The 144,179-nt window shown below is 36.5% G+C and overlaps 2 protein-coding genes and 3 long non-coding RNA genes across 9 annotated transcripts in view; 2 read left to right on the forward strand and 3 right to left on the reverse strand.

Annotated features, from left to right (window-relative positions):
- Positions 1 to 206: 206 nt before the first annotated feature.
- Positions 207 to 11,590, reverse strand: gtf3c4 (general transcription factor IIIC, polypeptide 4). Of its 2 annotated transcripts, none has more exons than XR_015520193.2 (5): positions 11,274 to 11,590; positions 6,303 to 8,024; positions 5,353 to 6,063; positions 3,277 to 3,365; positions 207 to 520 (listed from the first exon to the last, which is right to left on the reverse strand). XR_015520193.2 is itself a non-coding variant. In XM_087301004.2 (5 exons), exons 1-5 carry the CDS (start codon positions 11,577 to 11,579, stop codon positions 456 to 458), a joined length of 2,313 nt encoding a protein of 770 aa, XP_087157130.1. In that variant the 5' UTR covers positions 11,580 to 11,590; the 3' UTR covers positions 207 to 455. The 2 variants fall into 2 exon arrangements, 1 of the variants encoding a protein (XP_087157130.1); XM_087301004.2 differs by having other exon boundaries at positions 5,933 to 6,063.
- On the forward strand, positions 11,254 to 17,968 carry LOC147831884 (uncharacterized). The gene is made up of 3 exons (XR_015520198.1): positions 11,254 to 11,695; positions 14,555 to 14,688; positions 16,394 to 17,968. It is a non-coding gene; the product is annotated as an uncharacterized LOC147831884 (long non-coding RNA).
- A 29,558-nt stretch (positions 17,969 to 47,526) lies between these two features.
- Positions 47,527 to 64,359, forward strand: LOC147831885 (uncharacterized). The gene is made up of 4 exons (XR_015520194.1): positions 47,527 to 47,663; positions 47,809 to 47,892; positions 52,406 to 52,574; positions 64,242 to 64,359. It is a non-coding gene; the product is annotated as an uncharacterized LOC147831885 (long non-coding RNA).
- Positions 64,360 to 66,064: 1,705 nt separating this feature from the next.
- barhl1b (BarH like homeobox 1b) lies at positions 66,065 to 72,395 on the reverse strand. 2 transcript variants are annotated; one of them, XR_015519593.1, is made up of 4 exons: positions 71,183 to 72,395; positions 69,358 to 69,580; positions 67,427 to 68,350; positions 66,065 to 66,532 (listed from the first exon to the last, which is right to left on the reverse strand). XR_015519593.1 is itself a non-coding variant. In NM_001018132.1 (3 exon segments), coding segments are annotated over 3 exon segments (972 nt in total). In that variant the 5' UTR covers positions 71,637 to 71,732; the 3' UTR covers positions 68,021 to 68,055.
- Positions 72,396 to 114,020: 41,625 nt separating this feature from the next.
- LOC141379843 (uncharacterized) overlaps positions 114,021 to 144,179 on the reverse strand; it is a 55,000-nt gene continuing 24,841 nt past the window's right edge. For 2 of the 3 annotated variants that reach the window (XR_015520260.1, XR_015520261.1), the window contains exons 2-3: positions 131,299 to 131,406; positions 130,512 to 130,592 (exon numbers count right to left, since the gene is read on the reverse strand). This is a non-coding gene — a long non-coding RNA (uncharacterized LOC141379843). Of the gene's footprint in view, positions 115,134 to 116,685; positions 116,728 to 130,511; positions 130,593 to 131,298; positions 131,407 to 144,179 lie in introns of those variants that run through there. The other variant, XR_015520262.1, reaches the window with a different exon arrangement.

A 144,179-nucleotide genomic window follows, 5' to 3' on the forward strand; every position in this document is an offset into this window, starting at 1 on the left:
TCTCTTCCTTAAGGCCAGGGAAAAGTCATTATTTGGAGATGTGGGAGTTGCTGTTTGCGGTTATGTAGAGATGTTCCCAAAGCCAATTAGGAAATGGATTTATTTAAACCAATTAAAATCAGCCACAGGAAGAGCGTGCATTTTTAATGCAAGAGGAGGATGTCATGGCAGGATAATGTTAACAAATCAAAAACATCCAGCAAATGTACAGTGGAATAATTTATTAACATATACAGTTTTCATTGTATAAAAATTAGACCCTTTTTTGGCTTTAAAATAAAGATCTGTTGAGAGGAAAAATCTCCCGAATGTCTTAAATTACAAAATAATTAAAGAATACTTTATGGCTTTCAAATGTTTCTCTTTCAAGTAAAGAAAGGCGTTTTAGTCATTTATGTAGCCCGCTTAAGTGATCCAGTAGTCAGTCGTGGAGACTTTTATTTAGCCCCGAGGCTTCAGTAGAAAGGAGAATCGCAGAAGATGCAGGGACCTTGGAGGATTTTCTTGATCCAGTCTGAATCTGAAAAATGAGTTTTCTGTTATTAGTAGTTTTTCTTGTTAAGCAATTATTTAAATATACTGAATATGAAATTATTCAATTAATGATCAAAATGATCAACCCTCCAGTGAAATTTGTACATACAGTGCTCAGCATACTTGATTACACCCCATTTTGAACTGGAATATTTTTTAATCTATTTCTCAGTGAATATTGACCTTATTCTAAAATGCGGAAGTGCGCCTGTTTTCGCGATGGTCTTAGAACTTCCGTTTCAGTTGCCTATGGGAGAAATGACAAGGGATAATAAACGGCAAAAAAACGGTCAAACTACTCGCTCTACAAACAAATGTTTGCATGACTATACAGACCAAGTAGAATAATATAACAAGGAAATATCAGTTTGCAACATCAAACAGCGAAACGAGCCGTTTTTAATGTCTAAAAATGAATGGAAGTGAATGAGACCGGAAGTCTCATGCCAAAAAGATTCAAATGGCAGCGCCCGCTCGTCTGCGGAGAATAAGGTCAATAGGCAACGTATTTTTGTGCATTTAAACAAAACAGATTCAATAAACAGATATATTTATTGAAATAATGTTTTAGTCACCAAACAGATATAGAAATTGAAAAATAATGCATTTAAATTAATAAAAAAATACAACCTACAAAATTTAAACAAATTAAACTAATCTAATGTATATGCACAAATATAATATTGTATAGCTTCCTATTAAAATATTAAATTAAAAATAGATCTGTGATGAGTGTACTTATATATGCTGAGCACTAATATATATATATATATATATATATATATATATATATATATATATATATATATATATATATATATATATATATATATATATATATATATATATATAAATTTATATTTATTATACTTTTTTTTCAAATACTCCCAAAGTGATGTTTAACAGAGCAAGGGCATTTTCAAAGTATGTCCTCTGATGTGTTTTTTTTTTCTGGGGAAAGTATTATTTAATTTAGTTTGGCTGGAATAGATGCAGTTTAGCCTAAATTTACATTTACTCACATTTGACTTGCCCTTACGCCCCTCAAAACCTTTAGAATTTATGTTGAGCACAAAAGAATATACTCTGAAGTGTGTTGAAAACCAAAAAAAAAAAAAAAAAAACTATTGACATCCATAGAATTAAATTATGAAAGTCAATATTCAAAATATATTCTTTTACACAAAACGGCAAAAAACTCAAAAAGGTTGAAGGGTGAGTAAATTGATTGCCAAGTTTTTCTTAGTATTCTTATCTGATAAGTACAAATAGCTGCTTGAAAGCTTAATTCTGATTGGCCAGTCGTTGCATTTTGAGGCGCTTTAATCCCTGACAACCATTATCAACATACCACTCATAAAATACTTCAACTCAAATTAATATTTTACACCCAATTATTTACTTATGTGGACAGTAGGCCTGCAATAAGCGGCATCATCTACATCTAGATGGTTGTGATCACAAAATAAGCCCTTTCAGGGAAATACAAGAATTCTAATAACCCCGAAGTATAGCTGGGCGATATGGCAAAAATGCAATCTCGATAATTATTTTCCATACTGAATGATACTGATATATATTTCGATATAAGTTGGTAATGCTTCCAGATTTAAAAGAGTACTCCGACAATGACTGAAGCAACAAAAATGAGAGAATCCATTAAATGGCATAACATTTTCAGCCGATACATTTTTGATGGCAGAAAATTCGATACATCTCTAAAATCAACACACTTTTAAATTCCCATTGTTGCACAGTTCTGCTGTGTGATTGGCTTCTAGATGAATATAGAGTAAAAAGTCCAGAGCTTATTTTTGTTATTGACTTAAATTTTATTGCAATTCGATAAAATGCAGTTTATCGGCCCAGCCTTACCCTGAAAAGGTTCAATATGATAACTGTCTGAATTAGGGCTGCTCAATGTATCGTTTCAGCATCGATTTCGCAATGTGATCATTTGCAAGAGTTACATCGCAGCATATGCAACGTTGAGTTTGGATTATAAATTAAAATTTGAATGTGTTTTTGAGGCATGAGGATTTTAAAAGCTCTCCAACAACAAAAAAAAAATTTGTAAAGTTAATAAATATTATTTATTATTTAATAAAAGACTACGCAGTATTATTTTACATGTGATTATTATAATTATTGTACCCGAATACAGTTAGACTCCATGTTTATTTCATTCATATTTTTTCTCTATTGTATTTATCTATGACTGAATATTGTTTTATATATATATATATATATTTTATGCATAATTCATTCCCTTACAGAATCATCCCATTCAAAACTATAAATTATTTCCAAATAAAGATATTGACGTCATCTGGTTAAATTGCATTCATAACGCAATATATGTCGCAGAACAAAATATTGCAATGTACGATTTTTACAATATCGTGCAGCCCTAGTCTGAATATACATTACCCAGGACACAATATTATACTGTACACAACTTATATTCAGCATCCACCCGTTTAATCCCTCACCAATAATAGCACCAAAAAGTGCATGTGAGTGTTTAAAACCATCTACCTGCCAGTCAGAATAGAGTTGGAACAGCCAAAAAAGACATGTAATTAACATATTTTCATATCGAATTGGTACATTTGACATCCTGAGCTTGCATTGCTGTGGGGCAGCAGAGTTTTTGTTTTGTGTGTGTGCGTATTAGAGAAAGTCTAAGTGTGCGGTGCGGTGTGTTTCTGAATGGAGATATGATACAGCATTATGGCTCACCCTCAGGCTCTGCTACTGAGGCAATACTGTCCTGCAATAGACAGCGGCGGTATGTCACACCCTGACAGGCCTGATATGACAGCGCACACCTTGGGGAGGAAGAAGGAAAGAGAAAGAAAGAGGGAAAGAGACAGTGAGACACATGAACAGAAACGGCAGGGGAAGGTTTAGATCAGTACTTGGCAGAAATCAGAATGACAGCAATGAAGCAACTGTTTCCCTGATATACCATTAGGGGCAGTAATCTCCTTTCAGTCAGCCCAACGGATGAAATGTCACACATGGGGCTCAAAAATGGGTAAATCGGCTCAAAATCTATTCAGCACCTACATATAGTACAGATTTTATACCATGTCAAATTTACTTTATATTATTGACAGATTTTGGAGGATTTAAAAAAATGATATTTGCACATTAATCTGGGAATACAAAAATATTGTAAAAGCCAAAACAAGAGCCCACCAGATTTTTCTATTATTATGAAGGATTATGTGCTGTGAAGTGGTGTGAATTAAACCTAGCAATACACAATATCTAAATTAATCTGTTCATTAAAATGCACAGGCTGTGTCAGTTATGAGCCAAGAACAGTGCAACAGCAAAATACTTGGCATTGCAAAATACGTGTTATTAAAGCAGCTGTAAGAGACAAGTAAAATGATTACATTTGCATGTCTAAATAGGGACAATGCAAGACTGTGCGCTTTATGAAATGGATCTTTTTTTGTTAACAGTTTAAGAATTAATTTGATACAGCAAAAGCTTTTACTTTTCATTATATACAGTTAACATTATACAAGTTAAACTGAAGACTTTAAGACCATTATGAATGCAATTTTAGACTCATAAAGGGCTAAAAGCTGAGGAATTTTTTTTAATTGCACAGTTGGTAAAGATTTTTATTTGCCCTATGAAAAATAATCATAATTTAATACAATTAATTTTAAAATAATAATTTAATAATAAAAAAAATTATAGTTTTGATATTGCTTAGCAAAGATGGCACGGTGGCACTGGTTCTGAGCCTAAGTCTAACGACATGCTCTATAGGGGAATTTAATAAGCTAAATTGGCCGTAGTGTATGTGTGAATGCAATTGTGTATGGGTTTCCCAGTGTTGAGTAGCGACTGGAAGGGCATCTGCAGCATAAAAAACATATGCTGGATAAGTTAATAGTTCATTTCGCTGTGGCGACCCAATTAATAAATAAACTAAGCCAAGAAAAAAAAAATGAATGAATTTCTTAGCAAAATATTTAAAGTATTGTGTAAAAACAAGCAAGCTCTGCTTGAGTCCATACACTTTTTCTTCAGCAAACTTTCTTTAAAATAAAAAAAGTAAACAAATGTTTTAAAAACTATAATAATCGAACTCTACTCACAACAATCTGTCCAGGTCGGTGTCCTCAGCAGTAAAAACATGAAGCACTTTTAAACAAATGTTAATTGTAAGGAAAATAATTAATGCAAAAAACAGAAATGTGCGCACATCTAGAAAAATCTTGAAGGCAGGTGCACGATCAAAAAACAAACATAAGTAGCAAAAGATTCAAAGTAAATCGGCACACTGCCACTTTAGCTCTCAAAAAATTTTATTTAGTCAAAATTACAAAAACACTACCTTTCGACCGACATGGTCTTCATCAGGTGGAGACCTGATGAAGACCATGTCGGTCGAAAGGTAGTGTTTTTGTAATTTTGACTAAATAAAATTTTTTGAGAGCTAAAGTGGCAGTGTGCCGATTTACTTTGAATCTTTTGCTACTTAAGGAAAATAATTAAACCATTATCTATTGAGATGAATTGTTGTATGGGTGTTGGCCAGACTGGGTAGCAATACATGAACAAAGGACACTAGGACCGGTTTTAAAAAGATTTTAAAAGACCTACAAGACTATATTTCAGCAAATTTAAGATTTTTTAAGGCCTAAAATTTTGATTTTGAGATTTAAGACATTTTAAGACTTTTTATGACCCTGCAGACACCCTGAAAAAATAAATGAAAAATTTATTTTATATTCATAAAAGGCATTGACTGCACTTGTCCATTGTTTTAAATGATGTTTAATTCCTTACATTTAAACAACGATTTTCTGGATACAAGGGCTTTACACATTTTTGAAGGAATCTCCTCATCCACCACCTGTGTGCAGCATCCGTATGGATGACGTGACGGCAGCCATATTGCACCAGACCACACACCAGCTGATTGGTGGAGAGGAGACAGAGTGATAAAGCCAATTATGATATGTGGATGGTTAGGAAGCCATGATAAACAGAGGCCAGCAAATTTGGCCACGAAGCTGGGGTTAAACCCCTACTCTTTTTCGAAGAAAATCCTGTGATTTTTAATGACCACAGAGAGCCAGAACCTCGGTTTAACATCTCATCCGAAAGACAGCGCTCAGGGCATCATCAGTATACTGGGACGTTAGGACGCACACAGACTGCAGGTTGAGCACCCCTGCTGGCCTCACTAACACTACTTCTGGCAGTAACCTTGCTGAGTCCGAGTCTGAGGCAGCCCTGCTTAGTTGATTTTATACATTAAAATTAATAAAATAATCGGTCATATCAATGTTTATTATATTTTAAATGAATTACTATTAAATCCTTATCATTATACCACATATATAGCATGATATATTAGCTGTACCTGAGCCACCTGTGTCCATTCTTGCACTCTGCCCGCTTGCAGTCGGTGAAGGGCAGAATTTCTTTACAGAGAGCGCAATACTCTGGAAATGTCTGTTTATTCATCTTATTCATGATATGACCTATCAGCACCTGTAAAGGTCAAACATCAAATAATAGTAAAAAAACATACAGTGTAAGATATTATTTCGAAAAAAATAATAATTCACAGCATGAATCACTTCATTTTCAGATTTAATATTTACATCTACGTTTTTATGCCTTAACCATCCAATTTGCATTCTTAAAACACACACACACAAACCTAAATTTATAATCAACTTTAAGCCAAATAAATATTTGTTTCAGTGGACGATGAGAAAGGGATTCACCTTGGCTGCCCTGTCTTCATTAGCAGGGTCATTTGTGAGGAAGTCACACACACCTTTAGTGGGTACACGTGTGTTTTGAGTGACACAGGTGTGCAGATACACCTCGCCCAGCACCTTCTTCATGTTCTCCCGGATCAGATGGGACTCCACAGCTTCGATCCTGCTGCCAATCTCTTTCATTCTCTCCTCTCTTTCCCTAATTTCTGCATCCCCCTGTCTGTCCTCCATCATCTCATCTTCATCACCTCCACCCCCTTCATCACCATCACCAACTAAACTCTGACCACTTCTTCGCCTTGGCTGCCACAGAGCCTCTGAAGGAGTTTTCTGCATGGACTTGTGGAGCGTTCTGAGAAAGAAAAGCTTAAGACGCCACAGGTAAGTGGACCCTGAGGTTTGCAGCTTCTCTTCTAGATTATTCTCGTAGGCCGAAGGGATGCTTTTGTCTTTTAGTATCCGCCATCGTAACAAATCCAGCAAATCAGAGTTTCTAAAGAGACAGTGAGCATCAAGCATCTTAGCTGCCGCTTCATCTGGAGTCTTAAAGGTGATGAACTGTACCTGGTAGTTGAGAGCGACAGGATGGAAGCCATTGTTCATACCCTCATTGGAGAGAACAGCCAAGTAGGCACTGTTTGGACTGATTGATATACCGTGTATCCGTCGACCCGCGACTCCTTCAGGCAGAACAATCTCTTCTTGCTTGAACTCGACAGCTAGGTCTGTGAAAACAGTCGTTAGCTTCTTAACCTTCCCATCTAGTGAGCATGTTAAAACAGTCCCATTATTGTGGCAAGCCGTCATGGATATGATAGGGGTGGAATGAAGACCCGTGATGTGGGAATTGTGAACATTCAGACCAGCTTTGGAGATCAGCAGTAAGCACCAGAAGATATACGGACCACGTGCCGCAACCACTAAACTGCAGTTGCATTTCTGGTGCGGATGGAAGAGTGTGATGCATTTGATGTTGTGGACAGGAATCTGGTCGCTCTCCTGCCACAAAACCACAGGCTGCCTGAGGGTGAAGTAACCCTTCACTGCCTTAATGTTGACTGGGAGGATCTTTACAGGTCCTACGGAGCTCCCTATGATCAGTCCGCTCATTTTCCGCCCACTGTGCTCATATTGCCACCAGGTGAGCGCGCTTGGTGACGACACACCAGATTTGATGGTGCTGCATGACACCACTGATTCCTTTCCGTTTAGGGGCAAGCTGAACTGCCACACCACCACGTCTCCATTCTCCATGAGTACAGCTAGAAGAACTGTGTTGATATCTTTATGAGCGTTATCGCTCTGAACTTGCTGCATACTGCACAAACTGGACCACTCCATGCGCACTGGTGTCTGCATACGAAACCGACGCTGCAGTTCATCGAAGTCTTTAAAGGAGACCGGTGGTGTGCCATCATTCTGAGCGGAGTATTTCCTGGTTTTTAACATTTCGCCATATAGTTCTGTAAGGTCCAGCAGTAGCGTCCACTGCAGTTGCAAGTGACTGCTGTGGATTGTGAGACGATTGTCCAGTGTTAGGAAAGCAAGAAGGCAGCGGCCGAGTTTGTCACAGCCTAACGGTGACCAACTAGTGTACTTGACGCCATGGAGAGGTCCACATTGAGGATTGATGACTCGGTCTATCATGATCATTTGGCTTACTACTGGGTCTTTACTATTGGCAAAGCTTTCTTTAACAGCCCTCACATCTTTTTCTGAGCCCACCTGTGGAAAAAAAAAAACTTAACATTAGGGGTGTGCGATTAATCAAAGTCGAATCGCAATCGCGATTTGAAATGTTGCGATTAGCGCAAGAATCTGCGATATATAATATGCATTTTTTAATTCCCACCACGCAGAGCAAATGTGTGCATGGCATCTGTGTGTGACATGTGTCTTAGGGCGTACTCACACTATGTACAGTTGCCTTAAATCGGGCAAAAGTACGCTTGTCCCCCCTCCCGTCTCGCCTGACGTCCCACACTCATATTGCATTCGGGCCTGAGCACGCTTACCTAATCGATGATGCGCAGTTTAGTTAGTGCTCTCTCGCTCAGCACAGTGGAAATTTCTTTATATCCTTTTGTTTGAGATGCAGTAACAAGCGGTCAAGTATTTCCCTGAACAGATCAGCCACTTTTGATGCTCATAAACAATCGTAAAGTCCTCGTGCTGCAGGAATTAGGAGGTTTGCTGAAGGTGCAGCTGTCGCGCAGTGAGGGGTTTGCATCTTTAATAATCTACAACAGTTTGAGTTCATTAAACAGTAAGAATGATTAATAAATCCATATGAAACAGTCCCTTAAAAGTCAAGTCTCGTCTTCAGTTTCGGGCTCATGCGCGCTTTGCACGCACAATACAAGCGTACCGCCCAAGTGAACCGCACTTTGGCACACCTCTTCTAACCGGGCCAGGACCGACCAACCAATTCAGAGCACTCACACTTCTCAAACAATCCAGGAAACTGGCCTGGGCGCGGTTCGGATAGCTTAGTATGAGTACGCATAGTATGATTCACGGCTCCTGATGCAGATATGCGCGTCGTATGGAGTGACTGACTAATGTAATGTACTATACAAATATAATTTGCCATTTAATTTTCATAAGACAGTTATATAGATGCAGTAGTTGCAGAATTTTAAAGCAGTTAAATGATTTAAATGCTTCTTATTGGATATTACGTCATTCAGTGCGACTATACACATGACTTTACGGAGAGCTTACAATCTACCAATTACGGTATGGTTTAAGAACATGTCTACAAATTTAGTTACAAACTAGCTAGTAGTTACAAAGCCCCAAGTGTGGACTTTACCTTTAAGAGAAGAAAGAACTAAAGGACAGCTGATGCAGCCCTACCCAGAAGATAACTAATGCCATAACACAACACCTCGCTAAAGACATGGTTCCTTTTAATGCAGTGACCAAAGAGGGATTTAAAAAAACTCATCTAAATGCAAAATAGGTCATATACACTTAAATTAGTTTGCTGAGTGTTCTGTATTTTTAGAACTATTATTTTTTGTTTGTATAATAAGCTACACTATATCCCTAATTTGAGTTCAACTTGTTTACAGAAAGGTAAGGTCGTTTTATTTGTGCTTTCTGTTTGCTCTATGGAAAAATGTGCCTCATTTCTGAATATTTAAAAACAAATATGAATAAAAGTTTAAGTTAACATTTTTTCAGTTCATTTTTTTTAACTAACACTCATTGCATTTTAGTAGTAAGAAGCTACGATATAAAATTAAATCGAAATCGCAATATCTGTAAAAAAAATTAATAGAAAAAATATTGCAAATAGATAATTTCCCCAAATTGCACAGCCCCACTTTATATAAGTTGTGAACAAAGGACAGCACAGTGGCTCAGTGTTTACCACTGTCACCTCACAGCAAGAAGGTTGTCCTGGCTGGGCTGGTTGGTACAGTATGTCTGTGGGGAGTTTCTCCCAGTGTTTGTGTGGGTCTCTGGGTGCTCCGGTTTCCCCCAAAGTCCAAACACATGTGCCCACATGCGGTATGAGTGACTTGGGTAAACTAAATTGGCTTTAGTGTATTAGTGTGTGTGTGTGTGTGTGTGTGTGTGTGTGTGTGTGTGTGTGTGTGTGTGTGTGTGTGTGTGTGTGTGTGTGTGAGTATGTGTGTGTGTGAATGTCAGAGTGTATGGGTGTTTCCCAGAACTGGATAGCGGCTAAAAGGGCATCTGCTATGTAAAACAAATGCTGGAATAGTTGACAGTTCATTCCGCTGTGAAGACCCCTGATAAATAAGGAACGAATGAACGTCACAGTTTTTAGCTTTATATCAGGAAATAAGTTAATTTAATTTTTATTAATTAACATAACTATTTAAAGTGTCAACAATTTAAACCTTTTTATCATAAAATATGTAAATAAGGGGATGAAAAATATATTTTCTTTTAGCCTATAAGAAGCCTATTTTTAGTTTTCACACATATGGAGCCAAAGGTAACCAAATAGATCAACTGCATTTATTTGATGTCCGACAGGTACTAAAGGTACTAAAAATATTACTTTAAATATTAAAACTTAAAAGCGGCTCAATAAAACAAAGTCTTATTTTTAACTATTGTCAAAAACAGAGTTAAATACAGTAGATTAACTCATTTTAAGATATACTTTAATCGCAAGCATTACAACCTGATTTGTAAAAAAAAAATCGTATTTAATAAATTAAAAACAGTTGATGGATTTTCCACATTATGGTCAGCTATAAATAGAAGTGCAGATTGTCTTTACTTGATGGGAGCATTTTTTCATGTCTGGTATAAATAGTAGCATGCCCAAAGCTGTTTAATGTCATTTTCCCCTTTGGAAGACACTGTCTGTGTTAAAGCTCAAGTAAAAAGAAGCATTTAAAATACATGTCATGATACAGATTCAACTGCGTCCTTGATACATATAATATTTAAAACGCCTATCATTAATTAAGATCGCTCTGTCCCATAAATCATGATCACAGAACACATAAATATGTTAGTGGTCACAACTATGACCCGTGGGGAAACATAGAGCCCCATTTTGAAAAGATGTGGAGGAAAAAAATAAATAAATCACTGACTGACTAAAAATACAATACAGCTGATCTCCAGTAATGTTGCATTACATTCAAACAGGCAGACAAAAATTTAATGCATTTGATCTTGAATAGCCAAAGCCCACAACTAACTTAACATTTTAAAATAATGTCACTTTATGATTGCATATTTCTATTGTATTAGCTTAATTTATGCGTAGTTAGTATGATGAAATTGTCATGAAAAGTAAAATAAAAAAGTGTACAGTTGAAAATCAGAATTAAAACAATAATCGTCCACACCATTAACGCTTATTTTAAAGATCTTAAGCTGTCATGTCACGTCAAACGTGGCTTAAGCTTTGGCAACAAATTCAAAACAAGTGATGATACCATGAAGCGAGGAGAAGTCGCGCGCGCGCAGTGAAGTATTTACCTTGAGTTCACATGTGGTGGTGGGGACGGGGATGTGAGTGCGATGCAGCACCAGGTTTTGACTGAGACTGTGTATGTCACACACCAGCTCCATCAGAGACACGCTGTTCGTGTTGCAGGCCGCCAGTCTGTGATCTTCTGCCCACGACAGCGGCTCCACACCGCTAACCGGACTCAACAATTTAATCGCAGGATCCCGCAGCACTATTGGTCCCTGTCCCGCCCAAAAATCATCCTCCGGTCCTGACGGGGCTTCAGACGCGGTCCCTGCTTTCTCTGAAGAACTGTTTGAGCATAATGCCGCCATTTTTTCTGTATAAAAATAAAGCACGTCTCCAGGAAGTTACGGTGCCGGAGGAGGAGGGATTTCACGAGCGCAGCATGACCTGGGTTGCCAGATTGACATCAATTACGTTGTAAATTGTACGGTTGTAATTCTTAATATAATCCATAATAATACAATATTATATATAACGATGTATTTTTTTTCTCTAGACTATCAAAAAAAAATAGCTTAAAGGGGCTTATATTTTTTATTTTAAACATTTGACCTTAAAATGGTGTTTAAAAAATTAAAAACTGCTTTTATTCTTGCTGAAATAAAACAAGACTTTCTCCAGAAGAAAAAATATAATCAGACATACTGTGAACATTTCTTTTCTCAGTTAAAAATCATTTGGGAAATATTTCAAAAAAGAAAAAAATCAAATCTATCTATCTATCTATCTATCTATCTATCTATCTATCTATCTATCTATCTATCTATCTATCTATCTATCTATCTATCTATCTATCTATCTATCTATCTATATATATATATATATATATATATATATATATATATATATATATATATATATATATACACAAACACAAAAACAACAGTTCTGTCTGGTTCTTGAATCTGATTGGCTGATAGCCGTGATATATTTAAGTAATATCAGCACCCGTATAGCCTCTTTACCTTTTGTGTATTACTCCGCCCACATACAACCAGCAAAAAACAGACGCTACAAGTTTAAAAGATGCTTGCTCAGCTGTTTAACTGTCAGCTAATTATTTGAATCCAATGCGGAAGTAGTTCCTCATACAAAAGAGTTTTTGAGACTCTCCATGTTTGATTTTGCTTTTATATACACAATTATGCCATCAAACTGTTGTATAAACACAATGTCACACGAGTAGCAGTGCGATATGGCTGTATATCGGCACTGGTGGGGGCACTAAGGCAACAATGCACAATGCAAGCCTCCCACCAGTGCCAATATACAGCCACATCGCACTGCTACTCGTTTGATATTGCTCATATATATATATATATATATATATATATATATATATATATATATATATATATATATATATATATATATATATATATATATATATATATATATGGCGACGCAGTGGCAGAGTAAGTAGTGCTGTCGACTCACAGCAAGAAGGTCGCTGGTTCAAGTCTCGGCTGGATCAGTTGGTGTTTCTGTGTGGAATATACATGTTGTTCCCGTGGATTTCCTCTGGGTGTTCTGGTTCCCCCACTGTCCAAAGACATGCTGTACAGGTGAATTTGGTAGGCTAAATTGTGCGTAGTGATGTTTCCCAGTGGTGGGTTGCAGCTGGAAGGGCATCTGCTGCATATGCTGGATAAATTGGTAGATCATTCCGCTGTGGCGACCCCAGATTAAGAGGTCTAAATAAAGAGACTAAGCTGAAAAGATAAAGAGACTAAGCTGAAAAGAAAGAAAGAAAACAAATGAATGAATAAATAAATATATATATATATATATATATAAATATATATATATATATATATATATATATATATATATATATATATATATATATATATATATATATATATATATATATAATTTTTTTATTATTAACTGCATTAGATAAGGATTGTATTTCTCTGCCTAAGCCACAATTAATGCTCAAATACCTATGTTGCTACACGATAAATCACACCAGGGTCAACACTAAATCTCATAACTAAATATATTACTTTTGAAATCACACACAAGCACACATAAATATTACACTTTAGCTAAAATATTTCAATTAAAATAAACTGACTATAAATAATATAAACAAAAGCACAATAGTTACTCAAGTTATAAAACTAACACTGATGCTCTCTGCATTTGTGTTATTGTAATGGATTTAATACTGTATCTAATTTTAGTTGCTAATGATGATTCTACATTACCACAAATCAAAAACTGCATGTTGTGGTAAAGTGGAATCATCATTAAATGGGATACAATAAAACGAAATGAAGATTAAAATGAAACGAAAGAACATAGTGAGTGTTAATGATCATAAAATAGTAAAGTGAAAAGAATAAATGGCTTTAATTCATAGCAAATAAATATAAAATTATTTTTTTTCCAATAGTTTGATGCTTTTGGTTGGGTTTACACACCCAGATATTTAGTGGTGTTGAATTGGACGCACTTTTCTATAAATCATATTTATTGCAAACATTTTAAAATATTGTATCAAAGTTTGAGTTGCAATTAAATAAACACTTGAAGTGCAGATGTTAAAAGCATCATTACATATGTTAAAACGTAATCATTTAAAATAAATTGTGTTGTGAACATTGGGCAGCGAGCCAGTCTCAGCTGTGCTAAGTGTTTAAATTACATATGCCATTCTAAATTGTGAAGCATTTGTCATTTGATAAGCTGGCATAATCCATCAGCTGAAAGCTCAGACACTATTCATCTGATGTCAGAGGGACAGGAGAAGGATCATTAATTGGCAGGAGCATATGAGATCGGTCAGGAGCCCTAACTGTGTGACCAAGTTGGAGGATATGTGTAATTAACAGCCACATGCTTTGATACGTCTAGTATTCCTACCTGGAAAGGACTTTTAAAAAGCAATGCGTCCTGTCTCCTTTCTGAATGCAAGTCTTTGGCAAGACTCCATTCGCAAGACGTAAAGTAACTGAGTTGTCAAAAGTATTTAGCAATGCAGAAGGTTTCCTTTGTAATAAAACAAATCGGTACAAATCTATGAAACAAACATGTAATTGTGGCTCTAACATTTTACTCTTCCCTCCATCTATCTGTCATTTGTTTCAATAATACTTTGAATGTCGGGCCTTTGTGTATTTCAGTCTTAATGAAGCATGTATAATATGAATATTTCAGTGACCTGCTGTGCATGATTTTCTGGGTTTTGACACAGGGGTTTCGACACCGGTTTGTGGGATTGTTGGATTAATCATTCATCTGCACTTGTCTCTTATATTCACTTCATGCATTTAAGCAGGTCTAGTCCTACTGGGTTGCGTGGTGTATCAGAACACAACACGTCTCATCTGGTTTGTTCCTGGCTGATTGGATGCGTTGTCTTGCTTTCGGAAAAACAGTGTGAGATTTGCTTTCGCCTAAATGCACTTGGTAAGATGCTGTAATATTATTACAATCTACAGATAGGATTTTAAGTTGTTTCTTCTCTTTTCTTTCCTCAATTAGAATCATTTTCTTCCATTAAGACATGTGCATCAGGATATCTTCCATCCATTCCATATCTGTTTTCAAACAAAAGAAGGAAAACTAAGAAAAAGTTGCTCACAAAAAAAAGAGTTTTTTGTTTTTCGGTTAAGGGTGGGAAACAAGATTAGCGACTTTAAAATACATTATACATTTGTAGGCGGTGCTAAAACGCTCCTTTTTCTCTGATTGGTCAACCAAATCTGAGCTTGTGACATCATCCTCAAAATAATAGTCGTCTGCAATCAGCACCCAGGCTTTTAATTATATATATATATATATATATATATATATATATATATATATATATATATATATATATATATATATATATATATATATATATTTATTTATATATTTATATATATTTATATATATGTAAGTTTTCATATTGTATCATTTGATCAGGTAGCAGGCTTACATTAATTGTGTATGCATAAATTTATAAAAAAAAATGTAAATTAGCAGTAAAATTACACATTTGTCATTAAAATAAACCATAGTTTGCTGCCAAAGTCTCGCTGTTGTGCACCTGATGAAGATAGCCATCTGAGCAGATCCTGGTTTGAATGATTGCTTCCGAGCAAGGCCTATATAATAATAATAATAATAATAATAATAATAATAATCATAATCATAATAATAATAATAATAATATGCCTATAGTTTGCCAACAAACTTCTTTCTGCCGTGCACCTGATACTAAGCAAAGCACCTGGTTTGCATGATTGTTTCAGAGCTACTGTAGGCCTAAATAATAATAATAATAATAATAATAATAGGCTAATAATAATAATAATAATAATAATTAATATTGTTTACTTATTGTTTTTTAATAGTTGTTAGCAGGACCAGAATAAGAACACATTGGGCTCTGGGGCTTTAACAAAGGGTACCATTTGTTTTTATATATATTTCCTCTTATTTTAATTATCTATACAGTTATTATCCTCCCTTTGAATTTTTTCTTTTTAAAATATTTCCCAAATTATGGGTAACAGAGCAAGGAAATTTTCACAGTATGTCTGATAATATTTTTTTTTCTGGAGAAAGTCTTATTTGACTTATTTCGACTAGAATAAAAGCAGTTTTTAGTTTTTAAAAACCCTTTTTAAGGTTTAAATTATTAGCCCCTTTAAGATATATATTCTTTCGATTGTCTACAGAAAAAAAACATTGTTATACAATGATTTGCCTAATTACCCTGACCTGCCTAGTTAACTTAATTAACCTAGATAAGTCTTTAACTTGCCAATCAGAGGAAAATGGGCATTTCATCACGGCCTACATGTATAAAATGAATATTAATGAAGTCGTTTATCCGTTTTCCCACCCTAAACCAAAAAAAAAATAAAAAATCAAGCCAAAAACTCTTTTTTTTTCTTTGTTTGGAAAAACCAAAAACATCTGTTTTCTTAGTTTTTTCTTTTTTGTTTGTAAACGGATATAAAATGAACGGAAGAGACCCTTATTCCTTTGATCACAGCCTTAGTATATATTTCAAGAAATCTCATTGCTTCATCACTTTCTTTTACCTCTTGTACTGAATTATTTGCAATCACAGCTGCATTAGCAAATACTAACCTGAGCGTTTTTATTGTTTCAATTGCAGACCTCTCCTCAACTGAGCCATTTGCACATAGCCTGCCCCAACTCTTGTGGGAAACTGTGACGGATGGTTCATCATACTAGTTTTAATTATTCAGCTGTGCAGACAGCACCCTGGGGAGACGTGCTGCGGCGCATTACAAAAAACACACATTCAGTGATATAATCATAATGATGATAATGAAATGTATTTAGAGCACATCAGCGCCTCGCTCTCTCTCTCTCTCCCTCTGCCTCTCGCCGCTCTGGTGGGAGGATGTGAGCGCTGTCTGACGCAGAAGAGGCAAGTTTGCTGCGCTCTGGCCCCCGGTGGCTCCCTGTGGAGGCCTGCGGTGCCCCGCACGATGGCTCACCGGAGATTAGCCGTCAGAGCGGAGGGCTTTGCATACCTCATGTGCCGTCAACTGCGAAGGCTTACCTGACAGGTGTTGCTCTCGCTCAGATCTGTTGTGTCCTCCTGAGCTGCAGCTTCAGTAGGGCGCCTGTAGGTAGAAGAAACCTTCCTTCCTACTGTCAGTCATCACAGGCCACACAGCCAGACCAAAGGCAAATCTCTCCTCAATGAGAGCTCAATGATGTCTGATCAGTGTGGCACAAAAACACCCCGGGCGCTGCTTGAAGAGTCCTTGCTTAAATATGTCATTGAGGGTTGCAAACAAGTTTTTCTGGGAGTACTAGTTTGCTTGCGCACCATTGTGCAAATGTTTTAATATCTAGAAGTCTCTAAGAGATATCTTTGAATTCTCCTTGCTACTTGCAACAGTGTTGTTCACTCCTAAGTGCATCTATGCGTTGACCTGTTAGTTCTGTTTGTATATGCTCTCACTGGGAGTATGTAAAATAAGATCATCCAAGTAGTTTTGTAACTTGTCCTGTATTAAAGTGTGCTGTCAGGTTAATCTACCTTTAGTTCTCCCCAGAATTGCGGCGTATTAGCAGAAACAGGGACTTAAGGGTGCTAAAAACAGCAGAAGAGACAAATGAATGATCACATGTATGCGCAGTGATAATAGATTAATAATTCATAGTGCTTTATGATTAATTAAAACGGGCCTCGGGTCCTGTGGCAGGTACAGGCTGAAACACAGTCTGACATTCCCTTGCGATCCTCAGAACATCTGAACATCTGAACTCTCTCCCTTCTTCTGTCCCCAGTCCAGGTGGAGGACCTGTTCAGATTTCTCCAGTGGTATGCAATCTTTACTTTGGGGACTGTAAGCGCTTTTATTTTGTGGGGAGGTACTGTATATAGTACAATCAAGAGCCTATTTATAGTGAACAGGGCACATTGACTTATGAACAAATTATGTAATTTATTGACCTCACCTTCGCTCTTTTGTGTAGCAGCATCCCTGGCTGTCATGCACAAATAATGTTGTTATTTACGGGTGCTGCTCTGTTGTGCCATTTGTACTCTGTTATATTGTATATTGTTTTACATGAAACACTGTTCGAGCACTTTTTGAACTTTGTATATCAGCACTTCTCTCCTTGTTTCCCAAGGATGAATCACTTATGCTTATGAGTTGCTTTGGATAAAAGTGTAAGCAAATGAATAAATGTAAATATCTGTAACCTTTAAATTGACATTTATAAATGTTTTCTGTGTTCTTAGAAAATTTCCCAAGAAAATGGCAAAGTTGCTCTGTTTATAGTGAACCATGGCTGTCCCTCGGCCTGGTCCTGGCAGCTGGTGGTGGGCAGGGCATGCCCTGTGGCGGTGCTAGGGGAGGGCCGGGAGGACCAGGGCCTCGGCCTGCTCTCACCCTTGTCTCGCTCGTGCTAATGGAATAAGGCCGGGCCGCCCATATGGCACTTGTGGGAACAGTGGGACTCTGGAGGCTGGCACAGTGAGCCACCACTCTGCTGTTAGATATTAAACAGGACAGGTCCTCAACGGGCTCTGCCCACAGCCGGACAGTGTAATGGATGGGTTTGGTGATTGGACAGCACTTGGAGCGGCCTGTGTGAACCCGCCAATGAGTAGAGCCAAATAGTTGCAGCTGTGAAAATTCAGGCCTGGAGAGTGTCCTTGACAAGTTTTGTAGACACCTTTTTCATTGGCTACCTGTACTAAAACATCTAAGCCTAATTACAGTGGGTCTAGATTTTAAATCCTAATAAAAAAAATTCTACAAACTCAGTCAAACAGTGTGGACCACTTTTAGAAGTTCTGATCAACAAGTGAACCTAAAGTTTAAAAAACAAGCTTCTTCATTCTGAACCAAGGTGATGATGATGCATAGTCCGTTGTGGCTTGAGGATGGTAGTACATGCCCAGCAGGACAACTGAATGTCTTTCAAGGGGAGCTCAAGGAAAAGTTTCCCTGCCAGAATCCATCAGCGAGGCTAATGGAGAGAATGTGGATCAGGGCTGGAAAGAGAGTGGACTGCAGTGGGGCGAATCAGTACACTTGGCACAAATTGAAGCTTGCTGTATGATTTTCTGGATTTTAATGGATAAAACTTGGCGGGTGGAGTGGTTTTTGAGACGAGGCTTCAGCAAGTTCACATAGTCAGAGCAAATGCTCATGCTCACTTCTTTTATATATTATACCACACATGCTGTGCACAAATGGAACTTGTAGCAATTTGTAACAACCCCTAAAAAAAGAAAGTAGATCATTATGAGAAAGTCAGCAAAAAAGGTTCCTTTTGACATAATGGTGCCTCGTTTTCCTGTATGAATATTCCCGTGCATGCTCATGCCAGACTGCTAAACAGGTCACTCTCCTTCCTCTCCTGCCACCCACCTCCCTGGATCTGGAACAAAAGCCAACCTCCCCCATCTCTCCCCCTTATCTCTCCCGTCTCTCTGTTTTATTGGTGACAGCTGCCGCGAAACAAACTCGCGGAGTGAGAGAAATGATGTGTCAGTGGAAGGTCCTTTAGCCTGCGCCGCTAATCTGTCACACGCGGTTTGTTGTTTACCGTTCCTTCGGCTCGCTGACCGGCCGTCGACTAGAGTAGTGCCGTAATGGCGACAGATGCTGACCCGCAGAAGTGTGAATCTTGCCGATTTCCCCCTGCTGCCAACCTGTAAATTACAGCTATCGGGAGTAATTAGACCCGATAAAACCCTTCCAAGCTTCACCCCCCGTGTACCATCCTGACTCACTCACTCTCTCTCTCGCTCCCACTCTCTCTCTCTTGGCCTGCCAGTGACACGAGATAGGGGGATTTGAGAGGCACAAGGTTGCTGGCATTGACCGATCCCACCGTTAACCTGTCTCTGACACCTTCTCCCCTTATTACTCTGGCACTGCCATCCTCAACAGGCTGTAAGAGACAGACAGTAGAAAAATACAGCTACGTCTCCACAAATTCTGCACCCGCAACTCTTCCCGAAGTCCAGTTTTGCAATCTTTCATCATTTTTGTGCAAGAGTGTTCAATGTTTTTTATGAGCACTTGAAGTGGTGCCACATGGCAAGTCAAGCTGTGCTTATTTTGGCAAGCTGATTGAGCGGAATATGGTGAATGTCATTGCAGCCATACTGTTCGTGCTAACAAATTATTGTGTTCAAATCACTTAGACCCTGTCCCATATAATCTCTTATGGATTTTTGGATCTTAAATGAGTTTACACTTTACGTGTGCACTTGATTACAATTTTAAGCCCCCAAGTACACATCAAGTGTGACAAAATGTCAGAGACAGATACCAGTTGGACAATCCCAGTCACTGCTTCAGGTTCTGTAATAATTTGAGTAAAAGTATTTGCAGGAACCAGAAAAAAAAAAAGAAATAAGAAACCTACAATATTGTGATGCCCTGAGAAGATGCACGGCTGTGGGTTGGCAATACGCCTTTGCCCTCTCCATGTCCTCTTCATAAGTCCCAAAGCACGTCACTGCCTTCTGCTGCCAGGCCCAGCCATAAAGAAAACAGAGTTCATGGCCCTTTAAGTAACTCACCTAGTGCTAAAGGTCACACAGCCAGGTCTTGTTATACCCACCCTCTCTGTCTCCCTGCTCCCTCTTCCTCCTCCTGCTCTGCCATCCCTCAGTGCTCACTTCCTGACCATCAGAGCCAATCGCCAACCGCCCTTGCCTCCTCCGCCACCAATGCGGAGCAGCAATCTGTCACCCAGGCACTGGAGGACGCCACCCTGCTGGCCCCCTTCCGTACACCACCGTAATGGCTTCTGGCATCCCACTAAAGAAAAGTAACAAAAAAAAAGTAAACCGAGTTTTGGAGATAGAAACAAACTGTATGGAAGTCTAACAAGACAGTTCATTTCGAATCACCCTCAACTTTTAAACAGTCTCTATAGCCGCCCTCCCTGCGCACCTATTCTTCGTAAAGCTCTTGCTCATCCTCTCTGCGCCACCCTCCTTTAGCCCCGTCGCTTTGCACGATACTTCAGTGAATAAATGAGTCGTTTTAATCCGACTGACAAGCTGGCATTGCCCAACCCTGCCCTCCATCTGTACTGGCCGCCAGCTCAGCGGCAGGCCCTGGGCAGCTCCATGTGCCAATCCAACACACACACACACAGCTTATCCTGGCGGCCGCTTCAGGGACAGAAGGGATAGAGCTCCATGCGGCTACTACCCATCCACACCAAAGAGCTATTTATATAAGAAAAGGATTAACTGTCACAATCTTTGATGGACAGCAACATGGATTGAAAAGGGGCTTGTTAATTATTCATTGATTTCTGGTGGTTTGGGCATGTGGAGGCTATCTTGCTTCCTGCATGCGTGGTCACATTGTATCGACTTCATTCTTTAGGGCACTTGTTTTGGTGTCCTTTGGCATTCACATGGTTGAAAAGTCAGTATGTTTTAGTTTGACATGTTAGTTAAGGTTTATTGTCTTGTTGCTCAGCTGGTGGACCAAGACTGCGGTTCCAGAAAACACAAAACAATCCAATGCATTCATTAAATCATACTCTAAACTTTAAATGTACAAAATCACACTGAGGAGGGCTGTGTGGATTATCTAGGATAGTGAATTACTGGTTTGAGACTGTATAGTAAAACTGCAGATGTGGATATATATATTAACTATACATTAAATTTAGGGAATAGCTGTCAATAGGCTAATGACATATTGAAAATAGTGTGCATCCTGAGATGGTAATGAGATTGTGTGACGTGAACAATGCTTCAAATTTGGTTCAGTCTGTATTATAAATACAATTATGTTTTCCAGTTAGTCAGGCTAAAGCTTTCAACAGTGCCATAGTAGAAAGCTCCATATCCTGACTTGCATTCTTAGTCCTCTCTAACCGGCTTGATTCAGGGAAAAGTCAGATCCTACAAGATTTGAAACCATAATTAACCATGTCAAGGTCATGTTTCAGATTTTACAGGCAGTAGATTTTCATCCTTATGTTGCACAGTATTTAGCTGTCCAAGCTTGATCCAAGTGAAAAAAAGAGTCTAACCCAGATTTTATAGTATCACACATTCTCTTGCCTCCACTCAGGGGTTAATTCTGCTCTGTTGTCCTTGGCACACTGTGGGCATACTGCAGCATGGCATAGTTCTCTCGCTCTCTCTCTCTGCCTCTATCCTCTCGATCCTCTCCCAGCAGTGGGGGGTGGACAGAAACACTGGCAAATGAAGGCACTGAAACCCTCTGCTCCATTTCCTCTCTGCTCTCCACTTGTCTCTCTGTTTGCTTTGCTCCCTCTTCTCTCTTGGCCAGGTGGCACCTCTTAAACATGGCCCAGGAACGTTTGAGTGGCCGATTAAGCATGGGGCTTTTCTCCCATGTAGCTGTAATGAGTCAGGTGAGAAAGGGTGTACTCGGTGTCAACCGTCACGCCGTTGGTTTTTGTTTTTACACTGATCTAGGAACGGCGTAATCATTTGCTTGCTCTCTTTTTGGCTACCTAATGGCTCTCTGACCCTTGTTTGAATACAATAGGAGAGGTTTAGAGTAACCGAGAGCTCTTTTTGCATGTAATGAAATTCCCAAACAAACTGATACCTACTGTAACCTGGAGGTATAGATTTATGCACAAAGTTTGAATATGCACAAATTCTTACAACCTGCTTAAACCCGAAGTTATCATCGCTCTAAACACTGCTTTTAACCTCAAGTAAAAGTGTTACCATGTGTAGGCCCTGTTCTATAGCTTCATTGTTGTGCTTAACATGACGTGTAAACCAGTGTGATGTTAGAAATTTTAAACTAAACTGTTACCAACCGACAAGCAATCACAAACCTCATTGCTTTTTATATAAACAAATGCTTTATAGGAAAAATGTCAAATAGTAATGGAAAATGTCCCAACATTGTTTTATTCTTATATTTATGTTCCAAAAAGTCCATTAAGAAAAGTGAATTGCTATCAATCAGCAATAAATAATATTGTCCTCGACACTAGAGCCAATATACAGTGTGAAAACCAAAAAATTCCAACATAAAAATATACTACTGTTATTTAAAGGGGTGGTCTATGATACCATATTTTAAACTTTAGTTGATGTGTAATGTAGCTGTGTGAACATAAACAACATCTCTGAATGTAATATGCTCAAAGTTCAATGCAATCAGAGACATTGGCTTTTACAGAGTTAGCTTAGCAAAGCCTACAGTGAACAAAGTTTGAAATGTTATAACAGAGAAAGCTATTTCCACAGAGCTTCTTTCGTTTATGTTTGGCCTTCCAAAAGACATGACACAAAGAGAGAATTGCTAACAATTTAATTTTAATTTTGTTGCAGAAAATTATAAAAAAAGATATAGCTAGAATTTTTCAAAGGACAGCTTCCAGAATCTCTCCTAGTTCAGTGCTGGAGTTAGCTAAAAACTCCTTGAAGAAGTAGCTGCTCCAACCATAATAGACAAAGCTGTGGATTGTGAGCCACAACCTGTAAGTGTTTATATTTGTTAATATTGATCTATTACATGCATAGTTTCTAGCGTTAACGGTATGTTGTAGCAAGGACTAAAACAAGTATTCAAACAACAGGAAATGCTGTTTGGCACTGTTTAAATTTATCTACAAACTCATATTTATTCGTCAAACCGCTGTAAACACCCACAATCTTTACCAGCACTGCAGTGTCTTTCTATGCAGCTGCTTTCCCTGCGTTCTACAGTACATTTCAAGTAACAAATTCGCAAAAGATAAGTGAACGTTTTATTTTACTTAACACAAGCTTATTCTGAATATATGTGAAAGACACTTGTCAGGTTTTATTTTAGAGAGCAGGCGTGAGGTTCAGCTGTGTCCTCTTCATTTTCTGTCTGGTTCAAACTCAAACTGATACAGCTAACAGCTACTCTGACTGACAGTATTTACAGAGCAGAGGGAAAGTGTGTGCTTGTAAAGGCGTGATGCTTTTCCTTGCGATGTGGAGCCAATTCACAAATCACATTATGTTAGTTCACCAATCAGAGCCTCTTGAGGGCAGCCTTTTGGTGGAACAAGGAAATATGATTGTCGTTTTTATGTTAGCAGAGTAGCTGTATATAATTAAAATAAGATATATAAAAAAATAATGATCTTTTACAAATGAAACATGAACACATATTGCTTTGCATCTTATAAATACAACTAAGCCTTAAAATACACTCTGGACAACTCCTTTAAAGTAAACAATAGGTTATGAACTATAGTATAGTAGTGTATTATTATAATATAAACACCACTTTGTTAATGATTGCTACAGAAAAGTGTAGTATTATCTATAATAAACTGACAAACTGATAAATACCGTAGTGTACTGGTTTTTACTATAGTAAATTGTTGTGTATTGTAGTGTAATACCTAGATTATAGAACAAGTATAAAGTTGTACAGCATTGGGTCATTTGTTTTTAATTATTACTATAGCAACTATAGAATTACCACAGCAGATTAATTCACATATTTTACTAAACTATGAATCGAGAACACTATAGTATTTACAATAAATTACTGTCAGTGTGCGAAAGGGTAATATAGTTTAAAATGAGCAAGGGTTTACTATTTCAAGAGTGGAAAAAGCCTTTGGAGCATAACATTAGCTACTGCGTGCATTATGGTGACTGCATGATGCAATTCTTTTAAATATCTTTTGAAGTATGGCACCGACCAATTGCTGTATTTAGTATTTAGTGATTGAAATTTAGTTCTGTGTACTTACAAATGATGACAGAATCTGGATTCTTCTGCAACCCATTTCTTAACGCAAAACTGGAGATCAGATCCATTTCAAGCATTACTACTCCAATGTGAGACTTCCTGCCGCGCCAATGACGGCTTAGCGTCACAACAGGAGATCATGACTGTTTGAGTAGCCAGTGCTAAACCGCAGCTGGTGACTATCTGCCTTTTGATGATGGGTGTTCACATCAGAAGGGCTTGTAAACAGAAGGGGGTGTTTAACAGCCTTTTGTTGAAAAGCTGAGCTATCCTTATTTGCATGGTTGTAACAGTACTGTGCCGCAAACTGTTCGCTAAACTGTCTGTTGTTTGTTCTTCTGCGAGGCGCTCATAATAAATCTCAGTAGGGGCTGACGACACTCATATTTAACAGTCGTTGCGTGATGAAGCTTTTGGGGCTTTTTAAAACATTTTTTTGAAGTACAACTATAGAAGCGCTTTTCCTTTACAGTGGCATCCAATCAGCTCCGAAAAAAGCGCATCAATTGATTATTTAGGTTAGCACCCGACCATGACAGCTGTGTAGCAGCGGAGCCCAAATAGAAATAAATCATCGGCTTTTTTCTCTCAATTAAGTAGGTTAATAACTGAAAATGGTGTGTAATGTTTTATTTAACTTTGGGGCAGGGACAGTGAAAAGGGCCAGCACATGTTGTGGATGGCTGAGGGAGGCGCAGCGAGCTTCATTTGCTCTGGGGTGCGAGCGGAGCTAAGGACTGCGAGAATGATACCCGCCCCTTAGGCCATTCCATATTAAACAAGTGCTTTGTAAGTGTGCCGTCATTACTATTCATCACAAATAAATACTTAAGCACAGAGAGCTTAGTGCCCCGCTGTTATACAGTTCTCCATTATTACTGCGGCCCGGCCGTCTGGCTGCCTGCTTGGCTGCACTGTGCCCAGACTCTTCCTGTGTCCTTCAGCCTTCTGGAGCAAGAGAGAGAGAGAGAGAGAGAGAGAGGGTGACATATATGCCTGTCCAGCCTGCCTGCCAGTGCCCTTTAAGCAGGTAAGCTGCCAAGTTATGTGTCTCATGGGCTTTGCTGTCCACAAACTGCGCTCTCATACCACCTTCTCTCTTTTTCTTTTGCTCCCTCTCTGTCTCTCCTGCTTGCTTTCTCTCATGCATACACATCTCAAACCTCCTTTTTCTTTCTCTTTATTTGCCTCCCTGTCATAGCCAGGCAAAAGCAGACGAAAATGCACAAGCACCATTGGGGTGGACATCACCTGCAAGCCAGTGCACTGATTTTTCTTTAGTTAAAGCCCACATTAACTGGAGTTAAATGATTGTAACTGACTTAAGTGGTTTGATAACCACTTAGACACCATGACATATAATATTATAAGGCAGGTATGGGCAAACTGTGGTCACGCTACACTTTCCGCCCCATAGACTTCTATTCATTCAGATGCAAATGTGGCAGACTGGAAACGCAAGCTTGTGCAAATTTTTCACATGTCACTGCTTTGCAAAGTTTAAGCTTGGTGAACTCTGACCTGCGAAATCACATTACGTGATTGCGTAAGACTAATAGAAGATCAAAACATGACCTCGTTGTACAGAAATTTTTAATATGAAGCAATCGCTCGCTTTTAAAATGTCTTATCATCTTATTTAATCCCACAGATAATTTACGCAGTCCCATACATACAACAGAATTTTGCATGCTCAATCTCTAGTGTGAACATGGATTCAGCCCTGTAGGACCAGTGTCCTGCAGAGTCTAGCCTCAATTCTACTCAAACACTTCTGCCTATAGATTTCTAGTGATCTCGAAGAGGCTTTTCAGGACCAAGTTTGTCCATCCCTGTATTAAGGCATCTGCATTCCGGTGTCCCTGCAGGTAAAAACTTTAAATTTAAAAAGTGTAAACCATCCAAACCTTGGCATGCAACAAATAAGTAGACCATGATACCTAAAATGGAACAAATACATCTAAACTAACTAAAATAAGGCATGAATTCAGAAGATGCAACAATACAGAGCATTCATTTATTCATTTTACTTAAGCTTAGTCTCTATTTTAGAGGTTGCCACAGCGGAATGAACCACCAACTTATCCAGCATATTTTTTATGCAGCGAATGCCTTTCCAGTGCAACCCAGTACTAGCAAACACTTATACCCACTCACACACACACACACACACACACACACACACACACACACACACACACACACACACACACACACACACACACTAAGAACAATTCAGTTTATTAAATTCACCTATACCACATGTTTTTGGACTGCGGTTGAAACCGGAGTATCTGGAAGAAACCCACGAGGAGAACATGCAAGCTCCACACAGAAATGCCAACTGGCCCAGCCCAATACAGAGAAGTGGTTCCCATACTTTTTGCCCATGACCCCCAAAATAACAACGCCAATGACTTGCAAGCACATTATCCTCTGATTTTATAAATGATTATAAATAGACTGTACAAATGTTGCGCGTAATGGTGCACACACATCAAAAGGCCTATACAAATACTAGCATATTGACAACACACCAAAGTGCAACAAATAACCAACAAATATAATTTATATAGTAATGTATCTATTTGTTTTGTAACATTTGCCTCATCTAATGAGGTGAGTGGGCAGGATGTTTGGAGCACCGCCACTCAGAGTTCATCCTCCATGTTCAGTCGAGTCCTGTAATATTCATGTATGTGAGTGCTGAAAAGGTGTTGGAAAGTTTAACATTGCGCCATAAAATCTGCTGCAGCTGATGCCATTGCTGTGGTGTTAATCTAATGTAATCACCCCAGAAGTCAAAAAATGATTAATAATAAAAAATTCTGAAGGATAGCTTTTACCTTGCATGCTGTTTTTAATTTAGCTATTAACTATTACTATTTTTATTTTTAGCTATTTATAGGTAAAATATAGTAATTTTATTTGTTTACTACATGTATTTAATTTTTGGAATTCAATTAGACACTGTTGTGGAACCACCATTTTGGAAACCACTGATATAGAGGACAGAATGCTCAAGCACACAGCATCATAGAAGTTAATTAGTCAGAAATGCATCTTCATGCAGAAGATATTTTATGTGCATCAGAGGAATTTCTGACAACGTTGTGACCACTGTACAAGTTCTCTTTATAAGTTCCCAGAATGTGTAAAAACAAAAACAACACCTGAGTGTATTTTTGACAGTGAATTACACAAGTTTTAAGTATTCTGTAGCAAAGATGTGTCACTTTTTTGTCCCATATTTGTAGGTTAAAATATTGAAAATGACAAACTAATTGAAATAGAGTTTAATGTATAATTTAACCGGTCAAATGCAGATTTTAATAATTCTTTGCTCAAAGTGGTTTAGTACGAAGGCGCCATAACATCTAATAATCTAAAACAAATTCATATGATCTTTAAAGATATCAAAGCAAACACTGAGTGTCTTCATAGCTTATTTCCCAGTAGAAATTGAGTCAGATGACAGTTACAAACTATTGTCACTTTTATTAATAGGAGTGTAAAATATCAGGAAGGATGTGTACTGCCTTCAAAATCCAACCAAATGAAGACGCCTTATAAAGACATGATATTATTGCAATGATATTGAAAACAATCTATTAGGACATATTAGTAGGCATGGGACGATAACCGGTTTCAAGATTTACCGAGGTTTGGAAAATCTGTGCTTTTAAAATTAACGAAGATAGCAGAAGTCTTTGATTTATTTAAATTATTTAGTCTGACATCTTTACTGTTCCAAAATATTAGAAATGTTACTTAAAATGAAATATATTGTGTTAAATGGGGAGGGGATTTTTTTTTTTTTTTACCCAGACCTTTAAAAATAGCTTATTAAAGAGCAGTTATCAGAATACTGTGATACAGTGAAACTGTAATATTTTTATCTAAGGTTATCATACTATCAGAAACACAGCCCATGCCTACAAAATGGGACAAAACTACCTCTTTAAACTGCCTACAAATGCAGCTTTTTTTAATTATTATTATTAGTTTTTACAAAATCAAAGATTGGAGTGACTGGTTTGCATTAGTCAATTTACAATGACTTTCAATGCAGATCATCCTATCAGAATTCATGCATTTTTCACAATAATTGTAAGAAACCAAATGTTCCAAATCTAGAGCATTTGGTTACATCTTCGACAAGCATGCACACAAAGACTAGGCCGAACTCCAATCTCTCTTTGCTGTGGGTTTTTTGGAAGGTGATCTAGCTCATTCTCTTTGCATCCGTCTCAGGCAGCAGTACGCTGGGCTGGGTTGGCCGGGCTGCCGGCTGGCTGGCAGAGTTTGGCGCGCGGACTGAGCTCTGGATGTGTGCTGATGAATTGCAGGCACGATGCGGGCCGGCAGCCGGCGAGGAGAACCACCAAGCGGCCGTCAAGCCCCATCAGCATCTACCTCTGTGAAGGGGAAATTGTGGAGACAGCACTGACAACTTAATTTAACACCGAGCTAGAGTGAGACTGCGCACTGGATAATTGATAATGCTGCCACACACACACACACACACTCAACCAAATACACAAAACACCACAAAGCCTCCTGTCAGTGTGGCAGCAGAGAGAACCAGTTATTTGCTGCGACTCGCTGTGATATTTGTGATCTTTCACAGATAAAACATAGTAGAATATAAAAATCTGCCCAAGGGATTCAGATAAAATACTATGAAAGTCATCACTAATCATTTATCAGTTGTTAAAGATTACTTTGTTTCATGGCAGAAGGATGAAAAACCTGCATGCCCTTCTTCCAGCAGTTAGTAAGGTCAGCCAGTGAGATTGGAACTGCCGTTATGACCATACCATGCCATTTTGGTGTCCAGTTTGCATCAGATGGTCAGTGAACAGACTGTGGGTGGTCTGAGAAATAGACAGTTTATATTCTTCAAATAGTGGTTGATTTTATGCTTATCATGGCCATTTCCTCTAGTTAAGGTCTAGTTCTTATCTAGATTTTTTTGCTTTCATAATGGTGTTTCTTTGCATGAAATCTCATTAGAGGCCGGTAACCCTCTCATTACCTAAAGACGTTCTTCTGCTTGAGTCTAGTGTTTTTAGCCCATCCACCAGCTGAAGTAATTAAAGTGTAATTTGTAAACACATACAGTGGTTGATTTGGGGCCCTATCATACACCTGGTGCATTTATTGCTATTATTATTATTTGGTGGATTTATTGCTATTTTCAGACCAGCACAGCCTTAATTTTCCCCTTTTGCGCCACTTTGTTTAGATAGTAAATCCATTTGTGCCACTTTGTGCACCAAAGGGTGTTTCGGTCTAGAAAGAAGGTGTGTTAAGTCGCATTGTTGGTGCGTAGCTATTTTGATGAACTAAAATAGACTGCGTAATTGACCAGCTAAAAGCAGGTCTAAAGTCCAGAACAGAGCGCTTTAGTTGTGCACCTTAAACGCGTACATGTTGCTTAACCTTTTAAGGCCCAAGTATTTTTTCATACATTTTTTATTTCTCTCTGCTATTTGGGCATATTGGAACCTAATTAGAATAAAACCTAAGTATCATATTTTGATATGATGTCTGTTAAAGAAAAAATAGGTCCAAATTTGTGGCCTCAGGTCCAAATTCACATAAAACACTTTTTTATGACTGTTTTGTAATGCATATATAACATAGAACATTTTTCAACATGTTTTCACTATAAGAGAGTAAAAACTAAAAAAATTGGCCGTTTTGGACAGTTAAAAACAGTTTTTGTGACATTTCATATGCTGCAAAACAGTTGCAGGATGACACTGTATCTCTGTAACAAAATATAAAACATTCAAAGTATTTTAAATAGGCACTTAAGAGCTGAAATATGCTGTCCACTTATGTGGCCACTAAGCCCTAGGAGGTTAACACACACAGGATGTACAGCAATATGGAATATCTTTATAAATGAACAAATAAAGGATTAAAATATAACAAATATTATTATTACATGGATATAAAAAAACACTGCCTGCATGCCTTCATGTCCGGGGCGCATTTTTAGTTTATTCATAACAGTTGCTTTTGTATTATGTTATTATTATTATAGTATTATTTATTATATGCATATTTATATTTGTTTTAATAAAAACTAGTTTACATTTGTCCACCTGTCTGGTTTTGAAGACGTCTGCATCACCATACGAAGCCCTGCACAGTTTAGTTCCAACCCTGCTCCAACACACTTACCTGTAGGTTTTAAACAAGCCTGAAGGACTCAATTAGTTTGATCAGGTGTGTTTAATTAGGGTCGGAACTAAACTGTGCAGAGCTGCGGCCCTTTTGGAACTGAGTTTGACACCTGTGCTTTAAGGCAAGTCATTTCACTCGGTGGCCATCTTTGAAATGCCTCTTGGGCAGAATGCTCGGGCATTCTTTCTGAATGGGAAAATGTCAAATTCTCCAAAACGGTTTATTAAGCTTGCGATTGAATTTCATATTAGGAAGCACCAATAAAATTAAACAACAACTGTATCTTTCGTTTAATTTCTAAACGTCCAAACCACACAAAATCTACAGAAACTCACGTCTGGTCTGAACTCCTCCCCGAGTATTGTCAGTCTATAGCAATCGATGATTGGCTCCTGTACCTGGATGCGGGACTTTATTCACCAAATTGACAGTTACACTTTTCCCCATTCAAAAAGATAGGAGTGACATGTCTTGTGTATTCTATAATCTTTGATACAACACAGTTTTTTGACCACACGCTATTATTGTCCATTTATTAATTTGCTGAAAATTAGAACAGAATTTAGAAATAGTCTTAGCACTTTTAGAAACAAATCTTTGCACTTAACAAATGAAATTAAATATAAAGGCTGATGCATTTCTTCAGTGGAGTGAGATTCCACCGTGTCCTTACACCAAGAAAAGTAAAGGAGTAAAGTAAAGAGTAAAAATAAAAATAGTAAAGAGTAAAAAAATAGTCTGTTTAACTATTTTCTCGCAAGTTAAGCATTCAGTTTTCCCACTTACAAAGTCATCATGTAAATAGCAAATGCACTACAGCACTACGCAACTGACTCTTAAATGGAGACTCTCATTGGTTTAATGCACGTTATGCTCAAAACACACCCATAACTCATTAAAAGAATAAGCACAACCCTGTTAGACCATGCACAGAGCAAATTTTTCCGTCCCTCAATAGCAAAAGTGGATTCAGACAGGCTCTTAATGCTTTTGCGCCATGCACTTTAGACATTCAAATAGAGCTCTGATGTTTATCTATCTTATCAAAATGATATAGCATCTATGAGCGCAATCAAAATTGAAGATGTCTGCATTCACACCTATCTTTTACAATTGATTTCTTTTCTCTTCTATTCAATAAATTCGATAAACTCGCCGGTGGCAATGTAGTGCAAGCCTTTCCCGTGGGCCCAACACATATATACCGTTCTGAAATATCACATCAGTTTTTTTGTAGATAAGCAGAGCAGAGTGTGAAGGCTTTGAGCAGACCTAGCCTGGTCCCTCCTCACACTTCAGGCAGCGAGAACTAAATAAAACCCTGGCCTAGCGAATCCCTTCAGCGAGTCAGGCAGCCATAATCCCCTTTTAATTTCCTTTTGGAGCCTTCGCCAGGGCTCCGTCTAAAGCCGGCTGTCCGTGATGACACAGTGGCCCTGGTGACAGTGCAGGGCTATGGGGGTCTTTACGGGGATCCAGGCGAGGAATATACAATAACCAAGCGAGGTCTTTTCAGCCTTTATACGGCCTGCTTTCTGTTTGCCCAGCACTCCAAGGGGGATTTTCTGTGTCATACACACATACAAACACACTCTCTCCCTTCTACCCCTCACACATACACACACACATGCACTTCCGTCTGTGCACAAGGCCTTGCATACACACACACTCTTTCAAAAGCAGACCCAAGGTAAAGTTTCTCTGTATAAAGCTATTTATATCTTAATTTATACAGGTTGGCTATGATGTATGGGTCACACAGCCCGCGCCGCTCAATCCCTCTCAATCCCACAATGCCCAGTGTAATATTTCCTCTTGAACAGCAATTTATTTTTCTCCTGTAGAGGAGTTATTTAAAAGAAAAGGTCTCATCATTAAAATGTATGCTTTTGCAGCACGGCTGAGCTAAAGGGCAGCCGGTGAACGCAACGCACTGCCTGTTTGCCGGCTGAAACCGAGACGGGAAGAATCCACACAGACCAGCACGTCCTCAAAGAAGAACGAGAGGAGAGAGAGAAAGCACATCTTTGTAACATATTTCCCCAAAAGGTGGGTTCAGACCAACAAAATGGAGAGGGTTAAAGTTATCCCGGGAGATGAATGGATTTCTCCTGACATTTAATGCTGTATGGGCTTCCATATTTCTCCCACATGTCATATTACTGAATGTGAAGTTTGCGGATGAGCACGTGCTCTCACGCATTCTTGTATTTTTTTTTTAAGTATCTAGTTTTTGTGCTTTCATAATGAGGTTTCTTCTTTTCATAAGATGTCATTGGAGGCTGTGTGTCGCATGTAACCCTCTCATCACCTGAAGACGTTCTCCTGCTTGAGTCTGGCGTTTTTATCCCATCCACCAGCTGAAGTAATTAAAGGGTTATTAGTAAACAGATACTCATGCTCACTTACCACTGCCAACTGTCTCATACCATCTGCTGCCGGTGTGTGTGTGTGCGTAAATGCGTGTATGTGTGTGTGCGTGAGCGTGTGTTTGTGCACTTGACTTTAGGAAGAGCTGGAAGAGCAAGCATCTGTGTTCACTGTGTAGGTATCACACTGTTCTAATAGATCCCAATGTCACTATTATCTATCTATCTATCTATCTATCTATCTATCTATCTATCTATCTATCTATCTATCTATCTATCTATCTATCTATCTATCTATCTATCGATCGATCGATCGATCGATCTATCTATCTATCTATCTATCTATCTATCTATCTATCTATCTATCTATCTATCTATCTATCTATCTATCTATCTATCTATCTATCTATCCTTTTCCTTCCTTCCGTCATCCATCCATCCATCCATCCATCCATCCATCCATCCATCCATCCATCCATCCATCCATCCATCTATCTATCTATCTATCTATCTATCTATCTATCTATCTATCTATCTATCTATCTATCTATCTATCTATCTATCTATCTATCTATCTATCTATCTATCTATCTATCTATCCTTTTCCTTCTGTCCGTCCACCATCCATCCATCCATCCATCCATCCATCCATCCATCCATCTATCTATCTATCTATCTATCTATCTATCTATCTATCTATCTATCTATCTATCTATCTATCTATCTATCTATCTATCTATCTATCTATCTATCTATCTATCGATTCTTTCCTTCCTTCCGTCCTTCGTCTATCCATCCATCCATCCATCCATCCATCCATCCATCCATCCATCCATCCATCCATCCATCCATCTATCTATCTATCTATCTATCTATCTATCTATCTATCTATCTATCTATCTATCTATCTATCTATCTATCTATCTATCTATCTATCTATCCTTTTCCTTTCTTCCTTCCGTCCATCCATCCGTCTGTCCATCCATCCATCCATCCATCCATCCATCCATCTATCTATCTATCTATCTATCTATCTATCTATCTATCTATCTATCTATCTATCTATCTATCTATCTATCTATCTATCTATCTATCCTTTTCCTTTCTTCCTTCCGTCCATCCATCCGTCTGTCCATCCATTCTTCCATTCATCCATCCATCCATCTATCTGTTTATCCATATCTATCTATCTATCTATCTATCTATCTATCTATCTATCTATCTATCTATCTATCTATCTATCTATCTATCTATCTATCTATCTATCTATCTATCTATCGATCGATTCTTTCCTTCCTTCCTTCCTTCCTTCCTTCCGTCCTTCGTCTATCCATACATCCATCCATCCATCCATCCATCCATCTATCTATCTATCTATCTATCTATCTATCTATCTATCTATCTATCTATCTATCTATCTATCTATCTATCTATCCTTTTCCTTTCTTCCTTCCGTCCATCCATCCGTCTGTCCATCCATTCTTCCATTCATCCATCCATCCATCTATCTGTTTATCCATATCTATCTATCTATCTATCTATCTATCTATCTATCTATCTATCTATCTATCTATCTATCTATCTATCTATCTATCTATCTATCTATCTATCTATCTATCTATCTATCTATCATCTATCTATCTATCTATCGATCGATTCTTTCCTTCCTTCCTTCCTTCCTTCCTTCCTTCCTTCCTTCCGTCCTTCGTCTATCCATCCATCCATCCATCCATCCATCCATCCATCCATCTATCTATCTATCTATCTATCTATCTATCTATCTATCTATCTATCTATCTATCTATCTATCTGTCTGTTTACCCATATCTATCCTTATCTATCCTTTTCCTTCCTTCCGTCCGTCCATCCATCCATCCATCCATCTATCCATTTATCTATCTATATGTCTATCTATATGTTTATCCTTATCTATCTATCTATCCATCCATCCATCCATGTTTTTATGTATGTGTGGGTTTATATGCATGTGTGTGTGTGTTTATATGTGTGTTTACCTATGCTTTGGATCTGGCACAGTGTTGATTCCAAGGCAACCATTACTTTTTTATTGCATTTTCAGGCAACTGCATTTTCTCTCTTTGCCTGTATCCTCCACCTCCTCCTCCTCCTCTCCCCTCTCCATCCTCGCTGTTTTTTTTTTTCTGTAATATTGAAGGGATTAACCCTGCTGGCCCCTTGGTGGTTACTGTTTCATTTTATTCTTATTAAAATCTTAAGAGCCTTCTTTAATATTCCTGTATGATACTACCTCAATAATCTAGCTCCCTTCCTCTTTTCCCTTTGTGTATTTGTGTGCTGGTGTGCACTTTTGAGTGTGTGTGTGTTTCATTTTCTGCTATGTGTTCACAAGCGCACTGTTGTCGATATTCGGTGAGCAGCATATAATAGATGTGATGATTATGAACATGTGCTTGAATTTGTTCACGTTTATGTGCATGACAATGATGTATTTTAGAATAATTGTCATTTTTCTATATTCACAGTACTTCCCATGTACTGTATTTATGACAATGGGTTTTGTGCTATTTTGCAGGCTTTCAGTTCAGCTGTAATGCTGTAATACTCCTGCTGAGCAGCAAACAGTGATCTACAGAAAACTGCATTGATTTTGTGACAGCTCAGGTTTGACTAGAGTAGCGAACATGAATACTGTTGCCACAGCAAAGCTTGCAGGATCACTCTCTCATTTCTGCATCAGTTCCATGACCTGAGGCAGATTATGTAGCAACGTGTGTTCTTCTGGCACAGAAATCACAGGGAGTCTGATGGTACGCTGAGGGTTTCCGTTTTCAATCTATTCACAGCGTTGTGTCATTTACAAAATATTTTTGATTTTTTTTTTTATTTGAGGTTTGTTTTTTTACATTGTTTTTTTTTTACTATAATGCAGATGGTTTTGGATTGTAGGATTTTGTTTGAAAAAAATCCTCTTCCTGTTTTTGAAAATGTTAATAATACATTTAAAAAAATTAAAATAATAATTTTACTATTATCATTTGAAATTATTATAGTGATAATTCACCCAAATAAATTATATTTACTCACCCTCTAGTCTAGTGGTTCCAAACCTTTTTTTCATATTGAAAAAAAGAGGATAAGATAAAAGAAGACATTTTGATAAATGTTGGACACTGATAACCATTGACATCCATGGTAGATACTATGGAAGTTTTCAATGCTTTTTTTAGCATCTAATTTTGTTTTCAATAGAAGAACGAAACAGATTCATTACAAGGGAAAGTAGAATAAATTTGAACAGAATTGTAATTTTGGGTGAACTATGCCTTTTAATGTGGGAAAAGTTATGTTGAAATGGTATGTAAATAATAAAGAGGAAAAGAAAAATTACTCTGTGACCTTGGAAAAATATTCAGGTGTATAAATATGTGAAAGTTAAGTGAGTTTTGACTTTAAAAAAAGCTAAATAATCTGCCAATTGGATAAGCAAAATAATCTTGTTTTTCCTTTTGATCCAAGAATATATAAGATATATATAATATAAGATTATTATTATGCATATTCTTTTTTTTTAAAACAAGACATTATTTTTTGCTTGTCAAGAAAATTCTTCTTGATTTAAGATTTTTTAGATATTTGGATTAGAAAAAGACAAACTATCTGTTGAGAAAAGAATTTTTTTGCAGTGTGGTGACTGTTTTCTTTAGTAGAACATCATGAATATGAATTCATAGTCATCCTTGTTGATTTGTATAATGCAAGTTATTGTCACCCATTTTTGAGATTCAAAATCAACTAGAAGTTTTACTTGACCTAACTGTCATAATTTAATAATAAATTAAGTTTCAAACTTAATCATTTATTCATTCATTTTTCTTCGTCGAAGTCCCTTACTTATCAGGGGTCACCATTTTGAAGCCATTTTGTTTTATGAAGCTAATGCCCATTCAACTGCAACCCAGTAATGGGAAACACCCTCACCCACTCAGATTTGCACACACACACACACACACACACACACACACATACACTACAGCCAGTTTAGTTTATTCAATTCACCTATAGCACATGTCTTTGGATTGTGGGGGAAACCGGAGCATCCAGAGGAAACACGAACACGGGGAGAACATGCAAACTCCACACAGAAATGCCAACTGACCCAGCCTAGGCTCGAATCAGCGACCTTCTTGCTGTGAGGCGATAGTGCTAACCACTGAGCCACCGTCCCACCAAAACTGATTTAATTTGATAATTTTAATTACATTTTTTAAAAATTATTTCTTTATTTTTTTACTCCGTTTTGGGTCAGAGGATTAAGAAATATGTTTTTCTTAACCCTATCATTTTTATTACATTTTTCTTGCACACATGTAACTGTATTTTTTTCTCATGAACACAAATTTTTATTCCTTGTCAGTAGTCATGACTACAAAATGTTGTATTTTAAAAGAAACTCCTTTATATTCCAATTACATCAAGAGCTCAATAAGATTTGCTCAATAACCCAGTAATGCACAGTCCTCCCACCCTCATGTATTTCAGTGCTTGTAAAAGACAAGAATATTTTTTCTCTCTATTCAATGGCAAACAGAAACCAATTCTTCCACCCCCTCCACATCCACAGCACAGAGGTCGAATTGTCAAAATGACTCTTTTTATTACAGTTCATAAACACAGATTCCCCTGGTGGCCTTGGGAAATTTCACATAAACTTTGATCAAACACACGTCAGCTTTCTTGGTTTTAAGCACCTGTCATAACGTGCCAAAATAGGCCCGCTCAATCACAAGCAAAGAAAACAGTGAGAAAATAGAGCAAATGCCACAGCGTCAGCTTTATATCAAGTCATTATTGTCCAGAATACCCAGGGAATGGATCTCATATGATACAATAAGTTTCTCTTTCATTGATTTTTTTTCTCTCTCTCTGAATCTCTTGTATGAATTCTTCCTCCCTGGTAAACTTTGTGGCTTAGAGTTAATGAGTCAGTAGTCACTGGTGCGTTTACAGTGCCTGAAAATAGATAGTGAGAGAAAAGTGTCCCTCAAACCCTTGTGGCTGCATTGCTCTAGGTTAATACTGTGTCCTTTCCATTCAATTGCTATGAGTGACAGCATAAAGACTGACATTTTTTGTAACAGGTCCAGAATATACATGCGCTTTCTGTGTGGTAAAATAGATATTTTGATAAATGTTGAACACTGGTAACTATAGGCATCCATAATAGGAAAAAAAACTTTGGAAGTCAATTGTAACTGCTTTTCAATGTTTTTTAGGCATTTGTGACAAGAGAAAGTGGCATAAATTGTGACAGAATTGTAATTTTGGGTGAACTATCCCTTTAAATGTGGAGTATGTTCAGTTAAAATAATATGTAAATAATAAATATCAGCTAAAAGTAAAAATGTTTAAGTAACGTTTGCAAATAAAATTTACTGTGATCTTGGAAACTGTTCAGGTGCACTAGTGTAACTTATCTAATCCTAGTTGAACTAAAGAAACACACTTGGATTACAAATAAACTAGAGTGACCAAATGTAGTTATACATTCCACCTGACAAAAGTCAGTTTTGTATCCCAGTTGTAAAAGCAACAACTTGACTTCTAATCATTTGGAAATGTGGCAGAAGGCAGATTTTTCAGGTGAATCATCTGTTAAACTGCATCCCAAACTTTACAAATACTGCAGAAGACCTATTGGAACCCACATGGACCCTAGAAATCAGTCAAAGGAAAAATCATGGTTTGGGGTAACATTCAGTATGGGGGAGTGTGAGAGATCTACAGAGTGGATGACAACATCAACAGAGATATCAAGACATTTGATAATAAGACCATTAGCAAATTAACCACGGAAGGGGGCAAAATATTCAGCAGTATATCGCTCATACTTCAGCCTCCACATCAAAGTTTCTAAAAGCAAAGTTGGCCAACCCAGTCACCATATTTGAACATTATAAAGCATGACTGGGGTAAGATGGAGGAGGCATTGAAGATGAATCTAAAGAATCTTGATGAACTCTGGGAGTCCTGCAAGAACGCTTTCTTTGCCATTCCAGATGATTTTATTAATAAGTTATTTGAGTCATTGCAGAGATGTATGAATGCAGTCCTCCAAGCTTATGAGAGTCATACACAATATTCATTCTTTTTCCACTGCACCATGACTTTCTATATTCTATACTGTACATTATTTTTGTTAGGTGGCAGAATTTGACATTATTTTAAGACTTTTGTCAGGTAGTGTATATAATATATATTACAAAACAGAAACATCTCGCCACAGCACCTAAATCCAATCATCTGGGAGGTGTCCAAATGTAGCTGCATTTCTGTCAGTTTGTATCATGAGGAAATCCTTTTGATATTTGCTGGACATTAGTTAATAGTACCCAATTTTGCACATCTAAAAACACAAGTGAACTGATCTGTATATTTATATGTAGTTTAAGTCAATTCTTTTTAGTGACTTATTTGAATTAGTTTACCAACCGGAATGATTTATGTTCTGGCTGATATGGTTCTTGATCCTGTTGACTGAGGAAGAAAAAAAGATTAGTCATTTCTTGTTTTATGGCCCATTAACACCAACACTGATATATTTCCAAAAATATTCCAAGTTTTTCCTCGGTTTGAGAGGATTTGACTGGAGAAGAACCACAAAATTAATGTCATTAATAGGATGGTTCTCCCAAAAAGAAAAATGTGCAGTTATTTTACTCACCCTCAGGTCATTGAAGACGTTGCGCTGCAAACAAATGCTTTTCTTACTCTGACTTTTTGTCGTGCTTCTAGAACAAATATCAAACAATTCTCAAATTGTTTGAAAAAATCAATTCTCAAGAAGCATTTTCTAGACAAGCAAAACTTATTGTCCTTTATTAAGAAATAATGTCAAAATTAAGTAACTTTTTCCTTAAACAAGCTAAATAATCTGCCAACAGGGAAATCACAATAATCTTGTTTTCCTTTTGACTTAAGATTAGTTTGCTTCTATTATTAGTACAACATACACTCGCTCGTCACTTTATTAGATACTTGTTGATGCAAATTTCTAATCAGGCAATCACATGGCAGCAACTCAATGCATTTAGGTATGTAGACATGGTCAAGACAATCTGCAGTTTAAACCAAGCATCAGACGGGCTGGTCTGAGTATTTCAGAAACTGTTGATCTTCTGGGATTTTCACACACAACCATCTTGAGTGTTTACAGAGAATGGTCTAAAAAAGAGAAAATATGCAGTGAATGGCATTTTAAATGCCTTGTTGATGCCAGAGGTCAGAGGAGAATGGCCAGACTGATTTGAGCTGATCGAAAGGCAATGGTCACTCAAATAACCACTCATTACAACCGAGGTATGCAGATGTGCATCTCTGAAGAAAAAAGTCACCTATAGTACATTGTGTGTTCTGAGGGTGAGTAAATGAACTGTACTTTTTTTATTTTAAGCAAAATATCCCTTGAAGTTTGCATGTCCTCCCCGTGTTCATGTGGGTTCATGCGGTTTCCTCCACAAGTACAAAGACATGTGCTATTGGTGAATTGGGTGGGCTAAATTGTCCGTAGTGTATGAGTGTGAATGAATGTGTGTGCATGTATCCCAGTGATGGGTTGCAGCTGGAAGGGCATCCGCTGCGTAAATCAATGCTGGATAGGTTGGTGGTTCATTCCGCTGTGGCGATCCCAGATTAATAAAGGGACTTAGCCAAAAAGAAAATGAATAAATGAATGAAAATATCCCTTTAATGTGTATTTTAAACACCAAAGAGCATCACTTTAGCTCTGTCCTGGCCTAAAATACACAGACAATGCTCAAAATGACATTCTGATAACTGAGTGTGTGTGCATGGGGGTAACCTTAGAGTCGTAGAGATAGAGATGTTGCTGGCAGCTGTAGGTCGAGATATCGGAGATCACCCTGCTCTCCTTTCGGCCTTTTTGTCTGAACGTCGGGTCTATTCTCTCACTCCGAGGCCTCAGCGGCTCCTTAAGATAGCAGTAATTACCGATGACCCACAGCAGTGCCTTTGCTGTGTATTGTTGAAGTGTTTGTTTGCTGCTCCATATGAGTGAAGGAATAGCTGTGGGTTTTGTCCTGACCTTTCATTCTGCTCAGCCTTGTCTCTGCAGATCTTCTATCTCGTAGTCTATCTTACCCCATACTCTCCTTCACTCGCTTCTTGCTTTCCAGACTCAAGTTCTTACCTTTCATTGCTCTTCTGTTGTCTTCACTATCTGTTGCGTCTCCGTTCTTTACTGTTGCTTTTCCTCACATCAGATCATATGCATTGTTTTTCCAAGAGTGCCCTATCTTTTGCCCTTATCATTGGCTTTAATTCATTTATGGAATTAAAGCCTGCATGGGGCACAATCATGTATCATCCCGCTAAGTGATGCACTGATTGCATGCTAAAAAGATAGGTCTTTAATCTAGTTTTGAACTGCGAGAGTGTGTCTGAGCCTCAGACATTATCAGGAAGGCTATTCCAGAGTTTAGGAGCCATACATGACAGGGCTTAACCTCCGTTACTTGACTTTGCCATTCTAGGTACAACCAGTAGCCCTGAGTTTTGAAATCTTAATGAGCGGGTTGCATTGTAGAGAGACAGGAGGTTGGTTAGATAAACAGGAGCTAGATTATTTAAAGCTTTATAAGAAGCAATATTTTAAAATCAATACGAAACTATAATAATAATAATATAATAATAATAATTCAATAAATGTATATAATGCTTTTCTGAACACTCAAAGAGCTTTGCACATTTTTTGAGGGAATCTCCTCATCCACCACCGTCTTTCAGATGAGATGTTAAACCGAGGTCCTGACTCTCTGTAGTCATTAAAAAATCCCAAGATGTCCTTAGAAAATGAGTGAGGTTTAATCCCGGCATCCTGGCCAAATTTGCACACTGGCCTCCGTCCATCATGGCCTCATAACCATTCTCATATCATAATTGGATTCATCAGTCTGTCTCAAGTTATACTATAAGTTATAAATATTTTCATAATTAGATTTCAACAAAACTGTTTAATTTTGGTAATTTTGTAATTTTTGTGGAAAAACATATATCCTTAATTAAGTTTAGAGTGTGGAGCGATAGAATGTCTGTCGACAAGACAATAAACATCTGCTGTAAATGGTAAATGTTGGTATAGTTTATAAAGGGGTAATAAAAACTAGCATAACTACAGCGGTTTAAACTGTAGTTTTGCCGAGTGACTAAAATGTTATCCGTATGATCGTGAATACTGTGCATTGTATTGCAAAATGGAGCAAATAAGTGGAGTATTGATGTTAAATCAAAAGTAATTCACAAATGCTTGAAATGAAGATGATTTAAAGACTGACTATATGGTTACAACTGAATTATTTACAAATAACTGTATAAAATAATAAAATATGAAATGATAATAATATATGATAATAATTGCACCCAGCTTAAATTTAGAATAAAGTTACCTAAGAAAGAGAGGGGCAAAGAGCAGTAAGTAGACCTCAAAGAGATCCTGATAGCAGTAGATTCAGAAAGCCTCCAGGGCAGGAGAGGAGCAGTGCAGGAAAAGAGGCAGAGCAAAGTTTACCAACTATTTTATATTTTTCTTGACCGTGTGACCAAAGCCCAAATGCTGAGACATTCAAACTGACCAATCAACATGTGAACAAATCTCAAACCCTAAAAGTCCACACACCAGGCCCTGATCTTATCAGTATCTGGCTTTGGAGTCAGAATTGACCTTCTTTGGTGAAAAAACATGTTCTCCAGGCTCCACTGCTGATGGCTTTATTCTTTCTCTAACTCAAGACCTTGACCAGTTATAAGTGAAGTTTTTAAACTAATTTCGAGAGGAGCACGTGATATAATTGACTGCAGCTGGCCACCTATCTACACTCATTAGTTAGCCAATGAGATCTATCCTAACTCACTATAAGTAGCCTAGCTAGATATTACTCCCTTATCTTCGTTTTCCGAAGAAACCCCCTATCCACCCCCTTTCTCCTCCTTTTCTCCTATACAAAAAAGGGGAGCTCTCGAGAACCACCTGATCTTGTACTCCCCTTACATGCTCTATGGACCTGGCGGGAGCCCTGGGCTCAACTATCTCCGAGCTCAGGGTTCTCTCCTGGGACAGCATGCCAAACCTGCTTACAGTTGTGAAGCAATATCTGTGTGAACTCTTAAAATGTACATTTAAATTGCTACTAGGGAAATGGGAACATTGGAATTTAGTGATTTTATCAAATTCACCCACTGATTTTTGTCCAAATAGTAGATTTTTTTATCTTGTCATGTCATATTTATAATAATCCTAGATTTTGTTCCTTGCATTTAGAGAATATGCATCCTTATAGGCCTTCCTAACACACCTCCTATTGAACTCCACACCTCCTTTGATGTTATGTTGGTGACTGGTGGGAAACAGCACAGTCAAATTTGCACTTGTTTTTTATGTGATCACATCTTAAACCCTAAAAGTCCACACACCAGGGCCTGATCTTATCAGTATCTGGCTTTTGAGTCAGTATTGACCTTCTTTGTTGAAAAAGATATGTTTTGCCATATAAACAAATGCATATGATAATTTTCAATCTTACACTCCCATAATGCAATTTACAACCGTAAATAATCAGAAAACACCATGTAAACGACCTGTTAATTAACAGATATTTTTACACTGTAGCTTGACAATACAGTAACAATAACTGTAATATTTTATCATTATTATATTATTATTCCTTTCACAACATTTAAAGTATCTGCACTGGCAAAGACTGAAGCCATATTGTGCTGAAGATCAGCTTAAGCTGAAAATATACACCTCTGATCTGCTTCAAACTTAAGTAACGGTAAATTAGATAAACGGCTTGGTTGAATTCTACATTATTGTGAATGTAAATCCATGTAAATGAATGCAAAATACTTTAAATCATTGACACAATTTACAACTGCTTAAAACTACTTTAAATGCATGAGGCTACAATCAAAAGATGCCTTAAATTAGTAGGCCAGAAAGCAAAAAAAAAAGAGCCAGATATACATTATGGAGGATAAAATTCCCACCCATCAATCCACACACAAATATGTATATTTGTAAATAAGATCATTTCACTTCCGACACGCGAGGACAATGAAGTGGGAGGAATAGCTGAGCGCTGCGTCAAAAATAGAAACGGGGCGTCCGTCATCTGTCGCAATGCACCGCAACGTCCGCGTCCGGTGTGTAGACAGCTTCCAGAGCACATCTGCTTTTGTAGACACGGTGTAGACAAGGTGTCAGCCAATTAACCACCACTTCTTGTGTATATTTTATAAAGTTTGCGCAGGATTTAAATTTAAGAATGAATGACGATGGTATAAGTGACAGGCTGTTTGTGTTGTGTGCGTATATGGTATGTGTGCATGCTAATATGTTTACATTGTGTGTGTGTGTATGTGTGTTGAACAGGTGTGTTGGTGTGAATTGTAAAGCAGTGTTGTGGGAGGTTGAACACTCAGTCTTGGCACACTCAGGTCAGTGGAGATGTGCCTCTGTGCTGGATCAAAGAGAGCTGAGCCGGTGTCACACTCTCCAGCCATGAGACTAATGCCACAGTCCTGGCAAACACACAATGCTGCTCTCCAGGCTCCACTGCTGGCTTTATTCTCTCTCTAACTCAACACCTTCACCCGTTATAAATACACATTTAAATTTTTACTAGAGGGAAATGGGAACATTGGAATTTAGTGAATTTAAGGAATTCACCCACTGATTTTTATCTAAATAGTAGATTTTATTTTAGCTTGTCCTGTCATATTTGAAATAATCCTACTTTTTTTTTCTTGCATTTTGAGAATATGCATTTTACTCCTTAGGCCTTCCTAATACACCTCCTCTTGAACCCCACACCTCCTTTGATATGATGTTGGTTAAATTAGGTTTAGATGACAATAGGGACTGGTCGGAAACGGCATAGTCCGATTTGCAGTTGTTTTCATTTGGTAATAGTATACCAGTCACAATTTTGACATATCTTGACCTCTTGCATCTTCTATGACCAAGCAGGATGTTTTGCAATTGATCTGATCATGTGACATTGATTTATTTAATTAAACATTTCTTTTTCATTTAAAAGTTTTGTTTCTTGCTCAGAGCTGACAACAACACTTTCACCCAGGCTCATTCTAAAAACGCACCGCTATATACATTTCTGGAGTGCACCAAATATGTCCCTACTGTACGTTGCAGTTTTTACTAATCCACAAGAGGCCGCTGTGTATGCTTTTTAAGATCTAAAATTTTTCTCACAAGTGCCATTTGTGCCTACTCTTTTCCACCAGAGGCTGCTGTCGACGGACTGACTGACTGAATGACTGACTGAATGATTGACTGATTGATCGATCGGCTGACCCACCCTCCTTCTACCCTAATCCCAACCAATAGTGTTTTCAAAAGCACAGATTTTTCAAAAGCAATGCAGAAAAAGAAAAGCCCTTGCCTGATTTCTACCACATTTTTACATTCTTATCCTGTTATTTACTTGTTTATTTAGCTTTTTGGCTGCTGTTTTTGTCTTACCTGCTTTCTAGAACCATTCTTCTCCGGACTTAAACTCTCTCGTCATGATCAACTCCTTCCAGAAATTCTACTTATAGAAATAAGAGAACAGACACTGTCACAACTATGACCAGTGGGTTTGAATCTTGATAAAAAAATTTTTTATGACTGATAGTGATGATGATGATGATTATTATTATTATTTGTGTGTAGCAGCAACAATATTTTAAACAATATAAATTTTGATGTTTTATTTGTTAACGTAATGTTCATTACAAAAGTTAAAAAAGAAAATAAACATTATTATTATTACTATTATTGTTATATTTTTCCATTACACGAACATTATTATATTTTTCCATTACACTAAATATTATTATTAATATTATGGTTTGTGTGTAACAGCAAAATATAATTAAATAAATAAACATTTCATTTTTTTATTTTCTGCAGCGGTAAGCCAAAATTAATAACAGATATTAAAGTACATTGCATTCTAAACCTGTCAATATTGATGTTTTTATATATTAATGTAAGGTAAACCAAATTATTGTTATTAATAACTTAATAGCTTTTAGTCCCTTTATTAATCTGGGGTCGCCACAGTAGAATGAACCACCAACTTATCCAGCATATGTTTTAAACAGCGGATACCCTTCCAGCCTCAACCCATCACTGGAAAACATCCATTCACACTAATTCACACACATACTGTACATGGACAATTTAGCCCACCCAATACACCTATACCACATGATTTTGGACTTGTAGGGGAAACCGGAGCACCAGGAGGAAACCCACGCGAACACGGGGAGAACATGCAAACTCCTCACAGAAATGCTAAATGACCCAGCAGAGGTTCGAACAAGTGACCTTCTAGCTTGATGTGAGGCGACAGCACTACCTACTGTGCCACCACATTGCAGCAAAATATAATTAAATAAATAAACATTTAGGTTATTATTGTCTGCAGCAGTAAATCAAAATTAATAACAGATATGAAAGATTTAAAAAGGCGACACGGTGGCTTAGTGGTTAGTACTGCTGCCTCACAGCAAAAAGGTCGCTGGTTTGACTCCCGGCTGGGTCAGTTGGCATTTCTGTGTGGAGTTTGCGTGTTCTCCCCGTGTTGGCGTGGGTTTCCTCCAGGAAATCAGGTTTCTCCCACAGTCAAAAGACATGCGCAATGGGTGAATTGAATAAACTAAACGGCCGTAGTGTATGTGTGTGAATGAGTGTGTATGGATGTTTCCCAGTACTGGGTTGCAGCTGGAAAGGCAACCACTGTGTAAAACATTTGCTGGCAAAGTTGGCGGTTCATTCCGCTGTGGGGAACCCTGATGAATATACGAACTAAGCCAAAGAGAAAATGAATGAAAGAATGAAAGATTAAAAAAATATTCAAACATATCAATATAATTTTGATGATTTTATTTATTGATGTAATGCTAATCAAATTATTATTAATAATATATTAATATTTTTCCATAACACTATACATAATAATATTATTTTTATTATTATTAATAAAAAAATTGTACACTGGAAAATTGTATTATATTATATTATATTATATTATATTATATTATATTATATTATATTATATTATATTATTAAATATATTCTTCTAAATACCATTCACTACTGACAAAACATATGAAAACAATAATTAGGCCTATCTGAATTATTATCGTAGTTAACACTTTCCTTTTAAAACTGTGATTGCAAATTCAAATGCCATCTCATTGTACTCTTGAATTTCACCCCTCTGCACATACAACTGAAGAGCACAGTAAAACACCTCATATGCATTGGCCACTGCATTTCTCGCAATACCCATCAAATCAAGAAGTGTAGCTTCAGCGAGTCACTCTCTGCCCCTTTTAAGTGTCTGTTTTTCTTCTGCCGGGTGTGAGAGGCTCTTGTTTTATGTCATGTCTTGTGCTGAAGTCTGTGGGACTCCAAAGGGACTCTCACCTGTGTGAGGAGAAGCTGTGAACTCTTCAAACCGACAGGGAGCTTTGTGAAGACAGGCATGAAGAGACTGAACCCATGCACAGCACACGTCACGGCCCGTTAGCAGAAGCCCAACACGCTAAACAGGTTAAACTGCAGCGCCTGGCACAGACTATTTTATTGATAACCATTTGAAGCCTTTTTTCCCGCCCGTCTGAGAGTCTTACATGCCATCTTGCTTTTCCATCTTTTCTGCCGTTTGCCACTCTCAACTGACTTCAAATGTGGGAAGCCGACAGAGAAGAAGCTGCCATTGCCTCTTTAGCGCCATGAAGATCTGCATTCTGATCTGCCAGACAATTCACGTCTCTCTGAAGTATGTAAATATTTATAATATCAGCTTCTCTGATGATCAAGTGTGCGTTTGTTAATAGGGAATCTACGCTGTGGCTTCCCCCACAAATTGTCAGACAGCGTTACTGCTGCTTTACTCTAACCGCGAGTGACTTGTTGGAAATAGGGAATCTCTGTCAGTGTAAGCTTGGCTAATCCTTTCCTTTCCATCTTTCTTTCTTTACCTAGTCAGAGGCCTCCCGTCATTTTAGGATTGATAACCACCTTGTAAAGTCAGTGAAAAATGGCTGTTAAATGGAAAAATAAGGAATTTACCAGCAACTGGGTGCCTGATTGACACATTTACTGTACATTTATTCATTTGCTTTTATCCAAAGCGAATTATAAGTGAGGTGAATTATAAGTGAGAAGAGCAGCTGTATATTAATGTTATGATGAGTTTAGATTATTAATTAATTAACATTAATTAATGTTTTTAAGTTAGGTGTAAAAAACAAAACAAAATGCAACATAGGCGCACAAAACATAGCCCTATATACATTTCTGGAGATTGCAAATTATGTATCCAGAAGTATGTATAGCTAGTTTGTCTTTAAAATGAACGCTACATGATGGTATGATGCTGTTCCTTTTCACGCTACCAGCTGACAGCTTACCTTTGTATGGACGGCTTTCCCGCTGTTATTAGTTTGTCCAGTAGTTCGCCATGAATGTCAGCAGACTTATGACATAAGGGTTCGTGTGCAGAGGCGCCCCCAAGGGGTCACCCCTGTGGCCACCCCAATAGAATTTAGTTGTTGATATTATTAATTTAATGTACTTACATACATTTACAATATTTCAATAAGTAAATAAATTAATTAATTAATTAAAAAATGCGGCCATTAAGTTATTGTTTGATCAGCGCCACCGATGAGGCTGATTCACTGAGATTGCACACTTTTTATTAAGAAATTATTATTTTTTAAATGAAAAGTTATAATAATATTAATAATAATAATAATAATAAAATAAATAAATAAATGCATTTTGAAATCGGGTTTTCAGAATCTAGTTTATTTAGCAACTGCAGTATTTTGCTGGTTGACTTAAAAGGGCCAAAAATCTCAATGATTTTTCGGGTGTATTTTGCAAAAAGGTACATCAAAACAACAGTGTGTATTAATATATTGGTTCTCAAAAAGGAGCATGGATAAATAATAGTATTAGGGTCTGTAAGTGTGTGTGTGTGTGTGTGTGTGTGTGTAATGTATTTTTCTTAGTTTGTTAATTTGTTTGTTTTATTATTTGATTTATTAATTCCTTCATTAATCTCCTTTAATTTTAGAAATAGCATATACTGTATTCTGTACAATAAAAGTATGTGAAAAATAACTTACCTGAAAGGTGTTTTTAAAGTAAGCTTAAATTGGTTTTTATTTGGTTTGCACGTGTACTTGCTGAATTATTTCAAGGAATAAACTGCAATATTTCAAGACTTCATTATTTAATTTACCAGAAACAAAAATATACCATTACTCATTATTCACGATATATACAATATTCATTATTGTTTTGTGTGCCAGCCCAAGATTTGGTATTGCTTTACTTGGCCACCCCTAAGAAAAATTTTTGGGGGCTCCACTGTTCATGTGCGGTGAAGAACGGTTCCAGAAAGCAAGTAAGACAAAAACAGAAGCCAAAAAACATGTAAATAACACAGTGAGAATGTGGTAAAGTTTGAAAATGTGGTATAAATCAATCAAAGGCTTTTTTTCTGGATTGCTTTTTAAAACACTGTGGTTGAGTTTAGAGAAGTGGGTAGGTCAATCGGTGCTTTTGAAAACACTATTGGTTGGGTTTAGGGAAGGAAGAGGGTGGGTCAGTCAGTCAGTAGACAGTGGCCTTTGGTAGATTTATACCAGAACAGCAGACGTGAATGGCACTCACGAGAGAAATTTGAGATCTACAAAAAGTGTACACAGCGGCCTCTGGTTGATTTGTAAAAACAAAAACTGCAAAAAAGAGTACCTCCTGGGACATATTTGGCACTCTCCAGAAATGTATATAGCGGTACGTTTTCAAAATGAACCTGGGTTGCAAAAATCCCACTGAAAATCTAACTAAGATAAAAAAAAGCCCACTCACCTGAATGGAGCACACTCAAAATTGCACAAAGTTTTCCAAGAAGCATGGGGTGCTTGTAAGGTTCCTGGTGCATATGGAGAGGAATAAAGAGTGTCACTTATTGATGGTTAGTTAAGCCTACTAACTTGTATGAAGCCAAAAAAATAATAAATTAAATGTTTTTCCAAAAACATAGAGTGGTGATAATAAAATGTCTGGTGGATATGGAGTGTAACCTACAGGTAGTTTGTCAAGCAAGTCATCTGTTTGGAGCACACTCATAATTGCACAATAACTGGTAAGTCTCTGAAAGTGTTATTTTGATCAGCATTCTTTTTTAATTGTTTAATTTAAGTGTTTTATACTAAAAGATATGTTAATCCGAGGTAACAACCACTGAATAACACTGGCTCATCCAGGTACTTCAAATCATCTTGACTGTCAGTCAATAGTTTCACTCCGCCTCTGTTTTTGACTGTTTGACACCATCTAGTGACTGAATAATACGTAGGTTAGTGTTCGCTCTATCAGATTCATTCAGCCATTTTCATAAACTTTACCTTTAATTAAATAATGAATCAATTCAGAACAATGTTTTTAAAAAGGGGAAAGACATTGTGTGACACTGGTAATGGCAGTTTCCCAGAGATGGGTTGCGGCTGGAAGGGCATCCGCTGCGTAAAAACTTGCTGGATAAGTTGGCGGTTCATTCCGCTGTGGCGACCCTGGATTAATAAAGGGACTAAGCCGACAAGAAAATGAATGAATGAATGGTAATGGCAGATAGAAGAGAGAAGAATGTCATATGTACTGTCCTGCCCGTAGGCTCTGCATTGGAAACACATATACCCACAAAAGGATTAACTGGTTTATTAGTAATCAGATGCAAAGATTATATAATAAAAATAAAGCTTTCTAAATGTATATAGGTTTTTAAAAATCTAAATATTCAAGACTGTAAATATATAGGAAGCTAATAAGCATTTTATTGTGTCATCACTATACTGAAAGGGTCTATTCTTCTAACTGATGCTCTGTATTTTTGCTCTCTCACATACTATTTTGCTATTCTGACTACACTTATTTCTGTCTTTGGTTTAAGTGGCATAAGGTGGTAAGAAAAGTACAGCTTTTACACCATCATGCTAATAATGTTTTTTTAATCATCCAGCAATTCTGCATTGTAAACACTGCTTTACATATAGTATATAGTGATATTTGTAGGATAATGAATATGAAAAACCCATTCAACCCATGAATAAATTTATTCTGAATATGACAGTATGATTAGTTTACATGAGTTGCATATAGAATATTTCTTTAATGTTCATGTTTTAATTTTTATAGTACATATATTAATTATTGGCACACTTCATTATAGCCCCACATAACATCATGTGACGTTCATGTATCAACATACAAACTGTATATTTTTACATTCTTACAGTACCATATGCAGTTTTAGTTGTTTCACAAAAGCTCCAGAATTATGAAAGTTTATCCAAAACTGAAAGTTAAGTCATCATTTCTTTACCATTCACTTGTCACAAAACTGTTTGAGTTTTCTGTTGAACACAAAATAAGTTATTTAAAACAAATGTTGTAAACCCATAACTGTTATCTTCCCTCTATTTTCATTTTTCCTACTGTGGAAGTTGCAAAATAACCAATTTTGTGTTTAACAGAAAACGGAAACTCATAATAGTTTGGAACCACTTGAGGGTGAGTAATTTTTTTTCTTTTTGGCCAAATATCCCTTTAATTATTGGCCATTCAATATTATGCAAACAAAAGTCAGAGGGTACAAATGTGGGAAGCCATAATGCTCATTTGCTATGTGTGAATAAATCCTGTCATAAAATGTGGCAAAAAGTCCTAGAGACAGTAATAGTGTGATTAAAGTGTGTACATGTCAATATCGCAATATTATGAAGTGGCTAAAATAGGAATGCTTTACATTGTCCTCACTTCATGTGACTTTAGAAAGTACTTGAAATTTTCTCACACTCAAGTGGTTTTAAACTTTTATGTATTTCTTTTTTCGGTTGAAAACAAAACTAGATATTCTGAAGAATGCTCAGAATGTGCAGACATTGGCAGTATGGTGGTATGAATGACAACAACAACCAAAGAAAAATTCTGGAAATCATTGGCTGCTGGTTTACAATATTCTTCAATATATCAGCCTTTGGGCTTTGTGTTAAAAAGAAATTCAAACAGGTTTAAAACAAGTGGAGGGTCAATAAATGTTCTCATACATTTCATTTTTGGGTGAACTACCCCTTAAATATAATCAAACATTTTGGTTTACACGGTAGATTCTTAAAAAGAGTATTGTCTTAATCATGTTAATGATGGAACATTGTTGTCCATGCAAACACACTGAGCGTTGGCTTGGCTAATCTGCTCTCTTCTCTTTCTCTCTTCAGCTGGTCAGGCACTCCATCATTTCCCTGTTAGCCTCTGCTCTCTGCACTGGCCTGAAGTCATGGCTCAGTTAGGCATCTGCCGGACTGTTCCTGAGGGTCCTGGGTGGAGAATGAGGAGTCAAGGGTTTGCTCACTGCATGGAGAGTCCATTATGAGCCATTTGAAACAAGTAAATAACACTCAGCATGCCTTTCTACTTCCTCTGCTCAACCTCTGCGGCCCACAGATGATCTCGGTCAGTCTTAAGGTTATAAGTGTTGTTATGCATCACAAAAGTATATGCTGCTAAAGAACTAAAAAGCATCAAATGAATGTAAATAGATGTGCAATGTGTCTCCCCTGTGCGAATATTAAACAATTTCTAACAAAGCATCTTCATCACACCTGCTGTTTTGACACTTTTAGTTTTAAATCAAGCATATATTATCTATCTATATGTTATCTAAAATTTGCAGCATGTTGGCACAAAGGTTAGCACTGTTGCCTTACAGCAAGAAGGTCAAGTTGGCATTTCTGTGTGAAGTTTGCATGTTCTCCCTGTGTCAGCGTGGGTTTCCTCCGAATGCCCTGGTTTCCCCCACAGTCAGAAAACATGCATGTGAATTGAATATACTAAATTGTCCGTAATGTATTAGTGTGTGTGTGGATGAGTCTGTATGGGTGTTTGCCAATACTGGAATTGTCATTCTGCTGTGGCAATCTCTAAAATAGAGACTATGCCGAAGGAAACTAATGATGAATGAATGTTGTAAATAATGTATTTATATATATATATATATATATATATATATATATATATATATATATATATATATATATATATATATATATATATATATATATATCAGGTTATTATGGTTTTGCATTTTTAAACTACTTTTTATTTCGTAATATATTTTTTAAATTTGCTGTGCAGCTTAGTTTAGTTTTAGTTCATTACATTAGTGGTTTGTCAGTTTTAGTTTTTGTATTTGTTTTGTGAATACATATATATTTAGTTTTTTTTATATTTAGTTTCAGTTTTAGTTTTGGTAAATCTAATTTATCAGTTAGCAGAACACGTCCAGTGTCGACCAGAGCAAAGTGTAGTGTTTGCACAGCTTACTGAAATAATAGTTTGAAAAAAAAAAAACAACAAAATCAAAAACCATACAAATTCAAAAAATGTCATAATTTATTTATATTAATGATCATACTGTATATGTAGTTAAACATGCCTAGATTGTATCTTTTGGCAAGTGAAGAAAAGTTAAAACAAATTTGATAGAGAACATGATCTATAGGTCCTTCTACAAACAGCGGCAGGCAAGATTAATTCTGGAAAAGATCATTTATATATTATTTATTATAATACATATTTTTGCTAGTTATGATTTTAGTTTAGTTCTCAGTTTTTTTCAGTGACTGTTAGTTTTTTATTTTAAATTTTTCCTATTTATTGTTATTTTTAGTTATTTTATTTCAGGTAACTAAAATGTTTTTGACCAGTAGTGTTATTTGTAGTTTTCATTTACTCAAATAAACATGATATAAATATGATGTGTGTATATTCCAGGGCAATTAATCCTTCATTCATTCAGCCTACTCCCTTGTTTATCAGTGGTCACCACAGTGGAATGAACTGCCCAATCAAGGGGAAATATACTCAACATGTAAATATCATTTCAAAGCTATGAGTCTTTTCCAGTCTTTGACCAAATTTACTTCATTAATGTTAGCCCACTCCTTTGATTCTTTCTGCTTATAAGAGGTTTAGTCACTGTAGTTCAACTTTTCTCTAAATGCAGACACAGCAATGAACCGTTGATCAATTCCAGCTGAATTCTTAAACAAAAATGTCTTGTCATCTTAAAAAGGTATAATCCCCATATTTTAAATAAACTATTTGAACAAACAGCAAAAAAAAAAAAAAAAAAAAAAAACATTTTTCAAATGTGTATAATGCATTGATGTAAGATACAGCATAGTAAGGGTAATATAACTACTATATAACCTCATGCAGTAAAGCCAAGCCAACTAGCTTTCTTGTTTTGTAAGTGGTTCCTGCGAGACAAGTCTAATCCCAGAATTTTTATTACAGATGCTTCATGCATCATGTGTCTTAAATTCCACAGCTGCCGGAAATCAGAGATTTGAGTTTTGAATCTAAAAGTTTGAAATGATGGTGTGTGCGTGAGTTTTATGATGGATTTACTGTATGTAAATACAGTACTTTTAGAAGCTTCAAAATAGAAGCCACTATCCAACACCATTACATTTCAATTCAATTCAGTTAAGTTCGTGTTTATTTCTATAACACTTTTACAATGTAGATTGTTTTAAGGCAGCTTAACATAAAAGTTCTAGTCAATTGAAAATGTGTCAGTTCGGTTTTCAGAGTTCAGTTCAGTTCAGTCAGTCCCTTTAAGGCAGTGGTCACCAAACTTGTTCCTGGAGGGCCGGTGTCCTTCAGATTTTAGCTCCAACCATCATCAAACACACCTGAACAAGCTAATTAAGGTCTTACTGGGTATACTTGAAACATCCAGGCAGGTGTGTTGAAGCAAGTTGGAGCTAAACCCTGCAGGGACACCGGCCCTCCAGGACCGGGATTGGTGACCCCTGCTTTAAGGCTAGTCATTTCACTTTGAAAAGCCTCTCGGGCAGTATGCTCGGGCACTCTGTTTGAATGGAGAAACATAAAATTCTCCAAAACTACTTGCCAAACTTACGATTACATTTCATTTTAAGAATAACCAATAAAATTAAACAACAACTGTCTATTTAGTTTCATTTCTAAATGTTCGTATCACACAAAATGTGCAGAAACTCATGTCTGGTCAGAGCCTCATCTCCGGCTAAATGTCATTTTATAGCGATCGCTGTTTGGCTACTGTACTAGAAGGTGGGCTTTATTTACTACATAGCAATCGCTGATTGACTCCTGTACTAGCAGGTGGGGCTTCATTTGCCATATTGACAGTGACTTTTTTCCCTATTCAAAAGTATACGAGTGACATGTCTTGTGTATTCTATAATCTTTGGTTCAGTGTGGTTTAAATTTCATTGCTGAAAGTCCAAACACTGAAGAGCAAATCCAGCATTGAAGATTCAGAATAAAATTTAAAACTACTCTGACTGTGTTTAACAGACTGATGTAAGTCATGTACACAGAGAATGGTTTGAGTGTAAGTAAAGCATGTGGTGATTTTCAGTTTTAGTTGAACTGTTCATTTAGCCTGATGAAAAGTGGACCATTTTGCAGTTACCCAAATCATTTTCTAGTTAATTGTGTGGTTTAAATCCTGCATTATAGTGACATTTTAAACATTTCTTTGCTGGATTAGCTTGTCGCATGGTCATCAAACCACATGTTTAGATGTACCAAAAACATTTCCCAAAGATTTAAATTAAAGAAATATGAAAACAATACTTATTTTAAATTACAAATTTCTTACATCTTATACTCTTAGAAAAAATATTCATTCATTTATTCATTTTCTTTTCGGCTTAGTCCCTTTATTAGTCTGGGGTCGCCACAGTGGAATGAACCGCCAACTTATCTGGCATATGTTTTACGCAGCGGATGCCCTTCCAACTGCAACCCATCACTGGGAAACATAAGAAAAAATAGCAATCTGTTAAAGTTTAAAATTAAAAACTGTAGCCTACTGTCATTTATTAGGCAAATAACAAATTGGCCAGCACATACAACTTTCCTCATTCAGAATTTGGGCGCCAAATTTGGCACTTTAGAAAGGGAAGTTACACCAAAGCATAAGCCAACACAGGATTCTGTTTGGTCTTAAAGCCTTGCTTGATTGGTTATTTTCATAGGTATAGTTTACAATTATGATAGCATAAATGAGCTTATGTATCCCAGCAGGCACAAAACATCATAAGACGTTAATATTAGATTAGATTTAGGTCATGACGTCAGGTGAACAAAGTTCAATGTCTTGCCAGTGTCAAGGACAACGTTATTTTGATGTCCAATAACGGTCATATTTGGTTGATTTTAGGTTGTGTTGGAAAAAGGGCCCAAAATCCAACATCTGATAGATGTCACACACTGCAAAAAATGCTTTTCTTGCTTAGATTTTTTGACTTATTTCTAGTGCAAATATCTTAAATTTCTTATATCAAGAAGCATTTTCTAGACAAGCAAAACATAATGTCTTGTTTTGAGAAATAATATGCCAATATTAAGCAAGTTTTTCCTTAAAACAAGCAAAATTATCTGCCAATGGGGTAAGCAAATTAATCTTGTTTTTTCTTTTGACGTAAGATTTTTTTTTTGCTTACCCCATTGGCAGATTATTTTGCTTGTTTTAAGGAAAAACTCACTTAATTTTGGCATATTATTTCTCAAAACAAGACAATATGTTTTGCATGTCTAGAAAATTCATCTTGATTTAGGAATATTTAGATATTTGGACTAGAAACAAGACAACAAATCTAAGTAAGAAAAGCATTTTTTGCAGTGCAGTGGTAAAATCCACACAACTTCAAGGTGTAACATGATTAGGCGTTGATGTATGATTTATTTTAAGTTGATTTTAGGTTGAACGTTAGACATTGACATGGGCCTGTTTTTATGTTCTGACGTCAACCCGATTTTCACTTCCAAACAAAATCCAACGTCCCCACAACTTTGGGGCACAACGTCAATATGACGTCCTGTGCCTGTAGGGATGGTAGCAGCACAGTGGCGCAGTGGGTAGCACAATCGCCTCTAAGCAAGGAAGTCGCTGGTTAGAGCTTCGGCTGGATCAGTTGGCGTTTCTGTGTGGAGTTTGCATGTTCTCCCTGTGTTCGCGTGGGTTTCCTCCGGTGGCTCTGGTTTCCCCCACAGTCCAAAGACATGCGGTATAGAAGAATTGGATAGGCTGAATTTTCCGCAGTGTATGAGTGTGTATGGATGTTTCCCAGTGAAAGGTTGCCACTGAAAGGGCATCCGCTGCGTAAAACATATGCTGGATAAGTTGCTGGTTCATTCCGCTGTGACGACCTCTGATTAATAAAGGGACTAAGCCGAAAACAAAATAAATGAATTAATGAATAATAATTATTATTAGTGTTCTTGTTTTAGTCATTATTTTTTACTCATTAAAAGCTCAATTATACTTGAAACATGCTAATTTGCTGAAAAGAGACAGTATGTAAAGCTGCATTATGCTTGAAAATCTTTTTTTTTTTCGTCTTTGACCCACATTTGTATGTACATACTGTATATATACATAAGTATCTAAAAAAAATAGAGCCATTCATATATTACATTCGTCACCCAAGTGTCAGTCTGGCACTCCACACAGCCGCATTCTACACAATAACACAAAAGACGAAAAAATAAAACAAATACAAACACATTGCCCACCCCTCCCTTTGCCCCCTTCCCCCTCAGAAAGCCAAAATGCATTCTCCTGCCAGGCTTCACACAGAAGGCTGTTAAAAATACATGTATACCCTTCCTCATCCTTTATTTATACCTATTCCTTCCTTTATGTTTATGAGACTCAGGGGCTCGCCGGGTCCACCGATCTGACCCAGGGGTGCACTGAGGTTCTCCAGAAAGTTCCTCTTTCTCAAACCTAATCCACTTTAAATGAGCCCAAACACAGAAGAACTACTTCATATGTACATACTGTATGGTGGGATTGGGACAGTGTTGCAGTAGTCGAAATTCCGAGAGGGTTTTCTAGTAGAAAAACCAACAATACTCATTATTAAAGATGTTGGTTAGTTCACTGTGGAATGAAAATCCGGTCATCATTTACTCATACTAAAGTCAATTCATACCTGTTATACTTTTGTTCATGTTCAAAGCACAAATACATCTTTAGGTATTCAGTGAGATCTGAAATGTATCTGTCCCAAAAGTAAATTCAACCCAACTTTAAAATAAAGATATCAAAATATACAGTAGATCTGGAGTTTTTTTCAAATCATCTAAAGAGATACAATTAATATATGTAAGAGCCATATTTTATTGTTTATTGTTTAAAGTAATTATCATAATTTTTTTGTGTTATATAAAGTGTTCTTGTTGATATGTATGTCATGTACTTTCAGTTACTTTTCTACTGCGCATGTGGCACACATGAGTGTGATGTGAAGGTGTTGGAGAGCACAAGCTTTTGACCGTAAAAGTGTAAAATTGGTATCACATTTCATCAAACTGGAACAAACAAGTTGTATAAGAGTGGATTTTGACCAAATTGACACGTGTGGATGTCTGATGTATTAGATACAGAGAATTGGAAGGACTAATTTGTTGTGATCAAGTGAAAGAACACTATTATGCATTACAATTTGTGAAATGATTATTAGAAGGTTACATGTTCCCTACACTATATATGATGGATATTTCATTTTGGTACATACACTACTTGTCACAAGTTTGGGGTCAGTTTCTTCTTTTTTCTAGTTTTTTTAATATTATTATTCTGCTCATCAAGGCGTTATTTATTAAATGTAATAAAAAAAAGGTAAATTCTTAAATAGGCGAAGCAGTGGCGCAGTAGGTAGTGCTGTTGCCTCACAGCAAGAAGGTCGCTGGGTTGCTGGTTCGAGCCTTGGCTCAGTTGGCGTTTCTGTGTGGAGTTTCTGCGTTCGCGTGGGTTTCCTCCAGGTGCTCCGGTTTCCCCCACAGTTTAAAGACATGCGGTACAGGTGAATTGGGTCGGCTAAATTGTCCATAGTGTGTGTGTGAATGTGTGTGTGTGTGTGTCCCAGATATGGGTTGCGGCTGGAAGGGCATCCGCTATGTAAAAACTTGCTGGATAAGTTGGTGGTTCATTCTGCTGTGGCGACCCCGGATTAATAAAGGGACTAAGCCGACAAGAAAATAAATGAATTGTTAAATATTTATTAAAATTGTAAATAACTGCTTTCTTATTGTATGTTGTTTCAAATGAAATAATTACTCCAGTCATTATTGCTTTTATTACTAAAACCCTTAATAATAATAATAATAATAATAATAATAATAATAATGATGATGATGATGATGATGATTTCTGAAGGATCATGTGACTGAAGACTGGAGTAATGAAGCTATGAATTCATCTTTAAAATCACTGGAATAAATGATTAAATTAAATGATAAACTACTTTTAAACAGTTATTTTATCGTGCAATAACATTTTACAATTTGTACTGTATTTTTGATTAAATAAATGCGGTCTTGGTGAGCAAAATAAGCTTGTTTTAAAACATTTAAAAATCATACTGACTAGAATTGTGCGATTAATTGTAATCAAATCGCAATCGCCATTTGAAACGTTGCGATTAGTTAATCGCAGTAGGCTGCAATATAAAAAATATGTACATTTGAAAGCAAGAATAGCAAATAACATCTGTGGTGAAGCGCTTCAATACCAGTCTATATGCTTTGCAGACATGGTATCGGTTGTCGTGCACTATGCAACATTACACAAGAAGAAACTATTAAATCTTATGTCACGACGTACATTTGTCATTTACGACTCCCCATGACACCCTACGTGTCAAGGAAATCGCGCCGAAATCGTGTGATCTGACCGGGCTTTATAATTAGCCAATTGAGTGAGCACACTTTCATTCTGCCCAATTAGAATTGCGCAACTGAACTATGCCCACAATAAAAAAAAAGGAAAACAAACAAACAAACAGTGCTGACAAGCGGCATGATGGCGTGAATGCTTCTTAATATCACTAGACAGATTAATATCAAAGAAAAACAGCATTTGTAATATAAGAGTAAGTTACAGACACCGAACAAAAACAGGTATGTTTTGTATTGTTGCCATGGCTTACAGATTATTGAGCTGAAGCTTAAATTAAATTCTAATTAGCTTGCAGTTTGAATTTATTTATAAATCAAATCGCAATCTCAATATCTGTCAAAAAGAAATCGAAATTAAATATTTTCCTCAAATCTCACAGCCCAAACTTTTGACCTGTAGTGCATATTTATAAACATAAGATCGTCTATACATGCTTTACACACAAGAGCAAGCCTCATTGGTTCTTGCAAAAACTTGAATGTGTCGTGTGACACACAGGAAAAGAACCACATTGGTTCTCGTGTAAGGAAAGCATTAATGAGCTTCCATGACCAACTTTGAATGATCGTTGACTGATTAGTGTTTATAGGTGACTGGAAATGGAACAAAGAGATCATGATGTGACTTCAGAGGATTTGGATTAAACCAAATGAATATTGTTGGATTAATTTTATGATATAGAGTTAGCCCTCTATTACAAATATTTCTCAAATTATGCTAGAGCAAGGAATTTTTCACAGTATTTCTGATAATGTTTTTTCTTCTGAAGAAAGTATTATTTATTTTATTTTGGCTACAATAAAAGCAATTTTTAGCAGTTTGAACAAACCATCATTACACAGTGACTTGACTAATTACCTTAACTTGCCTAATTAACCTAATTAACCTAGTTAAGCCTTTAAATGTCACTTTAAGCTGAATGCTAGTATCTTGAAAAGTATCTAGTCAAATATTATGTACTGTCATCATGGCAAAGATAAAATAAATCAGTTATTAGAAATGGGTTATTGAAACTATTATGTTAAGAAATATGTTGAAAAAATTGGGGGGAAATATAGAGAAGGGCTAATAATTCTGACCTCAACTGTATATTAGAGTTGTGTAAATCGTCTATCAATTAAGAGACAGAAATCTCTCAGATGTTATTAAAGATGTCTTCACTTGTGTTGCACAAAAGTCTTTTTATGTTTGTAACGACACAATCCTGATTGAATGATGGCAGAATTGTCTTTTTCTAGCCTGAAGGTAGATTTTAGTTTAAACCGTGGTCCTTTGTTATTTATAAAATGCAAGTCACCATCAGTTACAAAACAAAATGAATACCTGTGGCTAATGATGATTCACTGAGGTCTTATGAAGAGAAATGATTAGTCTGTGCATATTAGACAACACATTGTTAATAATGCAAACACCATGTATCCGCCTACCAGATTCTTTCAGTCTTCCAGTCAGGATCTGCTCTGTATCTGCAAATCCACACTTAAATGTAAGAGAGATTGAGCTTGTGGCCATTGGCTTTGAAAGACCACCGTCAATAAGGCAAGCACCTTCCATCATCATCTTTAAATCTAGATTAAAGACTTTTCTGTTCTCAAAAGCATTTGAATGATTGTTTTTGGAGTTGAACTGACCCTTAAAGTAAATATCTATTTGTCCACAGTGTTGTTTTTCTCCCATCCATCAGGTGGCAGTGTAGAGCGTGAGGGTAATGGAGAGGGTGGATGTTGTTAGAACTGTCTATGTCCTCCAGGGTAGTGAATTCTCCCATGGGACAGTCCTGCTCTTGTTCGCTCATCTGTGTGATAGAGGGGGGGTTACGACAACATACGCCCTTATTGATTAGATAATCATCCTGTCACCTAATACCAGTGTTCTTTACATCGGCCCCTGCTGGGACCAACATCACTGTTATCTCTGACTGCAGGGGATTCTTGCACATTACTGTATGTCCACTGCGCTTTTCCAAGTAGACCGTTCTGTCTTCTCATGCCTTTTTTTTCCCCTCTACCCAGACTACGAGAAGAGTGTTTTCATTATTTGTCGAGATTGGTATGTCAATCCTTTTGCCCCTGACCCAAGTTTAGAAATGCTTTGGGTTTTATTGGAGGAATGATTACTGAGTTATCTTGGAGGCCTTTCTACCTCCACCCTTCGTATACCTTCAGGCAAGGATTGGATTTGATACGCAGGACTGTACCTTGGGAGCCGCTCGCTGTCTAGTTTCTATATCTTTCTATTGTTTTGCTGTACCTCCTGTTTTTCTAAATGTTTCTGTGTGTTGCTGATTCAGATTTTGTACAACTCCATCTGTCTTCCCCTGCTTCACTCTATGGCCAGATAAGTTTATGCAGAGGACAAATGTGAGTGAATGTGTCCCAATCACCTTCCCCTGAGGGTCACGGGTGTCCTGACCCTGCAGCAGGTGCCACTGATCCTGTTGCCCAATTGCTGTCCCAGTTTCCAGATCTCCGTCCAAACATCCAGGATGATTATGTAGATTACTCATAGTGGGCAATCATGATAAATATTGATTTTTAAAAAATGCATTGAAGTTGATCATTTTGGACAGATTATTTTTATTATTTCACATTATGCAATATTATATAAATTAAAATTATTATTTTTTTACAGTTTTATGCTGATAGTATATTAAATGCTACTAAATAGTTTTTTTTTATATCTGTTTTTAATAACCCTTGTTAAAATAAAATGTCAAAATATTGGTAAAATTATGAGTGTAACATTTATGCAAAAAATAAACACGTCCATTACTTTTAAAACAGGAAAAATGATTACGATAATATTCAAAATATTAAAATATTTACATTTATATTCAATATTGCATTTATTTCTAAGTTTAGGAAATCTTTATAGTATAAATCACTCAAAAACCTCATTTTGTTTTTGGTCCCTTATTTACATATTAATATTTGTAGTATTACACGTTAATATTTGAGTAAATTGAAATAAAATCTTGAATCTGTAAGGTTTAACTTAATTTATTTACAATCGTTTTATTTGTCTGCTACTGTTTTTGTTCAACTATATATATATATTCATCTGACTACCTATTTTTTCTGCTTAATGTTATATCTACCCATTTGTCTAATATGTTGATTAGCATACATTTATATATCACATCATATTTTCCATTAATAAATTATATCTAATTAATTATACACAAAGCATTGCATATGTTTTATTGTCTTGAAAAGAAGTAAATAAAGGACAGCTGTTTCCGTTCCTTACTGAATTTCATCTGTTAAACCAAAAAAGGCAGTCGTCAAAAAAGACATGGGAAAAAGACAGTCGGCCAAATCACGATGCAAATTGCACTTTGATTGACTCTTAATTTCATCTGAAGGCTGTTTTGTTTGGTTTTTATTCTGAGTCAATGAGCTTAATCAGAGTCACTGATCCCGCGGCTCTAAGCTCTCCGTGTTGTGTTTTTGTTTGTCGGGAGATCAGCGAGACTCTATCCGCACTTCATTAACCCTGAGCCGGGGACAATCCGCGGTAAGAGCCGAGGGATTTACCACTATCCTTTCACATGCAAAAATCTCTGCGTCTATTAACAAGACGGAGGAGCTTTTCTTGCAATCAGCTGCTCACTTCGCAAGAATAACCCTTTTCATAAATATTGAGGGGGGTCAGAGTCTCCTTTGGATCATGTGCAGATGTGATGATTGCAATCTTTGATCTGAATTCATGTTGTTTTACGTATACGTTTGAATAAAATCGAAGCAATATTAATGAATGTCTATGATTCTGCTTTTTTTTAATGCTAATAATTCAGAGTTATTTCAAATATGGGGGAAACTAAATACAAACCTAAATACTGGGTTAATTTAATTATATCACTTTGTGTGATAAATATTGAATTTTATTATTTTGTAAGCTATATACAGGTCAAATATGAACTTTAATGTAGCCCTATATTAATTTTAGCTCGGGTTTAGTTTAGGTTTGTCCATATTTTACTCTGATTTGGGTTAAATAGCGCAGATTTCTTAGAATATATTTTGTAATATTGCTATAAAATTTTATCATTGTTATATGTACATTATGATTTTTTTTTTATTCTTGTTTAACTTTGCTTTGTCAATATCCTACTTAAATGTGGGTTGAAATAGCCCAGATTTATTTAGAATGTATTTTGCATTATTGTTATTTTGTTTACATTGTTAATTTTGTATTATTGTGTTTTTCTTTCAGAAAGATTTTGCAAAGTACACAGCAAACTAAATAAATCCCACCTCAACAAGCTAATAATAATAATTGAGTGAATTGTTTTTCTCTCTTTCCTCTAGTGGTTTATGGACAGGAGCCCAGCAACGAGACTGGAGATGACATGTGCTATGCGAAAGTTTGCTGCAGGAGCCCGACTGATCACACGTTATCGACGTTCAATTAAAAGCTATTAAGGTCTTTTGTCTGCTTGTTAATATCCCATTCAGACGCCCTGTCAGAGCGCTCCCTAAACCCTGAGCTTTACGGACCGGTCCCATGGTTGGGTTAAAGTCAGTGTTAGGCTCGCGGAGGGGGATTGAAGGGGGGCTCCTGTCGTGCCGCTGACCAGATGTCCCGTCGCTGAGCCGAGTCGTAGTCCACGCTGCCCGGTGACCAGCTGTTGGGGCCGCTTGGCAAAGAGCAGCAAACCAACACTCTCAAGAAAGTATATGGAAACAATCCATTTCCAAATGGGATCATTTAGGGCACTTAAACAATTACACACTTAGGTGACCATTAATATTTCATTCACATATTGTTTATGAAAACTAAACGACACAGCGCAAAAAAAAAGAAAAGAAAAAAGAAAAGTGTCAGTTAAGTTTAACATGAGACAATGGAGGCTGACAAGTGTTGAGTGAGAGAGACTCAGCCTATTTCCTTTTTATCATGCTGCCAATAAAGTGAACAAGTGTGTTGAAAGCGGCTCGTATGATTCACATCAAGAATGATATTTAAAGTGTGACCTATTAATAAGAGGTAGTCACGTTAAACTTTAAAATATGAAGGTAGAATTAAGTTGCCTAAATCTCCAGGCGTTTCTGAAAGGTTAGGGGTGGTGAATGTTCACTTTCCTTGGGTGCGACATTCTTATTAACTTTTTTTTCTCTCCGGCAGGTTCGACAAATTAAATCCACGATGGTAACCAAATAGTGTGAGGTTTGCGCAAAGTGTCTGACAGTCGTGTTTAAAATTATTCAAACACATTTGCCAGCAATAGCCTTTTCTGATCTTGAGTTTTATGATATTGCCATCGCGTTGTTTACGTTTATTTTCATAAGCAAACTTCTACTTTTTAATTAAATTGCTGTGTAAATCTGGACACATTAATAGCGGTGGCTTGACGTTAGAGATGTATTTATTGGTTTATTTTCATTTTGTCCATAATCTTTTGTTTCATTTAATTATTTCTTATAACTTTAAGACGAAAACATTTAAAATAAAACGAAACTTTCACATATGGAATATTCAGCAGTATTTAATACGAGTATTTTTTTCACATCACGTTAATATAAATAAAACCCATTTAGAAAATTATACAATCATTTAGTGTTTGCCCACTAGAACCAGGAATTACAAACATTAAATTATTTATGTAGAATTACAGATAAATTCTGGAATATCTTTGAATTACGCAAAATGGAATGATTGAGTTATAGATCCGTGTACAGTTGTTAAAGAGCCAAATGGTTTTCTTTTATGTAGCTACACTCTTAAAAATTAAAGTTCTAAAATTGGTTGTCACATGAAAAAGCATTTTGGTTAAAGAATCAAACATTTATGAAAAAAAAACAAAACATGTTTGTCTTGTTGTGAACAATATTTGTCTAAAATCCTTCCCCCCTAATAAAGGAGCTTTTGTGGAATTAAATTATTTCATTAACACAAAGAAACCTTAATTTTAAGAGTGAAATCAAACTAGCATCACTAGTCGCAGGTATGTATAGTTTTGTGCAATAAATAATACAAAGATTGTATGTTATTGTTGCAATGTACTCGCTTTTTTAATGAGTAAGTGTGGCACGCGCATTATCCACCGACATATCTTCTATATTGACTGTTAGTTCAGTGTAATTGCGTTGTCTGTATTTGTATAGGGAACATCCACATTCCCAGTCAGTGGTAAATTAATGAAAGATCTTTATTAGCACATTTATAAAAGTAATTCTCCTTGCTTGAAGACCACCCTCCCCCGCATATCCAGCAGTTTTTAAGAGTTCCCAAGAAGTTCACACCGCTAAGCACACGGGGGCACGAACGAAAATCATTTGGAATTACGAGAATCAGTACTTCACAAATCATTATTCTCAATATACAGCTTCACCAGAAAGAATGACAAGATATTTCAACGGCTTTATACAGAGTTATTGCACAATGCCTGGGCGAACACTTGGCGCTTCCCCATCAACATCAAAGTGATACTGCTGGCAGTTGTGCAGGAACACAGAAACGTTAAAAGCAGCACAAAATAATCGATCATTAATCGATTAATAATCCATCACGTCCAGTCTGTCTGCTTGTTCATTTAAGTGTCAAACAGAAAAAGTGACACTTCTTCATTAAAGTTTCTTTTCCATTTAGTGGAGACGCTCTGGGCTGCGTTTCCCAAAAGCATCGTAAGCCTAAGAAGTTCGTAGAAATGATCGTACGACTGATCTTAATATTACGGTCTGTTTCCCAAAAGCATCGTAACTTAAGTAGCACTTGAAAATCTTCGTGGATCTACGAGTGCTCTGGAGTAATCGTAAAGCCTTAAGTGCATCGTAAGGAGACAGAGTTATGAGGGCACCTGCTGGACAACCGGCAAAATGCACCTACAATTTACTTCTCTTCAAAGTCATTATTCATTTTATTTGTACGTATATCTCTATTCATTTATATTTTCTACACATTACACAATTCAATATACAAATAATAATAATTAATAATTAGGCTAAACTTTTCAAAAATAAATGTAAGAGCTTATTTATTTATTTATTTATTTACTTATTTATTTATTTTGATGTGAGATAAGCAATTTTTGATAAAGAAATTGATAAATAATTCTACTTAATTAAGGTTTCATATAAATATCGAAAATGATGCTGATGTCATTTCCGGCAAGGACTGTTAGAATTAGTTTTATGCGAGATTGGAGCAAGACAGTGTTTTTACAGTACGACATTTCCAGTTAATTTATGTTTTTAAACTGGCTCAAAAATATTTTTTTTTATGTTATTCGAGTTGAATATACATTCACACAAGTAGAAGAAGAATTATATGGATTGCTATAACATGTGCAACAATAACGAGCCATTCTATAGCGTGACATTTCAGCACTTAACAAACGGATAGCGACTCCTAAGTTGCACTTAAAGCTGGGCTACGTGCAATTGTGTTAAGTGCATTTTTGGGAAACGCACGTGAAACAATAACGAACGTTCGCAAAATGACTCGTAGAAAACGCTCTTAAGTGCTAAGATCAATCGTTATCGGGAAACGCAGCCCAGATTTGTCCTGTGCTGCACACGTCACCTGTTAACGTAAGGCTTGGAACTATGATACAAAAAGAGGGACAAAATCGAAATTTGTCTTTTAACATAAAACAAAATATTCTTATTTACACCTCTTTTTCTTTGTACATTTTAGAGAGTCACAACAAAGCCCACGATTTATTAACGTGTGACCTGGATTTGATTTCAGGATATTTAAATATGAATCTACCATTTAAATATAATTTGCGTCAGGGACTCACCTAGAATTCACATTTGTAATACTGAAGAGTTCAAAATAATAACAATAACAATAATAATAATAATAATATTAATTTGTCAAATGAACAAAGTGTCCCTTTAGTGTCAAGTCCCGTTATTGCATTAGGTGTATAACGGTTTGTTTTTGTTTTATTTTACAGATTTAACATTTGGGATAAACAAAAATATATATAAACATATAAGTAAAAAAACATAAGAAACATAAATAATTAAATAACTTAAGCCCACTTGTTTGTTCTTGTGGCCTCATATATATCTTCAATATTTTGTCACCAGTAAAATAGTCTTGTTTTAATTTGTTTGTTTGTTTGATGGTGGAGTTCAAAGCTGCCAAGTATTAGAAGAGTCTGAATTGTGCCGTTCATCGCGGTGGTGTCGGTCTGGGCAACACACCGGAGAGGGGGGGCAGAGGCGGCGGCGGCTCGCTGGCGCCCTGGAGACCATGCAGGAGAATCCGGGGAACAAGAGGACGCTGCAGCGCCGGCGGGGGCGCCGAAGGTCCCCTGTATAAGTAGAGCGCTGCTCCAGGGTCCAGATTCGACACCAGGCTTTGAGGGTAGAAATACGGCGAAGGGAACATCCTTTGCAGCGCAGAGTAATTTCCAGCCTCCGCTAACAATTCCAGTCCGACCGCCGTTTGCCTCTTCCACTTAGTCCTTTTTTCCCAGGGAGAAACAGGATGTTGTTAGTACAAAAGATAATTAAATGTAAATGATTTAGCAATCAGCAGTTTATCTACTAAGTCATAAAAGCTGCACATAACAAAAAGAAAATAGTGGAAAATGCTTATTATTGCACGACAATTCGCAAGAGAAAAATGAAACCCAGAGTTTCCTTAAAAAAACTGACAAATCAATGATTTATCTCCAGTTTCCAGGTATCAGCATTAATGTTACTTTTAACGTCACAATTCAGTAATAACATGATTATCATTAAGGGTTAAAAGAACAAAACAGAAAAACTAAATTTTACACCTAAAAGGCTAATAAAAGTGACTAACTTAAATGAATGTGCTGAGAGTTTTTTTAACGTGTATTTTAACATTAAACAACTAATTCAGCAATTCAAGGATTGCCCGCGTCATTAAAACGTTGAATAATTAAAGAATGGATTAAATGTTGTATATTCATTTCAAATCTTTTAATTTGGCACATAATTACAGGAGTATAAAAATAAGCCATGAAACCACGTGTAGAATAACAATAAAACATATAACATGAGTAATGTTTTGCTTTTATCTGCAATGATTTTCGTGATATTTACAAAATATCTTTCAAATAAATTTTTCCATGTTTTTTTAAATCAATTTGATAGCTGTGTAAAATATATTTATTAGCTCCTAATATTTTTTGCTATATTAATAATAGTATTTACTCTGCAGCATTTCCTTCTTTTTATTAAATCAAAAGTGACGCAGCAACGTCATTTGACGTGTTTTATTGTGTTTGGCAGGAGAATACTAAATCAAAGAGAAAATACACTGTAGGCCTATATATAAATAAATATTTGAATACACTGATGAAGTACATTTTTTTTCCAAATAAAACGAATATCAATTTAGAAAATTAATTTAACACCAAAATATTTACCATTAAATTTCTGCAGCATGTTTAATAATGCATGGGATGTACACAAATGCGTTTCCAGTTGACCACATGCTCACCTCCTGTTCTGGTACCAGGTTTTGACCTGCGTGTCGGTCAGGTTGAGAGATGCTGCCAGCTCCATCCTGTCCTGCACGCTCAGGTACTTCTGACGCTCAAAACTGCGCTCCAGCTGGGCGAGCTGATGGTCAGTGAAGGCGGTCCGCGCTTTCCGTGGCTTCTTCAGGCGAACCTGCGGGCTGTCTCTGCTGCTCGAGATCTCCCTGTCGCCCTCCTCTTTTACTAAAACAACACAAGGGCACTGATTAGGCCATTTTAGCACGAGTTAGTTAGCCTGTGTATTTCAGCACATGCATGCACCCCATTTTGACAAGTCATGTTATGGCGTCAAAGGTTTCCACACTCTTGATGGCCTCTATAATGTTTTTTTTTTCTCCTCAGAATTTGTGATATTTAATTCAACCTCTCTCTAAACCAAACTCTTTTCTCTCTGAACCCAGAAAGAGAGGGACACGACGCGAGAGACCTTGCCAGTCGAGTAGTTGAGTCGTCTCTCAAGGAGCACAATAATCCGGCTAATTGAGCCACAAGGGATGGAAACCTTTCAACCGAGACCGGAGAAACTTCACAGGGCCGGGGATAAGAGCGAAATAAAGAGCGGACCGACCTCGTGCGTTACAAATCTGATTAGCACTGGGACAAATTGCATCAAATCCCCGAAATATAAGAGGCTAGAAAGGCAAAAAAAATCAAAGCGGCGCACACACTCTTTACAAGCGCTCTGGAGATGGAATGGCTTTGATTTGGAGAGCATTAATTTTGATCACCGCGCCTATAGAGTTGCCAAGCTAATAATGTTATGATGGGAGAGAAGAAATATATTTAGATTTCTTGCTGAAGGTCTATTGGCGAATACACGTGACCCATCATGCCCTACTTCCACTAAGATTGTGATGATAACATTTTGAACAAATTAGCAATCAACAACTACAATGCCATCTTCAGCCTAGGCCAAATACACACACCAACATTACCACAAAAATATAAATAAACATGTAGGCTACATGTATTTATTTATTTATTTATTTATTTATTTTTTGTGACAGTAATAACGACAATAAGCAATTGATTTTCTGATTAATTATCTTTTCTACATTTTCAATATTAAATTGTTATGTATGATTCGCATCTTGACATACTTAATATTAAGTAATAATGGTCTGATAATAATAAGAAATGGTCTGTCGCAGAAAGAAATGTTTTTCCAGATTTAATTTAACATGAAGAAATCCCTAAAGAATTGTGTTGCTTTTTTTCTTTTTCAACATTCGTTCTGCATGATTTAACAATAAACAAGGCACATTTGACGTATTTTACTTTATAATTTGCTTTTATTTTAAAAAGCAAAATAAAATATACAATACGTCTTATATGTCGTGTAATAATTTATGTACTGTAAACAAAAAAATCCCTATTAATGCATTTAAGAGAAATTCATTTATCTTATATTTATTATCAAAAATACGAGATACTTGTAAAATGTTGACTATAATATAAATATGCTTTATTTTTCTATCTATCTATCTATCTATCTATCTATCTATCTATCTATCTATCTATCTATCTATCTATCTATCTATCTATCTATCTATCAGTGGCCATTCAAAAGTAGTAAACAAACAGTAAAGTGTGCAATTACGAAAATTCCATTGTAACAGAATCATTGTAATTTTACATGTACGTTTAATTTCTAACCCCAGTTCTTTTAGCAATATAGCCAATGTCAGCAAAGGCATGACTGGACACTGTAAAATGCAAACGGCAAATTATAGTTCCCGTGAAATAATTTTAAAATGCCTCTTAAAAACGAGTTTGCATTTTTACCTTTGTATTCACTGTCTGACGATGAGTTACTGTGGATCTTTTCTATTAAGTCGTCTGCGATTTTAGATGCCAGTCTCCCTGCCTCCTGTGTCGGCTGGCCGTTGCTGGAATAAGGAGCGCACGCCGCTAAAGGTTTACAGTCAGCAAGAATGTCTCTTATTAAAAAGGATGAAGTGACAGTCCGAGGTTGCGATCCAGCGGAGATCGGCCCGTGTTGCAAATGGGACGCGTAAGCGAGCGGGTGACCCTGTCTCTGCGCCGCATCCTCAACGCACTCCCGCCTCGGGGACGGAGGAGAAGAACAACCGCTCTCTAAGTCTGACCTGGGACTGAACTCCAGCGGGGACCGGCATTCCCCAACCAAGCTGTCCCCTTTCGAGATGACTGGGCTTCCGGGCCTGTGGGACAGCAGGGAGTCGATTCCAAAACTGGAGCCGTTGGTGGACGCTTCCATCTCCACACTGCTGCTTGCGTGAAGCCTCTGTTCAGATTATCATCTGTATTCAACCAAGTTCTGCGTGAATGGCGCTCGATTTAATAGCGGTCTATCCAGGAGGAAAATCCAAAGCAGAATCGGAAATGAGAAATATTCATCCCCTGCTTGAGAAAAAAAAAACTTTCTTCTTCCTTGAGGACTTTTAGTTTAAGTTTAAAAAGAAAAGGGAGGTTTCTTTAGGAGGTTTTGTGTGAAGTACAGACCGAGCCTGCCTCCAAAAACTCCTCACTCCTCGAAAAAAAATCAATACAGCCTAAATATACTCTCGGATGGCAAATTTAATTAACACTTTTTAATCCCGGTGTTTCCTGAAGGCGCATCGACGGTAGCTTGAATTATTTATCAAATTATTTAATAAAAAAGCTGTTCTGAAGTAACAGTGTTAGTGTAAAACCACAAGGTAGCCTACTTAGAGGGCGCGCGCATTTCAGCACCACGGACAGAAGCAAAGCGGCAGCAATTCGAGCCTCGCGCCTATTGAGCAGCTGAAATTTTCATCAGTTCAAAGGTAGTTCGCTGTGGCGAGTAAGAGTTGAATCCGGATGGAAAAGGCAAGTGCATTCTGTGCCAGCGCAGGTGATGCAATGCGAAATCGTTGGACGGTGGAGCGCAGAAGAAAAAAAACGCTGCGAGAAAACAGAACCGCAAATGAGGTAATGCAGGTTAAACAGACACATTGGGGAAGGGAAAGTCGGATAAAGCCTAACAAATGAACTTGTGCACAACTCAGTGGCTAGGTTTTTAAGGGCACCCCTTCCACGTGAGTCCCCAGCGACTCGCTTCCATTGGTTAGGAGGTGTTTTGGGGTGTTGACTGGCTCGCTAAGAGGAAACCGGACCCCCCCACGCCCAATAAACCCCTCCCCACAGGTCGCCCACTTTGATTAAAAGAGACACTGAATTCATTAGGAGCCTCGGATCCAACTGTTTACAGGCAATTTTCACACTGTTTGCTTTCATTACATCATTGATGAGCCTTATAATGGGGTTATTATGAGGAGTGGGGAGGTCTTTTCTCTCCTCTCCTCCTAGCGCGCGTTGAGTCACGTCTTGACCACTTTCTCACAATCCGCCCATTTTCCCAGCAATTTAGCCCATGGAGTTTTTTTTTTTACTGAAAGTTGAATTAAAGTACTGAGGCTGATGTATTTAATTATAATTACAACACTTTTAGGGCGCGCGGTTAGACTTCATATGAGGCCTGGAGGCATTTAAAAAGGCCAATGACGTGACGCGCATTATAATAATAAAATCAAATGCACAAAATTTAAATGTTCTAAAATAAAAACACCGACTTATATATTTATATATTAAATATCATTATATTTTGAAGGTCGTAAAGTATTAAATATGTGGTTGCATGTCTCTAAAATTAATTAAAATCTGAATATTTCTTTTAAAAAGGCGAAATATAAAATGTTGGCATACAAATGATTGCATTCAAAAAATATAAAAATGTAATACACCTGCAATACACACTATACTTCAATATTATATTTAAATATAAAATATTAAAATATTAGATATTTAGATATTTTTTCCGCCAGATTAAGTCAGTGTTATATGTTTGACATAATGTGTTATGAAAATCATAAAACAGACATGTCTCTTTAGCCATGACAATTTGATTAAGTTTTAATATTTGCAGACATTTTGATTTGATAAATGCAAACAATTTTTGTGGTCAAATATGTTGTATATTCATAACTTAAAATTGCAATACTAAATTATTGAATAAAATCTGCTCATGAAAATAATTATTTTATTAGCACATATTTGTTCTGAAGTTCAGAATGAATTTTAGCTTTTTTTACACACTAGATAGGCCTTTAATAAAACAACACGCACACATACTTATCTGAACATATTTCTTGTTTTTAAACTAAGCAAACTACAGTCAACAACACAAAAGAAACATCAAAAGTTGACCTGTGCGATTACACCCCAAAAACAGGTCAGTTTCTTGCATTGACGTTTGATACTTGAGCGTTCTTTACTTTTTCCGAAGCACAAAAAGCGATTATCGGACAACCATGCCGTTTAGTTCATAACAAGTATCTAATGGTAATGTATGCAATGTTAATGAGCAATAATGAGGGCGACTGCTCTTTCTGAAAGCCCAGCGTGACACAAAACTCTAACACGCATGAAAAACTATTGTCCTGCCTTTCACGTCTTTCTCCCAAACAGTTTGCCCCTCGTGTTTTTTTCGACAGGTCCCAATAATCGAGCCCCCCATCACAACAGCAGATTGGAAGCGCTATTCGGCCACAGACAACGGCAGGTTAGTGAATCCGCTCTCCACTCCCAAGGGGTGTCAACGCGGCTGCAAGCTGTCACAGCGAGGCGGGGTGCGAGCGCTCACTTCAGTCTGGAGGCTCATATAAGGATGCCCACTGCGTGTGATGGGGATTCTGCTTTTCTTTCTTAAGTCTCTGTGGCAGGCCGTAAGAGGGGTTATCTGTTTGTGGCATGTTTTCAGCTTTATTTCTAAAAAAAAAAATAATAAATAAATAAATAAATAAAATAAAGATGTCTTAGTACCACAGTGATTGAATGACAACAGGTGCACCGAGGCTTAAAGATAAAAAAAGTCAAATTAAACTTCTATTTTATTGTTTAATTCACAATGGTTGCCTTAATGCATTTTGCATTGTCCAAAACTCCAAGCTTAATGGCTTCCGGTGAACTCCTTTTCTTTTGCAAAATTTTTATGTTTAAGATCTGATTTCTTTAAAAATCTGTGATCTTCACAGCCTGTTAGATATACGATATGAAGTGGGTCTAAGACCAAACAAGAAGCACAGCATAAAATTCTGTCTTTCCGCCCCATGTCTTTAAAATATGGAAATTAATTTCTGCGCTAGCATGTTGCTACTGACGGCGCTAGCGGCTACAACGGTCTTTCATCTTGTTTTATGCTTGAACAACTAAATGAATGTTGAAGTCTATTTGACTGAATGCATTGTCAATAAATTACAACATCAACACTGTAAAAACAACCTTTTAAAATTGAAAATTGTAACGTTGAGCTTTCACCAGAAGTTTATAGGCTTTAAAGCTCTGTGCATAGAGCCTATTAATCAGGCTCTAGGATAATTTGACTAAATATTGATTTCTTATATTTTCTGTTGAAAGTTGAAACGTTGGAATTAAATGTCTAAAATGTTTATATACATGTGAGAAAATATTTTATTTTATTATACACATTAAAAATGTTTTATTTTACATGTAGAGTACCTGTCACCAGTAATGGAGAATAAGGTTTGTAACAAAAAAAAAAAACTTAGTTCAAAAATACATCGCTATACATTTTCTAAGTGGTCTCTTAATTTTTAATACACACTCAGAAATAAAAGTATACGCGAGCTGTCACTAGGGTGGTACCTTTTTTTAAAAGGTACACATTTGTACTTAAAGGGTCCATATTGGTACCTCAAAGGTACACATTAGTACCTAAAAAGAACAAAAGTGTTCCTCTTAAAAGTTTTATACTAGTATACATTTTTGAGGTACCAATATGGACTTTAAGTGCAAATGTGTACCTTTTGAAAAGGTACCACCCCAGTGACAGCTCGCGTATTTTATTTCTGAGTACAATTTTATATAAATCTATACAATGGAGGAACATACACTCAAAAAATGACATTTGCTGCTTGTTCATAATTTAAAATGAGTTGAAACAACACAATTGTTTGGAGACAACTTAATTATTTTATGTTTAATTAATCCACTTTAATTTATTGATATGTTTGCCAATATTTCATAGATTGTATGTAAAAAGGAGGGATTTTACTTATTTAGTTAAAGGGTGGACATTGAGTGATGAGGAAGATGAAGATAAAGTTTGCTGTGCAATCAATACAACAAAAACCTAAATATTAAAATAAAAATGTTACAACATTGTTTGTGATTTTGAAAATAAATTTGGAGATTATACCAGCAATGTTTTCCCAGAGATGGGTTGCGGCTGGAAGGGCATCCGCTGCGTGAAAACTTGCTGGATAAGTTGGCGGTTCATTCCGCTGTGGCGACCCCGGATTTATAAAGGGACTAAGCTGACAAGAAAATGAATGAATGAATATATAACTTATAATATATAACTTTTCTGACCTGATGTTCATCGAAATGGCCAAAAATATATATACCTAAAGGGTGTTGAATCTTTATTATTAGAATTTGGGTCTCATGTATACAGTAGAAGCCTCAACAACATACTTTTGCATTTTTCAGAAACTGGAACACAATTCGGTGTCTGAAGGGGTTAAAACTATAATTTGTGTGGCAATCTGAGGAACTTAATTATGAATGAGCTTTAATTGTTCAATAACTTTTAGCACTTCACGCTTCTCCAAATAGCTGTACTGACCCTAAATAGTTGTAATGTCCCTAAACAACTGTGTGATTTGACTTCTTATAACCCTGATGAAGGATTAGAGATTGATAATGGCTATAAATGCCATTCACAAAAAGTTACACAAGTTGTATAGTGCACAGAATGAAAACCTCACACCAGGCACACAAAATCAAGAGCCTGACACTCTAAATGGAGATGCACAGAAACGCCCTCTACAAATCTGTCACTCAAACACTTGTACTTAATGTACACCCTCTGATTGTTTGAAGATTTGAGAAAGAGGTAGAAGAGATGAGTGGCAAGAGGCTTCAAAGTCGTTTGATCTCGCCTCACCTTGGGTGAAAACATTGTTTTGAATTTCATTTATTTATTCTGTTCCATGTTTGTTAAATATATATTTGGATATGTTCAGGAAAATGCTACGACGTCGCTGGATAAACTTTGGCATCGCTGTCATTTTGAAACATTGAGTAAAACATGCCTTGTGATATGAAAAAAAAGAAAGACGTGGAAAGGGAAAGAAATGTTGTCTTCAGTCAACAAACAAACATTGCAGGTGGAAAAAAAACGGGCACACCCTGGACCAGTCAGCGATGCAAATGATGCACCTTAAAGCCATCAGGTGCGAGATTTGACAGAAAATAATGAGAACCGCTGAATCTTTTATAAGGTTAACACTCACATTTCCCAGTCAGCTGTCACACAAGAAAGACTTTAGCGCATTCACGCTGGAGAAATATACCTTTATTGGCTCATTAAAGCTGACAGGGGGCTCGGGACCGCCAGCACTCAGGCTCGGGACCGCCGGTGCGCCACCCCGTTTTGTGTCAGTAATTTGCCGAGGAGATATACCTACCTTGAAAAAAAAAAGCGAAGGGTAAAATTATGAAGGGAGCTGGAATGAGAGAGCGAAATGGCAGAAGCTGGTGGGGCGAGTGCCGAAAGATGGGGGTGCCAGAGGATGGGGCGTGGGGGGGGTTTAAGAAAGGCCTTGGGGGAGGGTGGAAAGATCGCTTGCACGCCAGGAGTCTGATTCTCTCCTAATTGGAAGCATTGGGCATTGTCAACTGAGGATTTTCAGTCGCTCACTGACAGGTAGAGTCGTCAGGATGATAGCCCACTTGTCAGCGCAAAACACCAATAAAAACAAACCACTTTTGATTTAATTGGAGGCCTAGCCGTAGTGGGCTAGGACTGAGCGGGTTGGGGGTTGTGGATCGCTTCGGGGAAAAACCGGTGTGTGAGTGTGTGTATCGAAGGGATGTTTGACAAAGAAATCATCACTTTGTGCAAAAGCACCCGGAGCAGTGGCTCACATCGTCGGACAGAGGAGAGCAGGTCGTCGTTATTCTGTGTGTGTGCGAGAGCGCGGGTGGTCACTTCCCATGGTGCTGAGGTTACAGGAAACACAGAGTTTGATTTGGTCCCCGGAGGCCAGCAGGCTGTTCAGCACTCATCACTTCCAGTGTTTCTTCTCAAAAATGCACGCTCAGAGAGATATTGATATGGTGATTCCTCAGAGAACCAAGCAGAAGAAGAGCTGACCCTACCTGACTTCTGCTACAACCACCTCACCGACTACAAAAAAACAAACCCTTTCTGTCTCTCATCTCTGCAGGTGGAACCGCATATTCTACAGCTCCTAACCCAAATCACCGTATTCAGCAAACCGATGGCTTATTTCATGGGAAAATTCGGCTTTTGTGTGCTGTAAACAAGCAAATGGATATTTTGAGTCTTGAGGGTTGTTACTTTTAATGGGGCAAACGCTGCGAGGACATTTAATCCATTTCGAAACAGATAAGAACAAGGAAAGAAGTGCTTACAAATTGCACATGATCTCCGGGTGATGACCTCTGACCTTTGACTTCTCTTGCTCGGTGTCATCCCTCCGTGTCCAAGTTCATCAGCTGACCGGTGGTTCATTACACTTGACAATCTTCAAGGAAGACATCTGCTAACAAACAGAGAGCAAGTGTAGTGACGAGTTTGGTTTATCAACAATAAAGCACCATTAAGAGCACACATGTATAACGTTGTATATAATAATATACCTGCACATACACTTGTCAATTTGTATATTTGCATTCACAACTTACTTATTTTTTTAGACATATTTATCAGGTTTTTTGTCCTGTCTCTTTCATTCTGTTGCACTTTAGAAGCTCTGTCACAAAAAAATAAATAAATAAATAAATTCTCGTATGTATGAACATACCTGGCAATAAAGGTCTTTCCGATTCTGATTCTGATGATGTGTAGCTTTGAAATACAATTTCAAATCAGTATCAATTCTTCATAATATGAATAAACACACATCAATGGACCAAAAATGAAGATTAAATGAATAAACTCTACACATTGTAAAAGTTAAAGGAGAAATATAAATCAAAAACACCTAAAGACATAAATATAAGCTTAGCAGGCTGGGTTGTTTATATAATCCAGCATATTCGATTGATTTTATTATTGCTTTTTTTTACCCCATACAATATTTAGCAGTTACAGATCAATTTAAACCTCTATAAAGAGGACACAACCATATTTCGAATCAATAGCAATAATTTAGCCAACACGAAAAGCATTTATTTTATGTAAGCATATTCAGGCAATTCCATCATTCATAAAGACTGATGCAAAACTTGATCAGACGACTGGGTTTGCATAAAGTGATTTAAATCATTGTAACAACAGATTAAATAAAACTTAAACAAAAAAATTATTTCAGAGGAAATGGCTCATTTTTGTAATTCTGAAAATTGCGTTACCCTGGGGAGAATTATATAGATTTAAAAATTGATGATGAAGTTACAGAAAGAGTATATGCAATTAAGTTTCTGGTGTTGCATTGGACCATAAAATTAGTTGAAAAAAAAAACTGCAAATAAATATTGTGATATCAAAATTAGTTAAAACTGTAGCAATAGTGTATAAAGCAAGATTTATCCTGGACAATAAATTAATGTATGTATGCATTATATAACACACTTATGTTGCCATATATTTCTTATTGTGTTGAAATTTGGAGTAATACATATAAATCTAACTTACGATCCTTATGTACAATGCAGAAAAAAGTAATCAGACTGATAGAAAATGTGCGATATTTGAAGCATACAAATCCTTTATTTTTAAAATTGAAGATACATAAGTTTAATAATCTGGTTAAATTTAAAACAGCAAATGTTATGTTTAAAGCTAAGAATAAAGCTTACTTCTGAAATGCATACAAAAGTTTTTTGAAGAAAAGACAAGGGGGATATCATTTGGGAGCAGAAGGTTGAAAACCAGGACAACTTTAAAAAGTTTGTGCAAGTCTGTATGTGGTGTAAAATTATGGAAGTCTAGAGCAGATTCTCAAACAATGTCAGGATATGTCAATACTTTTTTTGGGGTCTGTTATAAAATGTAAATGTACGAAAAGAATCAAACATATAATATGTCAAAGATGCCATAAGGATCAAATATGTCTCATGTAAAAAGAAGAGATAAGCAAAAGAAGAAATAAATTTAAGTAATAGACGAATTATGTGTGTGATAATGGAGTGGGAAAATAATAAGCTTGTGCTTCATCCCGCTTCATTTCGACCATGCTGAAATGTATTTTTTGTTAAAGGATTTTCACATATGATATTTCTGTTCAAAAATAAATCAAATCAAATCAGAATGAAAATACCAGCACTACTAATCTTAATTTCATTGTCAAATCTCCCTAGATAATCAATCGTATCTTAGAAAAAACAAGTCCACATCTAGCCCAAAATCATTAGATTAGTTATTACAAGGCCCAGACAGAATCTGCTGACATTTTTGCTATTTCTGTGGAGAGTTTTGTAAATAATCTGCAGATTTATGCAGAATGATTCTGGGAGTATCATAACTACAAGCTTAATATATAAAATAAAAAAGAATAGCTTTTTAACTCTTATTTAATGGTAACAATGCAAATCCATTTAGATTAATTTACATGGTAAACAAAGTAAGTCTCTCATATAAAATATCTACTACAAGACAGAAAATATTACTTTACAAAATATTATAAACAAATCATAAGAACATTTTCATATTAGTCAATAATATTACTAAAATTAATAAAAAAAGTAAATTGTTATAAATTTACACACATTTACACAAGTAAATAAATAGACTCAATGATCTGCTAAAAATTAGCAAAAATATGCTCATTATTACCATCTAAATTAACGATATATAATCAATAAATGTACCTGCAACAAATGAAACAACATTCTCACAAAGGTCTTACAATACACTGATCTACAATCACCTCTGAGCAGAATACAATTTATGTAGAGAGATGGAAAAGATGAAAGAAGACCATGCAACTATGGAGCTGTAACATGGCCACCTATTTATAAATGTAAATAAGTACATGTCTATTTATGTCTACTAACTCTGATTGCTTGAACGTCAGAGGTCTGCTCAATGAACATGATTTTATTTCCAGTGAGGGGGAGGAGGAGGTGGGATGTTTGACAAATTATGCTGCAGCACTTGTATTATTGCACTGATTGGCAATTATCTGTGAGCAAAGAATGACAAACAGTGCATTGGAAAAAACAGCGATCATACATTTAAAGAAATAAAATCGCTTGTCATAATTTCCTAACAAGCAACTGTATATTTTGAAAAACAAGTCTAAAGATTTGCAACCTGAAAAGAGTAATCCAGAAAAAAACATGTAAAAAAAAAAGGAATAAAAATGATCTCAGAAAACCAGACTCAGCATTTGGGTTTTAGGATGTACCATTGAAACACTTGGGCTTGGTATGAATTTTTTAATTATTTGTTTCAAAGAAAGCTGCATTTATCTGACCAAAATGCAGTAATATTGTGGAAAATTATTGTGTTTGTACAACAGTTTGACGGCACAATCGTGTATATAAAAAAGAAAATCAAACACAGAGAGTCTAAAAATTCTTTTGTAAGAGGAACTACTTTCTTCCGCCATTCATTCACATCTGGAGCTGACGTCAGAACAGCAGAAATCGTTGCTACTTCACAAATGATGAATAATGATGATGAATAATAAGATTATTTGTTGAATAAACAGAAATGCAACACATAATTCATCATTCCTGAATAAATGTATTAATTTCTTAAACAACAACAATAAACAAAGTCTACTTCTGAATAGCTGTCTATATATGACCTATTTTATAATATTAAATGTAACCTGCTGCTTGTTTTTTTCCAAAACTAATTACAATCCTTCATAAATTCCATTCCTCTTTGCGATCATGCCTGGTTTTGTTTTTTTAAGGCCAAATAAATGTAGAGTAGAGACAGAGCCAAGGTGGTTTTTCATTAAGGGTTCAGAGTTCAATGTTAGCCCATTGCAGAGCCATTACAGAATAATGGGGTGGGTGGGCATCATTGTGGCTGGTGGTCCCATCCAGCTGCCACTGGGAGACACACACAAGCTGTTGGACAGAGGTAAAGATGGCCCGTAAACCCCGGCCTCCAGGGGGAGTCAGAGTGCACTGCCCCTCATCCTCATCCCCTCTGTCAGGGCATTTGGGAAGCTTTTCACAAGCCGATAAATCATTGTTAAATGTTACTATGAAGCCATCGGGGAAACAGGAGTGACATAGAGAATGTGGGCATTCATGAAGGTGGTCTGGTCAGCCAGCCAAAGACACACTGTTAAAACCCACAGTGAAATGAAATACAAAAAATGTTTAAGTTAATATCACTTACATTTAAAACAGTAATTGTACCAGTTAGGTGAACACTAATGTTTACTGTATTAAACGGAGCAGAAGCAAATACCCAGCACTAAAGTGTTATTCTTCTCTATCTTCTCTATTATTCGTTTGTTTTTGCAAAAGATTAAAAAATAGACATAAATTAGACTTTAATGTTGTGCTCTGTTGTGATCTACAGGAGTTTCTGTTATGTTGAAATGTGTAGAATAACAATTGTGGTGAAGAGTAGAGCCTGGGGTTAAAGGGGATACATCAGTTCACCCATACCAGTCAACATTAGGATGTAAAAATATGGGATCAAGTCTTAAAATCTCGTTCACCTTAATTCACTGTTACTATACTATTCACTATTACAATAGTTACTTAGTGTAGAGCAGCGAATCTCTCATTTTGATATACTGTTTTGTTTGATAACAGAGGTGTCGCTTCAAGAATCCACAGATCTATATTGAAATTTTTTTATTTCTTTTGTAACAGTTTGTGCTTATTTAGGACAAAGTTAAAATAAAACATGCCACGACGGACATGTTCATATAAACAAGTCTATTTGTCTGTTTACAAACACACCCAAACGGAAAAGTGTCTAGTTTCGCTCATATTTAAATTGTGTGTAATGTTAGAGAAGCTGATCTGGGAACAGTGTCTTTATCACTATGGAGTGCGTCTGTCAGTCAGCAACAATACGAGACTGGACTGATTCAGAAATTGCTTAGGAAGGGCGACTGTCGATGCTTCGCTTTAATGGAAATGAAGTGAATGCGGCTGTTTTAATATTAATTACAACATGCTTTCAAGTTAGGTAAAGTAATTTTCTTGATCAGCTTTTACAAATATATCACATTTAAGATCGGCTCATTGATGCTACTTTCACTTTTCTTAAAAATAGAGGAGAAAAACAGGAAAATACTTAAACTGGATGATAACGAGATACAAATATGAGAATCCCAGCAAATACGGGAGGGTTGACAGGTATGAGTTCACCCAAAATTCCCTACTCTGCCATTCTCATCTCACTTGTTCTTAACACACTTCAGTTTAAGCAGTAAGAAGATTTTTTTTAAAAGTTACAAATCGGTAGCCATTGACTTATATAGTTTTTTTTTTTCTAAAATGGATGTGAATGCACATTTGAGTCTGCCATTTTTCAAAATATCTTCTTTTGTGATCAACGGAAAAAAAAACATTTATAAAGGGTTGGAACCATATAGGGGAAGAGTAAATGGTATACATTTTCTATCACTTTATGTTAAGACATATGCTGCTTTTTAATAAAACAATAATACATGCTATTGCTAACTAATACTTATTCATTAGGATTAGAGTTTATGTGATGTTTACAGAGCAGCCTTATTCCAAAATGGATTAAATTAATTTTTTCTCAATATTCTACACACAATACCCCATAATGACAATATGAATTGTTGCAAATTTATTACAGATTTAAAACCTAAAAAAAATCACATGTGCATTAGTATTCACATCCTTTGCTCAATACTTTGTTGATGCACCTTTGGCAGCAAATACAGCCTCAAGTCTTTTTGAATATGATGCCTAAAGCTTGGCACACCAGTCTTTAAGAATTTTTTTCAATTCCTCTTTGCAGTACCTCTCAAGCTCTATCAGGTTGGATGGGAAGCGACGGTGTACAGACATTTTCAGATCTCTCCAGAGATGTTCAATAGGATTTAGGTCTGGGCTCTGGCTGGGCCACTCAATGACATTCACTGAGTTGTTATGAAGACACTGCATTGAAATTTTGGCTGTGTGCTTTGCGTTCATTGTCTTGCTGGAAGATGAACCGTCGCCCCAGTCCGAGGTCAAGAGCACTCTGAAGCAGGTTTTCATTCAGGATGTCTCTGTACATTGCTGCATTCATCTTTCCCTCTATCCTGACTAATCTTCCAGTTCCAGCTGCTGAAAAACATCCCCACAGCATGATGCTGCCACCACCATGCTTCACTGTGTGGTATTAGCCTGGTGAAAAGCAGTGCCTGGTGTTTTGCGGACATGTGTATGCCTTTTCAAATCATGTTCAATCAACTGAATTTATCTAAGGTGAACTCCAATTAAGCTGCTGAAACATCTCAAGAATGATCAGTGGAAACAGAATGTACCTGAGCTCAATTTAAAGCTTCACGGCAAAGGCTGCGAATACAGATGTCCATGTGATTTTTCAGCTTTTTTATTTTAATACATTTGCAGCTATTTAATTTTTTTTCACATTGTCATTATGGGGTGTTGTGTGTAGAATTTTGAAGAAATAAATGAATTTTATCCATTTGGAATAAGGCTGTAACATAAAAAAATGTGGAAAAAGTGAAGAATACTTTTCGGATGCACTGTATACTGTATAAAGATACAGAGAGCTCTTGAATTAAATCAAAAGTATTGTTATTTGTATTCTAAAGATGAACGAAGGTCTCAGGGGAGTGTAATGACATGAGGGCATGTAATTAAAAAAATAATGTTATTTAAGGGTAAACTAACCCTTAATAAGAGACACCAACTGTAATTAATATCTACTAACTTTAAAAAAAAAATGGTTTAAGCGTTTTGAGGCGATAAGTTTCCACAAATGTTTTAAGTTATTAGGATTTACCTTGAGTAGGGTTGTGGCTGGAGTTAGTGCAGATCTATTTTACATTTATATGGAGCTCATTCCCATTGTGTAATTGTGACTTTGACAATCTCTCGGTCACTGAACATGACACATGTTCAAGAAGATGACATGATGGTTGTACCAATGGCCCGTCTTGTTATCATAATGATGTATTTGGTTACTAATGCACACGTGTGCATCACCCACATGCCAGAGTCCTCAAATTTAATCCATCTTATGGGATGTGCAGGTAATATGTGAGGTCAGAACATCATAATTATCACACCTGTCATTGTTAGGACTGGTTCCCAGAGCCCCCCTCCCCAGTGCACCCACCCCCAGCCGGGGCTTTTATTGCTTCATTAGTGAACGCCACATGTTTTAGAGCACATTCGCCTTTCACTCACCGAGCAGAAATGATCACTGTGATCTGGAGGATAGCAATGGAGAGCATAAAAGAGCATTCTGGGCCTCTTCTCAGCAGCGATCAATTCTTTTCCTGGAAATAAGCGAAAGCACGTAATTAAAATTGCACTGCTGTTAACATATGAGAACAAGATAGTGTCAAATGATCAGATACGGTGAAGGATATCAGCTGTTTTTCATGGCTATGGCATTTAAATGTATAAAACAAGAAATACTGAATATTAAAATTTATGAGCACAGATACTGAAAGTAAATTTAGAAACACCATACAGAAATATGAGTCATATTATTAGTGATATTATGTCAATTCCATTTTCAATGTCAATTCCAATTCAATTTTAATGATGTATTAACATTATTTAAACTGAGCTAACTTGAACAAAGAACAGTTGTATGCTAATGTAAAACCAATAAAGACTAACAAATATATTGTTCCTTAAAGTTAGGTAGGCGCAGTAGGTAGTGCTGTCACCTCACAGCAAGAAGGTCACTGGTTCGAGTCTCGGCTGAGTCAGTTGGCTTTTCTGTGTGGAGTTTGCATGTTCTAACTGCGTTTGTGTGGGTTTCATCTAGGTGCTCCGGTTTCCTTCACAGTCCAAAGACGTGGTATAGGTGAATAGGGTAGGCTAAATTGTCTGTAGTGTACAAGTGTGAATGGATGTTTCCTAGAGATGGATGTGACCCCAGATTAATAAAGGGACTAAGCCAAAAAGGAAATTAATGAATGATTAAGTTAATATATATATATATATATATATATATATATATATATATATATATATATATATATATATATATATATATATATATATATATTTATTACCAATTTAAAAATGTAACAACTGACTTTTTATAATACAAAATCTATAAGTATATACTATGCTTAACAAAATTTAATATCAACAACTGCTTTCAACGATTATATAAATAATAATAATAACAATAGGCCCTTCGGTGGCGTAGTGGGTAGCACTGTCACCTCACAGCAAGAAGGTTGCTGGTTTGAGCCTCGTCTGGGTCAGTTGGCAATTCTGTGTGAAGTTTGCATGTTCTCCCTGTGTTCACATGGGTTTCCTCCGCGTGCTCTGGTTTCGAAAGACATGCGCTATAGGTGAATTGGTTAAGCTAAATTCACTGTACTAGTGTACTGTATGTGAAGGAATGAGAGTGTATGTGTGTTTCCTAGTGATGGGTTGCAGCTGGAAGGGCATTCACTGCATAAAAAAAATATGCTGAATAAATTGGCGGTTCAATCTGCTGTGGGGGCCCCAGATTAATAAAGAGACTGAGCTAAAAAGAAAATGAAGGAATGAATAATTATAATTATAATATTAATAAGGGCTCAGTGGTTAGCACTGTTGCCTCAGAGCAAAAAGGTTGCTGGTTCGAGTCCCGGCTGGACCATTTGGCATTTCTGTGTTGAGTTTGCATGTTCTCACCGTGTTCATGCGAAACTGCATAAACTAAATTGGCCGTAGTGTATGAGTATGTTTGTGAGTGTGTGTTTGGTGTGTGGGTTTCCTAGTACAGCGAAAAGGCATCCGCTGTGTAAAACATATGCTGGAATAGTTGACAGTTCATTCCCAGTGGCGACCTCTGAAATAGAGACTTAGCCGAAGGAAAAGAGAGAATAATAATATTATTATTAATAAAAAATGCTTCTTGAGTACAACATCAACATATTCAAAACATCATTCTGAATGATTATGTGATATTGCTACTAGCTATAGCAGCTTTGTCATCAAAGGGATAAATTACATTTTCATATTTATTAATACATTTCATATCAAAATAAATATAAACGTACAATAATATTGTGAAAACTGTATTTTTGATCAAATAAACATATGCTTGAAAACTGAAAAAAACATTTAAAAATACTATCCATGCCAAACTTTTAAAAGGTAATGTATATAATTAATATATTGTATTTACTGTATATACTAGAGATGCTCAAAGTAGGGTCTGCAGGCCAAAGATGGCCCATGGTAACCTTTGGTTTGGCCCACCATCCAATCTGAGAAGAGAAGGAGAATGATGGGGATGGTTACAGGTGAAAATAAATATTAGTGGTGAAAATAAATATTAGCGGTAAGACAAAGTGATTTTATAAATAATTTCCATATTAAAACACAAATCATCATTTAAAAGCATATGTTTAAAAAAACTTATAAACATGAACTATTAGGTTCTATAAAACAAAACAACTGGTAAAACAAAACTATATGTATTGTAAACTAAACATATAGGGCAGTTTTAATAAACATTTGGTAAGCATTTTCTCATAAATGCATTTTCATTATTGATATCTGCACCTTTTGGCATTTTCTTGCCTACGCAAGTGAGCTAGCAAAAGTCCTACATATGCAAAGTGTTTATGCAAACATTTTACTATAGTAAAACTAATCAAACATTGCGCATATCTTGTTACAATACTTTTGCATAATTCTATTTTAAAATTAAGCAAATGACATTGACTTTTAAGTGATTACAAAGGTATTGTGTTAAAATTGGAGAAAAATGGAAGAATATTTTCTATAACATTTTTGTGAAGTGTTGTGAAATGTTTAGCAAAAAAAAAGATCTTTTGATTTATGTTAAAGTAATTTTTATTCTTTATTGTAAATGAAAAAAGAAACTTTTAAAAAAAACATTGTTTAAAAATGTATTTGATGTTTATATGAACTAAAAATAAATGGATGCATTTTGGATATTAAAATGCCTTATACAGTAAATAATTCTTGAAGGAACACATTTGACACTGGTAAAGTACAAAGCGTCACTGTAGTGGTACCTTCATGGATCAGATTTGTAACTTTGTTGAAGGTGCAATATGCTATCTGCAGGTTTTAAAAACCAAAGATAAACTTTGGTTTCCCATGGTACAAATCATGTCCTTAAAAGTACAAACTGCAACGGTACAAATGAGTTTCTTTGTCTTAAGGTACAATTCTTTTTCCATAAAAAGGTACTGCCACAGTGGCAAGGGTTTGTACCTTCTTTGGTACAACATTGTACCATATTTTTCTGAGAGTGTACTGATGTAATCTGAAGGATAGAAGACAAGACATCAGTGAGCAAATGAAGGGAAAGGCAGATTCTGCTTGCCTAGTTTATTCAGCATTGATTCTACTGTTTTTTAATGTGATTATGTTTTTACTTTAATAAGTTATACTTAAAAAATACACAGCATTAGTTAATACAATTTAAGGTAATGTTTTCTATTTATTTTTAAATAATATGAAACAAAAATTGTAAATTACCCATGGCAATTATGTAATATACCTTGGTATATTTACCTTCAGCCCACAGCTCTTAATGATATTTGGTTTTTGGCCCTTTATATGAAAAAGTTTGGGCACTCCTGGTATATCCAAAGATATTTATTCACACTAGAACTTCCTCATAGAAACTCTTTTACATGAGACATCAAGAAAAAAGGATATATAACTGAATTATATTCATAATAAACAAATATTCACTTTTTACATTATTTGTTCACTGTAAATTGAAGCAACGCACAGTCATCGGCATGTAATGTAACTGTATTTCTGAACTGTACAGGAATTTCACACACTCTCTCTATATATGTATGTGTATGTGTGTGTGTGTACATGTGAAAGAGCGAGACAGAGGTAGAGGGGTGTGGGGTGCCGAGAATAAGACCCCAGCAAATGCTCATTAGAGTTGACCTTGGCACCGGGAGCATGCGTTTGATGGATCGGGTACAGGGCCAAACAAGCCCCCGGGGAGCCATGATCTTATCTCTTATTGTACACACACCTCCCTCCTACTGACCCTTTCCCTGAGCACTCGCACTGCTCTCCTCTCCACGCATCACAGGCAGAATAAATCTGAGCTTGACAGAGAGACGAAGAGAGAAACAGTGTCAAGGTATGGAGGGGAAAAGAAGATGGAGGCGAGACAGAGAGAAAAACACACAGAGGCCCAGAAAAACCAATAGCTCGCTGAGGTGTCATTAAGGCGAGACACAACAGCAAAAACTGGGATTTTTCACACACCTGTCAATTTTGTCCACTTTTTGCCTTTTTTTTCATTTAATGTAAAAAAATATATAGAAAAAGTTATTTTTAAATCAAGCATTCGCAATTGGTGTCTTTCAATTTAAATTACAATACATATTTTTAAAGGTTGTTTTATCGAAATTATTATTTTTTCTCTAGAAATCACCACTCATAATTTTTCAAAAATCCCCAGTTTGGCGGGACTTACCCAGACCAAACTTTAGTTTCATTCATTCTGAATAATTTTTGAAAGAGGGATATGCTTATACATAAATTAACTGATAATATACAACAACTCTATACACTGTAAACCCTAATAAGTTGAGACTACTCAATGATTTGAGGAAAGTGATTCCCTCAGTTCATTTGAGTAATGGTAAATCTTCTAATCTACAACTAAATTTACTACTGAACTCAATTATTTGAGTTTACAAAATGTGGTCTCTTCATTGAATTTACTTAAATACAAGTACAAGTACAGATACAAATACTTAAATACAGGTATATTAAGTACAGATAACTTAAAATGGCTAGTAGACTAAACTTCCAATTTTTTTTCAGCTTTTATATACTTTATTTACTTACTCCCAGGGCAGTTTATATCAAAGTTGATATTTAGCCACACGATGTGTTAAGTAACATTAAATTTTTACAAGGTGGGTCATTAGCCCAACGCTCAATCCCCAACCTGGAGGACCAGGATATACACACACACACTATGAATGATTTAGCAAACACAATTCACCTAGCGCATGTCTTTGGACTTCTGGAAGAAACCAGAGCCCTTGAAGTAAATGTGAACACAGGGAGAACATGCAAACTCCACACAGAAATGGCAACTGGTCCAGCCAGGACCCGAACCAGCGACCTTCTTGCTGTAAGGCGACAGTGCTAACTGAGCAACCTGGTCGCCCTTGCATGAACTGTATATCAATTAATAAAAATATATGTATATATCTACTTACTAATTTTACTTTTCTCTTTGGTCAGATGGGTTCAAGTAGTGCCTCTGTCCTGCAGCGCTTCAAGAAAATTTAGCATCACAAACAAAATGACCACCTTGTGTCATATAACATATATCGACCAATCAGCGCAGATGTCAAGGCAGAATTTTAAGCTTAAGTAATCATTTCAAAGAGACATGGTGAATTGTTTAAAGAAAAGAAACATTAAGTTCAGAAAACTTCAAATAGTAATTAAAAGTTTTTTGCTTTGATGCCAAAACTATTTTACGTAATGTCAAGTTATATTAACTTAATAAAAGTTAACTAAAATAACATTTTATTGACAAGAAAACAACAAATATTTTGATTTTACTTTAACGTATTTTAATAAGTTAATTATGTGCCAATAACTTTTTTAAGTTAAAATTAAGTTAATCTAATATTTTTGTCAGTTTGATGTAAGTTGAGATGACTAGAAAAGTTAATTTGCTTCAGCAAGAGAAGATAAATTTAGGTCAGCAAGATTTTTTTTACAGTGATTGTGCAAGAATTGTATGCAAATTAGCACATATTACATAAAATAATACCCAATTTGGGCGATGCAGTGGGTAGCACGTTCGCCTCACAGCAAGAAGGTCACTGGGTTGCTGGTTCAAACCTCGGCTCAGTTGGCGCTTCTGTGTGGAGTTTGCATGTTCTCCCTGCGTTCGCATGGGTTTCCTCCGGGTGCTCCGGTTTCCCCCACAGTCCAAAGACATGTGGTACAGGTGAACTGGATAGGCTAAATTGTCCGTAGTGTGTGTGTGTGTGTGTGTGTGTGTGTGTGAATGACTGTGTGTGGATGTTTCCCAGAGATGGGTTGCGGCTGGAAGGGCATCCGCTGCGTAAAAACTTGCTGGATAAGTTGGTGGTTCATTCCGCTGTGGCGACCCCGGATTAATAAAGGGACTAAGCCGACAAGAAAATGAATGAATGAATGAATAATACCCAATTTGCACATGTAACCATAACATTATAGAAATTGTAATACAAAAAGGTAACACTTAACTTTAATTATTAATTAATTTATTTATAATTACATGCAACTCATCCCACACCTAACCCTCATCCTAACCGCATCCTTATAGTAATTACAGGTAACTGATTAATATTACTCACTATTCAAATGAATAGTTACACTAACTACCTCACTTTACAATGAAGTGTAACCTTTTAAAAACCTAGCCGAATCTGTCAAAGAAATACAATTCTGAAGAATGCTTGTGCAAGAAATGTATGCAAATTAGCACATCTTTCATGAAATAACACCTCGTTTACATATGTAAACATATCATTTTAGAAACCTGTAATTCAAAAGGTACCACTTTATTTTAAGGTGTCTCATGTTACAAACGTCCTGTGTAATTACTATAGTAATTACAATTAATTTATTCATAATTACATGCAACTCATCCCAATAATAAGTAGTATATTAATTAAATTTTCAATTCAATTAATCTTTATTTCTATAGCGCTTTTACAATGTACAGTAGATTGTGTCAAAGCAGCCTAAATTGAAACTGTGTCAGTGCAGTTTTCAGAGTTGAAGTCCCTGTGCTTTCAATTTTACTGCTGTAAGTCCACTAAAGAGCAAATCCATTAATGCGCAGCTCCCCAAGTTACTCAGTATTAACTCAGTAGTTACATGAATAGTTACAGTGTAACAAAAACACCTTAGAGTAAAGTGTCACCTCCAATCAATCAATTGGGGAAGTGACTATTAGTTTATTTTTACCCTATTCACCTAAAGTGATGTCTTGCCTTAACCGCACAAGCCAGCTGTCCTTTTTCAGATGTCGTTTCCCAGAGCCAAGGAAATGGTAGGCCGCAAGACGGGAATTGGGAAGAAGGTGAATTGAGAACAGAGCAAAATATGGAGATCAGTGTAGTGGAGAAAGAGCTGATGAGTCTTCAATGCAATGAGTCTTTAGTCCTGTGGGAGATGAAGGGGAGTTTGAGCCATCCATCGCTCTGTTCTTCCTCTCCTGTCGCAGCACTCAAAATCTTCCCCTGTAACTTGTAGACAGGGGACAGGCATGAGGCAATCAATACCTGCAGGAAGGAAAAATCTAGCAAGCACTATTCACATGGGCTTCCTCCACAGCCCCTCACAGAGATCTTTTATTCCTTTTTACTGTACCTGAAAGAGATGGAGCTCCTATGGGTTTCTGATGGAACAGGAGAGGAAAACGACTCTTTTAAGCATTTTATCTCAGATGAGCCACAACCCGAGAATGAAAAAAAAAGCAAAAACAAGTAATGGTCTGCTGTGGACTGCTGAGACCGGAATGGAAGAGGAGGCTTATGATGGCTATAAGCATTCAGAACGAGCACAAAAGTGCTTTCAAATTTTTGTTGAAAGTAGCTCATCCTGAAAAACAAAGTTAAATATGATGATCATCGATAAGCACTTAAGAAGCTCTTATTCACTAACCAACAATTCAGAAGTTTAAGAAAAGTAATTGATTCAAAATACATTAATATTTTAGGCTTATCAAGGATTTAAGTTATTCGCTTTATCAAAAATGATGCAAAAATCTGAAGAAAAAAGTTTTAGTTTTCACAAAATAGTATCATATTGTACGCTGCACCTCTTTTGAACATTAAAAGTATTGTTCACCTACCAAAAAAACACAATTCAAAAATTCCTCACAACTTACTCAGCCTCAAGTGGTTTCAAGACTTTTGAAGTTTCTTTATTTTGTTGAACACTAAAGAAAATATTTTGAGGAAAACTAAAAACCTGTAGCCATCTACTTCCATAGTAGAAAAAACAAACACCGCTTTCTTCAAAATATCCTCTTTTGTGTTCCACAGAAGAAATAAAGTCAAATAGGTATAGAACCATGGTGAGTAAATGATGAAGTATTTTCAGTTTTGGGAGAACTATCCCTTTAATACTACTACTACTACTTCTACTACTACTACTACTACTACTAATAATAATAATAATGATGGTAATAATATTAATAACATCAATAACGGGCGTCACAGCGGCGCAGTGGGTAGCACGATTGCCCTACAGCAAGAAGGCTCTAGTTTCCCCCACAGTCCAAAGACATGCAGTATAGGTGAATTGAATTAACTAAATTGGCAGTAGTGTACAGTATGTGTGTGAATGCAGGAGTGCATGGGTGTTTCCCAGTCTTGGGTTGTGGCTGGAAGGGCATCCACTGCCTAAAACATATGCTGGATAAGTTGGTGGTCAGCCTCTACCAAATGGTTGATATGTTGGTTTATGGTAAAAGTAGAATTAATACATATACTATGAAAAATCTGAAAATATTAAGTGTAAGATTAATTTATTTTGAAAACATAATCAAAATAAAACATTTTTGAATACCAATTTATCTTAATTTTTTGAAGTATGCCATCAAATATATTAGAATCACATTTAACATGTTTTATTTTTTATTTTTTTTACAATAAATCCCAAATCAAGTGTAGTGCAACAGGATTATGTTTGGTAGACTGTTTTGAAAGCCAACAATGCTGTGTACACTCTCAGAAAAAAGGTACATGGTGGTAGAAATAATGTTCCTTAAGGAACAGTTTTGTACCTTGGTAAAAATTGTACCTAGTACAAAAAAAGGCCTCTTATGATACTGTTCTGTACCTTTTATGGTACAATTGAAATGAAGGTACACAAATGTTCTCATAAAAAGGAACAAAAGTGTTGGACAACTCCTTTTTTCTTACAGTATCTATGAAAATAAATATTACTAATAAGGCAAAGTGATTTTATGAATAATCTTCATATTAAAACATGAATTTAAAAGCATGTGTTTAAAGAAACTCATAACCATTAATTAATAAGATCTATAACACAGAAAAAACTGGTAAAACATAAAACTAAAGGTATAGTAAACTACACATTTAAGGCATTTTTATAAACGTTTGGTAAGCATTTTCTGATAAATACATTATTGATATCCACTATTAATTTGCTTTCCTTTTTCACTTTGCTAGACACATTTTGGATATAGCAAAATGCCTTTAAAGGGTGAAGCAGTGGCGCAGTAGGTAGTGCTGTCACCTCACAGCAAGAAGGTCACTGGGTTGCTGGTTCGAGCCTCGGCCACAAGAAAATGTATGAATGAGTGAAAATGCCTTTAAATAGTTCTTAAAAGAACACATTTGACACTGGCAAGGTAAGTGTCTTGTCACTGTAGTTGTACCTTCATGGTTTAGATTTGTACCCTTGAAGAAGGTACAATTTTGTGTCTGCAGGTTTTAAAAAACAAAGATAAACTTTGGTTTCCTATGGTACAAATCATGTCCTTAAAGGTACAAACCATATTAAAAGGTGCTGCCCCAGTGAAAAGGGTTTGTACCTTCTTTGGTACAACATTGTACCTTTTTTTGAGAGTGTAAACAGTCATTCTTTAAATGACTTTTACAGTCATTATTTAAAACAGTCAAAATATGGTCAACTATTTGGTAGAGCAGGAAGTTAAAGTTCTCTAGTTTTAATTATTTTAATTGGTTACTTTTTTAAAGTAAATTTAAATTAAAATAATTATTTTTTATAATTATTTATTATATTAATTATAATAATGAATGATAACAACAGCAAAAAAAAAAAAAAAAAAAAAGATTTATAACAATGTGTAACTGGAGTAACAGTCTTTATGATCAGCTGCTGCATTAAACTCATCCACTTAACATAAATCAGGAATCCGGATTTGTTTATTTGAGTAACGATAAATTACAAGGTGACTCCCTGAATCTCCATATAGAGATTCAGTGCACCAGATCGATGTGTGGTGCCGCATTGCTGCAAGTTTTTTTTAGATTTGTTTTTGCCATTTTTGACTTTATTGTCATATGACAGTATACAGGAAGCGATGTGGGAGAGAGAGGGGGGCAGGATTGCAAAGAAAGCAGGGACTCAAACTTGTATATTGCAATGCTGCCCACAAGGCTATCAGGTCCAACCATTGCTTCATTTTTGCCTCTTGTCAATATAGCAGTATCACTAATTGACAGCTGCTTAAATGCTTGAATCTTATGCATACATGTCTGAGGTGATTATTTCTGCATTTAATGCTATTTATCCAATATAATGAAGGGTTTTTAGTTCAGGGCAGGTCAGGTGGGTGAGCTGGTCCATTAAAGCAGTTCTCCGAGCAGACGGAGAGAGACACGCAGATGCCAGGCCCAGGTTATCACACTGATGGAGTGAGCCAGCTGCTGGCCTGAGGTCAGTGACTCCTCTGAGAGCGCCTCTGAGAAATGTATTGTCTTTGTTTTGGTGGCACTGACCATTTAACGCATTTGGCTATTAGACAATTTGGTCTTAAATACCTTTTCAAGTCAAATAAATGAACAAAATACTTTAAAAATTTTTATGGCCGTTTGACACATGGTGTGAAAAGGACAAAATTGGCTTCCCAGAGGAAAGATGAATCCACCCCCCTGTCCTGAGAGTCACTGTCTTTCAGTCTTCTCCTGTCTGCTTCTTAACAACTGGGTGGGCTTGATGTCTTATCTCTGATATTTCTCCACTCTGGGCTCATTTCTGACAGTTGGGGATGGATACACAGCAAGAATGTTGCTGTAATTGCATCTGGTTGCGTCATGAAAAAGTAATAATGCACTGTCAAGGACGTCAAGGTGTCAGCGTTCAGCGGAACTGATAAGTTGTCGGCGGCCGTGAAAGTAAAGCCCCTTTCCAGAGCCAAGCCACCGGTGGGCTGCGGTAAGTTACGAGGAGGGAATTTAGCCTGAAGGACATTTGCCAATTACCCATCTCTTTAATTTAATTGGAGGAGAGGTGGCATGGATGCAGAATTGCTTGTTTAAAAAAAAAAAGCATTGTGAATTAGAATGGCAGAATTCCTGCAGGCTGCAACAAGACTGTATGGTTTCCTTCAGTGGTGGACTTACATTCAATCAAAGGCAAAAAGCAGAGAGGAATGGATTTTACGAAGTAAAAATTAGACAAGAGTCCACCAGTCACAAAAACACTTATCAAAAAGAAGGCATTTTCAGTTTTGTGTATAGATAAATCTTTGTGAGAAAAGTGCCTTGAAAGGAATGAAAATGATACTGAGAAGGAATTAAAGTATGTCCAATGATATTATTGTTGTTTAACATTAACTGTTCTGATATTTAAAAAAAATGTTCAGAAGACAAAAACAGTTTTTAAAGTTGTGAGTGTTGAAAATTGAATTTGATCTATAGGACCCTTGTGCTAGGAAAGTGATTGTAGTCTGAGTCTATTATTCAGTGTTTTGATGCCAAGTGTCTACCATAAGTTGTCAAACACAATAGGAATTATGGTTATGCTTGTTCTTTATAGCGGCGAGACTGCAAAAGAGCTTGAGTAGCACTTGCTTACTCAAACTGAGACGATACAATTCAATGAGAAAAATACCTAAATATCATAGGGGCAAAGAAAAATCCTGTATTAAAAACATATTTAAGAATAAATATAAAGTTAAAAAATATCCTGGTAAAACGAATCATCCAGTTGTGTGGTTTCATTCAATAAACCAAACATTTAAGACTGCATCATCACAATGTAAATGAATCCTATGTCCTATTGCTTTATCAAAGCCACCTGTAAAACTGTACCACTCTGAGGATTATCTCAAAATGTTTGCATCATGCTATGTGTTTGGGCTTATTTGCAAATATACAGTTGAAGTCAGAATTGTTAAATCCCCTGAATTTTAAGCCCCCTGTTTATTGTTTGCCCCAATTTCTGTTTAACGGAGAGCAGATTTTTTTCAACACATTTCTAAATATAATAGTTTAAATAACTCATTTCTAATAACTGATTTATTTTATCTTTGCCATGATGACAGTAAATAATATTTTACTAGATGTTTTTCAAGACACCTCTATACAGCTTGAAGTGACATTTAAAGGCTTAACTAGGTTAATTAGGTTAACTATGCAGGTTAGAGTAATTAGGCAAGGTTTTGTATAATAATGGTCTGTTCTGTAGACTATCTGAAAAATATATAGCATAAAGGGGCTAATAATTTTGACCTTAAAATGGTTTTTTAAAAATGTATTTTTTTATTCTAGCCAAAATAAAACAAATAAGACTTTGTCCAGAAGAAAAAATATTATTAGCCATACTGTGAAAATTTGCTCTGCGGTCATTTAGGAACTATTTTTAAAAAGATGAAAAATTTAAAGGGGGGTTAATAATTCTGACTTCAACTGTATGTTATCTGCTAATTTTTGGTGAGACTACAAACCACATATATTCTTTAAAAATGATTGGTATTGTTTGGTTTCTGTCATTTACGACCCCTGATAAATCAGCGACTAAGCTTAAAAAATTGAGTTAACAATGCAATTTTACCTATTTTTGGTTGTTTGTTTTAGTTTTGGATTTCTAGAGTTTAACCCTATTTCCATAAGGTCCACTGCTTTTAAACGTTCTGCCCAGGCCACTGATATATACACTAGGTCAATTGAGAAAAAAAAGGTATCTAATTCAATTAAAAATAAAAACTGTCATAATTTACTCACAATCATGCTTGCTTTGCTTTGCTTTGCTTTCCTTTTTTCTGTAAAAATTTCACTAGACGGTGAGCTAAACTTGTGAATCAAACTAATACAATTCATGAACATTCATCAAGACATTTAAATTATTTTAACTGGACTTCCTGGATCATTGAAAAGGACAGATTCAAATAAGGAATTTTGTATTATTGCTGCTTCTTTAAAGAACTCTGAAAGGAATTATTATAATATTAACTGAACACTGAAAATAATTTTCATTATACAGCAAAGGAAGATTCATAATTTTACAAAAAAAGTCATACTGACCCCTTCATAATATTTTTATGGTGCTTTCTTTCAGAGCTTTAGAGCAACATTCCCTCTTGATTTTCTTAAAGAGTAAGCAGTATGTTATATATTTTATTCTGTCAGTTTGGAAACAACATTGTGAGTAAAAACTGCCAAAATTAACATTTTTTTTGTCTTCCTTTCTTTTTATTTTTACCCTTGCCTTTATTTTTTAAGCTAACGGCACAGTTTTTTTTTTTTTGTGGTACTTTTTAAATCTAGATTTAAAATAGTGAAGCAATCTAGATGATTTAGGTTTCATCCTGCCATGCTAAAACCAGTCATTTTGAATAATAATGCAGTTTTGTTGGTTTAGTTCAATAAAAAAATAATAAAATAAATAAATAAAAAACTAAGGCAGAACACCAAAACCCACAACAAAGCTGCAGTTAAGAGTGTATTTTTTTCGCTCATAGATTACTTTGGAAATCTTTTATATCACTTATCACTCCATCGCGTATATGTTTAAATTAAATGCAAATCAGCTCACGAGCCTCTTTTTACTCATCTTTTTCTTTCCTCAGTTCACCTGCTCTCAAACACCAGCTTTACAGGCCCAATGTGCGTTCCATCCTAAAGTTAAACAGAGTCTACAAAAGAAGAAAAGAGGTAAGGGCAGAATGGCTGCAGGTTTTAAAAAGTAAATTATTTGGGCCAAAAGCCCATGGATTGATCCCATTGTATTTTAATAATGTGTCTATGGACTCACTTAGACATGCAAAGAGAGAAAGAGCCACCAGGATTGACTCTTCATAAGGAATCGATGATTAAAGATTGAAAGCCAGGGGTCAAAGTTCCCTTCAGTTCCCATAGTAGTGAAAGAACCCATTAATCGGTTCTCACATCATTGTCATGTCGACTGCTCATCTCCATCTCGTCCCGCTCATCCCATCGCTCCATCTTCTTGCCACCTTCTTCTCTTTCTTCCACTTGTGTACATTTGGGATTGTCAGAGCGTTTGAGATTAGCTGACCTTATGGTCACTGGGGTGGTTTCAGACATACAAACAAAAGCGTACACTTTTTGTCCCGCTGTCTTGCTCCCAAGCAAACATTAACATGACCCTGATGGTTTTCGCTTTAGGGTTTTCTGCTGCCCCTCTGTGGCAGAGTTCATCCAAACCTTCTCAATGAACTCACAAAGCCCTCAGTGTCCCACAAAACACTCCAGCACTCCCCCCGGCGTCTTTGAGGAGCTCAGAAAAGGCCCATGCTTGCACCCACGGTCCCCATACGGGCTTGTGTAATTAAGCGCATATGCTCGTTAGCAGCCTGTCCTTCTCTGTATTCCCTCAACTTTGCATATACCTCTCTCTATATATCCCCCATCCCTCCTCCTTTCCCCGTGGTTTGTCAGATGAAGTGATTGCTTCTCTCTTCCACCCCCTCAGTGGTATTTAGCTATTCTCATTTGCATGTACATGCCCTTGCTGTGCGGCCGGCGAGCCGCTGAGATTGATCAACAACACAGCGGCATGTTTTATTACATGTCAGTCGGAGGCAGGAACCAGACGCAATGGGCACATACACACACACACACACACATACACTCACACTCATGCATGTGCATAACTAGGTATGCATATAATGCAAGCAGTCCATCTTCATGAACATATATACACAGACACAAGCAGAGATGTGAAATGATGTGTGAATGCGTTTAATTCACCAAAAAATGACATGTTATCATGTACTCAAACTTATGTCACTCTAAATTTGTCTGACGTCCTTTCTGTGGAACACGAGATTATAGAAATGTAGCCTAATTCATTTAACGTTGCGAAAATTTGACATATTGTATCAAATGTTTTGTGAGTCAGAAGGAAAAAAAATGAAATGCAATAAAGCGGTCATGTTGTCTTGTGTTAATTACACCAAATCATTTTCATGACAGACTTTAAGACAGGCTTTTCAAAATGGCTGAAACAGATGTCAGATGTTGTCTGTGGTAAGTTTTTCACATTAGATTTTGTGAACTGAGGAATTTATTCAAAATGTGTTTGTTTGTTTATTCAAATGTCTCATATCAGATAAAGTTAAGCTATTTTTTTAAAAAACAAATGTGGATTTTGTTTTTCCACCCCAGTTCTGCACAATTTCTTCATGTTGTCCCAACACAAATTGATTAATTTAACTTAATTGTTTTTACAAATTTAAGTGGACTGAACGCAAAACAATTAAGTAGTCTCAAAAAAAAAAAACGTAAGAATTGTGTTGTTTCAACGCATTTTTAATATTTAGTTTAAACAAGCAGCAAAACAACATTTTCGGAGTGTAGTTTCAATTTTTTTAAACTTTTTCATAGTTATTGTTATTTTGAATCTATTCATTGAGCTTAAAATGGATTCAAAGTTACCATGCTTAATGTTTCACAAACAAAGTCATATTGGTTTGAAACAATGTGCAAGAAAGAGTTTGAATTTTTGAGTGGACTGTTTTGAATTCAATCAAAATTTGTATCTTTTCAACAGAAAAGACTAAATCAAAAGAACAAATAAGTCAATCAGATATCGTTGAGCTTCAAAATATGCACATTTTTAAACAGTACACTGAAAAACAATTATTCAAAGATGATTCCTTGGATTTACTAATTTTGTTTTTATGTTAAGTGGTTGTAATCAATTCATTTGGACAATTCATTTCAAACAAACAAATTAAGATGAATATTAATAAATTCAATTAGTTTGTTTAAATTCAACACAATGAAATTATTTGCAACAGTTTTGCAAACATCATTTGTCTTAGTGTAGTTGAAGTTTCTAATGCTATAAAAAAGACCAAAATATGATGAAAATACATACTTTTATATACTGCAGAAAATAAAAAGTTTATATGTTTAAAATATTATTAAGGAAGAATTTGAAGTCTCTTTAAATGTGTTCCATATACACTCTTATATACACTCTTGACCAGAGGTGCCCAAATATTTACTTTTAAAGGGTCAAAAACCAAACCTGATTGAGGGCTGTGGGCTGAAGCTAAATATACTGTATCAAACTGTATTGTACCAAAGCTTCCATGAGTATTTATTTCCTAATTTTATAACTAATGTAGTATATTTTTAAAAAAGTATAATGAATATATTACAGTAAAAACATAAACAATGCCATTAATAACATAATGGAGTTCAATGCTGAATACACTAAGCTGCCACCTGCCTTTGGTTTGATTTGCTCGCTGATGTCTTGTGCACTGCCCTCTATCCAGGTAAACAGCATACAGACAGTATACATTTTTAAACAATCTGATTCATTTACAAAACAAAACCAATTACAAAACAAACAAACAAACAAACAAACAAACAAACAAACAAAAGGTTAGGTTAAATTAACAACAACTCTCTTTGTCAAAGATATTCACTCCAACCACCTCCCTATCATTCTTCCTCTCTTCTCAAATGGGATGGTGGGCCAAATCAAAAGTTAGAATTGGTCAACTTTGACCCACAAGCACTAGTTTAGGCATCTCTGCTTTTGACAAATTAAGAGTTTTTATACAGTGGTTCTATGAATAATAATTTATAGAGCATTTCTATTCCACAAATGATTTGTCAAAGTAAAATTGTTCTTCAGACTAACAATAAAAAACTGTAAGACTTTGCAATAAGGTTTCATTAGCTAATGTATTTACTAACACAAACTAATAAGGAACAATACTAGTACATCATTTATTAATCACAGTTCAACATTTACTAATGCATTATTAAAGTCCAAACTCTTGCTTGGTAACATTAGTTAATGCACTGTGAGTTACAAAACTAACAATAATTGCCTTTTTTTCCATTAACTAATGTCAACAAATATCAACAAATTATTTAAAAAAATGTATTGTTCATTGTTTGTTCATATTATTCAAATAAATAACATCATATTAACTAATAAGTAACCAATAATAAATAACTAATAATATTGTAAAGTGTTGCCAAAAAAAAACATTGCATTAAAAGATTCTTTGGGCATCAAAACAGGTTCTTCTGTGGCACTGCTGGAAAATCCCCCGCTTGAAACCTTTATTTTTAAGAGTACAAACACTAAATATTTATACGAAACATGCAGTCAAGGTCACAAACACCTTTCTTTCTCGTTTGCATTTTCTGGACGTGAACATACACATCATTCCACATCCACTCTAAGGATCAGCAACCAATCCAGTCGAGCTGACTCAATAATTTGCAATCTGCCCGCATAAACCAACGAATAAACCCACAAATGGTGCCCTGAGATTCTTATCGAGTTGCTTTTCCTGAAGAAACAGTTTTTTTACGACTTTGGCAGAGCCGACTGTACAGTTTCTTGGGTTTGCGTGCCTGATAGATATTAATATGCACAAATGGTGGATGCAGTACAAAACGCTGGTAATGAAGTGAAGAGCTTTGGGCTCTTGTGGAGCTTAAGAGCAGGCGTGGGGGAGCCAGCACATGGTTAGCCATATGCCTCTGAGCAGTTAGCAGGCTCCTCTGGGAGGCCTCGGGCAGCGCTCGCTTGCTTTTCCTTTCCTCTTATATTTTTAGAGTAATGCTTTTGCTCTGATTCAGTCCCCTAAAATGTATGAGCTGCCCTTCAACCTGATTTTACACCACTGTTCGGATCTGATTAGTGAGTGCAGCTAAACGAGTGTATGAGTAGTCGTAGTGGCTTCTGATAGTGAGCAACTCTGTTAGCTTTCTAGACTGTTTCATGTGGGATGTAAGGGAGCAAGAGGTCATGATCAAGAGATGTTTTTTGTTCAGCCTACAGCAGGTGCTCGTGTGGTCTACTGCACTAGTTTTGCTTTGGGACACAGGTTTATATTTTACACTTTGTAGAGGCACAACACTATCAAATCACAGATATATAAAATAAATGCCTTTTTTATTCTATGTACACATTTATTTATCTGTTTGTTCAATTTTAGACTACACTTCTGAAATTAATAATGGGCAGATTAATCTGATTTTATGAAAAACAATCTCATGTTAATCTGTTATGACTAATTGTAATTTCTTAAAACAAAAATGCTCTAAATGAAGGGTTCTCAACCTTTTTCACTTCGGGGCCCACTTCTTTCTCCAATAAATTTTTGAACATTTTCTCTAAAATGTTTGTAAAATGGTTGTATGAGATGCTCATTCACGCATAGTTACAAGTTGTGTACATGTTGAAGACACAATCATGAGGCTGTTTTTGTATCGAGTTTAAGGTAATCAATCAAAGAACAGGACAAAGTGCATTACTTTGATCATTTTAATATAGCATAATAATAATGAAATCCAAAAATTATAGTATAATACTGAGAGTTAATTTTAAGTGGTCCCCCTCGCGGCTCACCTAAAGGATCGCTGAGGCCCGGTTGAGAATCACTGCTATATATAACAATATTTCTATTAGAATTTTTTAAATATTTAAAAATGAGATCTCATTTAAAAACGAGATATTCTATAAAAAATCTGACCTTTATGGAATAAAACAAATATTAACAATTGGCTCAAAACCATTTATAATAAATGCAGATATGTATATATGTGATATGAAGAAACAAAACAAAAGCAACAATATATATATATATATATATATATATATATATATATATATATATATATATATATATATATATATATATATATAATGTATATAAAAGTTCAGATACAAAGGTCTCTAAGTGCCATCTGAATTTTCTTCTAAAATATTTTTTTTTTTCTCATGATCCTGTGTTTAGGTTCAGTAATATTTTCATTCAAGTGAAAGAACTGAATATAAACGCTATTTTCATCTCTTCATATTTATTTATTTCTGACAAAATATACAGCTACATATAACACCTATATATAAATATATATTAAACACTAAATTCTTTATGTAAAAAATGTTTATTTTTCATATTAAGTACTATCATTAGTAAAAACTATTATAAACCTGCAAATGTTTTAAAGGTTGCATGATGCAAACAACGAATAATTAGTTTGTCATTTCCAACACATTCTAACAAATAACAATAAGATTATTTTCCCCACATTTTGCAAAATACATTTGAACTTCACATAGGATGAATTAACCCAACTAAACAATCTTCATCAACAGGTTCAAACCTCTGGCTCTGAGTCACTGTGTCATCCTTACAATTGAGCCAGACTGAATTACTGTAAGTTAGATAAGCTCCAGATTTGACTTCAGTACTGACTAATCTAATGAACAGTATATGCAAAGATATAATATTGTAAAGCATCCTATAGAAAATATTAATTAAAATGAGAGATTTGTGGGGGGTGTACTCAAATATTCAGAGCAATGCATATACGTGATATTAAAAAAACAACATATACATGTAAAAGTTCTGATACAAAAGTCTCTAAGTGACATCTGAATTTTCTTCTAAAATAGTTTTTTTTCCTTAGGATCCTGTGTGTAGGTTCAGTAATATTATCATTGCCTTTAAAGTGAACAAACAAAATATAAACAGGAAAATTAGAAAAAAACTTCAGACAGCGCTTTTTCATATCTCTTTACATTTATTTGTAACAAAATATACTGCTACATTTAACAACTATATATATATATATATATAACTAAAATCTTTATGTAAAATTATTTAATATGTATGTTGTTAATATGAATTACTACTATAAGGAATACCATTATAAACCTGCAAATGTTTTAAAGGTTTACAATTATGTAAACATTTAATAATTAGTTTACAACAAGATTATTAAATTAATAATAATCTTGATTAATAACAACAAGATTATTAAATCCCCACATTTTGCAAAACCTAACAAGACATTCAAACTCGCACATAGGATTAACAAAGCCAACTGGTCAATCTCCATTAACAGGCAAAAAACCTCTGGCTCTGAGTCATCCTTACTGTTGAGCCCTGCCAAATATACAGACCTTTGACACTTTTTTGTTTTTGAGTCACGACCCACCAGTTGAGAATCACTACAGTTCATGATTGATAGAGAAATCATGAGAGCATCACTCAGTGAGGACTGAAGACATTTGTATGAAAAGATGTATTTTTCTATGGAAAGGGAGAGTAAGAAAGAAAGAGAGAGGAAGCGAGAGGGATTGTTCTCTTTTAGATCTCAGTGTAGCCCACCAGCCTGGCTGAATCTCTGCAGTCCCCGAGGAGAGAGAGCGAGTAATCCGGGCTCTGCCTTCTCCTTACACAAACGCCAGGATCAGCGCTCCTCGCACAAGTAATTAGAAGATAATGGGCAGTAATGCGGCCCGATCTGTCCCCATTATCTCCTGGCACTGCCAGCACAGCGCCATCTGCTGCCTGATCTGGACACAGCAGATCTTAAAAATAGAGCCTGGTATTAACTTAATCCATCCACACCTTTCGTTTATTCATAAACCCTTTGGCGGTCTCTATGTGTGTGTGTGTGCGTGAGAAGACAAAACATAATTAAAGTTGATAGGCCTGATGACTGCACATTTTTATGTGGCTACGAGGGAACAATAGGCTAATTAAAGAGGAAATCCCTATTAAATGTCTTATGTTTATGTGTGTGTGTGAGTGTGTGTGTGTGTGTGTGTGTGTGTGTGTGTGTCTGCTGTATGTTTTGCCTCATTTAATTTAGCTACTAAAGGGAGCCAAGCAAGATTTCAGTTTCTTTCGGATGTTTTGAAATATTTGGCAGTGTATTAGCTACAACAATGTAACCCATGTCCCGATTAACTGTCTGCCCAGTGCCAAGCTTAATAATACCCTGCATTTAATAAATCACTGCCTCATTGTGTCAATTAACGTATGACAGCCTCTGTTTTGGTAACATATTGCATGCTTAGTCAATCTTTCAAGAGACTTCAAGAGATTTCCTAGTTGGCGTGAATGCCTTAGTTTCTGCTTTGAGCATTTTATATAAAAAACAAGCTCTGTAAACGTATTATATAAAATATTTATACATTCATTAAAGTTTTTTATTATTATTTAATCCATTTTAAATAATTCATAATAGGTAAATAATTCTTATAATAAGTCTTATAATAATAAGTATTATCTGTTAACAACAGATCATTTGTAGAAATGTGGACGTAAATTAAATATATTACATATACACTGTATAACCAATAAAAAATGTCCTAGCTAATGATTAGTTTACTTTCTCAAATACATTACATTTTCTTCTTCCTTTTTAACAATAAAAATTTAGTATTCTCTAGAATTTGCATGTTTTGCCTTTCTATTTTGTCATGTTAGTTTCCAATTGCCCCTATGCTTCACTTTCAAATCTATGAGTAAATGATTAATTAACTGTTATTTTGAGTGATCTTGCTTAAGATTAACCAGGGAAAGTTGTTCATGTTTAATGTTCTCGTATGGTTTTTTTTTAAAAGGGACATCTGTTTCTTTTATGTTACCAATGAGCTAGACTAGACTAGATTAGAGCCTGATGGTAAGTTGAGAGTCTACAAAGTTTGCAATCCTATTTTTTGGGGTTTACTAATCCAAATGTACACTGTGTAAATACACTCACCGGCCACTTTATTAGGTACACCTTACGATTAGACCTCCTCTGAGATTTTGTTCCATACTGACATGATTGTTATCAGTTACCCTGCTGGAAGTAGCCATCAGAAGATGGGTACACTGTCATCATCAAGGGATAGACATGGTCAGCAACAATACTCAGGTAGGCAGTGGCGTTGACACAAAGCTCAATTGATACTAATAGGCATAAAGTGTGCCAAGAAAATATCCCCAATACCATTACACGACCATCACCAGCCTGAACCATTGATACAAGGATTGATCGAAGCTTTCATGTTGTTGATGCCGAATTCTGACTCTACCATCCGAATGTTGCAGCATAAATCAAGACTCATCAGACCAGGCAACGTTTCTCTAATCTTCTATAGTCCAATTTCAGGGAGCCTGTGCAAATTGTCAGTTTCTTGTTCTTAGCTGACCGGAGTGGCACCTGGTGTGGTCTTCTGCTGCTGTAGCTTATCTGCCTCAAGCTTTGACGAGTTGTGACGAACAGTCCCCGTCTGGCCATTCTCCCCTGACCTCTGGCATCATCAAGACATTTGCGCCCACAGAACTGTCGCTGACTGGATATTTTCTCTGTATCCGACCATTCTCTGTAAACCCTAGAGATGGTTGTGCAAGAAAATCCCAGTAGAGAAGCAGTTTCTGAAATACTCAGACCAGCCCATCTGCCCAACAACCATGCCACTTTCAAAGTCACTTAAATCACCTTTCTTTGTGTGTATACTAGCAAGTACACATTGTAAGGAAATAAATCTATATAGTATATAACTAATATACACTACATTCTGGCATCATCAAGTAATTATTCAACAAAACTGTGCACACATGTATATAAGGGACGCAAATAACACCCATTTAGCAGAATGACCCAGCGTTTGGGATTGTATATCCGAGATTACTGTGAGATAAATATATCAGTGTGTGGTTCTCCAGTGGCTGTTCTGGGCATTGATGTTTACCCCACACACGAGGCATACCTCTCCCCTTACTGCCAGGTCAGGTGTCTGTTTCTGCACCCGGAGCTGCTGAATGCCAACACGCATGTCTACGCTTACACCAAAACTGGCAGCACTTTTAAAACCGGATACACGGATCCTTATCCTTGAGCCGTTCCTTCCTAGACATGTTTATTCATTCATCATGTTAGGCCGTTCGGTGTTTTCTCAGTATTACAGGGCTAATGACATTGTTCATTTGTTTATATCTCACGCGCATGAACGAAATCCCGCACACACGGACTAAACCTTAACTTGAGGGTGACCCCCTCCTGTTACTGATCTATAATAAAACAGATGATATGCAAATATAAACATAAACACCACAAATCAACACAAACTCGCACTGTTTCCTGCCGCATCTCCCTCCCACCCTCTGTCTCTCCGTTCCACTAATTTGCTCTTGCAGCAAACCTGTCTCTTTATTGAGATGCTAACTCCCTTTATGAGCACCTAATCCTGTAGCACGGGGGATAATTTATAGGGCATTTACATGAGGAAGGCCAGCTAATTGGGAGCATGTGTCTGAGTAAGCCCGTACGACGCCCCTGCACTACAAATGAGCTTCTGCCTGCTCTGACATCATCTCCCTGCATCTTAATATCGTTTACCTTCTTAAACTTCCCGTACATTTCATCACCTGCTTATATAAACTGCACCGCAAGCGCTTTCCGAGCCATTGTGGGATCAAAATCCGCCAGTATGTCTCTTGGAATCGGTAAGTCTGGACTGCAGTGATGTACTGTAGCGGACAGGTTGCCAGCTGACCTAGTTGCGAAGTGCGCATTTGTTTATGCCGCCATGCTCGTTTTCTCTCTCTGACCCCAAAAGGTGGTCTGAAATGATTCGCAGCCGGACTGAAGAAGAATAAGGGGGCTGAATGCTGCGATCAGGATTGAATAATCTTCAGGTAGCAGCCGAAATCATGATTAGCTGTGATATACAGCCACTTTACCCGAATGGCGCCGAGGCTAAGAAGCCCCCTCCCATTTGATTGAACACGTCCCAGCTCCTCACGCAGCTGTCACCTTTGGCTAAGTGCCACACGCAAGGCGGGAAAAGTCCATCTGATAGATGCACCACTACACCTCTCAAGGGCTGACCCTTGACCCTGACGACCGACGGGGGAAGTGTCCGGGTCGCCCTCCGCCGGCTAAGCGGCCCTTTATGTGCCGGCGATTTCACCTGACCTGTGACTCTCGTCCTCAGTCTCGACAGCATCCTGCTCTGCTCTAAAAACTGCCCCAGCCTCCTTCCTCGGCTCTTTCTCATTTACATCAGCTCGTTTTTTATAGCTTCACGGTTATATATTGGGCTTTGTCTGGCTGTGCGTGTACCTGCACTGGTCCCAGCTGCTTCTCATTAATAACCTGGCCTGCCGCAGACGCGCAGAGAGAGAAATGGACGAGCTACTTACCATCCCGGTAAAACACTGTAAGCACAATGGAGCGGATAGTCTAGAACACAAGAAGAAAGGAAGGTAGTTATTGTGATGTATGTATTAAACAGAAAGTCCTTCCCTGTGCTTTGACCTGTGCTGTGGACAGCGTAGGTGAAACGAAGTCTTCTAATGAGATGGCTTCTATTATAGGACCAAGAGAACGGCACAGAGAGCCTGAAATCTGTTACCGCGATCGCTGCTTAGGGAGCCAGAGGGGAATTAAAAGCATGGAAAAAGGATTTCTTTAGCACGCCTCATCAAAAGGGAATTAGCACGCTCCAGGAGGGGTGGCAGGAGTAGGCGACACAATGAAGGGATAAAGGGGGAAACAGCAGGATGAGCTGGTGTTCCACCTCTCAAGATTAGGCCAGCTTAAAGATTGAAAACACTGAGTCTAAACACCTCTGACAATGTACTTTCTGTAAACTTTGATAGTTAAAAAAAGACTTATACTAATGTAATCTAGCTTAAACTGTGCAACGGCTGGGTCTAAAATGTTTTTTTGCTAATGGTGGCTAAATTTAGACAATTTATATGGAAGTCTGGTCATGATATTTTATCTTGCATTATTTGATGAATTTGTATTATAGTATTATTTACCTGTTTGTTCTATAATATTCCAGACAGTCAGTGCAGTGTCATCATGCAATAAATTTTGTTATTCTTCACCTCTTAAAAAGCACTTCAAAAATGAGATTAACTTAATTTTAACAAAATTGAAATTGTAGAAGTTGTCAGGATGCGTTTTTTTTTTTTTTTTTTGCTTTAGCGGCTGTTTTTGAATCATAAAATAAGAGTCAGTATTTAGCATGTTGATTTTGGAGCATGTGCCACAGGCTTGCTTGAATATTAAAAATTATTTTCTTACAGAGTTACATCATACTCAGTGATTTTATCCAACTTCAAACATGTTTACAGCACTGAAATAATATTTGGTTATAAAAAAATAGATCAAATAAACTACCAGTACAACAAAGTTAAAAAGAATGCATTTCATCTCAATCAATCCTTGATTTAATGATTTACCATTGCATATGCGACAATCCCTAACATAAATTAAGATCTGAAGTGATCCCTTTGGCAAGATGAGCTTAATTTCAGGGCTTAATTTTTCTCACAAATAAAGTTTTCTCTTTAAGTGCTGAGAGAGTTGAACCCTACAGAGTAACGGTAGTGGGAATCGAAAAGCAGAAGTTTAAAGCAGCTCCTGAGATCCGCCTCAGGCATCTCAATTCGACCTGAGGTGTTACATCACCAACAAAACCTTCGATTTCTCTCCCCACACACACCTCTCCCTCTTTATTTTCCCCTCTTTTTGTAACTCAACGTGGCGCCTCTGTCTGATTTGATGAAGTGAGCTTTGAGGCATCCGGCGCAAGACGTGCAACAAGCAGCAAACAGCGTGTAAACTAATGTCAACAGAAGCCCTCGCCGCCACTCCTCACCTTCACACTGATGAAACACGCTGAAACTGCACCTAGACTAAACAGACAAGCTCTGCTATGTTTTGCAGTTCATCTTCTTCTTCGTGAGGTTACGGTCATGGTTTTGGTGGTGTTTTCGGGACTAAAGAGAAGTTATATTGAGACATTATTGCATTCGAAGCATCTGACTTGTTTTTTTTATTTGTGTACTGTAGTGACACATCACAAAGGTCTTTGGTGTGTCAAAGAAATCTGCTCACAAGTCAGCTCAGAGCGTTGTCTTTTCACTTGCTTATCCTCCAGACTAAAAGAAAACGACTAGGGAGCCATTGGCTCCAAAAATGAAACTTTCAGGAGCCAAATGACTCTACTTGGGAGAATCGCTCTATGAAGATGGTTGTGCTGCAGCGCTTCAGCTCACTGAGAGCACAGCTGTCAACTTCTTCTGCATTTAAACTGATGTTATAGTTGCGTTTAGAATATATTTGATTACAAAATGATGCTATCATTGTAGTAATCATGGTTGTATTCATCTAATAGTCTTAAATAACCATTTAGCTTTATATGATGCTTAAAATTATTCATTCATTTATTTCCCTTAAAATTAGTCTCTGATTTATTAGAGGTCACCACAGCAAAATTAACCACTGCTAAAAACATATATTTAAATATTTTTTGGGAACAAATATTTTTTTCAAATTTTTTTTAACAGAATTTGTATATGTATCTTAATAGTTGATTGCAGATAGCTTGTTCTCCTAAAATATTTATTACACAACATTTACTACTGTTGAAACAAATTTCCATCTAACAGTGTTGGGGGAACGCATTACAAGTAACAAGTGAGTTACATAATAATACAACTTTTCTAAGTGACAAGTAATGCATCACTTTAAAAAAAATACAGTAATATTATGTGAGATTCTTTTTAAAAAAACATTATGTGAGTTACCTTTTAGTTGAAATAATTAGCTTTTTAAAATGAATTGAAAGTGATTTTACTTACTAATAATAAAATAGGAGAAACACATTGCTTTAAACTTTCTTTAATCTGTGTATGTGACATGTATATCTGGGGGCAGTTCTCAGACAATAACATTATCCTAAATTACTATTTTTATTCTTTATTTTTTAAAGGTAAATAAAGGTTATACAGGGCTTTGTTAATTGCAGAGCTTCTCTATTTAAATGAAGAAGAAAAAAAACTGCGATCACACTTTATTTTGATAGTCCATTTGTTGAATTTAAGTTACATTGCATCTACTGTATATGCCAACTAATTCTCATTAGATTATAAGTAGACTGTTAGGTTGGGAGTTAGGGTTAGGGCTAGGGCTAGTGTAAGTTGACGTGTACTTGCAAAGTTTCTTATAGTCAGTTAAATGTCTGTCGAAGGAGCAGTATCAACAGATATTAAGCAGTCTACTAATACTCAAACGGACCATCAAAATAAAGTATTACCAAAACAGCAAATTCTGAATGAGATCAAGCCTCAGCCAGATAAAAAAGTAACCAAAAAGTAACTCAAAGCAGAATGTAATGCATTACTTTGCTTAAAATGTAATGCAACTAAGAAACTTAACTTAACATTGTAATCCATTACCTTCAAAAGTGACTTTGCCAGACACTGCCACTTAGTGACCCTCTTCACAAGCAAGTCTAAAGCTATTTAGGTTTTGTTTTGTTTTTTCCATTTAAATGAAAATGAAAATGAAAGGCTTATAAGAGTTGTATATACATTTGTCCATTTATTTAATTCATAACTGCCACTAGTTCTGAGTGCATGAGAGTGTTTACATGAAGTGACAGTTGGTCAAATATTTGTAACATAGCCTGTAATAAATAATAAATAGCCTACTGATAAAGTAAGTTATATAACAATCAGGTGATGTGCTCCACCAGCATGATCTTAATATTATTTTTTAGTGTGTGCTGTGCCGCGGTTTTCATATGCACACGTTTAAGATTTAAGGTAATAACATCGCCATGATGGTCAAAGAATTCGAAGCATTCTTTTCACCCCAACGCAATTTAATAGGGCACTATAAAGGCTAAAGAACTTCATTCTTATATTGGCTTTTTGCAGCCTAGGGCAATACTTCTCACCATGTATCTTTTCTAAAACCTACAGTATAGTGTAAAAGCATGTTTATTACTAAGAAAACTAAAACAAATTTATATTTTAATTGAACACATCACATCACATAAGGATCACATACAGAAAGTCTGTTTAGTATTGTGAAAAGGCAAAGCTGAATATCTGTGGTTAAAGTGCCACCCAGCAGTCAAAAGCTGCTGGCGCACCAATTACCGCAGCCACCGCGGTAAGAATGGTGGCAAAAGGAACACATTGAAGTAGTGACATCTGTAAATCAGTTATTGTGGCTCACATTTTGCTGATTGTTGCATACGGAGAACTCTGCTTACACTTAAAAAATTGAAAAAAAGATAGAAAATGCAGACTAACTACATCATTCAATTGCACGACAATGATTCCAGTAGGATGAAGCTTTCTCTAAATATAATCATCTCCAATCACTTCTAACATCAATTCTGTCAAGGCCTTGGTTAATGAGCTCACGACTGTTGGCCTGTCATGCAGCCTTTCCTTGTCTCTGTGATTGATAGTATTTGAAATTATTAATTAATTAAATAAATAAGAAACCACATCACAATAACTGATATTTCCTCATAAAGAAATTTGCAGACTAACTACATCATTAAATTGCAGGACAGTGTTTCCAGTAGAGGCAATGAACATAGCACTAATCATGAAACCACTTTACGAACAAATGACTCTTTAATGACTAGATGTTGAATTACCGTGGCAAATGTTTATTTATTTATTTTTGTCGCATTTGCCACCATTTATTCAGTCTGGAGCCTGGAGTTATCTAAACCAATGCTTCTGCTCAGGCTAAAATGAGGCTAAAATCCTGCTATTGATATAAATGTGTTTTTAATTGTTTGCGCTTGCAGAATGTTGCGTGCATTCTGCATTAGTTATTCCCACTGGAAATATTTGCAGCTTTTTTTTCCCCTCCACCCCCTATTTCTGTACTCCAGTAAAGCAGTACATCTTTCTCCTGTCCCCTGCTTTGCCCTGACCAGAACAAGCAGCATTGTGTCTTAATCAGTGTTAGGCTAATTTCGACCTAGCAAAGTCGCATTCCTCAACATGTCCGGATACATGTCCCTACGCACCCTGTCCCAATCCATGTCTCCCCAAAAGTGCGAGCATCTTGTTGCTGTTCTCAATACCCAGGGGCCTCCACCCCTGCCAAGGTACCACACTGTGAAACAACAAACCCCATCAGTAACCAGCATTCTCTACTGTACGGCCGCCCCACCCGGCTCACGTAGATTCATCTCGTCTCCTCGCACCCAGCCCTGATCATCAGCGCTCTGCATTACGGTGATTTATCGCTCCTCGTGCTGCGGAACGGTAATAGATCACGCAAGCGGCGGGGGGCCTGGGGAGGTAGAGCGGGAACATGGGACGCAGGGGCCTGCAGAAAAACCCACCTATGATGAAGTGCTCTGGAACAAACAGCAGCACTTGGTAGTCACTCTATCAGAGCAGCCATTGCACGCAGCCTTAATGCAGCTTCATTACGCACGCCGCCGTTTGCTACGCCACTATGTTTTGTTGACCTGCGCTTTCTTGCACACTGTACTCTAAATATTTAATATGCATAAATAAAGCATTGCAAGAAGATATCTGTTTCTCCTATATCTGTGGATCATTTTTATCATTTATTCATGTTTCTTGCTAATGCGTAGTATTGTGGTCATATATTAGGGGAAGAGCCACTGTTGTCCACTGAGGCTTTCTGTAACACATTCATTGACTTGGTGCATCTTCAAGGACTTGTCTACTGTGACTTTAAGGAATATGGAAACTCTGCAAGACATTCGGTTTGGCCTTTGGGGCTTAATGGGTGATTCACACAAAACGTGATGCAATAAAACAGCACAAAAGCATTGCTACCAATGTCTTGCACACTAGTTACACAAGGTACAGTTTTAAAAATAAAAGGTCGCAAATTTTTTTCTTTCTTTCTATTTTATTTTTTTCTTTGGAACTGATGCCACAGAAAAAAAAGTGTTATTGAATAGTCTGGAATGATTTCTCTTAGTGTGAAAAGCCTTTTAATAATCTGAGGAATACTTTTCCACTATAAAGATTCTTTAGTCCAATGAATGGTAAAGGTTCTTGTGGAAACAAAAATTTAAAAATGTATTACCTTATAAAACCAGCACAAATTTTTGTGTGTGTTTAATATATATTATTGCATAATATATATGTGTTGCATATATATATATTAACTGAGCTGTCAGTTAAAACTGAATAGACGTATAAAACTATCAAATAGTAGTATATAACAGTAATGAGTAGGGCCAGACAGAATCTGCCAACATTTTTGCTATTTCAGCTGAGAATTTTGTAAAAAAAAAAAATCTGCGGATTTATGATTTTAGGACTATCGTAACCAAAAACTTAATATATGAAATATATATAATACATTTTTAACTTTTATCTTTACGATGCAAATCCAAATAAATCCACTGATTTGGTAAACAAAGCAAGTCTCTCTTATAATATATCTACTAAAAGACAGAAAATATTACTTTACAAACTTTATTGTAAATAAATCAAATGAACATTTTATTATTACTAATATTATATCACAGTAATTTTTGTGAAATTAATTTAAAAACTGAATAAATCAAAATTTACACACATTTACACAAGTAAATACATGGACTCGATGATGGGCTAAAAATCTGCGGAAATCTGTAGATTCTGTGTGAGTCTAGTAATGAGTGAGTACGACTAGTGTTTTTTTTTTTTTTTTTGGACTATTGTTAGACGTCTATCAGATTTTCGCTGGCAGACCAAAGTTAGCCTTATTTTAGTCAAGAGGTCTATGTTTACTCATTTTCCACTGTTTAGTGGATTTCACAGACAAAATCCAGACATTTCAGTAGGATTGCTCTAGATCAAGAATTTTTATTTGACCAAACATTTTCCACTGCAGTCTTTGCAATGGTTTTAAATTGTTTACAAACTGTTTTAAAGTGAGTTTGATGTGAGTTGTTCTTCATACCTTACTGCGCTATTGAAAATAGACAATGGATCCTTTTCACCCACCGAATTTGCCAAAATGATGGCAAAATAATGTGAAAGCACCTGTAACGGGAAAATAATAATTTAATTAAGTTTATGTTTATAATAAAATGTAATAAAAAAAATAACATTGTGAGACTGTCTAAAAATATACACTCACCGGCCACTTTATTAGATACACCTTACTACTCTAGTTCCAGGTTGGACCCCTTTTTGCCTTTAGAACAGCCTTAATCCTTCGTGGCATAGATTGAACAAAGTTCTAGAAATGTTCCTTTGAGATTTTGGTCCATATTGACATGATAGCATCTAGCAGTTGCTGCAGATTTGACTGCTGCACACCCATGATACAAATCTCCCGTTCCACTATGTCACAAAGGTGCTCTATTAGATTGAGACTGTGGAGGCCATTTGAGCACAGTGAACTCATTGTCATGAGTCATTGTTGATGCCAAATTCTGACCCTCCCATCTGAATGTCGCAGCAGAAATCGAGGCTCATCAGACCAGGCAACGATTTTCCAATCTTTTATTGTCCAATTTTGGTAGCCTGTATGAGGTATAGCCTCAGTTTCCTGTTCCTTGCTGACAGGAGAGTCACCCGGTGTGGTCTTCTGCTGTTATAGCGCAACCGGCTCAAGGTTTGACTTATGTGTTCAGAGATGCTCTCCTGCATAATTCGATTGTAATGAGTGGTTATTTGAGTAACTTTTGCCCTTTTATTAGCTCGAACCAGTCTTGCCATTCTCTGACTCCTGGCATCAACAAGGCATTTGTGTGCCCAGAACTGGCGCTCACTGGACATGGTTTCCGCTACATTCATTCTTCCATGGCACAAAAATTGGTCCCGCCACGGCTACATTACAGCATCTCATTAAAACATTCAAACATGTTTTTTAAATAGCGGATTATAATCGCACCAAAATGTATTAAAAGGTAAGTGAATTATAACAGCGCAAACTTTTCTGTAGCGTAGTGGTGCTGTGAGTTATTTGTTTAACCCTTTAAGGTTACGTGCTAAATGACTGACTGATTGACAGGTGCGTGATGCGTAAGTCCAGCAAACATGACGTAGCTTTCAGTTAAGATAAACACAGTTTCAATACTTTATAGATAAAAGTTTATGGGCTCTGCATTTAATGACTTTATCTTGCTAGAGTTTATAGCCATTTCACTTTACTTCAGAATGCATTAATACCGCTTTGTAGGTCTAGTGGACATTCATAAATATTCCTAGCAAATCTAATAAATGTTGGAGACATACTTACTACATTAACACACTAAATCACACTTCAGCAGCGTTATTTGAGAGCGCACAAGAAAATGCAATTGACATTGCAGTTGGACAGGTGTACCAAATAAAGTGGCAGGTAAAAGTATATAATCCATATATTTGAGAATCAAAGAAATGTATATAATATATGTAGTTGTTTCATGAAAAAAAAAAATAAAGACACTTGGACAAAATATAACAGAAAAGCATAAGGTAAATTTTTAATTTAACACAAAAAAATATCTAAACAAACTAAATGCATGCAAAAACTACCATAGCCATTCTCTTGCAAAACACAGTTCTAAGGGGGAAAAGTCAAATTGGTTAGGAGAAAAATGCTCACCAATTTATAACAGGATAAAGGTCTGAGCCAAGTGCTTAAATGCTGTAGAAAAAAAAGTAGGTTCAGAACAATCACATCTGAATACAACATCAGTTAGTAAAGTCAACATATCTAAGAAAGAAACTGGCAGACAGAAACTTCAGACATGCTCTCAGCGAACACCTGTTCTCTAAATCTGAGATGACGGCGTCTTCAGCCTTTTGACATGCTGTAAACTCTGTTTATAGATGGGATTAGTATATTTAAAATGCAATATGCGTATCCCATCACCGTATGGCCTGGCAAGCAAATCGCCCACCTTGCGTATGGACTGTAAATCGAGAATAAAGAGAGACCCCCACATCTGTGTCTCACTGGGAGGGGATTAAAAAAAAAAGGATCATGAGGGACGAGAGATGGTAGAAACCTGTACGTATGACATCGCCATTGTTAGTATGTGCAGATGAGGCGGCTCAACTAAATTGCTAACAATGAGTTGAGCAGAAATCCCCTCTTACAGCGGGCCAAAGGCACACAACACTATTATCATAGTCATTTAAATAAAGTAATCTAATTTTCTGCATCAGTTAGAGGGGTGACCAAATTCACTGACATGTGTGTGTGTGTTGTGTGTGCAGTGGCAGATGAAGTGGTAACTGCATTGGAAAGGGAGGGTGGAGGTTTGGGGTTGAGGGTTAGGTGGGATTAGTACTCTTGAACCATTCTGTAGACATTTCCATCTTGTGATACTGTTAAGGGGTGTTTCGATGTGTGTGTGTGTGTGTGTGTGTGTGTGTGTGTGTGTGTGTGTGTGTGTGTGTTTATGTGAGCGAGCAGCACTGGGGTGTGAAGGCGTAATATCAGATCTGACAACAAAAGGATAGTGGAGGTGGAAAAAAAAAAGCACAGACGCAAGCTGTTTCTATTCTTCTTGTCTTCCGGTCCAGTGGAAAAGTTGATGAAGTTTAAATGAAGCAGAATTAGGAGATCAAGCGGGCAGGCGCGTGCTGATACTATCCGTAAGCCCTCTCCCACAGGATTCCTCGGAGCCAGGAATTGAGCGCAGGCCAGCTGACTTGGATGAAATGGAGAGAAAGAGCGGAGAAGGAGAGGAACGGAGGGTGATGAAAGGATGAAGCTTTCTCTAAATGTGATAATCTCCAATCACCTCTAACATCAATTCTGTCAAGGCCTCGGTTAATGAGCTCACGGCTGTTGGAGCGTCACACGGCCTTCCCTTGTCTCTCTGATTCCCTCACCCTTGCTATCATCACTGTTATTCTTTTCATTTAATCCTCCTCTCTTCAGCTGATTCGAGCAGGAGGGATGGGAGCAGCCTATTACGCAGGCCTTGCTGCTCTCGTCTATCTAAATGCTAACGACGTGAGCACCTTTCGGAGGAAGAGAAATGCATTCGGACGTACAGGGGTTAATCTGATGATGACTTGAGCGCTCCTCTGTTGCGTTTTATCAAATTATTTGTGAGGATGGAGGGAAGGCGGAAGGCATGTTTTCTTCCCGTGCACTGACACTTCCTTTCGGAGGTCACTGGCCCTCATCAACACGCTTGTTTCCACTCGAGATACTCTTGGCCCTTCTGCGGCATCTGAATTGAGCGGCTTCGTTTTTCAACCAGTTCTCGCTCTCTTACATTCAGCTCTCTTTTAATATCCACTGCTTAGATATTGATGGAAATATCACGAGTGTCTTTTATGCCTCTCGCTGTTTCTGCATGGACTTAGATGGGCTGAATTGATTGGTTGTGGCTGGTTTAGTGGGTTGGAAGGCTTGGGGTAAAAGCTCTGGGTCACCTTGCAGCCAGCTTTCTATTTTTTTTCCATTCCGGAGCCACTATGTTAGAAAACAGCATGCACATGGTATTTAGGTTTTTAAATAAACACACTTTGACTACTTATTGAATCATATACTTTGAAGAATTCAGGTTCATTATATGACATGACACCTGTATATAACTGGATAAAACAGAAGCAACAACAAAATACACCCTTATTTGGCTACCTGCATACATAATATGCAGAAACGTGGCTACCTGCATACATAATGTGAAGAAATTAGGTCTATATGACTTGAAAATTTATGCCTGAAAGCAATAAATGCATCTAAACCCACTGGAAATGAAACCTACACTATAAAAATATTAATAAATTAGCAGTTTACCATATTTTGTGATTTATGTTTTATTTGATTATTAATTGCAGTATGCAGGGTTTCTGCAGGTTCACCAAGTTACATTTAAGATTTTTAAAGACATTTTAAGACCACTATGAATAAAATTTTAGACTTATACAGGGCTTAATGTTAAGGATTTCTTTTTTTACAAATATCCTAGTTAGGAAAGATTTTCACTAGCCATGTCGAAAAAAGCGAATTACTTTAGTCTACATTAATAATAATTTAATTATAAAAAATATATTTGTCAGGTAAAAGTACAGTAAATAAATGCTATTTAATGCTATAAAAATTAAAAGATGTTGTTGAGATTAGGATTGTTGGTGATTGTATAGGTGTTAATTGCCTGATTGGTTACCTATAAATGGACAAAGGAAAATAAATACATCTTTAGAAAGATTTAAGAACTACAACACAATATTTCAGTAGATTTAAGACTTTGTAAGGCCTAAAATTTAGCTTTTGAGACTTGCATTTTAAGATTTTTTAAGACCCCGCAGATATGACTATGGAACCTTGATATGTCTTCCAACAACTTTTAACCTAAGAAGTAAAAAAGTGACTTTTAATTATCATTCAGTGTATCAACAGTGTAAAGTGATATATTGAACCTAGACAATTTATCATTTTACACTATTTAAAAAGATAATTAAAAGTCACTTTTTTACTGTTTTGTATGTTGTGTTGTATATTATGCTATAAAACTTTGTAATAAACTTCCAGTACATGTTCTGTTATTTTACAGACTTATTTCTCTATATATATTATTTCAGATACACTGGATTTTTTAGATTAGATTTAATTTTAGTGTCATTACACCTGTACAAGTACAAGGCAACGAAATGCAATATAGGTCTAACCAGTGCAATAGCAGCAAGTGCAGGACAAAAGTTATAAAGTGCAATTATAGAAAAACTATGGTGATATTTACATATGGATGTACTATGGACATTATATACAGGTTGTATTAACTATGAAGAGATTTACAATATATGAATACACACTCACACTCATTAACTCAAAATTCTAATCAGCCAATTACATGACAGCAACTCAGCTGCAGTTCAACCTGAGCATCAGAATAGTAAGGAAATGCAATTTATGTGACTTTGAACGTGACATGGTTGTTGGTGCCAGAAGGGCTGGTCTGATTATTTCAGAAACTGCTGATCTAAAGGTATTTCAAGTTCAACCATCTTTAAGGTTTACAGAGAATGGTCTGGTACAGAGAAAATATCCAGTGAGCTGCAGTTTTGTAGGCACAAATGCCTTGTTGATTGAGAGGAGAATGGTCAGACTGATGGAAAGGCAACAGTTACTCAAATAACCACTCGTTACAGCTTAGGTATGCAGAAGAGAATCCCTGAATGCACAACACATCACAAAACACTGAGGCGGATGGGCTACAGCAACAGAAGACCACATCGTGTGCCATTCCTGTCAGCTAAAAATAAGGCTTCAATTCATACAGGCTCACCAAAATTGGAAAATAGAAGATTGGAGAAACATTGTTTGGTTTGATGAGTCTTGATGTCGCTGCAACATTCGGATGGTAGAGTCAGAATTTGGCATCAACAACAAGAAAGCATGGATCCATTCTGCCATGTATCAACGGTTCAGGTTGGTGGTGGTGGTGGTTTAATGGTGGAGGGGATATTTTCTTGCCACACTTTGGGTCCATTAGTACTAATTGAGCATCATGTCAATGCCACAGCCAGCCTAAGCATTGTTGCTGACCCTGTCAATCCCTTTAGGAACACAGTGTACACATTTTCTGATAGCTACTTCCAGCACGATACATGAAGCGCAAATCTTCTTAGACTGCATTCTTGAACATGACAATGAGTTTACTGTGCTCAAATGGTCTCCACAGTCACCAGTCTCAATCCAATAGAGCACATTTGGGATGTGGTGGGATGGGAGATTTGCATCTTGGATGTGCAGCCGACAAATCTGCAGCAACTGCGTGATGCTATTTTGTTAATATTAGGCCAAAATCTCTAAGGAACATTTCCAGAACTTTGTTGAATCTATGCCACAGAGGATTAAGGCAGCTCTAAAGGCAAAAAGGGTCCAACCTGGTACTAGTAAGTTTACCTAATAAAGTGGCCTGTGAGTATGTACACGATGCTATTAAAAAAATCAGAGGTATGCAGATAGATATGAACATAATTACAAATATATATATGCAGCAGATATGTACAATTCAAGATGAATTGATTGATTGTGTATTTCAAACTAAATAAATGTCAATAAAAAGTCACTTTGCTTAACAACTGTAGAGTTGAATTTTCAACATCAAAAGTCAACAGAGCAGAGATCAACATCCTACAATGCAATTAAATAAACAGAAAACACTTGTGTTACTTAACAGATATTTTTTACACTTTTCTCTTTCACAGCTTCAATTGCATTTCAATGCACTCAGAACAATCGAACCACACTGCTATGCTTATTTGTGGTTTACTAATTATCTGAATATTAGTGAAGCATTAAAAAAAAGACAAAAACACAGTGGCAATATTTTAAAGTCAACCAAAATATGTCCAATACCATGGCAGCAACTGTACTTTTCGTGAGTGTAAGATGTCTAAACTGAATGAAAAAGAGAAGCCGTTAGTTATTTTGCCCTCTTGCTGTGTACATTATCACTCGTTTTTTCGTCCATTTTATCAGCACACAAAAACAAAGACCTGTAGTGGAAGACTCATGTCCTCTGCCGTCCTTTATTGCAAGTTTGGCTGTCCCTAGTGCGCAATTCCTCCTCTCCACTGATTCTCCTGTATCAAGGCTTCGTTTGATTTCACACAGGCCAATGAAACAGCAGTCGGTAAGATAGCGACTGAACTATCAATCTTTGTAATGCAATCGGTGGATGGTGCACCGTGTGTAAATGTTTGCACAGGCATTCATCCAGACCTGCCGTCAAACCCATTCCATTGAAAAGAGGATCTATCCGGGGCAACCAGGTCTCTCTCTCTCGTTCTCTATCCTTTCTTTCTTTCTTTTTTTTTCCAACAGCAGCATGATATTGAGCCTGATGAGCGTATTGTCTTTTACAGCTCTGTGCATTTTTCATATAGGCTCTGCTATTATGTTTCATCTACGCCAGCTCAAGGGAGAACAGCTGTGTGGGCCCTAGATCTTCTGCAACTGACAGAGAACTCATTTCACTGGAAGAGACGGGTCAGGATGTAGTGTTTTTTTTTTTTAACCATGCTACCTGCGGGATCTGATACAATCGGATCTCTCTGCCTTTCGAAAAACCTCAGCCAGCACCATGCACACAGCCAGATAACTGGAATAATAAACAGAAAATCTGATCTGTGTCAACAGAGACTATGGATTTGTGCAATATTTTACAATGTGCTGGGCCCAGATTTAGACAGCACAAATTTTAGCAGGGCGATTCAGAATATACCTAGAAAAAATGCATTTATTTTAACTTAAAATGTACACACAATTATGAAAAAAAAAGTGCATGAAAAAATGCAATTGTTTTATGATTGTGTGTATTTTCTAAAGCAAGATAAACGTATTTTTGTTCATTACTGCTAAGATTAAAAATGAAATCTATTTTTTACGAAGAAATTATTGTAAATATAAAATAAAAAATAGATCTTTTAAAATTCTATATTCTAAATAAATGCATTTGTCCTGAAAAAATAATTATCAAATAGTTTTCCAGCATAAAAATAATAAAAGTGGAATACAGCTTAAATATTTTGTTCATTAAAATGTGTGTACTGTACATTCAAGAGTTCACACTTAGCTGATGATTGATTATAAGCAAGTTTGGCATGCTGTCCCGGGAGAGAGCCCTGAGCTCGAAGGTTCTTGAGCCCTGGGCTCCCTCCCGTTTGGAGGAAGAGAGGGGAGCCTCGAGCTCAGGTAGATCTCGACAACTCCCCTTTTTATAATAGCTAAAGATTAAGATTGAAGGCTATTAAAAGATATGCTGCATTATTAGATTACCTGTATTAAAATTTAGATTTAACGATTAACTTGTTGTACATGTTTTTGGAATGTGGGAGGAAACCGGAGAACCCGGGGAAAACCCACGCAAGCACGGGAAGAACATGCAAACTACACACAGAAACGACCACCGGCCTGTTAAGGAACTAGAACCGGTGACGTTCTTGCTGTGAGGCGACAGTGCTAGTCACTGAGCCACCGTGCTGCCCTATGGAGGGAAAGGTGAAAAGGTAGGGGTGGAAGGGGGGATTCTTCAAATCGAAGATGACTGTAGTGAGAAAACCCTGGCTCTTTATAGTGGTTAGGAATGGCCTGATTGGTGGATCAAGCATGCTAATGCAGGACCAGCCGTGTTCAATCATAATCACGTGCTCCTCTCGAAATTAGTTTATGAATAAACTTCACTTCAAGAGTTCACACTTAGCTGATGATTGATTATAAGCAAGTTTGGCATGCTGTCCCGGGAGAGAGCCCTGAGCTCGAAGGTTCTTGAGCCCTGGGCTCCCTCCCGTTTGGAGGAAGAGAGGGGAGCCTCGAGCTCAGGTAGATCTCGACAACTCCCCAAAATGCTCCGCTCGGGACAGCAGCCGCGTATTTGAAGAACCCCCCAAAAGGCACAGGAGATTAATGCCATATCCGGCTGCTGAAAAGTGATACAGAAATAGCTTGGAGGAGCAACAGAGACTGGTGTGGGTGTAAAAATTAACTGAAAGTGCTTATGTATGACTATGTGTGCTCCCGGGTTCTGTTAATTGTAAGGACCAGCGGGAGAGTAAGTGGGGTAAGTGTAAAGGTTTAAAACATATGTGGTGAGTTTCGTAAAGGTTTAGTATAGTAGTGATGGAAAATAAAGCTGTAAGGTTCTGCGGAGCTGTAGCTGCAGATGAGAAGCGGTTAACTGATTAACCGCTTTGGCAGTCCAATGGGGAGTGTGTCAGTAGTGGTATGGATAAATGGTAGTGTGCGTGAGCTCCGGTGGAGCGACACTGCTGCAGCAGTGGTGCAGGGGGGGATGAAGCTCGGCTGAGCGTCTCTGCGACTGCAGAGGTGCGATGGTAGTCAGTACTAAGGGGAAGAATACGCTTCTGCAGCAGCGTTTTAACTGCTTTAGCAGTGCTGGGAGTGACAGAAGTGGTATAAGTGTAATGGAAGTGTGCATGAGCTCCAGCAGAGCGTCACTGCTGCAGCAGTGGTGCAGGGGATGTAAATGATGCTCGGCTGAGCGTCTCTGCTGCTGCAGAGGTGCAATGGAAGTCAGTATTTGTAAGGGAAATACGCCTCCGCAGGGACGTTTAACTGCTTTAGCAGTGCTGGAGAGTGTATCAGTATTGGGTTGCTAAATGAAAGTGTATATGCGCTCGCTGAGCGTCACTGCTGCGGCAGTGATGTGGAGGGGAGTGATGCTCGGCTGAGCGTCTCTGCGACTGCAGAGGTGCGGTGGTAGTCAGTCCTAAGGGGAAGAATACGCTTCTGCAGCAGCGTTTTAACTGCTTTAGCAGTGCTGGGAGTGACAGAAGTGGTATAAGTGTAATGGAAGTGTGCATGAGCTCCAGCAGAGCGTCACTGCTGCAGCAGTGGTGCAGGGGATGTAAATGATGCTCGGCTGAGCGTCTCTGCTGCTGCAGAGGTGCAATGGAAGTCAGTATCTGGAAGGTAAATACGCCTTCGCAGAGACGTTTAACTGCTTTGGCAGTGCTGGAGAGTGTATCAGTAGTGGATTGCTAAGTGGAAGTGTATATGCGCTCGCTAAGCGTCACTGCTGCGGCAGTGATGTAGAGGGGAGTGATGCTCGGCTGAGCGTCTCTGCGGCTGCAGAGGTGCGGTGAAAGTCAGTTTCTAAAGGGAAGTGCGCTTTGGAGAGCTGATTAACAGCTGTGTAGCAGATAGGAATCAGACACAGTAGAGCGACTCTGTGGCTGCAGGGGTGCATAGGTATTCAGAGTCTGGTGCATTATATGTGTGAAAGCAATACATGTTCCCGCTAAGCCTTTACAGCTGTATTATAGCGGGGAGTGTGGTGATGGAAAATAAATTGATACTACAATGCAATGTAATTAAGTGGAGCTGCTGTAAAGGTGTGATGGTGGTCAGTATGTAAGCAATACGAGTTCCCGCTAAGCCTTTATGGCTGTATTGTTGCGGGGAGTGTGGTGATGGAGAATAAATTGATGCTACAATGCAATGTAATTAAGTGGAGCTGCTGTAGAGGTGTAATTGTAGTCAGTATGGAAGCAATACGAGTTCCCGCTACGCCTTTACGGCTGTATTATTGCGGCGGAGTGTGATAATGGTAAAATTTTTTGAAAAGTGTACATGTGAGCTTTTAAAGAGCTTCACTGCTGTGGCAGTGGGAGCTTGGGGCTACCCCTGTGGGAGTCCGAGCTGCAGAGAATGAGTGCAAGTGAAATTAAAAAATTATGAAGAGAAAGAGAAGGGAAGTTTAATAAAATAAAAAGGAAAGTTTAGTAAAAATGAGTCCTATGCAACTAAGACAGAAAGTAGGAAGAACAGACAGAGTCGTGCTGCTTGGAAACTAGGTTGAAGTCTGCAACCGAGAATCAGCTGGGCTTCTCTGAGGAAATATTGGCTGAGGCAAATTGAGGATTTAGAGGTGTTAGAGGACCAATGACAGAGTTTATATCTGTTGTTGGAAGACTGTTCAGGCAGGGCGTCACTGCTGCAGCATTGGTGCAGGGGAAAAAATAATCTCAGCAGAGCTTCTCTGCAGTTACAGAAGTGCAATAAAATCAGTGGTGCAGAGAATTAAGGCTAAACAGCCGTCTCTGCAGTTGCAGCTCAGGCAAAGCTTAACTGTTGCAGCAGTGGTGCAGAGGGAGAATAAGGCTCGGCAAAGCGTCTCTGCAAGAGCAGAGGTGCAGTGGTACTCAGTATTAGAGTCTCACACGGAAATACTAAGTACTATTAGCAGTGATATTTAGAGATGAAAGTGAAAAGGGGGCTCAGCTAGAGCGTCACTGCAGTTGCAGTGATGTTAATGGGGTGTATAGTTAAGTGGAGCACCTAAACAGTCGATATTAGTAAGTTTTGAGTGCTCCCGCAGGGACGTTAAATACTGCCTTTAGTGATATGTAAAGATGAAGGTGAATAAGGCATATGCTAGAGGGTCACTGCGGTAGCAGTGGTGCTTTGGGTGTGCAACTCTGCGGAGCATTTCTGCGGCTGCAGTGGTGTAGTGGGCCAGTATGGAGGCAACTTGTGCTCCCGCAGAAGCATTTACTGCTGTATTAGTGCGGGGAGTGCAACGATAGTGGTATTTAGAAAATTTGTAAGTGTATGCAAGCTCATTTAGAACGTTCCTGTTGCAGCAACTGAAACTCAAGACAACCCCTGAATTGGTCGGAGCTGTGGTGAATGAAAGTGAATAGAAGTATAGGATAGTTTAAATTTGGAGAGAAAAAGTTAAAGCTAGAAAAACAGGGAAGGGTAGTGAAGGAGCTCCTATGTTAAATAGGAAGGGAAATAGGAAGGAAATGACAGAGTCATACTTCATACCCAATAATGCATGATGGTGGAAGTTGGCTGGAGAGGATCGGCTGGGCTTCCCCGAGGTGGTATTGCTCTTCTGTGGTGTAAAAATGCTAAGAGGTTTAGAACCAGGGCCGGAGTGGGACACCTTTTCAGCTCTGGAGTTTCAAGCCTCAGACCGGCCCACCTCAGTTCACGACTGACTATATTAAAATAAGTAAATAAATATTTCCAAATCAGTTTCTAATGGCACTATCATGTCTTTTTTTTTTTTTTTTTTTTTTTTTTTTTTTTTTTTTTTTTTTTTTTTTTTTGAGAAAACGGCTGCTTTAGAACTTCAAATGTTCTACAACCCTAACTGTATTATATGTCTTATCAAAAAATGAAAACACTAAATTACTCTAGCAAGGATCGAACCCAGGTCCGCAGCGTCTTAACCTAACGTGCCAACCACTCGACCACAACAAAAGAGAAAAGTTGTGGTAAAATAATGAATAAAAAGCTGTGGTCAAGTAAATGAATTAAAAAAGTGTCACTGCTGAGAGCAACAGATTCTGGAGCTAGGGACACCGGCCCTCGCGGCCAAAAAAAAAAAAAACAGACCGGCCCACCGGGAATTCTCCCGGTCCTCCCGATTAGCCAATCCGGGCCTGTTTAGAACAGGTGTGTGGGGGAACGGATATCATCCTGCATCCCTTCATCCTGCGAAGATAGAACAGATATGGTTAGGTGTATCGTTGGATTGAAATGTCATACTTAGTTCAGAAGACTTAAATTATAAAGGCTAGTGTGAATATGGCATCGAGGGTGTGGGCTATGTGAGTGGAAAAGTGTCATTTGCAAAGAGTGTAAATGTATTTAGAAATGGATGTGGAGTGTAATAGGTTGGATGAGGGTCAGCTTCTGCAACCAGCTGACATGATCTCTGAAATGAGAAAAACAAGAGAGAATCAGAAATGACATTACAACATGGTACATGTATGGCAAACACAATGAATTATTTTAGCTGATAACCATGCGGGGCGTCTTAATAAGAGCATGGGCAACTAAGTGTGGAAGTGCCTTTGTTAATGCATGGTACGAAGCCTCATTGTCGCAACGAGCAAAGATAGTAGAGGTAGGCATTTGTCCCTCCTAAGGATGGCATATTAAATGGGAAATCTGCTCGACTAGTGATCCTGATGTACCTATTGAAGACAGGGTAGGTGGAATTATAGTGGAGTTTAAACCCCTTGGTTTGTATCTAACGCAGAGTCAATTGATGAAACATCGGACATGTCAGAAATGTCCTCCTCTCATTCGTGGAAGTCAAAGCAGGAAGTTTGTTTCTTTGCTGTTTTCACATCTAACCAACTTGCCATTATAAGCTTATGGCTTATAAGTGTATGGACATGAGTCACTGGGGCATATTACGATTGGACTTCTATGCCTAATGCATTGAATGTTTTTCAGTAGCAGAGTAAACTTTTTAGAAGTTAAACTGCTATCAGATGTGGCAGTTTTTTTTTTTTTTTTTTTTTTTTTTTTTTTTTTTTTTTTTTTTATATTTTATAATTATTTATTTTCTTTATTATTTATTTATGTATTTATTTATCATCTGCCAACATCGAACCCTGAACTTAAAATTAATGTCACTATTTAGTAGTAATTGTGTAAATGTAATGATAATCATTCATGAGCTTGTCATGAGAGAGGGTGGGACCATCTCAAATTTTTGAGAGTTCATTGGATGGTGACGCTTCTCCTTTCAGCTATTGGCTCGAAGGAGTGTCAATCAAAGTTGCAGAAAAAGGCTGGCGGCCATTTTGTTTGCCAGAGAACTAGTGTTATGATTGGAGATGCTACTCTATTGAATGCACCACAGCGACTAGTTTGGAGGATTAACATGGATGTTTATCAATGTATGCATAAGTTGTGGACTGATGTTTTAAGGATTGGATTGTCTACAACCTTGATTGAGAGGTGAGTCATTCTATTCACGCTAGAATCATCCTTTAAAGATGGATGTTTAATCTTAGTTGTAGTTTGTGAGGCTTCCCCTTAAAAAGTGTCATGTATGTTACCGCTGGTGCACCCCTAGAAGAGAGTTCAGCTTGAATCGCAGGCATTGAGAGTTTAGGCAAAGTTCATGGATGGTGATCGAGTTTTTACTGTGATCTTGTTGGAGAATTGGGTTGAAGACACAGAGATTGCATTGTGTGAGGCAATTGAAGTAGAAGGTTGAGAAGTTGTAGTTGGATAAGTTGGTGTAGCTGGAGAAGTTGATGTAGCTGGAGAAGTTGATGGATAAGTTGATGTAGCTGGAGAAGTTGTTGTTGTTGGAGAAGTTGATGTAGCTGGAGAAGTTGATGTAGCTGGAGAAGTTGATGTTGTTGCTGGAGAAGTTGTTGTTGGAGAAGTTGATGTAGCTGGAGAAGTTGTTGTTGTTGGAGAAGTTGATGTAGCTGGAGAAGTTGTTGTTGTTGGAGAAGTTGATGTAGCTGGAGAAGTTGTTGTTGTTGGAGAAGTTGATGTAGCTGGAGAAGTTGATGTTGTTGCTGGAGAAGTTGTAGCTGGAGAAGTTGATGCAGCAGCAGTAGCAGTAGCAGTAGCAGTAGCAGTAGCAGTAGCAGTAGCAGTAGCAGTAGCAGTAGCGGTAGCAGTAGCAGTAGCAGTAGCAGTAGCAGTAGCAGTAGCAGTAGCAGTAGCAGTAGCAGTAGCAGTAGCAGTAGCAGTAGCAGCTGATGCAGAGCAGTGTATTCTTCAAATCGAAGATGACTGTAGTGAGAAAACCCTGGCTCTTTATAGTGGTTAGGAATGGCCTGATTGGTGGATCAAGCATGCTAATGCAGGACCAGCCGTGTTCAATCATAATCACGTGCTCCTCTCGAAATTAGTTTATGAATAAACTTCACTTAGAGAAAAATAATGATTAAAATATAACTCAATAAAAAGTTAAAATAAATTCTTCAAGCATATTCGGAACAAGAATCATTTAGTCTTTTAACATTAAATATTTAAAGACTCCATTTAAGTATCTCGGTGCATCCCCAAATACTAATAATTTTACATATCATTATACTTTGCCAAGGGCGACATGGTGTCTCAGTGGTTAGCACTGTCGCCTCACAGCAAGATTGTTGCTGGTTTGAGTCTAGGCTGGATCAGTTGGCATTTCTTTGTGGAGTTTGCAAATTCTCCCTGTGTTTGTGTGGGTTTCTTCAAGGAGCTCTGGTTTCCCCTACAGTCCAAAGACATACGCTTTACAGTAGTTGAATTGAATAAAGTCCATAGTGTTTGTATGTGAATGAGTGTGTTTGGATTTTTCCCAGTACTGGGTTGCAGCTGGGAGAGTATCTGCTGTGTAAAACATATGCTGGATGAGTTGGCGGTTCATTCCGCTGTGGCGATATTTCACACATATTTTGATATTTTATTTTCATAAAAGTTATTAGAAAGATTAACTTGCATTTAATATGCTTTCTACATATACATTTTTGACTGAAAATAGTTTTTACACATTACATATTTTGAAATAAGCTACAGGATTTATTTATTTCCAAATAAGAAATAGAAAGAAAATAGAGAACAAAAGAAAGAAAGGGGATGTACAAAATAAAAAAAAATGTAAAAAAACACAAAGCAAAAAAAGACTAACTTACTGGAAGCATGATATTTTCCTAAGTTTCTATTAATTTGCAGAATTTTTGTTGTTAGATAAACATATAGCTTTAAGCAAGTAATCCATTTTAATTAAGAAATGGGCAAATGAGGTAGAGGATTTAAGAAATTTTTGTTTGTGCATAAAAAATTTCGCATATAATATAAAAATGTATGTATGTATGTATGTATGTGTGTGTGTGTGTGTGTGTGTGTGTGTGTGTGTGTGTGTGTGTGTGTGTGTGTGTATGTATGTATGTATGTATATATATATATATATATATATGTATGTATATATATATATATATATATATATATATATATATATATATATATATATATATATATATATATATTCTTCTTTTTTGTATTAGTATAATAACAAATAGTTATTACATCAGATATTACATCAAATACATTATTACAAAGAATACATTAAATTCAGTTAATAACAAACTATAAATAAAGCTTAAGTGGGATGTATGGACTGACTGTGTAAGGAAAAAGCTTCAACAGAGAATATACTTCTTAAAGAAATTACTGTCTTTTAATGTTGATCATGTTTTATAGTGCTTTTATTAAAATTTTATAAGAAGATCTGTTGGTATGGAAATGCTTCTGAGGCCCAGAAGAGGTCACTGAGGAAGGTGGAAACAACAGCCAGTAAGTTATTGGCAATAAAACTAAAGAGCATTAATACAAAGAAAGATTACTAAATAAGGCTATCAAGATTGTCAATGATGAGAGACATCCTTTATCAAACACCTTCCAATTGTTACCATCAGGACGTCGATTTTGTGTTCCCAGGCGTGTAAGAAATAGGATAAAATATCATTTTAAATTATCAAACAGTTATGTTTTTAAATTCCTCCACCCTCAGTAGCAGTTGGTGGCCAGTTGACTGGATATGTATTTAGAGTAAGGGTACCAAGGGTTTAGTAAGGGTAAGGGTTTTTAAATTATTTATTTATATATAAATATATATGCCAAATGTGAAATGTCAGAAGTCTCCGTGAGTGTATGCTGCAAATGAAATTTCCCTACGGGGACAAATAGAGTCAACAAACTAACAAACTAACTAACATCTTTCAGGTTGAAGAGTACTTTCATTGATTGTAATTTATGAAATAATTATGTAAATCTGACCAAAACATTTGTGAGATTTTACATGTAAAAACATGTGATTCAAAGTTGGAGTCAATATCTAGTGGTCACAAATGACCTCAAGATGAAACAAGCTTTATTCTTCTGAGGGGTAATACCTCCCTCTTGTGTGTTAAGAGTGCAGTTGCAGTTTGATTAGAACACTACGCTACACATTCTCTCTATTGCCTGCAAGTTTACCTGTCTGTCCGTTGGTGAATATTCGGTATTGCAGAACACACGAAGAGTGATGATGCAATTGGGCTTTGTTTACATCAACATCACGGGCCTGAATATTCTTCCTGATGCCTGAAAAAAACATTAAAAGCAGTACTTAGGAAGCGATATCACATTTTGTACTACATAGGAACACACTGTAATGTGTAGAACATCTATAGAAAGAGCACGGTGCTGCTGTTGTCTCCAGCGAACCGTGTTCAGAACAGCAGGTGATTTGGTATGCACCGGAATTGATTTGTGCGCTTTTATAGACCTCAGAACCTTGGAGGGATTCTGTCAGCAATCATTAAGGCGGTACAAGACAAAAACAGAGAGGATCGCATGAGAGAATGTGCGATTTACTGAGGAAGAAAGAGAAGGAGAGAGCTCAAGTGAGAAACCGAGAGCAGGCGTGTTTTGTAACTCATCCTCCGTGACTACATGGAGCTCAAGAAAAATCTTTAGCTCTGAAGGAAAAGGTCAAATCCGAGGTAGCCGCTGGTGAGGGAAGAGCATTTTTTCACACATGAGAAGGCAGCGTAAGGCCCTAACAGGCTGCTAGCAGTCAGTGATGTGCACTTCTCCCAGCTTGGTGCTTTGTCAATGTGCTGTGACTAAGCCAGGGGGGTCCCATATCCTCTCTCCTTAGCCTAATTAAAAGAGGATTAGCCGCCATGGAGTCCCAGACCACTCCAGCGAGCAGCGCATCCGTTCCCCTTACTTTCTCAGGATAATCGCACCTCTAGGAACGACAGCAATGGTGAGAGAGAGAGAGAGAGAGAGGCTGTCTGGATTGACGCCCAGAAAATGAAAGGCGTGAGAGGAATGACAGCAAGATTCGGTCACTTTGACCATGATAATCTAGAGCGCACTCTGACTTGTCATCAAAGGCCTGCATCAAAGGGCACCTATGATGAAAATCAACTTTTTGAAGCTGTTTGGACAGAATCGAGTGTAGGTATAGTGTGTCCACAGTCATATTGGAGTGATATAAAGACAATCATTTTTTTTATTTATTTCCTAATGGTAAAATACTGTAGGATCCAAATCCCTACTATGCTTTGGCCTACCACAACGTGATGTAGAAGTGCGTTTACCTAACCACAGAATTGATTGACAGTCATTTATTAACATGTTTTCTTAGTAATGTATATCTATATAATCATATCAACAAGACAGGACATGCGCAAAGCAACTGGGATTAAAAGATCTGTTCAGCTCTCTGTGATTATCAATCATCATCAAAGGTGATCAAGAATGAGTTTTACAAGTTTAAAACATTTTTAAAACGGGGCATGTTTGTAATGAATTACAGCGATTTTACCGACTTTATTACCACAGAATGTCAGTATAATTATAAAAGAAGACACTTCAATCTCGGTTTTTGGACGTTAAATCTGGATTATTTTGTACATTAAAATAACGGATATCATAACAGATAGCAGTGGATTTTAATGTGTATCCTGTCACATTTGCAGTGCAAATACAGTACATATGCTGTGTGTGTGTCCACTATGCGTGTGTGTGTGTGTGTGTGTGTGTGTGTGTGTGTGTGTGTGTGTGTGTGTGTGTGTGTGTGTGTGTGTGTGTGTGTGTGTGTGTGTGTGTGTGTTGGCATATGTGGTTTATGGAACCAATTTTCAGGTTTACCCACCAGCATTATGAGACCATTTAGTTTATGAGACCATTTTTGGTGGTCTCATAAACTAAAAATTTAAGTTGATATTAAAAATGGTTTAAATGATGATTATTCATTACAATGACCTAAATGATAATTATAAGACTTGTTTCAAAAGTTCACATTGTTATTTGGTTATTATTACACTTGGTGTGCTTTTTATGACCTTTACAAATATGGTCTTGTAAACCATGATGTGTATGTGTGATCTTTGAACAGCGCCTCTGTAGGCGGAACTTGGTACTGCACTTCTATACACACTCGCGCCAAATCTTACACAATTTCGCGCCATACATTCAATCGCGGGAAAACGTCCCTCATGAAGACTGTGGACGTGACAGTCGCGCTTCAAGCAGTGAAACTCACATCAAACAAGTAAGTCATTTGTTTTTAATACTTTGTACATTATTTATTATTATATGTACTGTATTATTCCACTTGCTATTCAAAATAGCAAGTTTATATATTTATATGCGGCGCGTACTGTTTTAGACAATAATAATTAGTGACTGGGAACAGAAGATGAGAACAAATAAACGTTAGAAATATGTGTTTGTAATGGCAGTATCAGACGTAAGTTAGTTCTTCAAAATGTGTATTTGCTAATAATAGCACGCGCTCGGCCTGTATCTGGCTCGGAAGCGCCGGTGTCGATTTAACCCAGAACCGGGCAGAGCTCACTCCTCCGCGGTAAACAATTCGCCGTCTGATTCCATGAGATGTAACGTTATAATAGATGTACTATGTAATTTGTGATTTTTTTCTACACATACTTTTATGTGAGAAGCAATGACCATTCGAATATGGTATAAATAATATGGTAACAAGGTATATTAAACATAAATATGACGTAGAAACAATTTACTAAACTTGAATTATTACGCATGATTGAACAAAATGTTTGAATTTAGTAATGTAAATGTGTGGTTTTATTTTTTCTAATGTTTTTTTGTGATAAACTTGTGTTCAGTTAAACTGTACATTTGAATAAATGAACTTTTATTATGAAAAGAGGTTAACTAACCCTAGTTAAATAACTTTATTTGATCAAATTGTCAAAATAGTGCACTACTAACTTATATTTTGTTAAATGGTTTGAAATGTGATAACTGTATTATGAAATTTGATAACTATATTACTATTTTGTTCTGTTTTGGTCTTCTTTAGAGAATTTTACACTACGTCACATATATTAATACTGCTTTGCATATGTGGTATTGTATTTATATTATAAACTGTGAAGTTTAACCTTATATAATATTTTAACAGTGAATGAATGGTGGTAAGAGTCAAAGCAGAGGATTAAATCCTTTGAAAGATGCTGCTCATCATGTGAGGTTGGGGAAGGATAAAGACATGCTTACGTGGAGGTACATCAGTGACATCAAAGGTACCAAAGTTTTGTACATGTTTTTTCTTACTGCAGGTAGTCCCCAGTTAATGTTTCATTATACGCATAGTGTATAAAATGTTAAGATGCAAAAAGGAGTTTAATTTAACACAAAAAAATTAAGTCATGAATGATGATTTGATGACATGACATTATAAATGTCAAAAAATAACATTTAAATAATAATAATAATAATAAAAAAAAGAAATGTCCTAATTGAAAACCACACTTTAAAATGTTAATGTTTAATTTAAGAGTCTAAAAAAATGCTAATATTAATGATTTCCATATTAGTGAAAAGTTAAAACTATTAAAGATTGTACACTATCCAGGGCCTGATTAACCAATGGTTAATAACACACATTGATGGAATAAGCCATTTACACAAATTTTGTCAGACAAGTGATGTCTGACTGACAGAGACAACATAACTAAATAGCGCCAGTGGTGTAACTTGTAATGCACATAGCAACATGTTTTGACGCGATTGATCATCAACTCGAGTTCTAATATACCGTCTGCTGAACTTATTCTTATTTTTTTTCTCCCCATTGCATATCAGATGGGAAATACATTTATTTTTAATAGGTAGGAAACATTTAAAAAAAAATTAAAATAATGCAAATGTTAAATAAAGTCACAAGTGCCTCGTGTGTTTTGATGATGTTTATCTTATTTCTCTAAATAGTTATTTTAAATATATAATAAAGTTATTTTCAAATGTTAGCAACATCTTAATAGAATTCATTTGTATTTATTTATTTGTGATGTTAGTCACTAGGGGTGTAACGGATCACTGTTGATCCGTGATCAATACGGATCACAACCCACGGTTCGGAATACGCGTGACTCATAGATTAATAACTTTTTTTGAACTTGTAGGTTAATCCAACATTTATAACAATCGCAGAGAGATCGCCTCCCGTGTCATTCAAATTGCATGAATGAAAGCATTTTGGCTTCCCTGTAAAATATAATGATGACGTTGTGGGACCTACATAAATGCTTTTGGCTATTAAGGTGTTTTTTTGTCACTGTTTGTTTAGCCTGCATTAATGCATTCATTATGGTAAGAATAAAATCACTGTTTAATGAAACAAGATGCTGGTGAAACCAACTACATTGTGTAACCAACAGATGGCGACAAACAAACATCAAAATTATGTCATTGAATAGGTTTTCAAATATAATACACCTACAGTATAATGAAACATGAAGTTTTATGTGTGAATTGTTGAATCATTAATTGAAGATAAATATATGTTGTACAAGATTTCTATATATTTTGCATTATCAGCAACAGTAGCAAAGATCATATTTCATATTGAATACTTTTTTTTTAGCTGGTTATTTCCTGATTTTTATTTTTTATTTAAATTACAGGTTCTATATTCTGTTTGTTAAAAGCAATGTTTTATGCAGTAACATTTTTGTATAAATGGAAAGCAAATTGTCTCCTCCCTTTTTTGCTGATCCAAAAAATGGTTCGATCCATAACTCAAAAAACGTAGAGTGATCCGAACTGCAGATTTTGGATCCGTTACACCACTATTAGTCGCCCTTTCCCAAACCCTGGTTAGCCTGTCGATTATCATTTGCCACAACTAGCGCTACTTCACCCATATTCTCCTACCTCATGGCTCTGTTGAAGAGCATTTAATAGGTTGCACATGCCTTAATAAAGGTTGCCTCCCTCTTAGCAAATAGTCAATATCATATATTATTATTATCATTGTATTTAAATTGTCAGAAAATTTCACCATGTATAAAAAGCATGCAGATTTTTTCCTTTCCTTCTTTCCTTTTTTTAACTAAACAGCATGCTCTAATTGGTGAAGTGCATGTAAGTTTTGAAATAACCTGCACTGAATTGAGCGGACTGTAGTGTAGTATTTGCCGTAGATCAAAATGAGTGAACAAGTGGATTTGGCAATCACAAGAGAAAAAGAGGAGAGGGTGCATCTTTATTGATTCATGTTTCATGTATTCACTTCTTCAAACAGACCCATGATGAGGAGAATGAGAGTATAGAAGACGTTATGGTAATGTTATGTGCAAGCTAGCATTAACCAGGTGGAGGATGCTAATGGCAGTGCAGACTGGATTCATCGTGTGTCTGAGGGCGTACTCGCACTGTACAGTTGCCATGAACCAGGCTGAAGCATGCTTTTCCCCCCTTCCGTCTCCCCCTACGGCCTGCACTCACATTGCATTCGTGCCTGGGCACTCTTATGTCATCGAACATGTGCTGTTCAGTAAGAGCTCTCGCAAAGCACAGTGGAGAATAGTAATAAATACCTTTTAAAATATATATTTTAGTACTGCTTCAGTTAACTTGAACAATACTATCAATTTTCACAAATTTTATTAATAAATTTTAAATGCTTAAAAAATAAGTTAAATATTTGTAGACTATATATATATATATATATATATATATATATATATATATATATATATATATATATATATATATATATATATTTATTTAAAAAATGTGGGCAATATATTATAGATTTGTTTTGAAAAAAATGTATTCTATTCTTATTTTTTTTTAATACAGACCTCTTGAGTTCTTAATCCAGGCCTGACACTATCAAATAGTAAAGTATTAGATAATTGTTTTGGGCCAGTTTCCTGTACAGTGTACTTTTTGTGCACTATTAAACCAACATAATGAAATTTTTCAATGATTTAGTTTCTTCTGTATCAGTTTTCACTGTTAGTCCTGAAAAGTTTGTGATGCATACTCTGTGGAGTCAGTGTTCATGTGTTGACAGAACTGTTTTTATTTGGCAGAGTTACAATTTTAATCTTGTATAAAAAAAAGTACCTTGTGTTTAATTTTAAAACATTGTTCTGCACGATATCACAACATACAATTGTAATTTTAGAGTGTGTCATGTGGAGGAGTTGACCTTCTCTCCTGTAACAAACATGAAAAAGCAAAGGTAGGGTATATTGGATTTTATTTTAAAAATTGGCATATTTTGAACTGTATGTAGTATTAAATATAATGTTTAATAATGTCTGTTTAGCACACACTTGAGTTGTTTTAGCTTTATTTTCTGTGTTTTGATTATGTTTTTCAGTCTCTTCATGAGCCATTATCTTTGAATTCTGAACAGAGTGAGCTTCAAAGAGGTTTGTCTATATAATTGTCTTCTAAATGTTGATCTGATAAGATATTTTCTTATTGTTCCTGTATCTGTGCAGTTATTTTTATATAATAATACATTTAATATGGGTGTAGCGATACATTATTATATTGAGAATCGCAATATAACAATTCAAAGTTTTTTCTTTAAATTAGCCTCTATTCACACGGTGAGTATTATGCATAAGATTAAACGTTTACACAGTGGCAGTATAAACTACTGTTGTTAAATGATGAAAATAATGCAAGTTGAAATCTGATGATGACAAATGCCTGATTATACCAGTGAAAATGATCTATTTGCATGTGGACTATAAGAGAGTGCAAGCATACATCTAACACTTATCTTCAGAATTTTGAATTTGTATTCTGATGTCATCTCTGTCCTGTGCATTAAAGACCAATTTAAAGTTTAACATGCCAGATCTATGCAAAATTGAGCATTTTAACCATTACTAGGCCTACATATTTTAATAATATTGTTTTTTACCACATTTGAGAAATAACAAATATTACTAATATTTAAAGCTTTTTTTTATAGCTTACAATATTGAGATATCAAGAGAAACAATGTCAAGTTTGCTGACCTAGCAATAGGCTATTGTTTTAATATCTGTGTGTTTGCTCATGGTTTATGGGGATGTCTACTGAATGTGACTTAGCAGTAGGCTATTGTTTTGTTAAATCTGTTTAATCATGGTTTATGAGGACATGGTTTGTTATGCGAGACTTAAAGCTTTCAGTAAGTGAATGTCATGTTTTCTTCATCTTTCTTTGCTTCTCTCTTTCAGCGCCTCCATGAGCCTGTGGCTTTAACCAACACAAACAGAGCTGTCTTCTACAGAGGTTTGTTAATTATTTTGTCATGCTAATTTGACACTCCTTAAAGGGATAGTTCATCCAAAAAGTGCAATTGTCTCATTATTGCTTGCTTCTCCCTTTCGGTACCTCCATGAGCCCGTCGCTTGGACAAACACCAACAGAGTTTGTGACACTCCTTAAAGGCATAGTTCAGAAATAGGTAACTGTCATTTTAGCACTTAAAGGGATGATTCACACAAAAATTAACATTTACTCACTATTAATTTACCCTCAAGTGTTTCAAACCTTTATGGGTTTCTTTTTTTCTGTTTAATAAAACAAATGAGATACTTTGAAAAAAGATGGAAACATGTAACCATTGACTTACATAATAGAAAACACAAATAATATGAAAGTCAATGGTTACAGGTTTCCATCGTTTTTCAAAGTATCTTCTTTTGTGTTTAACAGAAAAAAGAAACCCTTAAAGGTTTGGAACACTTGAGGGTAAATTAATAGAGTAAATGTTAATTTTGTGTGAATCATCCCTTTAAGTGCTAAAATGACAGTTACCTATTTCTGCTAAATGCAGTGTAGCAGTCCTGTGTGTTTAGTCATGGTTTATGAGGACCAAGTATGTCTATTAGATGTGACTTAGCAGTAGGATATTGTTTTAATAAATCTGTGTGTATACTCATGGTTTATGAGGACACAGTATGTGTAGGTTTACATGGTGCTACCAGTAGACTATTATAACATGTGTTTCTTCATGGTTTATGAGGGCATTTTTTGTTATGCGAGACTTCAAACAGTTAGTAAACAATTGTTACATTTTCTTTATCTTTGTTTCTCTCTTTCAGTACCTCTATGAGCTCGTCACTTTGACAAACACAGAGTTGTCTTCTACAGAGGTTTGTTAATTATTTTGTCAAACTATTTTGACACTTTTTAAAGGGATAGTTCTCCCAAAAAGTACAATTGTGTCATAATTTGCTCACCCTTTAATTGTCTCAAACCTTTTTGGGGTTATTTATTCTGTTAAAAGACAAAAGAAAATACTTACAAATAATATGGAAGTGAATGATTACAGGTTTCCATCTTTTTTTGTTTTCTACCATGGAAGTCAATGATTGCAGATTTTCTTCCACCAAATGTCTTGTTTTTGTTTTTTATCAGAAGAAATAAACATGTAAAGGTTTGGAACCCTTGAGGGTAAATTGTTAGTGAGTAAATGTTCATTTTTGGGTGAATCATCCCTTTAAGTGCTAAAATAACAGTTTCATATTTCTGCTAAATGCAATGTAGCAGTCCTGTGTGTTTTGTCATGGTTTATGAGGACACTGTATGTAGAATGCAATGTTTGCAGTAGACTATTGTTTTATAACGTGTGTGTTTCTTCATGGTTTATGAGGACATGATTGGTTAAACGAGACTTAAAGCTTTCAGTAAGCGAATCTCATGTTTTCTTCATCTTTCTTTACTTTTCTCTTTCAGCACCTCCATAAGCCAGTCGCTTTGGCAAACACAGAGTTGTCTTCTACAGAGGTTTGTTAATTCTTTTGTCAAGCTATTTTGATACTTCTTGAAAGGATAGTTTTACCCAAAAATGAACATTTACTCACTATTTGTTTACCCTCAAGTGTTCCAAACCTTTATGGTTTTCTTGTTTCTGTTTAACAAAACAAATAAGATACTTTGAAATAAGATAGAAACCTGTAACCATTGACTTCCATAGTAGTAAAAAACAAGTAATATAAAAGTCAATGGTTACAGGTTTCCATCGTTTTTCAAAGTATGTTTTGTTTTTAACAAAAGAAATAAACCCTTAAAGGTTTGGAACACTTGAGGGTAAATTAATAGTGAGTAAATGTTAATTTTTAGGTGAACCATCCCTTTAAGTGCTAAAATGACAGTTTCCTATCTCTGCTAAATGCAGTTTAGCAGTCCTGTGTGTTTAGTCATGGTTTATGAGGACCAAGTATGTCTATTAGATGTGACTTAGCAGTAGGTTGTTGTTTTATTAAATCTGTGTATTTACTCATGGTTTATGAGGACACAGTATGTGTAGGTTGACATAGTGCTAGCAGTAGACAATTATAACGTGTGTTTCTTCGTGATTTATAAGGGCATGATTTGTTATGCGTGACTTAAAGTAATTTAACAATGTTAAAAAAATCTTATCTTTGCTTCTCTTTTTCAGTACCTCCCTGAGCCCGTCACTTTGACCAACACAGAGTTGTCTTCTACAGAGGTTTGTTTATTCTTTTGTCATGTTATTTTGACACTCCTTAAAGGGATAGTTCACCCAACAGTACAATTGTGTCCTCATTTGCCTACCCTTTACTTGTTTCTTTATTTGTTCTGTTAAAGACAAAACAAAATACTTTTAAAAAGATGTAAACCTGTAATTCATAGTAAGTAAATGTTCATTTTTGGGTGAACCATCCCTTTAAGTGCTAAAATGACAGTTTCTTAATTAGACTAAATGCAGTGTAGCAATCCTGTGTGTTTAGTCATGGTTTATGAGGACACAGTATGTGTAGGTTTACAATGTTAGCAGTAGACTATTGTTTTATAACGTGTGTGTTTCTTCATGGCTTATGAGGACATGATTGGTTTTGTGAGACTTAAAGCTTTCAGTAAGCGAATGTCATGTTTTCTTCATCTTTCTTTGCTTCTCTCTTTCAGTACCTCCATGAGCCAGTCACTTTGTCAAACACAAACAGAGCTATCTTCTACAGAGGTTTGTTAATTCTTTTGTAATGCTATTTTGACACTTCTTAAAGGGATAGTTCACCCAAACGGTACAATTGTGTCATCATTTGCTCACCCTTTACTTGTTTTAAATCTTTATGGGTTTATTTTTTCTGTTAAACACAAAAGAAGATACTTTGAAAAAAGATGGAAACTTGTAACCATTGACTTCCATATTATTTGTGTTTTCTATTATGGAAATCAATGATTGCAGGTTTTGTTCTTCCATCATAATATCTTGTTTTTGTTGTTTATCAGAAGAAATAAGCACATAAAAGTTTGGAACACTTGAGGGTAAATTAATAGTGAGTAAATGTTCATTTTTGAGTGAACCATCACTTTAAATGCTAAAATTACAGTTTCCTTTTTCAGCTAAATGCAATGTAGCGGTCCTGTGTGTTTAGTCATGGTTTATGAGGACACAGTATGTCTATTTAATGTGACTTAGCAGTAGGATGTTGTTTTATGAAAACTGCGTGTTTCTTCATGGTTTATGAGGACACAGTATGTGTAGTTTTACATAGTGCTAGCAGTAGACTATTATAACGTGTGTTTCTTTATGGTTTATAAGGGCATGGTTTGTTATGCAAAACTTAAAACAATAAGTAAACGAATGGTAAATTTTGTTTATCTTTGCTTCTCTCTTTCAGTACCTTCATGAGTCCGTCACTTTGACAAACACAAACAGAGTTGTCTTCTACAGAGGTTTGTTAATTCTTTTGTAATGCTATTTTGACACTCCCTAAATGGATAGTTCACCCAAACGGTACAAATGTGTCATTATTTGCTTACATTTTACTTTGGGTTATTTCTTCTGTTAAAGACAAAAGAAAGTACTTTAAAAAAAAGATGTAAACCTGTAACCATAGACTTCCATAGTAGAAAACACAAATAATATGAAAGTCAATATTCATTGGTTTTCAAAGTATCTTTTGTGTTTAACAGAAGAAATAAACCCATAAAGGTTTGGAACACTTGAGGGTAAATTAATAGAGTAAATGTTAATTTTTGGATGAATCATCCCTTTAAGTGCTAAAATAACAGTTTCCTATCTCTGCTAAATGCAGTGTAGCAGTCCTGCGTGTTTAGTCATGGTTTATAAGGACCAAGTATGTCTATTAGATGTGACTTAGCAGTAGACTATTGTTTTATTAAATCTGTGTATTTCTTCAGGGTTTATGAGGACATGATTGGTTATGCGAGACTTAAAGTTTTCAGTAGTTTTCTTCATCTTTCTTTGCTTCTCGCTTTTAGTACCTATATGAGCCCGTCACTTTGACAAACACAAAGACTTGTCTTCTACAGAGGTTTTTGTAATTGTTTTGTCAAGCTATTTTGGTACTTGAAACCAATCATGTCCTCATAAACCATGAAGAAACACACGTTATAAAACAACAGTCTACTGCTAACATTGTAAAACTACACATACTGTGTCCTCATATACCATGAAGAAACACACAGATTTAATAAAACAATAGTCTACTGCTAAGTCACATCCAATAGTCATACTTGGTCCTCATAAACCATGACTAAACACACAGGACTGCTACACTGCATTAAGCAGAAATAGGTAACTGTAATTTTAGCACTTAAAGGGATGATTTACCCAAAAATTAACATTTACTCACCATTAATTTAGCCTCAAGTGTTCCAAACCTTTATGGGTTTCTTTTTTTCTGTTTGACAAAACAAATAAGATACTTTGAAAAAGATGGAAACATGTAACCATTGACTTTCATATTTTTTTTGTTTTCTGTTATGGGAGTCATTGATTGCAGGTTTTCTTCTTCTATCAAAATATCTAGTTTGTTGTTTAACAGAAAAAATAAACACATAGAGGTTTGGAACACTTGAGGGTAAATTAATAGTGAGTAAATGTTCATTTTTGGGTGATCAATCTCTTTGAGTGTTAAAATGACAGTTTCCTATTTTTACTAAATGCAATTTAGCAGTCCTGTGTGTTTAGTCAGGGTTTATGAGGACCAAGTATGTCTATTGGATGTGAGTTAGCAACAGGCTATTGTTTTATTAAATCTGTGTGTTTACTCGTGGTTTATGAGGACACAGTATGTGTGGGTTTACATAGTGCTAGCAGTTGACTTATAATTTGTTTCTTCATGGTTATAAGGGCATGGTTTGTTATGCGTGACTTAAAAAGTCCCTTCAAGTGCTAAAATTATAGTTTCCTATTTCTGCTAAATGCAGTGTAGCAGTCCTGTGTGTTTAGTCATGGTTTACGAGGACCAAGTATGTCTATTGAATGTGACTTAGCAGTAGGCTATTGTTTTATTAAATCTGTGTTTCTTCATGGTTTATGAGGACACAGTATGTGTAGGTTTACAATGTTACCAGTAGACTTATTTCATAACGTTTGTGTTCCTTCATGGTTTATGAGGACATGATTGGTTTTGTGAGACTTAAAGCTTTCAGTAAGCGAATGTCATGTTTCCTTCATCTTTCTTTACTTCTCTCTTTCAGCACCTCCATAAGCCAGTTGCTTTGTCAAACACAAACAGAGTTGTCTTCTACAGAGGTTTGTTAATTATTTTGTCAAGCTATTTTGACACTCCTTAAAGGGCTAGTTCACCCAAAAATGACAATTGTGTCATCATTTGCTCACCCTTTACTTGTTCCAAACGTTTATAGGTTTAATTCTTCTGCTAAAGACAAAATAAAATACTTTAAAAAAGATGGAAACCTGTAACCATTAACTTCCATATCATTTGTGTTTTCTATTGTGGAAGTCAATGATTGCAGGTTTTCTTCTTCAATCAAAATATCTTGTTTTGTTTTTTATCAGAAGAAATAAACCCTTAAAGGTTTGGAACACTTGAGGGTAAATTCATAGTAAGGAAATGTTCATTTTTGGGTGAACCATCACTTTTAGTGCTAAAGTAACAGTTTCCTATTTTTACTAAAATTGCAATTTAGCAGTCCTGTGTGTTTAGTCATGGTTTATGAGGACCAAGTATGTCTATTGGATGTGACTTACCAGCAGGCTATTGTTTAATTAATTCTGTGTGTTTCTTCATGGTTTATAAGGACATGATTGGTTTGCGAGACAAAGCTTTCATTAAGCCAAT

This window comes from Danio rerio, chromosome 21, assembly GCF_052040795.2.
Source record: "Danio rerio strain M-AB ecotype USA chromosome 21, GRCz13ab, whole genome shotgun sequence".
Classification (NCBI taxonomy): Eukaryota; Metazoa; Chordata; class Actinopteri; order Cypriniformes; family Danionidae; genus Danio; species Danio rerio.

What these genes read in the sequence shown, in the direction of transcription:
- gtf3c4 (XM_087301004.2), bottom strand. Translation starts at nt 11,579, where the DNA reads ATGGCGGCATTATGCTCAAACAGTTCTTCAGAGAAAGCAGGGACCGCG. An exon ending in CCACCACATGTGAACTCAAG is followed by an intron (nt 8,025 to 11,273) that starts GTAAATACTTCA and finishes TTTTTTCCACAG; the next exon opens with GTGGGCTCAGAAAAAGATGT. An exon ending in ATGAAGACAGGGCAGCCAAG is followed by an intron (nt 6,064 to 6,302) that starts GTGAATCCCTTT and finishes TGACCTTTACAG; the next exon opens with GTGCTGATAGGTCATATCAT.